At 37.6% G+C, this 117,230-nt stretch overlaps 2 protein-coding genes and 1 long non-coding RNA gene across 3 annotated transcripts; 1 reads left to right on the forward strand and 2 right to left on the reverse strand.

The window, feature by feature from the left end:
- Positions 1–1,468: 1,468 nt before the first annotated feature.
- Positions 1,469–35,720, reverse strand: Cpa3 (carboxypeptidase A3). Its single transcript, XM_059264679.1, has 11 exons — positions 35,637–35,720; positions 35,384–35,459; positions 32,310–32,434; positions 21,394–21,496; positions 21,187–21,288; positions 19,592–19,693; positions 17,590–17,700; positions 16,004–16,094; positions 11,926–12,128; positions 9,672–9,756; positions 1,469–2,005 (listed from the first exon to the last, which is right to left on the reverse strand). The coding sequence occupies exons 1-11, from the start codon at positions 35,702–35,704 to the stop codon at positions 1,818–1,820; spliced, it is 1,254 nt and encodes a 417-aa protein (XP_059120662.1). The 5' UTR covers positions 35,705–35,720; the 3' UTR covers positions 1,469–1,817.
- Positions 35,721–42,885: 7,165 nt separating this feature from the next.
- On the reverse strand, positions 42,886–68,415 carry Cpb1 (carboxypeptidase B1). Its single transcript, XM_059264680.1, has 11 exons — positions 68,351–68,415; positions 68,185–68,260; positions 61,204–61,328; positions 55,355–55,454; positions 55,161–55,262; positions 54,231–54,332; positions 53,257–53,367; positions 53,084–53,174; positions 52,081–52,283; positions 45,282–45,366; positions 42,886–43,095 (listed from the first exon to the last, which is right to left on the reverse strand). The coding sequence occupies exons 1-11, from the start codon at positions 68,413–68,415 to the stop codon at positions 42,908–42,910; spliced, it is 1,248 nt and encodes a 415-aa protein (XP_059120663.1). The 3' UTR covers positions 42,886–42,907.
- Positions 68,416–95,815: 27,400 nt separating this feature from the next.
- Positions 95,816–101,593, forward strand: LOC131912376 (uncharacterized). Its single transcript, XR_009379613.1, has 3 exons — positions 95,816–95,925; positions 98,016–98,158; positions 101,459–101,593. It is a non-coding gene; the product is annotated as an uncharacterized LOC131912376 (long non-coding RNA).
- The last annotated feature ends 15,637 nt before the right edge of the window (positions 101,594–117,230 follow it).

The raw sequence follows: 117,230 nt of genomic DNA on the forward strand, positions 1-117,230 counted from the left end.
TTCATGAAAACAATATGTATTAAATCCAAAACAGAATGGCATATCCTTAAAGTTTAACCTATCATGGCAATGAGTCTTAAACTCATGAGTTAGTTCATCATACTGAATATGGTTGTATTAGATAGTATTAGCCTTAATTTGTTTTCCATATTCTCAAATTGATTATTTTAACAGTAATATGGAAAGTAAAATAATGTGCCATAATTGGCCCTTGCATATGGTAGATGAGAAATTCTAACATATGGTGGGTGAGAAATCCTACCCCAGCTCAGAGAGATGCAATTAAGTTTACTTGTCACAGCAGGCATGTTCAAAGGGTCCTCACTCTGGTGGAAGCACACAGGCAAGGTGTGATGGCTATTCTTAGTCGTAACTTGACTACCTCTGGAATTAACTAACACCAAAAAATGGAGGGCATACTTGTGGGGATTTTTTCTTAATTTGAAGTAGGAAGATCCACTTCTAATGCAAATCTATGATTGTGGGGTGCTGGTGTGTTGCAGGTCTTGAGCCCAATTATCCTGTGCTGTCTTTAATCATCAAATGGCTGCTTATTGCCCACCTCTGTGTTTGACCTCATTTCTAAGTGATCATTAGATAAAACCCTTTTTGGATTTGAGCCTTCATCAATCTAGAGGCTAAGAACATCCTAAGGTATTATATCAAGCCTACAACAGAGATTTTCATGCTCTGCTCTGGCCTGCCGGCTTGAGTCCTACACACACTTTTAAAAATCACCAGAATTCGTGACTTTCTTTCTTCTGTTTCTAGAAAAATCTTATTAAATTTTTACCATATTAGAACATTGTATTTGGAGAAAAAGCCAGAATTTGTGTTCTTTGTCCCTGGTCACTAACATTTGACTCCTGAATAAACTTTGTCTTATTCTTTTTGAATTCACCATTGTGGTTTTATATCAACACAACCTAAGGATGCCTTCTGTCTCTGTCTCTATCTCTCTGTGTATGTGTCTGTTTGTCTGTCTCTCTCCCTCTAGCCCTTCTCTTGGGCAACACGACTTTTGGTCACCAACTTTTACTGTATTGACTGGCTTCGTTGTATGCATTGAGAGGGCAAACTATATCAGTTGTATTGTATAATTGCCAAGTGGTATTGTGGAAGAATGTTTCCTATGAATGCTGTGGATTAGATTAAGCTATTTTAAATTTAATCAACATTGTACTGATGGGAACTGGATTGCTTGTTTAAATCTCTGAGAGCCATCTCTCCATGAATTATTTAATTCCTTCCATTGTCCTTTGCTATTTTGAAGATATGAACAATGTTCACTTCTATCAGAAAAATACATGTTTGAAAGGCAAATTACATATTTGAAAATTGAAGATACAGTTTCCTATCATCAGATTGAAGAACCATTGATATCTGTATTTGTTAGACTATTAAGGCTAACGAATAACAATACTATTGTCAGATTATTAAGGCTAATTGAGAAATGCTGAGAACATGGTTTATTAAAAACAGAGGATATTTTATAAAGCATCAGAATACAATCCGTTTATTTTTTATTTTGGGGATTACAACACAACATTTTCATTTCTTTCAGAAATATCACTTCATAGTATTCAAATTCTGCTTTCTATCAGGCTAAAATTTTACTTACAAAGAACTGTAGTTAAATGGATTTACTCAAAGTTATATTGTTATGGTGCTATTGGGAGTAAATAAAAACAAAAAGAAAGCAACGCAGGACTTCATGAGCAAGAGAAGAATGGATTCAGGTGACGCAGAAGGTTGTCTTTCCAGGGAAAGGCTCCCCCAAAGGATTAATTGGTATATTCCAAAGCAAGGGCAATTCATTAGGAAGTATGCTTGAGGATATACTTAGCAATAAATTTGACAGAAAGCATGGTTTCTTTACAAGTTGGTTTTATCCGTGATTCTGGAAGAAGGAAACCAAATTTGCCTTTATCACGGAGCTCAAAGGCAAATGTGTGTTTGATGCCCAGGTCATAAGCCCAGTCTAAAGAAGAACCTGATGTCGGGTCTGTAAAACAGAATCAGTAAATATTTCATTAGAGGCAACTACTGAGACTTTTTTCTTTTTAAGACATGGGAATTGCTGGTGCAGAGAAGATGGCTCAGTGGGTAAAGCATTTGAAATGCAAAGATGAAGTCCTGAGCTTGGATTCTTAGTACTCATCAAAAAGCCAGACATGGTGGCTCTTGCCTATAATGCCAGTTTTGATAGGATCCCCATGGTTTGTTGGCCATCCAGTTTAGACACTGGTGAATTTCAGTTTTCATGGGTGACCTTGTCTCAAAAAAATAGAGTATAAAACAATAGAGAAAGAACCCAATGTTGGCCTCTGGCCCCTAAACTCAACACACACACACACACACACACACACACACACACACACACACACACTCAAAATTGCATGTGTAAAATTAACAATAACAGTAATTATATGTATAGTTGATTGCTGTAATGACAAAGTAGTATAAATGGTACAGAATGCATTTGTAATCTACCATATATTTTAAATATGTACTGCATTAAAAAATTTTAATTTTTTCTTTTTATTATTTTTTAAAATTAACATACAAAGTAATTTCATTATGACATTTTAATACGTATCTCTTGTTATACTTTTTTCACACTTTTGATTTCCTATCATTTATGCTGTCAGAGAAAATTGTTTATAGTTATAGGACCAAGAAAGTTCAAATTAACTATTTTAAGGATATATTTAATACTCAAATCCAAACTTTATATCAATTTCTGTGAAACTTTACTAAAGATGACATTATTTAATAAAAAAATGTTTAAAGATATAAACATCTATAGAGAGGTTTCTCTCTTTGTGTATGTGTTGTATGTATTTACACTGTGTGTGAAAATACATGCTAAATATATGATTGCATACACCTACTATACAATATACTTATACAACATATAATAAATGCATGTATATGTTTTTCTTTATGTAATGGAATAGTACTTTTGTGTTTAAAATCATTGATATTTTAGGATATACTTAACTGATACCAATATCTTAAGTTTAAAAAATAAAAATTTAAAGCTTTTATGAAGAAAGAAGGGATATTTGGTGGGAAGAGACAAACCAATTATTCAACAGCTACTTATGAAATCTCTAACATATCCAATAGACTTTATATGGGCTGAGCACAGTAATGGACCCATTTAGTCCCAATAGTATAGAGGCTTAGACAGGGACATGGTATGAGGCCAATATGGGCTACGTTATGAGACCTTATCTCAAACAAAAATAAACAAAACCAAAATTAAACATAAAACAACAACACAATATCTACCCAAAACAAGCCCCAGAACAATGTATTTATTTGGTCCCAGAAAGGGCAGGCAATGCAAGTTTACAAAGATGACTTGTGCTTTTAGGATCTTGCAGTTTAGAGGAGAGACAAAGGTGAACAAAACTTTAGTTCCATGCACAGCTGTAAATACCACAGGGAAGAAGTCCCACTTGATAAAGATTTAAAAGAGAAGCAATATTGTGCTTGCTGAGCAGGGCTCATACTCAAACTTGTCAAATTCACTTTCATGATGCAGAGCACATTAGAGGGCTAAGAAGGAGAAATATACATTTTTTCCCCCCCAGGTGGAGATAGAGAAAGGCATTCTGGCAAGTGAATTCTAACTGTGAAAAAACAGGGACATTCTAGGGACCTGTGAGGTCTGTTAAATAAGCAGTGATTTGGAAACCTTGTAAATCAGATGTGTTCAGACTTTTTTGAGAAGCAATAGGCAGTTTCATACTCTTTATAGAGTATGGAAGGCAGGGGTGGGAGGAAGCTTAGGTTATAAAGTCTAGGTTAGAAAGTCTAGACACCAAATGTTCAGCACTGTGAAGTGAAAGGCAGAACTAAGATAGAGACAACATATCAAGTATGATAATGGGGTGGTAGATGACATAATTTGATTAAAAAATGACTAAAATTTCAGTCTGAATAGTGGGAAAAATCTGCATTGTTAACAAATTTGGGTGAAGTAGGGAAATGAGAGGATCAAAGAGGAGAAAGGGAGTGATATTTGGCCTTATTAAGAAGACATTCAGGAAGGAAGCTGGGGAAATCAAGCTGTTACTGACAAGGCATTATGAGTGGAGGTGATGCACATATGCTTGGGATTATTTCCTTGTTGGTGGATGGATCTACTTCTCATTACTAATGTTTCTTAGGTTTTGCTCTGAAATTTATTTTATATGATATTTAACATAACTTCTTCCTTCTTTTTTCTTAGTTTGTACCATTTTTTATTTCAACCTAGCTGTGTAGTTAGATTAGAAATAAGTTTCTTATAGATGGTACATTGATGAATAACAATGAGTTATCTTGAGTCTATACACATTGAATGTCAGATGAAATAGTATTTTTTATTCAATCATGGGGACAGGTTATTATTATTATATTATGTATGAAGGTATGCATATATCTCTATCATTTACAAACCCATCTTTTTCTCTCTATTCCTAGTCCACTATTCTTCCTTTCTGCACTTCTCAGCCTTTTTCTGTTTTTCTTTCTTTTGTATTTGGAAAGATTCCTTTAGCAATTATTTAAAGGAAGATCTGAAGGTAATAGGTTCTCTTTGTCTTGTGTCTATTTCCCCCTTTGCTTATGGTTAGAACTTAAGTTGCTAGGTCTTTCTTTTCAGCATCTGAAACTAGAGTGTTCTTTTTGATCTCCACAGTTTCAAATGGATTGCAATCAAATGTTTTTAGATAAGTCAGGACACACTTTTCATTTAAGAAGTTTATAGGAATCAATTCTACTCTTGTCGCATGTTCTGCATTGTGGTAAGTATTAGGGATTCTGAGAGGCTGACTAACTTATATTAACATAACTATAACTCTTTTTAATTTTTTCCTTTTATTGAAAACAGATATTTTTCACATAATATATCTTGATTACATTTCTTCTTCTCTCTGTTCTTCCCTGTTCTTCCCCAACTCCCCTCCCATTTGGATCCACTCCCTTTCTGTCTCTCATTAGAAAACAAACAGGCCTTGGGGGAAATTGATTCCCAATTTTCTAAGAAAGCGACATATTGATTTCCAAAGTGGCTGTACAAGCTTGCATTCCCACCAAAAGTGGAGGAGAGTTCCCCTTGCTCCACATCCTCTCCAGTATAAGCTGTTTTCAGTGTTTTTGATCTTAGCCATTCTGACACGTGTAAGGTGGTATCTCAGAGTCGTTTTGATTTACATTTCCCTGATGATTAGGGATGTTGAACAATTCCTTAAACGTCTTTCAGCCATTTGAGCTTCCTCTGTTGAGAATTCTCTGTTTAGTTCTATAGCCCATTTCTTAATTGGACTGTTGGGCATTTTGATGTCTAATTTCTTGAGTTCTTTATATATTCTGGATATCAGCCCTCTGTCAGATGTGGGGTTGGTGAAGATCTTTTCCCAGTCTGTAGGCTGTTGCTTTGTCTTGTTGACTGTGTCCTTTGCTCTACAAAAGCTTCTCAGTTTCAAGAGGTCCCAATTATTGATTGTTTCTCTCAGTGTCTGTGCTACTGGTATTATATTTAGGAAGTGATCTCCGGTGCCAATGCATTCAAGACTACTTCCTAGTTTCTCTTCTACCAGATTCAGAGTAACTGGATTTATGTTGAGGTCTTTGATCCACTTGGACTTAAGTTTTGTGCATGGTGACAGATATGGATCTATTTGCAGCCTTCTACATGTTGACATCCAGTTATGCCAGCACCATTTGTTGAAGATGCTTTCTTTTTTCCATTGTACAGTTTTGGCTTCTTTGTCAAAAATTATATGTTCATAGGTGTGCAGATTAATGACAGGGTCTTCAATTTGATTCCATTGGTCCACATGTCAGTTTTTATGCCAGTACCAAGCTGTTTTTATTACTGTAGCTCTACAGTAGAGCTTGAGGTCAGGGATTGTGATGCCTCCAGAGGCTGTTTTATTGTACAGGATTCTTTTGGCTATCCTGTTTTTTTTTTTTTTTTCCATATGAATTTGAGTATTGTTCTTTCCAGGTCTGTGAAGAATTGTGTTGGTATTTTGATGGGGATTGCATTGAATCTGTAGATTGCTTTTGGTAAGATTGCCATTTTTACTATGTTAATCCTGCCTATCCATGAGCACGGGAGATCTTTCCATTTTCTGACATCTTTTTCAATTTGTTTTTTTAGGGACTTAAAGTTCTTGTCATATAGGTCCTTCACTTGCTTAGTTATAGTTACCCCAAGGTATTTTATATCATTTGTGGCTATACCACTCTTGGGCATATTCCCAAGGAATGCTCAATCATACCACAAGGGCACATGCTCAGCTATGTTCATAGCAGCATTAATTGTAATAGCCAGAACCTGGAAAGAACCTAGATGCCCTTCAACTGAAGAATGGATAAATAAAATGTGGTACATATACACAATGGAGTACTATTCAGCAGAGAAAAACAATGACATCATGAGGTTTGCAGGCAAATGGATGGATCTAGAAAAAAATCATCCTGAGTGAGATAACCCAGACTCAGAAAGACAAACATGGTATGTACTCACTCATAGGTAGATACTAGATGTAAAACAAAGGATGACTAGACTGCTAATCACAACTCCAGGGAGGTTACGTAGAAAAGAGGACCCTAAGAAAGACACAGGGATCGCCCAATGACAGAGAAATGGATGGGATCTACATAAGCAAACTGGACGTGGGGGGTTGGTGGTAATGAAGGGCAAGGGTCGAGGGAAAGAGCTTAGGGGAGCGGGAGATCCCAGCAGAGAGGGAGAACAAGGAAAAAGAGACCATGATAAGTGAAGGCCCCATGGGAATAGGAAGAAGCAAAGTGCTAGAGAGGTCCACAGAAATCCACAAAGATACCGCCACAATAGACTACTGGCAATGGTCGAGAGAAAGCCTGAACTGACCTACTCTGGTGATCGGATGTCCAAACACCCTAACTGTCATGATAGAACTGTCATCCAATGACTGATGGAAGCAGATGCAGAGATCCACAGCCAGGCCCCAGGTGGAGCTCTGGGAGTCCAATTGACAAGAGAGAGAGAGAGGGATTGTGTGAGTCAGAGATGTTGAGACCATGATTGGAAAAAGCACAGGGACAAATAGCCAAACTAGTGGAAACACATGAACTATGAACCAATAGCTGAGGAGCTCCCGACTGGATCAGGCCCTCTGGATAAGTAAGACAGTTGATTAGCTTGAACTATTTAGGAGGACCCCAGGCAGGAGGACCTGGACCTGTCCTTAGTGCATGAGCTGGCTTTTCGGAACCTAGGGCCTATGCAGGGACACTTTGCTCAGCCTGGGTGAAGGGAGGAGGGGACTGGAATCTACCAGGCTGAGCAGAATCCCCAGGGGAGTCCTTGTCCTGGAGGAGATGGGAATGGGGGATGGGCTGGGGAGGGGGAGGAGGGAGGATAGGGGAATCCGTGGCTGATGTGTAAAATTAAATTAAATTATAAATAAAAAAAGTTAAAAAAAGCCACAAATTATGTCTCATTAAATATGTATAAATAATGCCAGACTGTTCTGTTCCATACTTGTTAACTAATTCTGTAATAATAAAATCAATTTCTGTTGTAAAAAAAAAAAACAGAAAAACAAACAAACAAACAAAAAAAACCAAACAGGCTTCTAAGGGATAATAATAAATGAAACAAGATAAAGCAAAATTTAACATATTGGAGTTGGACAAGACAAACAGAGTGGGAAAAGCCCAAGAGAAGGCACGAGACTCAGAGTTTACACACTCAGTAATTCCATAAAATCATTAAGCTGGAAGCCATAACATATGCATAAAAGACCTGGTGAAGACCCATGCAGGTCCTGCTCATGCTGTCTCAGTCTCCATGAGTTCATATAAACTATTTTTATGTTGTTTTAGAGGGCCTTGCTGTCTTTATGTCCTCCACCCCTTCTGGCACTTAAATTCTTTCTGCCCCCTCTTCCAGAGGGTTCCCTGAGTCCTGAGGGGAGAAGTTTGATGAAGACATCCTGATAACTATAACTCTTGCCAGAAGAGAAGTTATCTTAATCCACAGAGTCTGGTCTTTGGGAAAAATCAAAGCATGTTTTTGTTATTGTTGATTTTATTTCTTGAAAATAAAAAACACTGGTTAGTCACAAAACCCAAATAACAAAAGTCATATGCATAGAAGTGAGGACTTTGGTTTTGTTATAATTTTACTTTGTAATTCCTTTGCCAGTCCTTGTAACTGAGAAGCAGTATTTGATCATGGTTTGGGGTCTTTTTGTGAGGATTAATTTAGATCATGTGAATCAAGTGCTGAACCCAGTGACCAGCTTATGAGTCAACTAACAACTACAGATGATACTTAGAACAGAGTCTGAAACTTGGCAAATTATTTCTTCCTGTTTTTGAGAATGGGGGTTTCTATGAACATAGCCATGCTCATTTTTAACGTATTGTCTGTGGCTGCTTTTAAATTATAATGCCCCAATTGAGTAGTCACAACAGAGGCTATCCTGGCATTAAAATCAAAACAAATAGCTGACCCCGTAGAAAGTTTGCTGATTGCATGTAAAAAGAATAAGAGATAAGAAAGTTCCTTAAGACTAAGCAAACTAAGTAAAAACCCAACAACAATTAAAGTCTATAATATTGAAGGATTAGAAATTGGGGTGAGAAAATAAACAAAAGAAGAGAACTCAAATCTTATCATTTCCTATCCACACTACCACACATACTCCTTTGCCTGTAGCAGGAAGAACAGATCAGAGGGACAAGAGAATACGAGTCAACACACCCACCCACCATAGATTAATGGGAAGATACTACTAGAATGGAGAAAAGACCAAAGAAGAGACGATTCAATTCAAGTAGATGAAACAAGATGTGGCCTCTGCCCCAACTAATTCTTGTTCTGCTGAAGATGAAACATTGGTTTTGGGGAACAGAAAGGTAGATAAAGTAGGCTATAAATTTCTATTGATTTAATAATTTATCTTAATTTTATAGCCTTGTAAAAGTTCATATTAATTTGTCTCAAAATTTGCCCTGTCTCAGGAGACAAGCACATCCTGTCTTTTAGGTTCACATGTAATGTAGAATCTCTTGTAACAGCTGGAGTTTATAATCTACAAATTTAGTATATATATGTAGCAGGAATCTTAAAAGTTCTTATTAATAAAATCAAACCTGAGCCAGGTATTGGGGTGAACTGGAAGATTAGAGAACCAGAACAAGCCACAACTACCTCACCTCACCGGATCCTCAGCTGGTCTTGTTTCTTCAGACTGGAGGCCTCTGAGTCCTCATCCAGAATGGGTCTCAGCTGAACTGCTGCTCAAAAGCCTGAATGCTTAACCAGGCCAAATGCTTAACCAGCCAAATGCTTCTAGTTTCTGGTCCTCACGCCTTTCTGCTTTCTACCACCACTCCCTGGGATTAAAGGCTCGCTTTCTGGGATAAAGGCGTGAGTCACCATGCTTGGCTGTATCCTTGAACACATGAATTTCTTCCTCTAGAATGCTAGGATTAAAGGCGTGTGCTACCACTGCCTATCCTCATGTTTAATATTGTAGCTGTTCTGTCTCTGACCCCAGATAAGTTTATTAGGGTGCACAATATTTTGGGGAATACAATACCACTATATATATATGTATATTACTATTTACATAGACATAAAGAAATAGTCATAGTAAATGACAGGAAAAACTTACAAATTGTTGATGCTATTGGACCGTAGATATAACGGGTTTCATATCTAGTTGAAAGAACATCAGTGGCAATCCTTGCAACCTTGAACTAGAGAGGAAAGTAAGAGAGGGTTACAGAATGCTATATGAATACATTTTTTAGGAGTTAAAAACTAATTTTACAGGTTACTTAGCATTTGAAGATCAAAATAAGATAAATGGCTAGGTAAAAACATTGTCAAAGCACAATCAATCAATTATATGGAATTTTGTGTTTTCTATCTCTCTCTCTGTATCCTTTTTTAAAAGGTTTGAAGATTTATTTATGTAAGTATATGAATGTTTGAATGTTCTTTCCCATGTGTATGCATGGGCATCACATGGGTGCCCATGGAGGTCAGAAGAGGGTAATTGATTCCCTGTAACTGAAATTATAGATGGTTGTGAGCCACCACATGGGTGCTGGGACTCAAACCCTGGTCCTCTGCAATAACAAGTGCTCTACATAGAGAAGCTACCTTTCTAGCCTGGTGTGTCCTGTCTTTCAAACTCTTTTTGGCTTCAGATATTGACCCTTACAAAATCATTTTCTCCCATCCCTTTCTCCGTAATAAGTCCATTATTGATACAGAACTTTTTTGACTTGTGCTAACAGAAGAGAGGTAGTTGATTCATTTTTGTTTTAATCTTCATTGACTGGACTCGTGTGTGTGTGTGTGTGTGTGTGTGTGTGTGTGTGTGTGTGTGTATGCATGTGTGCATGTAAACACTATTTGAGATCTAACACAGGACACTGCATGCTAGCCAAACACTTGACCACTGAACTACATCTCCTGTATAGCTTACTCATCTTTAAAGTGGTCCTGTTATATTAGGGTTTCTTTTCTGGCATGGCATTTCATCATATTTACTCAATTGTTTGTGGGAGGGGAGTAATTGTTAGGATGGACATTAATGGATATAGTTTCTGGTATATTTGAACTCCAACTGAATGTTTTTTCATCACTATGTATAAATGTATATAATTAAGAAATATATTTTATTTAATATATAAATAAATTAGCTGTTCTATAAAACCTTTTAGTTTACTTAGAAAAGCTTGCTGTGTATGTCTGTGTGCATTTTCATCCTCTCAAAGTATGCAACTGCCTTGTTGTATCTGCACAAATTAATCAACTCATGAGTTCAGATTCTTAGCTAGATTGGATCATAAGCTACAGTGTGATCACAAAATACTTTTGTATTTTCTTAATGTATAGATGGAATTAATGGCTGCTTGAAATCTCAGATTTAGTTAACATTAAATGTCACTGTGATGAATACAATTGAGCGAGTTCAAGATTAAAAATCATGTCCCAGTTTTTTCTTAAGTTGATTTGAACTGTCGGAGCCACAACATTGATTGAATGCACTGTGTCTGCTAGCTACTGTGTGATTTGGGATACCAGACCCTGTATACTGCCCATGTTATCTTCTATGGTAATTCAAGATAGTTACCTATGTGCAGGTTGACTATGTGTGCATGGTGTTCTTTCTAAAACTTATGTGATTAAATCAATTTTCACAGAAAGAAAAATCATGTTCAGTGGATCACAGATTTGAAATGATATCATATTCTTACTGACAGAGCACTATGATATTCGTAGTGTTCTTTAGATAGTGGAAGAATTAATATTTTAAGATTACTAATAGAGAAAAAAAATATCATGGATCTCCTTTAGTCTAGTGTCCAGAGGTTAGAACTAGCTACTATCTCTGCTGCTCAATTAGGCATTTGCCCTGCATGGTTCTATAGTATGACCCAAAGAAAGTATTAAACAGTATTTATAAAATGACTGCATATATTAGAATTCTGTATCTAGGCCATCTAATATTAGAATTCTCTTCTTGATAGTCTAGACATTTCTTCCTTATAAAATTTTCTTAGAATCACATTTAAATATTTTATTGTGTTTTTACAATTATCAAATAAAAAATCTAAAGATAATTATTTTAACTACAGAGTAAACTTCATTACTCCTTTTTCTGGTATTTGAAATGTGAGGCCTTGGTGTGGTAGCAAAATTGTATTTCTAGGATTTGGGAAGTTGAGGCAGGGTGGATGGTGAGTGTAAGGTGAGGCTGAGTCACATAGTGCATTCAACGCCAACCTGAATTACATAGTAAGACCATGTCTCAAAACAATCAACCAAACAAAGTGAAACCATTTCAGCATATGTCAAAGTTGATGATGATATAAATGTACACACCACATATATATATGGTGTATTTTACATACCAGGTCATTGTGGTTGGGTGGCAGTTTGGATGTGTAGCCATAAGGAAATAATAGCATTTGGGAGTAGGAATGGAAGGTGATATAAGCCTTGATTGAGTTCAGATGGCTTCGAATGAAGTTGGTGACAGCTTTTGTCTCTTTCTCAGACTCTGGTGCAGGGCCCCTGTAGACATCCTGGCATGGGTTTTTGGTGTTTGGAGAAGCTACAGAAGAAATGTGGATGAGATCACAATGTGCTGGTTACTAGCACCTCCCTTGCCTTATGATATGGGTTTACCCAATGCTGAAAACTTTGGACATCTCTTGTTACATGGTCACTAGAGGTTTTGTATACACATGTCCAACAAAATGTGGAAGTATTGTTAGCCTTATTTGCCCTCCATTTATAGGTCATAGTAAAAAACACAAGCATCCCAAGGCTTAGTGCTGTGGGATGGTCTGTATGTCAAGTGTGTTGCTGATTGGTCAGTAAATAAATCACTGATTGGCCATTGGCTAGGCAGGAAGTATAGGCGGGACAAGGAAAAGAATTCTGGGAAGTGGAAGGCGGAGAGAGAGTCACTGCCAGCCGCCATCAGGACAAGGAAGATGTAAAGTACCGGTAAGCCACAAGCCATGTGGCAAAGTAAAGATTAATAGAAATGGGCTAAATATAAGAGTAAGAGCTAGACAATAACAGGCCTGAGCTAATGGCCAAGCAGTTTATATAATGTAAGAGTTCGTGTGTTTATTTTATAAGTGGGCTCTGGGACTGGCGGGACTTGGTGGCGGGAGCTGGAGAAAAGTTCTCCAGCTACAAATGGCGTCCAACGTGGTGGCAAGAGTTTCCACCTAAAAACTTAGAAAAAAGATTCTAAAACGGACCTAAAAACAGCTTCCTAATTGTCTCTCTCAAATAAGCGGCAGCTGCCGGTTTGAGCTACTGGCGGGTTCCTAGCGTGCGCTCTCGACCTGCAGTATGGTGGGAATGAGGCCTCTGCAAGTAGCACATTAAACTGTGTGGTGAATTTAGCCTTTGCTAGTACAAAACAAAAAAAGAGGTTTCTGGGCTACACGCTACTTTGGTAAAAGTGTAGACCCACTATTTCTGAGAGTTATGGCTCCCAGAGCTGGCGGAAAGCGGCCCGCCGCCATGTTGGGAAGCTGAAATGGGCGGAGCCAGCAGCCACTGCGCCATTTCAGGCTTAGAAGGCTGCAGTTTAAAAGCAATAGGCTCAAGCTAATATAAAAAAATAAGCCACGTAAAGATGACTACCACACAGAGAATCTGGATTATGTTCTCTTTGATATTCGTAACTGCAGAAAAACATTTGATTGTAAAAGCTGTTGAGTTATGCCAAAATGTATATTTTAAAGGTACCTTGACTTCAAAATTTGGATATAAGGATATGTTGCTTTGGAAAAGAGTCTCTGCTCTTGTTTCCACAGAAAGCCAGAGACTATGGATTTGTTCCAGATTAAGATACATCAGGTTTGACCAGCCAAGACCCCCTGAAAGGTCTCCAATGACACCATGGCCCAGATGATTCAACATCCAGAATGGTTTCAAGTCAACTGGCGCAGATATACAGCCTCACGGACTACTCCATGATCCTAAAATTTTCTTTCTGTCTCCAGAAGATACAGCGCCCCCCTCCAGCAGGAAGTAGTAAGACAAGCTACGCCCAAATTCCCAAATATACCAAGCTGGCTTTAGAGATGGAATTGGCTCACTCCCCCTCTAAACCCAGACATATTGCTCAAAGAAAAAAAAATGGTTAAGAGATTCTTGTGTCCCAAATCAGAAGAGCCCTCTGGTGTGGGACAGAGAAAAAACAATATTTTTATTTAAATCAGGTTGATTATAAATACAATCTCTTTCTAAAGAAAAAAAGGGGATAGTTTAGATATGATAGGATGAAAGGGTAGATTAATGAACCTACTTTTAAAGAGTAACAACTTGTTTAAAATGTTTTACATTGCTACAGATTTTAGTTTATTGATACAAATTTAAACTTAATTTTGTTTTACTGTATATATATTTCTATTCTTGTTTGAGGTATTATGTTTATGTAACTCATTTAAAATTATAATGGATAATTAAAAAATAGATTAATAATTAGTCATCTATGATAATCATATTTGTAGCCATGTTAGTTAAGTCTTCTAGGTATACATAGTTATATTTCAGATAGATAGGTAGTCTTCAAACACTTCAAAGACCTACAGAATATGGCATTTAAAATGTTTTAAAAATTTAGACTTTTTGGACAGTGAGACATGTCTGCTCCTGACAGCACCGATTTACTTCAGAGAGGAGGATGGGCATCGAAGACACTCCATACGGAGTTTATCTTCACCTTGACAAAAATAGCCATTTGGGCAAGAAACTGTTCTTGCCTGGACTGCCTGATCAACTGGACATACAGGACCCATACAAAGGTGACCACTGAACTTTGCTTGACAAAATGGTCCTTCAGGTTCCTGCTTTGCAGAGAAAACTGCCAGACATTCTACAGGACACAGAGAAAAGTGAATAAGAGACTCTAGGCCTGTGGGCTGAAGACAGATGCCCCAACCTTACAAGAGAACTTTGAATGGCTGTCCAGGCTGTCAGCTGTCTCTGTCTACCCTACAAGACTCCTAAAAGTTGCTTATATCCTTCTCCATTTCTCAGGTAGTAGTATATCCTTCTGAGGTCTTTGATGTGGTTAAAGACTAGATACTTACAATTTTCCTTAGTTATAATAAAAGATAAGTTAGATATAAAACCTTAAACTTACAAATATAAGATAGATAGGATCTCTTCTTTAATATTGTAACTGTAATTCTTGCTTGATAATTGTTTTGTTATATGTAATTTTACTATGTTAAAGTTAAAACCTTCCTTTTTAAGAAAAGAAAAGGGGAAGTGCTGTGGGATGGTCTGTATGTCAAGTGTGTTGCTGATTGGTCAGTAAATAAATCACTGATTGGCCATTGGCTAGGCAGGAAGTATAGGCGGGACAAGGAAAAGAATTCTGGGAAGTGGAAGGCGGAGAGAGAGTCACTGCCAGCCGCCATCAGGACAAGGAAGATGTAAAGTACCGGTAAGCCACAAGCCATGTGGCAAAGTAAAGATTAATAGAAATGGGCTAAATATAAGAGTAAGAGCTAGACAATAACAGGCCTGAGCTAATGGCCAAGCAGTTTATATAATGTAAGAGTTCGTGTGTTTATTTTATAAGTGGGCTCTGGGACTGGCGGGACTTGGTGGCGGGAGCTGGAGAAAAGTTCTCCAGCTACAGCTTAGAGCCCATATCCATACCAGTTTCCATTCAGCCTCAGCTCTGACTCTTGGAGAACTGGTATAAACCACCTGTCTTGAATCCAAATTTTTTTCAGTTTCTTTCAGGAGAATTCTCTAGATTAGGGATAGCTGCTGCTATTCAATATGCATTATGGTAGAATAGAGTTAAAAGTTGTGGTGACTTTTAAAAAACCAAACTAGGCAAAGAGGAAATGCCCAAATTGGGACAGAGGTATGGTCTCCCTAAAGTCTGTAATGATAAAGATGTGGTTGTATAGAAGTGAATGCATCATCTGAAGTAGTGGGTTTAACTGGTCACTGTATTCCTATTATACTTTTTAACTGCCCCCATCTCAGATGGTTCTTTGTTAAGCACCTGAAGAATCATTACTTGTATGTTGGTTTTAACCACTGGTATTTCTCAATTTCTATCAGGTTAGGAAGTGGTAGGGCTCAAGATCACCCAAGATTACCTGACTTTTGTACATCTGGGGTGTGTGTGTGTGTGTGTGTGTGTGTGTGTGTGTGTGTGTGTGTGTGTGTTTGTGTGTGTGTGTGTGTATCTGTGTGTGTGTGTGTGTGTTATGTTCAATAAGAAGTGGCTCAATAGATACATAACATCTTTTCCCACTTTCTCCCATAGAAAACCTTCAAAATATCCCATAGTATTGATGATTTTCTTCCATTTAACAGATAGGGAAGTTAGCACTCACTCAGGGATCTCTATTATTGCTGAAATAAGTAGGTGGTTTATTTGAACTCAAGGTCTACATGCAAAAACATTTTCTTGACAACAAATCTGCAACTCACAATCCCATGAGACATCGAAGTTCCTGTTGAGGTCAGTGCCAATGCAAGTGGAATTCTGGTTCTTGGAACGGTTTTTTCTCCACATTCGGTTCTGCCAGAAGGGACATCAAAGCATGTAAACATGGTCAGCTGAACTTTTCAATGTGACCATCTCAGATTCTCTCTGTAGGTGTCTTGTAGGTGACATCAAGAGATTTATTTGAAATCTCTATAGTTAACTTGAGCTCCTTTATTATAAAGAAATGTTGTTTTCTTACAATTTCTAATATTTTCAGATACATAATTTTTTAAAAAGATTTATTTATTTATTATGTATACAGCATATATGACTGCAGGCCAGAAGAGGGCACCAGATCTCATTACAGATGATTGTGAGCCACCCTGTGGTTGCTGGGAATTGAACTCAGGACCTCTGGAAGAGCAGTCAGTGCTCTTAACCTCTGAGCCATCTCTCCAGCCCTCAGATACATAATTTTTAAACTTAATGTTTTAAGCGTTGATGAAAAATTGCCATAAGTTTAAAAATTGTTGATTAGTTTTCTATTAGAAAATGATCATTACCTGTCTGAGAAATCAGCAAAATGTTTGTATTATTTTAATAATACCTGAGCAAGCAGACCATCACAATTGATCAATGGACAGAACATAAGAAACTTGGACATGCTCAGCCCTAAATGTCACTCCCTAAATGGGATATCTGTATCACACCTTTCCCTTCAAGACTGAGAGACCTCTGGGGAAGAGGGGTTGGAAAGATTGTGAAGAGCCAGAACTGGTAGATGACATCAAGGAAACTGTTTTGTAGACACAACAGGACAGATACACACGTGAACTCATAGTGACATGACAGCATGCATAGGATCTACACTAGCTCAAACCAGACAAAATTTCAGCATGGAGTGGGGGAGGTGGGCAGAAAGTCCTACCCAGCTGAGGAGCTATGGATATTTGATTGCTGCTAGGAGAGAGAGTCAGTTTTCTTTAATGATACTGGGTATATCAAGCACTTCAGGGCAAGCCCCATGCTCCAGAGTATTCGGCTAACACAAACTGGACTTCGTGTGTGTGTGTGTGTGTGTGTGTGTGTGTGTGTGTGTGTGTCTGTGTCTGTGTGTGTGTGTTAAAGAGAGACAGAAAACATGAAGTTGGGTGAGTAGGGAGGTGGGAGTGCATGTGAGAAGAGGTGGGAGATGGTAATAAGTAAGATAAAAGTACATTTATGAAATTCTCAAAGACTAAATAAAAACATTACTTTAAAAAATTTAAAAATAAATCCAGGCAGCGGTGGCGCATACCTTTAATCCCAGCACTTGGGAGGCAGAACCAGGAGGATCTCTGTGAGTTTGAGGCCAACGTGGTCTACAGAGCGAGATCCAGGACAGGCATCAAAACTACACAGAGAAACCCTGTCTTGAAAAACAAAAAAACAAAAACAAAACAAAGCAAAAAAAATTAAAAATATACCTCTCTGAACTGGAATCAAATAGTTACCCAAACCTTAAAATAGAAGCAACAATAAATATACATTAAAACCAGTGACTAATACATTACATAAATGCAACAAACAAGCATATATACAGCAGTACCTGTGTCCATGACCAAATATATCCATCTACATTGAATATAGGCAGAATATAAAAGGTCATCCGGTCCAAGAGTTTGGTCATGAGTCTATTTTTTCCATAACTCTTAGTTGCCTAGAGGGGGTAGAAAGTTAGGTTGCTATTGAGAAAGCTAGATTCTATTAGCCATAGCTACTTACCACTCTTTGAGTTGTTTTCCAAGGCTAGATGGTTTTAAACATTTTAAAAAGTAGATGAAGACAAATGAACCACATAGATTATAGGAAAAAACACTTTTTAAATGCAAAGACATCAACTGAAATGAACATTCTTTAAAGGTTGACTTAATTATTCATACTGGAAGCTGCCAGATATAGCCTGTATAACCACAGAAGAAATACAGCTAAGTGAAAGTTAATAGCACCAGGTACTTGATAAGGTCATTCTCTTATGTCCCTTAAATAAATATAGATCAAGTTTGTGAACACAGGGAGATAGGAACATTGGAGAAGTTTCATAAATACTTGTAAATATGACTGAAGAAAAAGCCTTTTTAGTGCTGTGGATTCAACCCATGTTCTTGTGCACATCAAGCATGTGCTCTATCCACCAAAGAAATTCACATGTATATGTGTGTGGTGTACCTATGCACCTGTGAGTGAAGGCCCAAGCTTGCAACAGGTTCAGATGACTGCCTTAATTTCTCTCTATTCTCACTGAATTCAGAGCTTGACAATTTAGCTAAAGTGGCTGACAGAAGGTCCCAAAGATCCTTTGTCTCTGCCCCCCATCCAAGTCCCCTCCCCCAGTGCTAGGACTGAAGGCACGAGCTTTGCCCATCCTTGTTACATGAATTATGGACCTCATGCTTGTGCGACTAGCACTTTACTGACTCGACCATTTCCCTGGCCTCAGAAAATTAATAAAATTAATATAAATATCTGGCAATGATATATGCTTCCTAGAAATCACAAAATACTAGGTTCAATTTCTAGCAATAATGATAAAATAAAAATTTAAATGTCACGAATTTAGAGATTGACCTGTCAGGGTTTCTATTTTCTGGCACAAATTCTTCCAGTTATCTGAGCTTTCATGGCTATCAAAATTCTCAAAACCAAAACCAAACAAAAACCCTCCCCATTCTTGGAAAATTCCTCTCAAGACGTGTGTGTGTGTGTGTGTGTGTGTGTGTGTGTGTGTGTGTGTGCGTGTGTGTGTGTATGTGAGAGAGAGAGAGATTGAGAGAGATCTCACTGCGTAAACTAGAATGGCCTCAATCTAGTCCTCCTGCCCCAGCTGTGCCAGTGCTGAGATTCCCAGCATACAGGAGATCCCTTGCAGTCATAATGCTTTGTGCTCTTTTGTAGGTTAAGAGGAGCTGTTGTCCTTTAGTTGGGAGGGTCAAAATAACCAAAGTTATAGGTCAATCTATGCAACAGCTTTCCTAGTAAATATATCTGTGGCCCAATCAACCATTGCTGTGGGTGTTTCAAAGTGCTATGTGAAACAGTTGGTGGAGAAAGTTAAAGATAGGATGTGTCAGAATATATTTTCAGTAGATAAACAGAAACATAAAACTAGATCTATTTTTATAAAACAAGCTATATCTCAATTGAAAGGAAATTAAGTAGGAAAACTCCAAGTTCTTGTATGACCAATGAAATATGTAAAGCAAAACTAAAAGTTTATGTTCTGAGTTTATCAAAGAAAATTAAATTTTTAGTTTGTAACATAAAATTGGTATCAGATTTTTACATAACTGCAGGATAAAATCAGTATTATAGCTAAAAGAAGTTGCTTTCACTATCATAAACTTTCAGGTAAAGTTTAAGGAGTTTGAAGGAGGACATGATTCTATAAAAACTGCAATGATGAAAAAAACTCAGGCCTTATATGTGCAGGCAGAGGCAAATGTAGATTTCTCTAATTAGGTGGAGCACCAGACTTTTGGAAAAGAATGTTGTCATTCAGTAAAGCATTGGAGACCAGTCAGAGAGATGTTGATTGTGATCGGTTCACTTGCCTGATAGACAAACCACTGACAGAAAGCTGGGGAGACCCATTCTCGTGCATGAATGCCACAGTCCATGAAGATAGCCTTTCTTGCTCCATCTTTTTTCCCAATCTGTTGAAATGAGGGATTATTTTGCATTAGCTCTCATATTAGTCCCTTGTCATTTCCGTGGTTCATTTTCTCAAACATTATTTTCCTTGCCTATTGTTGAACATGAACCGTGATTATGCATACTGTCCCCAGGGAAGATAATGGCTGCTATTCTGACTATAAATAATTCATCATCTGTTACAGGATAATTTTTTCAATAAAAGTTTTTCCAAGGTTCAGAACTGCTTTTAGGGTTCTTAAAAAGCAAACAAAATAAGAAACAACTCAGTCAGGTGCTAGAGAGATAGCTCAGCAGTTAAAGTACTTGCTGCTCTTACAGGGGGCCTGAGTTCTGTTCCCAGCATTCATATCTAGTGGCTCACAACTGCTCCAGCTCCAGGGCAACTGACTTCCTCCTTTTGCCCTCTTGGATACCCATACTCACATGTCCATATTCATATTCAGATATCCAAACAAATACATCCTTAACAAATAAAACGCATCTTCAGAAAATGAAATTTAGTGTCAGTGAGAAGGCTCAGTGGATAAAGGCACTTGTTGCTAAGCCTGATGACCTGAGTTCAGTCTTTAGGACCCATATAATGAAAGGAAAGAACTGACTCCAAAGGTTGTTCTCTGTCATCCACATGTGTCATGACATACATGCAACTACACACACACACACACACACACACACACACACACACACTAAAAAGTTAAAAACCCACAATCTCTTCTTGGACAGGATGCCACATGCATACCTGCAATCCTACCACTCCTGATTTTCAGGTCAGCCTGGGGTATGCAGCAAACTAAATCTTGTGTCAAAAAATATCCTTGTTCCCTCAAAAATAAAGTGTCAACCACACCATATATTGTTTTTCTTACTCCATTGTTAATGTTCTGTGCTAAGATAAGGACTATAAAGCTAGTTTGTAAACTGGATTGAGGTCTGGTACTGTATATGTAGAGAGGGGTACAGGACCAGTACCTGATATTTGAAGGACTTCTGTTTTAAATGGAGTTCAGACTTGGTTTGGGTGGTTGGAGGCATTGAATGAATGGAGATATAGGTTGTGAATGCCTTCTCAGTTATTAATGAGCTGCTCAGGCAGCAGAATCTTTGTCCCTTAGCTCTGTTGCTTTAACTACTATTCTGGTGTTACACATGTAGGATATTTAACTTTTTCATCATGGCATTCATTCACCATTTTCATTCCATTTTAATGGACTGGGAAGGAGTTGTAGACAATGACACTGTAAGGCATTGTAACAGAGCTTTCCTGTGAAATATTTCTTGCTTTGCTCATTATGTGATCCCTAGCAAGTGCACACTCCTTTTTTTTTTTTTGATTGCATAGAAGATTGTAATATATGTTCTTGAGTTGACAGGTTGAATATTCAAAAAAATGACATGTTTTCCAATTTCAAATTTAGCTCAGCTGCCACAAAGTGACTTTTGTGCCCATGTTTTAAAATAACAAACTAATTAATGGGTCTTGAATTATTTTTACCTTGAGAACATATAATGGGTTATCTTCAACAGTTGATCCGATTTTAATTCTTGAGACCATTTCAGGATGTTTCTCTACCATTTTTTCAGTCCAAGAAACAATCTTAAGAACAAAATCAAGTTTGAAGAATTAAAATAAAGGAGAATTTCATAACAACAAAAGAAGACAGTTATTTAAAAAGACCGTAATAGGCATTGTGCACTATACCTTGTCCCAGTCGTTGTACTTTGCATAACTATGCCTGCCTGAGACTTCATCTTTCACATCAAACTGTTTCTCTATCTCTTCTTGTAGATCATGTATCAGAATTCTGTTAGTCAGAGAACGATAAAACACATTTATCACATGAACACTTTTATCATAGGAAAGGGAACATTTTATCTTTCGTTTGCAGGAAAATGCCTCTTCCTCTCCTCTATCTAGAATAAAGCCCACTTCCTCATTGCTCTGCTGTAGCCATCTCCTTTGAATAAGCCATTGCATGGCTTCTGATCCCCCATCTATCTGAGTATGCTGACATTTATAACAGTTCTGGACTCATGTTGCTATCCAGAACTTAAAACAGCCTTGCCCAGAAGTAGAGATTATAGTAACTATATATTATGCCTGACATTTTGAAGAATTTTTATGTAAAACATTTCACTAATAAGTTTGATATTGCTTATGTGCTTAAATAGTATTTGGCATATATTTAGTTAAATAAAATTAATTATACCTATTGCTTTTTTCCCTTACAATGAAATACTGGCATGTTGAAATCATATACCTGACTCATACTGTGACATCATAATGCTCCTAGCTTCCAAAGTGTGCAGAGGCACATCTATACCACACAGGCAATAGTGGGTATTCTCATGCACAAATCTCCAGAACAGATTTTATTGCTTTAGCTTTTGAAATTTGGGAAGAAACTTGAATAACAATGATGGTAATAAAACTGGGGACTTAGCACTTAGCACAAGCTAAGTATTTCTCTAAACTTTTATGTTCATTAAGTCACTTCATCTTCACAAGGGATTTTAAAATTCATTTTACTGATAAAAAATCTAAGGCACAATATGTTCAAATACATTATCTAATGTTAGAGCTACAATGTGGGTGGCTAGTTTGCTTTTCAGGGGCAAAAAAAGTCAGGAAAAGTCATTGAGAGGGGTGACACTGTTGGAGTCAAAAGGTTTATGCCTCCACTTTCAATTTACATCTTTTTTTGCATCAACACATCTCACTATTCCAAGATCTTATAGACTGGAGAAATACTGGCCACTCAAGGTCTGCTTGCATTTAATTTTCAGCTCTGACTTCCCTCCTGAACTTCTCCTAAACGCATCAAACTACTTACCCTTAATTTTTCTCTTGTACTCTATCCTAAATGTGTTTAACATGGACCAGATTCCACTTTACATACATTATTTGATCCTGTCAATATTATCACTATTTAAATAATCAGGAAGTTATTGCTCAGAAATATTATGCTTATAATTTGTAACTTTATACACATTAATTTGTTTATTTATTGAATGTGTGTGTATGCACACGTGTGTGTGTGTGTGTGTGTGTGTGTGTGTGTGTGTGTGTGTGTTTCAAAGGCAACTCAGAGGAGTTAGTTCTCTCTCCCCATGTGGGTATCTGAAACCAAACCCAGACACACCGACTCATCAGCACACTCCTTTACTCACCTAAGCACATTGCCAGCCCTGTAGTTAAAATGTCTATGTATTTGGAGTTGGGAATTAGAATCCAAAATACTTCAGCTTTGTTTCAAAAGTTCTGTTTTCATTATGCACACAAATATTTTAATGTATTTTTGTTTGTGGATTTACTATCAAGGTTTATAAACTTGTTTTTGAACTCATGTAGTAGGAAATTATATGCATAATAAAATCTAATGCCGAGTAAAGTACTTCTTTATTCTTATCTTCAAAAAAATCTTTTGCTGGAAAAATTTTTTTATTTTAAAAATTTGTTTTTTGGTTTTTTTGAAACAGGGTTTCTCTGTGTAACAGCGCTGGCTGTCCTAGAACTCACTCTATAGATCAGGCTGGTCTCAAACTCACAAAGATATGCTGCCTCTGTCTCCTGAGTGCTGGGATTAAAGGTGTGCACCACCACTGCCCTGCTTTGTTAGAATAATTTTAGAAAATAAAATCACCAGAAAAGTGGTTTCTTGATAAAAATCTTGATATTAATTTATGGATAAGTTTGAGAAGAATTTGGCTAAAATTGTACTTTTGGATATTTCAGCAAAATGTTGTATATTTTGATTACCTTTTTGTATATTTTAAAACTAGTTTTGTAAGTGGCATTTTCTCCAGTAAATTTTTAAATTGGTTATTATTAAGATTAAAATACATTTGTTTTGGTTACACTTATGTATTGCTTATTTTATTGGTTTTATCTTATTGGCCTTCTACTTTTAAATTATAGTTATGTATTAAGGGTTTCCTATGCAATTACTTTCTCTGTGACGAACTGTGTTTTTTTCTTAACTTTTCCCATTACTATTTCCTTGCTTTATTGTATTGGTTAAAACATAGAAAAATAGTACAACTGGAAGAGGGCATTTTTTTTTTTAAATTTTGCTTTTGATTGGAAAAAAGTCTATCTATCATTCCCCATTAAGTATGATGTTGAATGCCAATTGTGTTTAATATTTTTGGGTATACTTAGATGATCTTTGTATTATATCACATTAAGGCAAAGTTGCATTGATGTCTATTACAGCTTCCTGAGTGTGTTAAATACTGTGTTATAGCTGCAGACGATTTACAAACATCCTTTTTGCTTCTATTACATACAGTTTTAAAATTTGTGTTTAACCTAGAAGGAACAGATAAAGTGCGTCTCTGGGAAAACGACTTGCTTAAAAACAAGCCATATCAGAGGACACAGAAAAGTAAAGTACCTGACAATATGACACAATGAGCATAGAGGATTCTGGATATTCGTCTAAATGGTCCAACGCCTCTGGGTAGCTCCTATACCCTCTAAGGATGTTACTCTTATAGTATGAAAATCATGATTGTAATGACAGTCTTTTACCTAACACTAAACTATAGTCAATATATTCTACTATGAGGCACAGAAAGCTGTGGATTAAAATAGAAATATTTTTAAAATATTTAAAAGAAATAATTGAAAATTTGTGACAAAGCTCTCTGTGTCTGAATTATGTAATTGTGTCTGAATTATGTAACTTCTTATTGACTCTATACAAAGGTAGTGTCCTGCTATTGCTCATGAGATGACATTTTCTGTTTGTTAGCAGCAAATCCTGAGCTTAAGAAGGTGCTATCTATCCTTTAATGTGCTCTGTAGTCATTTAGACATACACTCAATTCATCCAATAAGTTCTTCAGCTTAGGTTCAAATGCTTTTGATTTTGAAACTCAGTTCTACTCTTGATGCTAGATGTGACCTTGAGCAGATTAAATATTTCTCTGACCTTCATTTTTTTCCCTTTTCTAATGAGACCAAATATATCACCCAGGGTTATGAAGAAGAGGAATGAATAGGTGATGAGTTGTGCTCAGCATTCCTTAGGCATCCAGTGAACCTAAGAACAGTGAGGTTGTTTCACAGTTGGCAACCACTGTACAGAGTTAACACCCTTTAACTATATTTGACTATTTGTAGTCATGTGACTCATTGACATCCTCCCCCCCCCCCCAATTTCTTATGTTGAGTTAAAACACTACAAATGTCCTCTACTTGGTTTCTTTTTGTGAGTTGACTTATAGATCTGGCTCTGATGCCGAACACAAGAGTGGTGCACTCCTAATTAGAATTTATTTAGCACATAGTAGCAAACACCACCTACAAATGTGAATTCTTTTTAGGAGCACTGACAGAATTATTATGCACACATATTTAACTCACTGTCTGCTTCACATTTTCCTTATAAATTTTGGATTTCTGAGGATTTAAAGGTGTAAGAGCAATTTTGGATTTGGGCATGTTGCACTAAAATTCCCAGGACGCCTGAAGAGGCTTGAAAATGTGTTTTGCAGAGTTGCTACAGATACAGTTAATTGCTTCAACCTCTAAAGAAAACACATAGCTTTTGTTCCACCTGCATTAATAGAAGTAGGCTAATTAACAAAAGTAACATTTTGGGATCCCAGAAGCTGATTCACAATTCAAGACCATATTAATCAGTCACAGTAACCTTATATCAAATAATATTTTTAGACTTAACACTGGTCATTTCAGCTCTCATGATAAGTACAGCAAAAAGGGAGATCCATGTAAGTGGAAATATAATCTTTCCACAAATACAGCTGCATGAGGACACCAGACTATTGCTGATATAGACTACAAGTTATACTTAAGGCTGGGAATTATGACCTAGGGCCAGATGTCATTTTTATAAACCCTTCCGCTAACCAGAAGCCAGATTTAACAGAGAGAATCAAATTACTTTTTTCAAATATTATTTCCTAGATTTATTTACTTTGTTTGAAAAAAGTTCCAATTCTAAATGCAGGAGAAGTGATAAAGAATTATCACTGGGGATGTAATAATACAAACAGGTGATGTTTATCAAGTCTTCATTTTGTGTCAGGTACTATGCTCAGATTTTTACCTATATTTTATCATATCAACATTGCCAGCAATGGTGGTTGTGTATTATCACTCCATTTTACAGAGGACCTTAAATTTTATTTTCACAATTGTCATAACATAAAGCAGTTGAGCAGGAATTTTGAAGCTACAATGTCCAACTCTGTTGACATTGTCAGAACTATTACACAGCAGTGCTTTCTTTTCTAGGGTGAGAACTCTGGGCATGGCTCCCAAGTCATAGTCTTCTTGGTCTTCAGAAATTCTTGTAAGGTTTTCCAGTCCCCCTGTTCTCACGGGAGACTTGACTCAGTCCCAGTCTTTCAAAGTGAATGAGCCCCCACTTGGTTCAGAGAAGTGGCCAGATGAATCCTACTTCCTTAATTTCAAGGCTAATTTTAGAGAGTATCAAAGAAAGATGAGATAACTATGGGTCAATCTCTAACTGCCGTGTGTATGTGTGTGTGTGTGTGTGTGTGTGTGTGTGTGTGTGTGTGAGAGAGAGAGAGAGAGAGAGAGAGAGAGAGAGAGAGAGAGAGAGAGAGAGAGAGAGAGAGATTTTTAGGTTGTTTTCTACAGCTGGTCTGGGCTCCCTTTGATGTCCATGTTATAGCAGAGCTATTTAAAAAAATACATATTTAGGTTCTATAAAATTGAATTTGGTGACTTCCTAATTGGGTTACCATATGCATTAAGCTCAGAATTTGCTGACATGATTTTTTAATATCTGAGGCATATCATGTGTTGAAAAATAAACTCTGTGGTATTGACTTGTTCTCTAGAGAAAGGGAGAACATCTGATAGGAGCCTTCAGTTCTCTGTTGCATTGAATGTGTCTGTGTGTGTGAGCTCACGTACACATGCATATAAATGGCCTTTCCTCCTCCTGAGCTAATAGAAGGAACCAGCCATATAGAATCAGTTCCTCCTTATGAATCTGTGAAGTAGCTGCTTTTAATGCCCCCATTTTAAATAGTGTCAAATATCTGAATTGGATGAGCCTGGCTACAGGCAGTTTTGCTTCAGAATATTTTCCCCCTCAACTACCACTCTCCTGCTTTTTTTTTTTTTTTTTTTTTTTTTTTTTTGCCATGATCTTAAGCTTTTGCAGCCAAGCTCACAAGCCTGCTATATGCTCGAGCAAATAATATGTAGAAGATCAGAGCAGGAAGAAAAATGAATGGAATAGCATACTAAGTAAGTCATTAGCTTTATCTAATTGAGACAATTATTTAACAGGGTGGATTTATGTTTGAAGCATGAATTTGTAACTGGATGAATATTATTCGGTAATTAATCATTGATGTAGAGTGTTGAACATCACTGTGTGAGTCTGTATACTTCTACCTTGCATTTCTGTATAATCTTGTATAGTTCTTATCACAATTTTATTCTGTTGTCATTTGAGTTTTATTGTATTAACAGCTGGTTTCTGAATTAACTTATATGAACAACTTTATTTTCAAATTTTAACATTTGATCAAAGAAAAGACAATGCTAGAGATTATCTCAATGCGTAAAATCCATGAAAACATTTAGAGTTCTAACTGCAGATTGAAATATGGTATCTGCCCTCTGACACCTAGTCCAGTATATGCATTTATCATTAAATATGCATTCGCCAGTCTGCTTGGGCTTCTTAGTATACACTGGTTAGTTGCACTTTGTATTTGGCCTTTTATGACTTTGTAAAAATATAAATAAAAAGGAACTAAGTATTCTATTTTAAAATCAAATCTGTTTTAGCAGCTGAATTTTCTGAAAATTAAAAAAATATCATGCATAAGTGCTTTAAACTGAAAAATCATTTGTGTGCACTGCTTAATAAAGAGTGTCTAAGTGAATCATATGTCCAACCAGTTTCTGTGGTTTTAGTCAGCCTGGCATTTTGTTCTTAGAACTCTCCTCTGTTATTGACTGACACATAGTAATGCACATAATTCATATGCAAATAAAATTATGGATTTGAATACAGAATTTGAAATGTTTTTTGTTTTTAAAGATCACTTTCCACATTTACATTTATGAGGGAGATATTTAATTACATGTCTTTCCCATGTGTGAAGCTAAATTGAGACACTTTCTAGAAACCCTGTTGTAGATAGATAAGTCTAATTTTAGCAAATAGTTTAACATTTTGCTTCTTGATGCAGGAAGCAAGAAACTATCTGGGTCAGAGATTAAGTGACACTTATTGTGAGGATCTTATTTACACTTTACAGGATCAGGGCCACTACAGGATCCAAGAGGGAAAGGATGAGTATTTGATTAGATGCATGGTGTCAACCTCTGCCTCAGTCTTCCAGTGACTCACCTAACCATCTATAGTCATGTCAAAAATTGCACATTTTGTCTGCATTAGAAGAGTAGTAAGGAAAACAGAACTCTTCATTTTTTGATCCTGCTGTTCAAGCCAGAAAATAGAGAATTTGGCTGAGCACTACTGTATTCTAGTTTGAGCTGGAACTTTGCGAAATTGATATCAGATCTCTATTAATTATTTAAAATGAAGGGTGTAGCCCACTGGAGTACAAATCGCAAATGAGAAGTCAGGTTTTGGAGTGAATCTATGTAGAGGATGTGAGGTCCTTGTGCTCACAGAGCACTAGAGAAAGCTTGCAGGCTTTTCTCTTTAACAGAAGGAATTTATACCTGTTTTCTGCCCAGAAAGCTGGGACTGGATGTAGTTAACAATCTGGGGATTTTTTTTTTTTTTTTTATCTGTAGGGTTAGGCCTCATTCGATACCCAGAGATTGCTGACTATTGTTTCTCAGTCAGTAAAATCCATTCTTAAGAAAGAGTACCATGCACTTTGCAAAGGAGCCTACTATTCTGCTCGTTCCACACCCTTCCTTCCTAGACTCTTATTCTGGCCGTTGTTTCTTAGTCAATAGAACCTATTCTTATGGAGGAAGTTTCAGATACTTTGCAAAAGAGTTTTGATGCAACCATGCCTTAAGTTTAATTGTGATAATTGTTATGAGGAAACTTTTTTCCAAAGTTGTACTATACTTAAATATGTCAAAAATAATCTTCTCAGGGTCAGACTCTAGAAGTTTGAACTCAGATAACTACATCATGTCGAACCGGATTTCCTTCTGGCCTCACACAGCTCATTTCTCTGCTGGCTATAGTGTTTACAGGTACCCCCACAAATCTAGAGACACAATGACCAGTATTATTTAGGGTGGAGGAGTTGTTTCTTTCAGATGAAAAGATCAAGATGCTACCAAATTTAGTGTAATATGACAGAATGTCCCAGGGGTTTCTGCAATCTTAGGACTGAATCTGAAAACTCTGCAAGGTACCTGTTTCTAATTTTAATGGTTCTATTTATGAAAATTTAGAAGAATATATACAAACATATTAATCAAAAAGTTTGAATGCTCAAGTTTCTGTGTTTGCATTACAGTCTTCTTGAAGCAATAGCAAAAACAAAATCAGTGATCAATAATTAATTCAATAATTTCTGCTATTAAAAACTACAATCAAGAGTGTTTTTATATTTGCTTTTATTTTAAGCAATAACATGTTTATAATACTGTAAAATATCATAAATACGGTTAAGCTGTGGTGGGTCACAGCACACCTTACTATGCAATACAATATTATAGACATCAATATCTTTACTTTATTAGAAGCAAAAAGGCATTTTGAATAAAGCATTAACTTCCACAGTGAAATATGCTATAGCAAGTTCAAAAGGAAAGAGGTAGCATTTATTGATGTTTGACATGATGATAGTTCATGGTGAGGTTAAAAACACATCCCTCAATATCATCTGAGTGTTTGAAGGTATAAAAATACAGTTTATTTTCTAAATTGTGAATTGGTTTATGTTATTAATCACAAGGATATTTTCTTGTTTGTATCAATGGTCCCAGGACTCAGACTGGTATATGACCCATGGTTTTTGTTCAATTATAATTTCCTTTTACTGTTCCAGGGAGCAGAATGATTTACTCCTTAACTGGTTATTTAAAATTCTCTCTTCTGCAGTTTAAGTCTTATTCTATTACTTTGCTTTTGTTGAGGTCAATTTTCTCTCCTAAAGAATATAATTATTTATTGATTATTCTCTCTGTCTCTCTCTCTCTGTCTCTCTCTCTGTCTCTCTCTCTCTCTGTCTCTCTCCCACCCCCCCCTCTCTCTCTCTCTCTCTGTGTGTGTGTGTGTGTGTGTGTGTGTGTGTGTGTGTGTGTGTGTGAATGATAAATTTCCTTTTATATGTCAGGACAATTAAAAAAGAAGACAGTGTTAGTCATTACCCATAGCTCATGAACCCTGGGCTGACTACTAATCAGTTATGATGATGTGCCCTTGCTTAGGCTGTCCTGCTTGTTCATATCTGAGCTCTCTCCTTATGGAGCTAGAAGATGTAGGCTACTGTCATTTATTTAGATCAGAGCAAATGTAAGATGGAGAGTAAACTGCCAATAACCCTATCACCTCTACAAATATACTCCAATAGTCTGAAAGAAAGTGTAAATTTTATCTTCTATACACATCACTTTAATGTTTGGCAGGCCCAATTTTAAAATAGTTCCATTGTATGGATGTAACTGTAAAATATTTTACTGAATGAGGTAACCCAGACCCAGGAAGACAAATGCCAAATGCCATATATTCTTTCCTATTTGTGGAATCTAGCTCCAACTCTTTAGATGTAAGTAGATAACCTGGAATAAATGCAGAAACCAGGAAAGTAGAAAGGAAGAAAAGGATAAACAGGGAGAAGAGCTTAACCTGAGGAGGGTACAAGGAGAAAGCAGAGAAAAATAACACTAATAATATTTGAAAAAGCTGTAGAAAAGCATATTGTTTTATAAACTTACTTAAACACACCCACAGAGTTAATGTGGAGTTAATAGAGTTCTGCCACATGAGGTGATAAAGGTCCTCCTATGGAGCCACAGACTAACAAACCCCCCAATTCCAGTCAAGGCTAGCCTCCCTTCATGCTGTTGGTCAGGGGTCCAAGGCACACCCCCCCAGAAACAACATAGGCTATTGCTCTTGCCCTTGGTTGTCTCCCAGACCTTGAAGGTAAGCCCTATATTTGAAGACACTACACATTTCAGACACAGGACTTGCTGGAACGGATCTGGAAACCTTCTCCCTGAGGATTAGCTTTTACCATATCAGAAGGTGTATGCAAGCTGCCAAGGGAGAGAAGCAATTAACAGTCCTACCTGCTTGAAAAACCTATGAACCATAGCAATGACCATCTGACAAGGCAAGATATCCCCTAGTGACACTTTTATTCTTCCTTCCTTTCTTTTTTCTTTTTGTGCTTTTTTTTTTTTGATCTTTTGAGACAGGGTCTCTCTATGTAGACCAGACTGTCCTTGAACTCATAGAAATCCTCCTGCTTCTTCTTCCATAGTGCTGGGATTAAATGCATGTGCCACCATGCCAGGTTACTGGCACTTTTATATTAAGAGTAAACAATAACTGTCTAGTTGGACTTAAGGCCCATTCAGTAGGAAGGAATTCATAGTTGGAGAGGTCATAGAGCCTAGAGCAGTGGTTCTCAACCTTCTTAATGCTGTGACCCTTTAATACAGTTCTTCACATTGTAGTGACCCCAAACATAAAAATATTTTTGTTGCTACTTCATAACTGTAATTTTGCTACTGTTATGCATCATAATGTAAATAATTTTTGCCCAAAGGGTCATGACACACAGGTTGGGAACCACTGCCCTAGAGAAAAACCTATTACTGCCATTTCCCTAAGTCAATATAGCTTCTACCTACATTCTAAGCACTTATCCATATACCAATAGACTTATCTCTAACCATTCACCAAAGAAGCTTCATTTTGCAAGAGATGGGATCTTGCAGAGATCCATAGCTGTTCAACACCACAAAGAATAAGTAACTGTGGGGTGCCAAGCCCTAGTTTGTACATCTAGGATACAATCTTTCCACTTAAGTTGAGGAAAACCTTGCAAGAGAGGGCAGAAAGATGGTAAGAACCAGAAGATCAGGATTTCTGAAAGATGGTGACTTCTAGACATAACAGATTTGCTTTGCCCATGAAATCCCAACAATATAGTTGCCTACACAAGGTCTGCATAATGATCACAGCAGTCAACATGCCAACATGGATAAGACAAATTTCACAAGACCCATTACTAGGTGAAGAGCTACAAGAAGTCTATAACTGCTGAAAGAGGGATAATCAGTTTTCTTCAGGGATGAGACTCATGATAGGTTATATAGTCCCATGTGGTCAGCTCTAAACACATGTACTTATGAGCAACACTAAGTGGTCTCAGTAAGTATGTGTGTGTGTGTGTGTGTGTGTGTGTGTGTGTGTGTGTGTGTGTGTGTGTATCAATAATATAGAAGATGAGGTCATGAATTCCAGAGGGTGCAGATGGAAGGACACAGGAAGAGATGGAGGATGGAGAGAGAGGATTGGAAATGATGGAAATACAGTGTACTCATGTATAAAATCCACCCCCCCCAACCCTCAAAGATTTATAAAACATCCTAAAGATTTCAGAGTTACTCAAACTCTATGAAACATAAATAGATATTTGTCCAGGACTTACTCATAGTTCATTTTGTGTTGTTCCAAGGTAGACTGGATAGTTTGAGATTCCTTCTCACTAACTCGGAAATCCACTGTCATATTAGCAGCAACATCATGGATAGCATCTGGATACCAGAAATCAAGCTGCAGAGACAAGCTCATTGTTAGCTGTAGCTTGTTTGTTTACCAAACATGTATACAGTTAAAAAGCTGAGCGTGGCCATGCATATCTGTAACTTCAGAACTGTGGGGATAAAAACATGACGATTTCTGGGGCTTGCTGGTTACTGGGTCAGGGAGAAATCCTTTCTCAAAGGAAAAAGGCAAAGTGATAAAGATATTTGAACATTTCTTCAGGCCTCAATTTTCAAATGAGTATCATATCATATCATCTTGTTATCCCGAAACAAGAGAGCATGCATTATAGCACACACAGATACCACACACACACTGACCATGTATTATGCACCATAAAATGGTGTAGAGCTCTGTGTAATTAATAAGCTAATGAAAAATGTTTTGACAAATGTATTTAAGAACTGTTGAATATCAAGGAGTAGGAAATAAATTAATTTATACTAACTAGCGTTTTAGGACAATGCACTTGTCAAAGCCAATAGAAGAGACAACTTCTTTGGTTAATCTCCCTTTGCTTCTATCATTTTGGATGTGAATAGGATTATTTCATAATTGATTTAACCACAGTTGTCTGTAATCTGGCTTTTAGAACTTTTTGGCTCCTCCCATGGATTTCTCTGTGAATTCTGGAATTCCTGGGAGGTTTGTATTTATCAAGAAGGTGTACTTTATTAATTTTATTATTTTAATAATACATCCTTGATCAAGTCATTGGAACTGATTACTTTTCAGTGTTCCTTAATGGAAAAAAAAAAAAAACCAAAAATATGGCCAATAGGATTCCCTGGTGAGTACTCTGGATATATATCCTTAGACATTCTGAGATTTCATAAGTGATGATTTACTCTTTTGCTATGTTCCCATAGCTAATTTCAGCAATTTGATTAATAAACCCACAAGGACAAAATTCTGGTTAAAATAGAGAGGATTCCAGTTCTTGGGTTTCTTTAAAATTACAGTCACTTTTGGAGCCAAGTGAAGTACAAATTCTCAGTCTAGGGGATGGGAGAGAGAAGCCCCGTGTCTGCCTAAGAGATGCAAAGGAGATGCTCAGTCTCCACCATCACACCCCACCTGGGAGATGGAAAGGAGAAGCCCAATCTCCAGCATCATATCCCACCTGGAAGATGTGAAGGAGATGCCCAATCTCCACCATCACACCCCACTTGGGAGATGTGAAAGAGATGCCCAGTCTCTACCATCACAACAAGATTGAGGCATGTCCAAGTTACCTTTGATGTCTCTTAGTTACATCACACGTTAACTCTTGGGCAGTCTATTATAGGACAACATGAGGTTTTTATGAACCAACCAACATGTCTATTTACTTTGAAACATCATAGCATAAGTTGGACACATCAGGAGTTAGTTTATGGGCTAGATATCAGCATTACACAATAGTAATATCTGTGTTAAAGAAAGAAAACTTGGAGAAAAAAATTGCAAGCTCAAAGAACTGTTGTGAACATGTACTAAGTAGCAAGCACAGAGGTGGATGCCACAGAAGTGTCTTACAGGGAAATTGTAAGAAGAGGTTTTGTGTAGCAGACAATGCTGAGTACACATATTTCTATTATGTTAGCCAACAGCAGAGGAAGGGGCAGGATGTCCTCACATAGAAAGAGCAAGGCAACTTCCTGTAGGATATATTGACCCATCTGAGTCTTGTAGAAACAGAAAGACTTAGATAAAAAAATTGGAAAATAACATTCCTCATGAGAAAATGGATACAAGATTGGTGAAATTGTGATATCAGTGGATCTCTAGGGGCAGGAAACAGAGAGGAGGGGTTTAGGACTAAAGAGTGTAGCCATGTGGCAAATCACGGGGGACACTGGCCACACCAAACCCCACAAAAAATGCTTTAATAGTTTTTTTTTAAACAAAACAAAACAAAACAAAAAACAAAATCAGAAGCCTGTGGTATCCATTTGCTGCTGCTGTTGCTGCTGGAAAATGGGAGATAATCAGCTGCATGTTACAGAAGAAGAGGTGGATGCCCTGTGAGCATCTGTAACTTGCCTAAGTCCACAAAGCCAATCTGGCTCTAAAGAGCATGCCATCTTTATAGACATTTTCAAATTAGGAAGCACAGCTGTCAAGTTTTAAGATTGCGGTGAACACTTGGCTTTGTGGGAGGCAGGACTAATTTAATACCCTGGATGTGCTAGAAAACAGACATTGGAAATGCTCCAAGAAAGGCAGGATGGACTTGCCATTGGCATCAGAGGAGGTGGTGGTGTGGATGTGAGGAATACTTAAGAATTAGAATTGACAGAACTTTTTTTTGACTGTTTTGACTGAAGAGATGAGTGTGACTAGAATGAAAGCCAGGCTTGGTTCTGGGTTGAAATGTGATGTGTAATCTTGGCCCTTTCACTTACTATCTTTCTACTTCAGGTCCTGTGTCTTAAAGGTGTTATATGCTGGTAAATATGAAACAGAAGGAAGGTGACTGGGACAAAGAGCCTTGTATAAAAGGAGTGGCTAAACCATAGAGAATGTCCCTTTTTCTGTTGAGTTTAAGGAACTCTTTACAGTTAAGAATATCCTTTGAAAGTGTACCCACTCTTAGCAAAGCTAACTTCAGCCAGTACGTTACTCTTATTAGTTTGTACTTGAATAGAAGTCACCAGGAGAAATTGGAGTGGATGTTGGGGGTAGGTTAATGCAGAATACATACAGGAGAGAAATGGGGCAATGAGAAAGGTGCCAAGAATGTCCCTTGTTTTACAAATTTATTTAGAAGCTGTTGGTTGTGAAGCTAAAAGGAAAAGCAGTCAACTATGGAAACAAAACTGAGGTGTTGGCTACTGATGAGTTATCCTAATGGTTCCTGTCATCTCCAGTTGTTTGTCAGCCTTTGGTAGCCCTGTGGGCATTGAAGATAAAATGAAAAAGAATATCTCTTAGAGAATAAAGAGGAAAGATATAACACCTCTTTGAATGCTTTACCTCAATGGTTTCGGTCAAGTCCTTTAAGACATTTGCTTGCTTTTCATCCTGGGGCTTCACACGGAATACCTTCTCCCTTCAAGTATTCAAAAGACAAAAATCAAAGAAGTAAAAAACCCAATCCAAAACAAAACAAAACAAAACAAAACAAAACAAAACAAAACAAAACAAAACAAAAACTCAGTGAATTGTAAAGACATGTTCCTTCATTTTCTTCTTACCCAGAGACTGGACCAAAGGAAGGGAAATTTACCTGTTAAAGTGGACAGAAGCAGTAGCAAGCGTGGTGGAGGCAACAACCATAAGCAAAAAGAACTTCATGGTTCTTCTTTGCTTGACTGGCTCCCCTCTACTGGTTTTATACCTCAGCTTTTATCTCAATGAGCAGCTGATTTCCTTTGGGGTTTCAAGGGATGAACTATCCTCCCTCCTCATATTTTTACAGTTGAGGGGTGGGCAGGCATGTGAATATCCAGGCTTCTTACTACTTTCTTAATAATAGGAAATACACACTTCTCAGAAAAAGAATGGGAAGAAAATTACTTTAGCAGGTAAATTGCCCAAAGTGATAGGATGGAGCTAGTTACAGAGCTGGGACAGGGACTTAGTTCTGTTTGTTCTAAAATACTAGCCTCTCAGTAAGCTTGAATTGAACAGCAGATGAAATCTATTTATATGTCTTAAACACAAAAGTTATTAATATAGTTAATTTTTGTGTGTATGCTTATATGTGTGGAGTGGAGTTCGTGCACGGCATGATATGTATGTGGACTAGAGGACAACTTACATAGAGAACAGATTCTATCCTTCCATCATGTGGTTCTCTGGGGATTGGACTTGGTGGAAAGTACCTCTATTCATTGAGCCATTGAACTAGCCTCTATTTTCATCTTAAAATTTACAATTATAACCTTGAATGGATTTGAGTAACTGCCAGAGAACTTTGATGCATAGTCTTAAGTAATGAAACTGTATAGAGTTATGGTTGTTTTTCTTTTCTTTTCTTCCTTTCCTCCCTCCCTTCTTTCTTTCTTTCTTTCTTTCTTTCTTTCTTTCTTTCTTTCTTTCTTTCTTTCTTTCTTTCTTCTTTCCTTTCTTTCTTTCTTTCCTTCTTAGGGGTGTAGGGACAAGGTATTGCTATGTAGCCCATATTGGCCTTAAAACTCAGAAACTTCTTGCCTCAGTCTTATCAGCTCTGGGATTACAAGTATGTGCTACCATGTCAAGCTTGGTTACATATTATAATTATCAAAATAGTATTGGAAAATGTCCTTATTACTGAGGAGGAATTGATACTCCATTCAAGAGAGCTTCATGTGTTCTCCCAAGAATCTTGTCTAAACGCTGAGGATAAGAAAGAGAAATTTTTTTTTTTACAAATGCCTTATTTCTTCATTGGTCAAGGTTGCCAAGGATAGAAACTCTCAGAGGAAAGGCTTGCTCTGTTGCTTTTTCCCAAAGATGTGTTGGATAGGGGCAAACAGAAAAGGAAACCTTGGTTTTAGATTTAGACAAACTTAAAATGGTTCCTAAACCTCTCCTGTACCAAAGTGTACAGTGTCTTGCCTTGGTTCCTTGTCTGTAAAGTAAGGATGCTAAGAAGATGCTGATGAATAATGGTGGGGTTTACCTGCAATAGTGTATGTAAGTGAGTTGGCATCTGGTAAAGGGCTATGAAGTATAAGCTCACCTTCAGGTGCTATGAAGAGACATTTGGCCACTGTCAGGGCAGAGCTGATTGGTATCAGTATGTATCATGTGGTAGATTTAAGTAGAGACAGTAGTAAGATTTAGGGATGAAACCTCTGCATTTATGTTGATGTCTCCTACTTCAAGAAACAGAACTGTTTGTTTCTAGGTACTTTATCTTCAGATTTAAAAACCTGTAATTGACCACTGAAAATTATTTTGCAAATTGTAAGAAAGTGAAGAAACAAAACAAAACAAACAAACAAACAAACAAAAACTCCCTTAATTCTGGCAGTCTAAGGCATTTTTTTTTGAAGTTTTTTTTTTTTTGTTGTTTGTTTGTTTTTAATTAGTCACTGAGCCTGATGACCTGAGCTGGATCTCTGGGAACTACATGGCAGAAGGAGAGAACCAACTCACCTGGGCTGTCCTGAATGTCTGTATTTTCCTTGTATAAAGTTGGGAAGAGGCTTGATTTTTCCTAGGGATCTAGATGATTTGAGGACAGTGATTACCTCATGATAGTCCTGTGCTGATAAACTAAGTGCATCTTTAGACTTGTAATATCTATTGTCTGTTGATAACTCTGTGTTTCTGGTAATATCTTGACTTACCATACATTCAGTGTCACTGTGCCACACAACCTATTTACCCTTTGAGCAATGGGCAATAGATTTCAGGAACATTCAGGAAACTTTTGCTCAGAATGTGTTATTCCTTGGCAGAGTTTAATGCAGCCTTCTATCACCATATCAAAGTTTATAAAAAGGCTTGTCCTATATGGAAAGCAGAATGAATAGCTATGAGACGTCATGTCATCTCAGGATGGACAATGTCAGCCTGTGGTATTTCACAGGATAAACGAGTCTCTTCAAATTAGAAGTTTAATACTTCACACAGCAATAAGCTTCTATCTTTTGGAACCTCAGGCTCTCAGAACTTTTATGGCCATGCTAATCTAAGCACATGTTAAGATATTGCTTCATTTTTTAACTCTACTTTTCCACTCTCTAACATTATTACCATCAAAGGAATGTCACAGAAAATGGAAGTGAAAGTTTCTTGCAAGTTAGTAGGATCTTTTTAATGATTTTTCTTCTTAAAATTCAATCTAATGAACTGCTAGAATATCTTTAGATATCTCACTAAAGAGTGCCCTGAGAGGAAATGCTGCAGGCTGCAGAAATATAAAGTAGAAATTCAACTGACTATGGCAAAGCTATTACCTGGAAGAATCAAGAAATTTTTCCAGAGGAAGCCAAGGCTCAAGGAGTATTTGGTGTTGTTTTGTAGCCAAAAGTTTTCCTGTGTCCTGCCTGGTCCACAACTGCTCAGACCCAAGTAAACACACAGAGGCTTGTATTAATTAAAACTGCTTGGCCATTAGCTTAGGCTAACTACTGACTAGCTCTTACACACAAACTCAGTCCATTTCTGTTAATCTATATGTCACCACATATTCCATGGCTTTACTTGTGTGCCATTACATGCTGCTCCCTGGATGGCAGGCTAGCATCTCCTGACTCAGCCTTCCTCTTCCCAAAATTCTCCTTGTCTGCTTATCCTGCCTATACTTCCTGCATGGCTACTGGCCAATCAGTGTTTTATTAAACTAGTGTACAAAAGCATTATCCCACAGCATTATTTGGCTTCTAATATATCAGTTATTTTGCTATGAATTTCATGTGCACTATCATAGCTTCCCCAATTGATTCTTTTCCTAAGAACTTCTAAACAGTGTGGAGTGATCATCCCTTGAGCATATACAACTAAGGTATTTGAATACAGTCACATAGGCAAGGCTTTCTGCTTCCAGGCTTTCTCCTTCTTTTTTAGCATTAGAATTCAGATGTTTGCCTTTCACAGTTATCTCCTTTAGAAATCACACACAACCAGGGCCAACTCTGGAAAAAACATCCAAGGACAAATGGCAGACAGAATAAGCTCTCCAGACCATCTGCTAGGTAAATATCCATATGGAGACATCACCTAGGCCAGGTTTAAGTTAGGTACATAGCTTTGCTTCTTGTGCAAATTAAGCTCAGATCCCCTTTCTCTTACAGCCCAAGTGGCACCTTGGAGCAACTTACTTAGAGCAAAAGGGCTTTTTCATACCAGGTGCTTCAAGCTGTGACACAAGTTACCTACCTATTGAGTACTTTTCCCCTACCCTGCCAGAAAACAGTGGCAGGAAAAAAGGGCAGTTTTATTTCAGTGACTCATAAACTCTTTTACCTAACCATTTCTAAGATTGTAGTTTGAGCACATTTATGATAAACTCATAGTGTTTCACCTAACCACTTCTAAGAATATATTTTGAGCACATACATTCCTTTTCTGATTTATTAACAGCTTCCAGCCCTTATTTGACCCCATCTCCTTTACTCACTCCCCTTTTGGGTTGCAAGTGAAGCTGATTATCAATGCTCTTATGGGGACCTTGAAAGCCTCTCATTGTATTGTAAAAGAGTTACTGCTTGTAAGATATGGAGACCAGTTCCCTGGGAGGACTGGCAAATTTTGTCTCAGAAGAATAAAATGAATGGTCTAAAGAGCTAGGTGTACTTAGATTCATTCCCTCAGATTATTTCTTGCCATTTGTAGCATCTCTTCAGGAAGCCCCAGGGAAAAACTATTAGAGGTTGGACCCTAATATCCTTTGTTAAGGGAAAAAAAAGTGCTGGATTTAGTGGTAGATACTGAATTTATCATTTTTTTTCCTATGGTGCTGGGAGTTAAACCAAGGTATTGGATTCTGTAATTTAAAAAATAATATTGATTGGTTGATTGTGTGTATACATAAATGCCGTATGTGGAGGTCACAGCATAACTTTGTGGAGTTGGTTCTCTCCTTCCACTATGTGGGTTCCAGGGCTTTGTAGCAAGTGTTCTTACCTGCTAAGACATCTCAATGGTCCATAATGGGTTGGGTTCTTAAAATCAAAGCAAAGTACCTTAAAGATGCTATAGAGAAATTTGTCTTCATTAGTTTCAGACAAAGGTAGCATTTTTCTAAACAAATATGTAAGTGTGATGCAGGAGTGACTATCTGCTCCAATGAAACAGCTTATCAAAATTCCATGTGGCCCCAAAACTAACTTGATAATTTTTCATGGTTTTTAACCTGGAAAATGTGTCTTTCATCAATTCATATGGATCATTTGCAAAAACAGACTATATAGCACTGGGTGTTAGATATGCAGAGATTACGTAAGTGTAACCAGAAAATGTCCTGCTAATTTTTAACTAAACCAAGACAGACACACTTCAGCGCAGTCAATAATGGTTGTTATGGGAGCTTGGAGCTTCAGGAAGGGCTCTGGGGTGGAACTGGGCTCACCAAGTGGAAGAAGAAGCTTTCTCATGAGCTAAGAGTGGGTGCTCTCAGCCGGGCGGTGGTGGCACACGCCTTTAATCCCAGCACTCGGGAGGCAGAGGCAGGCGGATGTCTGTGAGTTTGAGGCCAGCCTGGGCTACCAAGTGAGTCCCAGGAAAGGTGCAAAGCTACACAGAGAAACCCTGTCTCGAAAAACCAAAAAAAAAAAAAAAAAAAAAAAAGAGTGGGTGCTCTCACATGGGCAAGGATGAGAACGGGTAGGTCAGCTGGGCAGGTGCTCACTGGAACAATATATTGGGAAGGAGTGAATCAGACTTCTGCTTTTTTGTTTTTCTTGATATATCTTAAATGCACAGAACTCTTAGCCAACTACCTGTTAGTTTTCATTAGATAGAAAATTATAGCAAAAATGGCCTGAGTGTTGAAAAGCTCAAATACTCAAACTCCTGATAATATTTGCATGTTTGCTTTCCTATTCCTTACTATCCTTAAATTATCTCTCCAAATTTTAGAAAAGTCCACATGTATTCCTTGACATTTCAAAAAGCGTTCAGTTTACGACTTTGGAGTGTTCTTATTTATCTTCATGATTTGCATAGTTTGTTTGCTGCATTCCTTAGTTAGGCATCGGTATTACTGGCCAGAGGAAAGGTAAGAGAGTGGCCTGTGGAACAGTAATTACATACCATTTCATCAGAATTTCACTTTTAACAACAGTTGAATTAGCTCTGGAATTTATAGATTTATAATTTAATTTATAATTTATATATAGCTCTGGCATACTCTAGGTATTTCATTATGTCACTTGAATGAGCTGAGATAAAACTTAAGCCAAGATGTCACCTTTCCAACTGTACTAAGTTTTACAATCTCCCACTTTCCTCTGTATTTCTTCTTAATCATAAGCTTCCCATTATAACCCAGGTTTTCTGCCAGTGTAGGCAGCTCCTCAAGGACTAGCTTCTCCATAGCTGATCACTCCAGCACCAACACACAGATGGCTTGCTCATTGTTCAGTCACCCTCCATCTCAAACAGGCAATCCTCTGTTTTCCAGTAAAAAATTCTCTGTTTTTCCACTGAAAAAGATGGGCGAGAGCTACATATACACATCCATGGGAACATATATAACATATATATTATATACATACATGCATACATACATACATACGCACACACACACATGTGGGAAATCAGGGCATTAGTCAGTCTTTGGCTTGATAGCTTCTCCCTGACCCCAGATGGCTGTGACTTTTAAATGATTTTTTTATTAGAACATTGCTAATTTTTAATGTATTATGCTCATATTATATTGAATATGGAAGCATATTTTCTTGACACTACATGTTTTTTCTATAAGACACTCCCAAATTACAAATTAGGTACATATTATTCTACTTTAAAAATTGAACTTGGCATGATATATTAGCTCTCTTTCTCCTAATTCCAGAAAAATATCAATTCATGTGTGATATGTAAATCACAGAGGGGCTTTTGACTCTTTTATTGGCCCAGCTGGTCTGGCCACCATGTCTTGTCTTCTTTTCAATCTGCTGGCAATGTCATTCAAAACCTCTTCCATGGTTTCCCATGGTTCTAAGACCAATGCCTCAAGTTTACACAGGGGTCTTGACTTTGTGTGATGTGGTTCTTCTCTTCCTTCCCAAGCCTACCTGTGCCTTCTCCATCAACTCTCCCAATTCCTTACTCACTAACTTTCTTCCATTACCTTTAGAATGATCACAGGAAGTTGTTTGTCACTTTGTACAGCTTATTGTGACTCATTTACCCATATTATAACATGTCTTCAAAGCCTTTTACCCACAGCAGGATATACACATCTTATGTTCTTTTTGAGCAGTCTAGACTTATATATTTGGTATATCAAATAACTAATTATCTTTATTAGTTTTTATTTTATCAATTAAAATAACTAATTATTTTAGTTGATTACTTGTTCAATGTCTGTCTTGTCTAATGGCCCATATATATAGAATAGGAAGATGTGTAATCATTCTCTTTCATTGTTTCATCTTCAATTGCTTAGTAAAACTCATGGCATACTCTAGGTATTTCATTATGTCACTTGAATGAGCTGAGATAAAACTTAAGCCAAGATGTCACCTTTCCAACTGTACTAAGTTTTACAATCTCCCACTTCCCTCTGTATTTCTTCTTAATTATAAGCTTCCCATTATAACCCAGGTTCTCTGCCAGTGTAGGCAGCTCCTCAAGGACTAGCTTCTCCATAGCTGATCACTCCAGCACCAACACACAGATGGCTTGCTCATTGTTCAGTCACCCTCCATCTCAAATAGGCAATCCTCTGTTTTCCAGTAAAATGATTTTATTAGGATGAGTTCTGGAGGTCCAAGTATGTCAATACATGCAGAAAATGAAAGAAAGATTAGAATCTGCAAAGCCTCCAAACAAACAAAAGTCAAGACAGACAAGAAATGAACAGTGAGCATTTTGAAATAAGGTGCGTTGTGATCTTCACTAATAGAGATGTTCTAGGACATAATTGGCTATGTACTTGACTGCAAGCATTGTCTCCTCACAGGTTTGGCGGATCTGAGACTCAGGAAGGAGAAAGCCATAGATGCCTGTATCCCGGAGTTCAAAAGTGAAGGAATATTTGATTCCTTGGTCATAAGCCCAGTCATCTGAGCCCCCAGCAGCAGGATCTGAAATGAGAAAACAGTAGGGGAAAATAAATCAGCTTCTCTCTTTAACTACAAATTCTTCACTGTGAAAAATATTATGGATAGGCTAACCATCTACTCAACAGAAAAACAAAGTATTTCAAAAAAATCAATATAATTTTGTCCCAGAATTATTTTGTGAGAATGATGTCAGAAAGTATTTTTAGTGATATGAAATTCTCAGTGCAATTACATGTGGTTGGAGAGTGCGCTATGAATAACTCATTAAAGAACGGATGTCTCCCAGGAAAGCAAGGAAAGCTGAGTAGTAGGAGAACAGTACCCAAGTTTGTAGAAACCTCAGAATTATTAAACTTGACAACATGAGGGCAAGGGTTCCCCTCTTCTCTTTCACTGCTAGAGATTGAACCTGGGGCCTTTTTCATGTTAGGCAAGGCCTTTAACACTGAGCCATGCTACTCCTACCCCTAGGTTTTTGCTTTTTATCTTTGGTGTCTGACAACTGGCCTGGCACAGTTATTCATTTAGTTAATTCACTAAATTATAATTTTGTTGTTACTAATATATTTGTTTATTATTGTTCATTGATTTAAATCAAGAACTGAATATCTCTCACTGAGCTGCAAGGCCATGTGCTCATCTTTAGAGATGCTGGGACAGAGGAGAGACATTGTCTCTACCTCTTATTGGCTTGCACATGGTGGCAAGATAAAGCTAATTTAACTCATCTGAATAAACCCATGGTTAAAAACAGGTGCACAAGTGAGTCATTTCTGTCAGAACTACCTTAAAAAGACGCCTTACAAAGTGAGGCCACAGAAACCTCTATTCCATCCTCAGCCTCACCAAACCAGCTTAGGCTGGAGCCTCCTCAGCTGCAGTGGAGGCCTTTTGATGACAAGGCTGAGTCTTTTTTCCTTGTGTCTATTTCGAATCCTTTCAGAACTTGGGCAAAAAGAAATCATTGGAAGGTAGAGGAAAGTAGAAATAGAAACTGAAAACTGGTTCTGCAGAATGTGCCTTTTAAGATAATTTTAAACTCTGCAGTGACCACAATGCTGCGTTCCAGCTCAACCCACCCACCTCTTTCTGTTTTGTTTTTCTTCTGTTTTGCTGTGTGTGTGTGTGTGTGTGTGTGTGTGTGTGTGTGTGTGTGTGTGTGTAGAAGATGGTATTGAATCTCTTGGAACTAGAATTACAGGGGGTTATGACTCAACCATGTGAGTACTGGGAAGTGAACCTGGGTTCTTTGTAAGAGCAGTTTCATTCTCATATCATATGTGTTCTAGTCCCTCCTTTCTTTTCTCCTTTAAGACCTCTTCCCTACCTCACCCTCTTGTCCCCTTCTCTAGTTCTCTGGCATTTATATACACTGGCTCTGGAACAAATATACACATATGTAAAGCCAAGATCTGCATATGAGTGAGAACATGTGGCCTTTGTCTTTCTAGTCTGGGTGAGCCTACTCCGTATAACATTTTCTAGTTTCACCCATTTTTTTCTTCAAAATTGATTTAGTTTTTCTTTATGGTTAAATAAAATTCCACTGTATTCATCTCTCTCTTCATCTCTCTCTCTCTCTCTTTCTCTCTCTCTCTCTCTCTCTCTCTCTCTCTCTCTCTCTCTCTCTCTCTCTCTGTTACTTATTTGCACACATGAAGGAATTGGGTTCCTCTCAAGAGTGGCTTATTCCTCAAGAAACCCTCCTTCTTACCCACAATTACTCCATACTGTGTTTTTATCCTGTAAAGATTCTTCAGCTAAACATCTTAGTTACCACTTTAGGAATAAGATCCTCAGCATTCAGGGCACTTGGGTTGGGTGTGTTCTTACTTTGTAATCCTAATGTAGCACCTCTTAGCACCTGTGTCTTTCCATGCTTGCTGTGGTGACTTCCACAAAGATTTCTTTGGTCTACCTATTCCCTCTTATCTTTCCTGCTTCCCTCCTCTGCATCCTTCCTTTATTTTTATTTTAGCACCTACTGAAAGCTTGGCACACAGTAGATGCCCAAGAGATGCATGCAGAAAGCAGATGTTACTGTTGTTTGCAAAGAATATTTGTTTCTTTATATATCTGTTTAGTAGAAAAACATATATTTCATTTAAAAATCACTATGTGGTAAAGTTATACATCTTAAATGGTGAGAAAAAAAAGGTAGTGGGAAGCATGTGTTTTTTTTGCATAGTTCTGAAGCCAAGACTCACAGATTGTTGTCGCTCCTGGGCCGTACGTGTACTTGGTGCCATGCAGAGTGGCAAGCTCCTTGGCCGCACCTTTCACCAGCGCATTCTGTAGAAGAATCATCAGGAAATGAATAAATGAAAGTAACCATGCCAAATAAACACAACCCCTGTACCCTTGTTTTTTTTTTTTTTTTTTTTAAAGACATTTATGCCACATTTGGGTTAGTATTTTATACTTTTTCAATGACCGTTTCAATTTTTCCAGCTTAGTAATACTGGAATTCGTAAGTAAGTCTTGTGAAAGGATATCTTCCCCAATGTGAAGCAAAGGCCAGAAAATCTTTATGCTATGACAAAGGTTGTTGATGTCATTGCATAGGAACAAAACATACCCAAAAAGGCAAACAAAACAACCATGACTCGACATGTGGTAGGTAGAAAGCCAACATTGAGTCATTACAGGATGGTATGAATTAGGGCTGGAGTATTAGCAGCTGAGCACACAGTGATTGCTTAGAAAATATGACTTTGGAGTCAATTCCTCTGTCTGAGACTGACATTAGCTTCAAAGGGCTGTTCTTTTATTGCTGTCACTATTAAAGGAACATTTAGCTTGTGCCTCAGCCTCTGCTGTCCCTGTCCTCAGCTGCTTTCTCATATGGACGTTTATCTCCTGGTAACCACTTTTAGGGTTACCACATCATGTGTCTCCAGTGGCTTCAACTTCTTCTTTTGGCAGAAAGGCTCATTGTGACCCCATCCAGTCTCAAATCTCATCTCATGTTTTTCTGAGGTAGGATTTCCTAAATGGCCCCTGCACCCTTCCACTTCCTCATTTTACGCTGACTTTAGGTATTCTTCTTCCTTCACTGGAATGCTCTTCCCCCTCTTTGCTTAGACAGAGAATTTCTATCATCTCTCAGGTTTACTTTTATGTTATCTTCTCTGTGAATTTGCCCTCCATTCTTTTTAATTGCAGTGGTCTCTCTTTTGCAGCAGCCCCCATCTATCAGAGCTCCTCCGGGCTATTGAAATCAGTTGTTCTGGCATCATTATTAGTTCTCTGCAGGATTTGTGGCTAGTCTTTTTTATTTTTCTTTTTAACTTTTGTTTTTTGTTCTTTTTCTATATAGCTCAGATTGACCTTGAACTTAAACTGTCATACCTTGATTAGGGTATTCATCTCTATCCTCAGCAGGCCACTCAGTAAAGTTTGGGTGAGTGAATCCTGTTCTGGGGTTCAGAGTCATTACAAATGGGCCAGATCCAGATAGGGAACATAGTGCTGAGCTTTTCAAGTTGGCTTGTGACCTCCTGAGCAGAGATTAAGGATGGCATGGGAGTGGGCAGTAACACTGTGTATTTATGGTGGATGGACTGTCATATTTAGATACTGACATTTACCACAAAGGAAGAAGTCTATGAACTCTTTCTCTGATCCTATTTAAAGCCAAGAGACAGAAAAAAGTCAGAATAGACATTAATCAGCTAAAATATTGTATTTTAAATCCCAATTAACTTGTCAAAATTCTCTGCACTCAGTACAGGTATTTTCTTTTGGAAAGTCCAAATAATTTCACCAATATTACTCTTTATCTTTCCAATATCATCTGTTCACATTATACCACCACAGAATTTTTCAGCAGAACGGAATGCCATGTATAGCAGTACACTCAGTGGGAATGTTCCAAATGAGCTGAACAACCAGCGCCTGTTGAGAACTTTGGCCGGAAGTGTGATTCTAGCATTTGCCACAGTGTCAGGTAACTCCTTGCCATATGTGTATGTGTGTGTGTGTGTGTGTGTGTGTGTGTGTGTGTGTGTATGTGTGTGTGTGTGTGTGTGTGTGTGTGTGTGTGTGTATGTATGCCCCTGCACATGACTCTCACTCCAATCCCCTGCACACTGCCAGAGTTAGGCTAATTGTCCAGAGTCCCTTATTACAGTGTAGAATAACAAGAGCTCCCAACCAAGCCTGAGATATGAAATAATTCTAAGAAATTTAACTTGACCAGAGTTTAACTGTCCTTGTCGGTAAACACGTGATAACAAGAACCTCAAATTATCTCTGACTTTGGTTTCCTTCCTTCTGTCCTGTGATAATCTTAACTTATACCAAGGGACCAATAGGAAATGATACTTTTATAATTTTGGTGCCCAATGAGATCTTAAGCTTCCAGCAGGCACCAAGGAGAAAGCATTTGGAACTAGGAAATTCCTGATTCTGAGTAACAGGAGGATCCTGATAGCAGTGAAGACAGGAGTCAAGGAAACAACTGGTGTAGGAAAGCTGGCCTGCTGCCTCCCCAGATCTCAGGAGCAATTTGGAATAGAGGAATGAATGCTGCCATGGACATGAAGCAATGTTGTCCTTCATTTGACCTGCTTCCTATTCCTCATTCTTTGATGTTCAAGGAAAACACAAAGTGTGAGTCAGTTGAATTTGCAGTCCAGAGAGTTCTTGTTTTGAGAGACATAGTGTTTCTCCCAAATACATTTTAAAAATAAATACTGTGTAACACAGGAAAGGGGTAACTTTTGCCAAATGAGATTTGCAGAACACCATACATTATTTTTGAGGAAGATAAAAAATCGATGAGAGCCAAGAGCCTTTGGACAGAAATGTGGCTCTGCTCTTACCTTTGTTTAGAGCATTTTCTCAACCTCTGCTCTTCTGGTACTCTGCTGGATCACTCTCTCTCTCTCTCTCTCTCTCTCTCTCTCTCTCTCTCTCTCTCTCTCTCTCTCTCTTTGTGTGTGTGTGTGTGTGTGTGTGTGTGTGTGTGTGTGTGTGTGTGTGTATGGGGGGGCAGGTAGGTTTCCTGGTATACTGAAATATGTTTATCAGCATTGTCTGTCCTCTACCATGAGATGTCAGCAAACTCCCATAGTATGTCAATCAAAATGTCTCACAAACATTACCAAACGTATTCTCTGGGTAGGAATGGGTCGCAAAATAAGTTGGAAATGATGTAAAAGATACAGTTATAGCTGATGAGAGTTTAGGAGAAAAGTTAAAAAGGAAGCCATAGATTTTGTTTTGAAGGTGTCTCTGCTGATGACATTACAGATATGCCTTCAGCATCTTGGCTCCCAAAAATATCATCTTGCCAGCAGGACTAATAGATTTAGCAAAAATATAGAATCCCAGTTAAATGTAAATTTCAAAAAAATTAGGGACATTGCTCCAGTATGAGTCTACCTCATGTAGAATTTGAGACACGATTATAGTAAAAATTAGTGGTTTTATGGAAATCCAAAATAAATGGGGAGTCATGTAACAGATCTGGCTAGTATTTACCACATCTCTAGCTCCAGGGCTCACTGTGATGCGGGCTTCTATTTTGATATCCAGTGTCTTTCACAAGATGCCCAACTTCACCATCCAGCTTTTTCTCTCAAGAAGACTCCTTAATCCTGTTTTTTAATCTGACTGTTGTTGGTTTTATTCTATGCTTTCAATGCTCCATTCTTCCCCTGCCCATCTGAATCATGGCCATCCTTTAACTCTCAGAATAAATATCACATCTCCCTCTTTCTTCCTCCTCTTCTTCCTCCTTCTCCCCATCCTTCTTCCTTTTTGGAGAGGGATTTTCTACTCAGCCCTGGCTGTCTTAGTACTCACTATGTAGATCAGGCTGGCTTTGAATTCACAGAAATCAGCCTGTCTTTATTGCCTTAGTGCTAGGATTAAAGGCATTTGCCACTGCTACACCTCCTTTCTTATCAAACCTATTACACTTGTTGCTATTTCTCTCTCATGAATCCCTACAACTGCGCACAATTAAACTCCTGGTTATGTACTTTATGGTTTCATACCTCTGAATTTCAGTAAGACCCTAAGTTCTCAAATGGCAGGGGCCTTAATTCATGGAAACTTGGTGTACATTCAATGCAATTTCTGTTAAGTCATGTACTATTGGCCCAGGAGGAGAATTTTATCAAGCCAAGAAGTTCCTGGAACTTTGTAATGGTAGATCAGTAACAAGCTTCTTTGTTAAAAGACATTTTATGGTTTCATTTAAAACTTTTTGGGTAGTTTTTTGTTTATTTGTTTTTGAAATAGACTCTGAGAAAATACCTTAAATAGATACTTTCTGCCCTCCTCCATTCACCTTAGTTGTCAGTGGCCTCTTGACTGTGGGATTATGGCTTTGTAGTCATTAAGCCGGGACACGGTGTCAGCAGTGATGGGCATGAGCATAGCACTGCAGTTGTCTACCTTCTAATTAATATTTATTCCCTTTGAACCTTTACATTTATCTATAAATGTGACCTTACATTGTCCTCACATGCTTAAGCAAGGTGACAGTATCTTTTTATTAATTAATTAATTTACTTACTTACTTATTTTGAGACAAAGTCTCATGTAGACCTGGTTGTCCTGAAACTTGCTATGTAGACCAGGGTGGCCTTGAACTCATATATCTGTTGGCTTCTGCCTCCTGAGTGCTGGGATTAAAGGTGTGTGCTACCACATTCAGCTTTACAGGATTCTACTTTTGTAGCTTATTAATTAAAAATTTAATGAATAAGCAGTGAGTGACATGCCATGGAATGGAAGATGTTTTTTAATTTGTGGTCACATTTAATAGTTTTTCATAGGATTGCTATTTTTTCTAGTTATTGTCATATTTCTCCTCTTGGGTAATGAATATATGCTCATCAAAAGAATGGTTCAGGATCCAAGATTGTACCCTGAGAAGTAAGTGCTATCAGGCAATCTAAGTAAATACTTTGTAATAGCCGTGGTCAGAGGCAATTGCAGGTGGGATGCAAAACTTTCCTCATGGATTTCCTCAAAAAAGTTGATGGGATATCATAGTAGAATGCATAGAAATGTGTGAGTCTTAAATTGGTCAGTGGAATTGAATTGAAAACCCAGATATAAATCCATACACCTATGAACATCCAGTTGTTGTTGTTCCTTTAATAAAGAATCCAGAAATACACATGGGAAAAGGATAACATCTTCAGTAAATGGTGCTTGTCAAACAGGATGGGTGCATGTAGACAAATACAAACAAATCCATACTTATCACTCTGCACAAAACTTAACTCCAAATGCATCAAAGACCTCAACATAAAACCAGACACAAAGAACCCGATAGAAGAAAAAGTGGAGAATAGCCTCGAACACATTGGCACAGGAAAAGACTCCCTGAACAGAATACAGCTAGCACAACTGGCAAATGCAGCCATATGGCTAGGACTGGAGGGATTTTCCACTATGCGTCACAGTTCTTAATTTCCTCTGACCATAGATATCTCCTAGTTTCATACTTCCTTGTCCTTCAGAATTTTGAAAATTCAAGTATCATTTTATGAGCTTTAAAACTCCATTTGATGATAAATAGCATTATTAGGAAGTCTACACTGAAGGACTGGATGTTTTATGAAGCCAGTGGAAATTTATGACCACATTATGTTCTTCCTTTAAATTATATTGAATGACTAAACACAAATTACACTCCACGTATTCTTATTATTCCTGCATTTTTACTGTTTTGCTGAAGATGTATTTTTGGTAGGATTTTATAATCTATAGAGATACTTTTGTTTTAATTTGTGTGTGTGCATGTGTGTGTCCCCAATTCAAATGCTCTAAATCGTATCTCTTTTGGGACATTGGTCTCAATTTCTGATAGCTAGAATCTTAAAAATTTTAAAAATATGTATTGTTTGAAGGATTCAAACATGTCTTTAAAATATATGTACATTGATGTGTGATACTTATTAATGTGACTTCTATGAACTCATAATAGTTAATTGCTCATGTGATTATATTTTGATCACTGAGCAATACTGCTAATATTAGAGTCAAAGATACTTAAACTTTTAAAAATTGTTCCTTATATTTAGAAAGCCTAAATCACACTATTTGATTACTGAATGATTTATTACTGTTTTATCTGATCAAACAATGAAACAAATAATTTAGGACCTCATAGATCAAGCTGTTATCTACTAAATGTTACAACTTTGTAATACCATCTGCCATGTTCTGTTTGTGTCAAATCTAGATCAAGCAACTTGGCAAAATAGACACTGACAAAAATGAGGTGTGCCATCAAGGACTTTGTTGATTATCTCCAATACAACTAAAATAATCCTTTCATCAGTGCTATGGTTTGAAAATGAAATGTTCTCCATATGCTCATGTGTTTGAACACTCAGTCTCCAGCTGGTGGCACTGTCTGATCTTTAGGAGTTAGAGTCTTACTGGGTGAAACATCTCACTGGGGACAGGGTGTGTGGTTGTGTAGCTTGGCCTTACTTCTGTTCCTTTTCTCTGTTTTCCACGTGTGGATGAAACGTGACCTCTCTGCTTCCTGATTGCCAGACGGGCCTTATGCTCTGTCCAACCTTCCCTGCCACGATGGACTTTATATCCTCTGAAACCATAGGGCAAAATAAATCTCTTTTCCCTTAGCTTGCTTTTTGTCTGGGTAGATTATCACAACAACAGAAAAGGAACTAACACAATCACTATTGTGGTAAAGCTAAAGGAAACTACTATTGTTTTGAATATTAGTAAATAAATCACATTCAAAGGAGATTGTTCCCTGTATCAAAATTCCATTTCTTTCATTCAGTTTATTCAGACAACTCAATTCCTTAATATATAATAGACACATACATACTACATACACAAACACACACACACACACACACACACACACACACACACACACACACACACAATTTTTACTCCTGAAACTAGTAAGAGAATTTCCAGAAATTGTTCTGATAACTTTTTCAGAATCAGAATAAAAAGTTTCAACACTGAAATGGTCTCCCTCCCATTGCACCCACTCACCAATTCCTCGTAGTTCTCAGGCAGCTTATAGTCATAGGAGTAAGGGTAGAGCATCATCTGGGAGTAGGAGTGAATTGTGAAATAGGCCTTGATAGAGGAGAGGTTCTTGCGGATGAAATCTGCCAGGGCCTTTGTCTCCTTTTCAGACTCTGCAGCTGGTCCACAGTATGTGTCAGAGCAGGGACTTCGAGAAGCTCCCACTTCTGTAGAAATGTATGTTCCTATTAGTGGTCAATGATCACCTACTGAAGTTCTCATAGGAGATGTTAGGTGTTTCCGGTTTTCAAATTAGGAAGCTAAATAATATAAGGCATTTTCTCAGGAGTCCTTACAATAATTCTTCATGGTTTCTTATCTGTCTGCCATCTATCTGTCTATCATCTATCTATCTGTCTGTCTATGCATATATTAGGATGACATGTTTTTAAGATGATATAATAAGAAATTACATATGAAATCACTAATATCTTTCTGCTATAATCCTTTCTTAAACATAAATATTTATGAAGACAAATAGTATCCCTGTGTTCTGACTATACTTTGGTCTATATTGTATATTTGTATACACAGTGAAATCAAGACAGCATTAATTAATATTTAATAAATTAATTAAATAAAATTAATAAAGTGGGATACTTTTTAATAATATTCATGAAAAAATCCTGTTACTATGATCACTTAATTGTATCACAATTTTCTTTAAATGATTATTTTTAATACTGGTGTCTAAATGGTCCTCAGATTAGATTCTGTGAATATATTTCACACATTGTCAGATTATGACAATTGTGCACTTCCAGAATTTAACATAGCTGGGAATACAACACAGAACTTTGCTTCAAACATTTTAATCAAATGAATCAATAAACTATATTCTGTGCATTGAGAAAGTTAAAATTTGATAACATAAAACTTTGTAGTTTTTCTTGTTTTGAAGATTGACCTATTGTTTTCTTATGCTACTTCACCTCTTACGCTTTTTAATGCTTTCTACAATACTCACCACACCAACCAGCATTAAAATTTCTGTTAGGGTCCACGCCCACACAGGAACTTCCAGCCCTAGTAGAGCGGGTCTTTCTCCACATTCGGCTCTGAAATTAGATTCTATAGTTACATCAAATACCATAGGAAGTAGCTGGTGTGAATTTCATACATCCTTCAGAGTTCATGTACCTTAGTCCAGGTGTAGACATAGCCATCAATGTTGACCACAGGCAGAATATAAAAGTCCAACTCATCAAGAAGCTGTGTCATGCGGATCTCTTGTCCATACGTACGGACAGCCTGTATGTGAATAACAATATAGGATCTCATGGGATGGAAGAGATAATGCTGTCAAAATTTACATGACCTAGGTGCATGTTAACTTTGGTAATAGAAGCAGGGTTCTCTGCCTAGTTGCCAGCCTACATTTAAATTCAACATTTCCCTGGGCTTTCTTGGATAAGTCATTGCAAATTAATTTAGAATTCCTTTGAACAAAAGAAATTAGGTTTTACATTATAAATTCTTATATTTTAAAATCATATCAATGTAAGATTTTAGATTTAGAGAAGAGCTGTAAAAATAGTACAGGGAGTCCCCACACATTATCTAGATTTCCCTAATGTAACTCCTTACAGTTTTATGCACTAATTTTTGTACCCTTCAGAGGGTTTACTAAAATCATTATTATTATGATATTCTAAAGGTGATTTTGTTCATTATTTGTACATATATTGGTTGGAATTCTCTTGTAATAAATGGTTATTTCTTCTTTGTTTATGAAGTATCTATTTGTACCAATATGAATGAATGGACATTTGAAAACTTCAGCATTTTAGCTTATGGTCAGGTTGGTGATTTATCCATACTGATCAATTTTTTAAGGACAAATCACTGTTTTAGCTGTAAGCCAGTCCACCAAAGGCAGTTGAAAAAGTATAATTTAGTGAAACTGAAATAAACCCCTTTTTCTAACTTAAAAATGTGTACCTTATAAAGGTCTGTTGACACGTTAAAACTAATTTTCCTCAATAGGAACTGGGAATTTTGGCACTTGTGTGTGTTTATATATATTTTACTTTCTTATGTTATTAGGCTATAAAGGAATTAATTGAAATTATTACTTTCTATTTCTTCTGTCAAAAATCATTCTGTGGACCTACCTCTCTTACAAACCACTGACAGAATGCAGGAGAAATCCACTCTCTTGCATGGAAACCACAATCAATGAAGATGGCAGGCTTATTTGGTTTAGCTTTGCCAACCTATTGTGAATGAAAAGAAATGGAAAAATGTGATTCACCACATGACAATTAGGGGTTAACATCCACTCCCTTTGGACTCAATAGGTGAATCCTAACACTGAAAGTGTTTTTGTCTCTGAACAATAACCATGTTTAAGCTGAGAGCTTGCATTATTATTAGGCTTATCAAGCCTACATTGCCACAAGAAGCTTGATTACTCTGCTCAACTATGTTCCTGTAACACTTATTCTCAGATACTGTTATTAGATGATGTGACTATGACAACCAGATGACTAATTATAAGTAATTATAATTGTTGCTAATTTTATGAAAAAAATTTCTTCTCTCTACTTATTTCTCATCTTTTCGTTTTGCCACTAGAATTCCAGAACAAAAGTAACACTGAAGATGACGGAAACAAGTTGTTGATATTCATCGTAATGTGGTCTGATAAATGAGAATAGCCTGACAGATGATTTCCAGCAACAGTTTGCGACTCTCCAACAAACTTGGAAACCACTTCTGGGAGAGGAGAATCTCATCAGTTAGATTTCATACAGGGATGTGGTAAAATTTATAAGACTTCTCTTATTTTACTAGATTTTCCTTCTGAATCAATCAAAAGTAATTATGTAAAAATGTACATAGAATAAAAGAATCCAGTGAATCTGAACTATAGAAAACTTTATAGAGTTTTCTTTCTTTCCTTCCTTCTTTCTTTTGTTCTTTTTTCTTCCTTCCTTCCTTTCTTTCTTTTTTCTTTCAGATAAGCATGTCTATGAAACAGATGCCAATGAAATCAGAATTCATTGATTTAAGCTACTCAAGTTATGTTTAAAAATTGTTACCTTGAGGAGATACATGTTACGTCCTTCAAATGTGGTTCCAATGGTGCTCTGAGAGATGAGGTCTGGGTTTTCACTGGCAACTTGTTTAATCCAGGACTCTATCTACCAAAAGGAATAATTCTTGGATTAATGTGACATTGTTGGTTCAATCCCCAAGCCCCCGAAAAATTATCAGAATCAGGGATGCCCCATACCGTTTCCCATTTGTTGTACTTGGTGTAACTGTGTCCACTTGTACGGGTGTGGCTATCAAACTGGGCTTCCAGAACATTTTTCACGTTGCTTATCAATACCCTGTATGAGTCAAAGTGGGTGTTTCTCAATATAAGCATATTCTTTCTAGGGATCACACATGAAGATGAGAGCCACAGCTTTAGTACAAGCTGCAGTGCCTCCCACTAGCTCACACAATTGCCTTCTGACTTTTATTGAGGCTCTTCAAGCTGAGCTACCTAAGGGAGATCCTATTATCAATCACAAGAAGTGAGACATCGAGGACCCTGAAGAGCAGGAGTATAATGGAATCTTACACGGCCCATACTTCACATACTTTAGGGACCCTAAACACAGACATGGTTTTTCTTTGATATCCAAACATTTACCTCAGGGTCATGGGCATCCACACAACAGTACATTTCTGAGTTATATTTTATTTTTTAAACCTCAAGTATTTTTCTGATTTTAGCACTGAAAGCTTCATGTCTTAGAAACCTACTCACTACCACCAATGTAATGTGAGAGTTGGCCGCTGAGGGCCAGTCTGCAGGATTTTAGGAAAACAATTTACTGGTTGAAAATTCAAAAATATTAACAGCACTAAATATTTATTAGGTAAAAAGAAACTGGCTTTAAAGAACTAGAATTGGTTGAATTGGGGGAGGGACAGAGAGGGAGAGCAAGGAAAGGGATATCTTGATAGAGATAGCAATTATGGGGATAGGGAGAAACCTGATGCTAGGGAAATTCCCAGGAATCCACAAGGATGACCCCAACTAAGATTCCTAGCAAGAGTGGAGAGGGTGCCTGAACTGGCCTATCCTTGTAATCATTAATGACTACCCTAATTGTCATCATAGAACCTTCACCCAGTAACCAATGGAAGCGCAGATAGAGAGATTCACAGCTAAGCACTGGGTTGAGCTTCTGGAGGCCAGTCAAAGAGAGGGAAGAGAGATTATATGAGTAAGGGGGTTCAAGATCATGATGGGGAAACCCATAGAGACAGCTGACCTGAGCTAGTGGGAGCTCACAGACTTTGAATGGACAGCTGGGGAATCTACATGGGACTGAACTAGGCCCTCTGAATGTGGATGAAAGTTGTGTGGCTTGGGCAGTTTGTAGTGACCCTGGCAGTGGGACCAGGATTTATCATAGTGTGTGAACTGGCTTTTTAGAGTGCATTCCCTATGGAGGGATAACTTGCTCAGCCTTGATGCAGGGAGAGGGCCTTAGCCTTGCCTTAACTTGTTATGCTAGGCTTTGTTGACTCCCCATGGGGAGTCAACAACTCCCTGAGAGTGGCTGGGAGGTGGAATGAGGGGAGGTGGGAGGGAGCTGGAGAAAGGGGAACTGTAGTGGGTATGTAAAATGAAAAATTTTTTTTAAAAAAGAACTAATGTTTTCTTTGCTGTTTGGCTGACCTGATAATCTAATAACAGTTCTATAGCAAGGCAATACTAAAACTGGAGAGGTAGAACCCAAGAGGCCTGTCTATTCCTATAAATTCAGTTGAAAATTCCTATATTAGGGTCACATGTATGTGGTATAAGTGTGTGCATGTGTATTTATCATTATTACTTTGAGTGGAAAGTATGCTTGGAAGGGAAAAATATCTGAGCATCGATGTCCTTGATCTCTGAATATTTCAGAACAAGGTCAGTTTGCAAAACTTCTGTCACTCACAGTTAAACTTTCCAGTGGTTTTATCTGACATTGGAGAATTGCAGACACACATAAAAAGTCTTCTTTTAGTCCCCTGGACCTATCAGTGACACCCTCTGAACCTCCCATGTGGTGAATTCGGGTATGAGTATGTTTCTGTTTGTAGAAAATGCAATAAATTAATGCTAAATGACTTGAGTTCTTGGTAAATTCTTTCTTACAACCTAACTCTCTTAATATTTAAAAGAGGAAAAGCAGAAAATCTTAGAGTTTATCTCAGCAAAGAATTTTTCCTTGGAATAGTCATTAAAACTTCCTTAGTGAGTTAGTATTCTGTGGTTCATCCCAAACTTTAGTAGCTTAAAGCAGCATAGGTCTTTCAATGTATAATTATGGAGTTCAAGAGTCCCACACAGATCTCACTGGGCTGAGAGAAAGATATCAATGTGGGTATGTTCTTGTCTGGAGCTCCTAGGAAAGAACTGATCCCTCTGAGCCTTTTGCAGCTCCTGGAGGCTGCCTAAATTCCTTGGCCATGGTTGCCTCCTCCATCTCCAAAGCTAGCTATGGCAAATTGACTCCTTGTTTTCCATCACTTGGGGATGAGGATGAAGACATTTGAGGGATTACAATTATAAGTGCTTTCTTTGTATTCAACATCTTAACTAGAAGGGCAAAAATTTGAGGGGAAAGTAGAAGAAATCATGAGTTGGGAATAAAAAGGTCAAAGCAATGGTTTGGCTCAATTTATGTATTAGCTGCAGAAAAACCACATACTCCCTGGGCCTTAATTTTATGATTTGAGAATGGGGCTTTTGATTAGAGGATTCTCAATATCCTTTTCAATTCTGAGATGAAATGAAACCCATTTTTCTTGCCTTAAAAAGTAAAAACTTTATTTACAACCTTTATAAACTAAGAAAACAGAAATACTAAACCTTTGGCTATAAAAGGATTGGAAAAATGATCTTCAGGGATAATTGAGAGTGAAAAAGTAGTCAAACACAAACAAAAGAAAAGAAAAACAAAAATCTGAAAACCAAAAACAATTGACTGACAGAAAACTTTTAGAAAACAATTCTATTGCAGTATCATCCAGTAGAAAGAACAAATCCTGCCAAATACAGATGAAATTCTTGGAATGGAAAAAGTATCCAGCAGAGATGGCAGGTGATATATACTTTAACTTTTTATTTCCTTAGTGCTTGGGCCTAACTAAGCACAGGGCCTTGCATATACAGGGTGAGCATACAGTTGAGCTGTATCCCTAGTTCTTTATATTCTAAGATGTGCTACAAAATATGTAAGTTACATGGCTTCTTACTGGGTATCCAGGGAAAATATATCCTAAGTTAATTGTTCCTCTGCACTTCATAGCCTTAAGAATTTCAATAGACATCTCTTATTTAGAGCCATAATCATTGCCATTGCTGACAGTCAGCAATTAGTGTTGGGTGGAAGAAATAGCAGCAAAGTTGACAAAACATGTAGCTATCCTTTTAACACAGCCCACCTCAAGTTCAAATGACTGAGAGAATACTTAGCAACTATGAGAGGCTGCTGCTTTTGTTTTGTTGCAGAAAGAGACATTCTTTTAGCATTCTCACCATGTTAGTCAACATTTTTATGAATAATCCAGACAATAAAGTATAAAAAATGTTTAAATTAAAGATGATACTCAATAACAATAATATCCCTTTGCACATTGGGAAAGAACTTCGGAAGACATTTATCATTTAGCAATTTTAGTCCAATCTTGAATTATCATGGAGCAAATTTTAAAAGTCTGTGCAGAAAGAAAGGTAAATTATAGCTTTATATCCAAAGCTTTGTTCTTAAATTGAGAACTGAATATTGTTGATCAGATTGAAATATAATGCTGACTGCTTGAAGCCTGGGGCTCACTTCAAATGACCCTTTGCAGCCTTGTAGTTTCCTTTCTTTCTTTCTTTCTTTCTTTCTTTCTTTCTTTCTTTCTTTCTTTCTTTCTTTCTTTCTTTTGGCTTTATAAGATTTAAAACAAAGAACTACTTTAGCTGTATCACAAAATGTTGCTAGAAATAATTAGCTACTGTTGCCAAAGCTTAAAACAATGCCTCTTAATATAGAAAGGGCATCATTGTGGTTCTAAAATACATAGACATATACACTATCTACTTTCATATACTTTTTATGATAGTGCTATTCAATTTCCATTTAATTTTTTAAAACATGCAAGTAAATTAGATCACTGTAACTCTCAATAAAGTACAGAACATTATAGCTGGAAAGGAAAGGGAGACATGGTGTAGTCTTACTCCTCCCACCTCTGGCAGATTCTGGAAAGTAATATGTGGCCGTTGTTATTCAAAGATACTTGCCTGCACAGTTCTTTTTTTTTTTTTTTAATTTTGTGTGTATGAGTGTCCTGCCTGCACGTATATCTTTGCACCATGTGCATGTAATGCCCATGAAGGACAGAAAAGGGCACTGTATTCCTTGGAACTGGAGTTACAGATGGTTGTGAGTCACCATCTGGGAGCTCGAAATCAAATGCTCAGTTTTCTGCAAGAACAGCCAGTGTTTTTAACTCCTGAGTCATCTCTCCAGCCCTATAAAAAATTTCAATATATAGAAAAAAATGATAGTACAGGCAGTTAGCAACATTCAATCTCTCTCACACACACATAATTTTAAAATAAATAAGTCAATAAAAAGGCAAGTGCATTTTCCTTCTTTGTAAACAGTAAACCAGAGCAGAACTTGCAATAGTAGTAAGATTATAAGTGCAAATTAATAGCATGTTGTTCACTTATCACTGTCATCTTTCCTCATTACATCCTCATCCTGTGGGTTAGGAAACTAAGGCTTGGGAAACTTAAGTAGATCTTAAGGTCTCATGCCAGGAAGTTGCAGAGGCAATGATAGGCTCTGATTTGTTTTCCCCTAAGGCATTCCCTTGTTTTTTATTCCACTTCTGATGATAGCACAAATTGTATATTTGGCTTCTCACATGTTCCTTGACATGGATACTATTTCCTACATTTTTAAGATGGAAAAAACCCAACGAAGTAATTTTTTATGCTAAAATAGTGTACATCATATTTTCTCAAACCGTAATGCAGATCTGCATGTGTCATCAGGGATTTCTGGATAGGTATTTGAACATCCTAGACTGGGACTCAAGGAGTTCTTTTTGTTCCTCCTTGAGCTACCCCTGGAGTAAGTGCTCTGTGTTGTCCCAGGATCATTTCTTCTCTTCTCTCCTGCAGATGCCCCTGAGTTAGCATGTTCTTTCTTAACTTAAAGCATGTCATCTGTTCTCTACCTAGATTATGGCTTTTCCATGTGGTTGTCTGGCTAACCCCTACATACTCTTCAGTTCTCAACCAAAGTCTCATTTCATTGGTCATCCCTTCCTTGAGCCACAAATTTCATTCATTCTGCTCAATCCCCAGTGATCTGTTCTAATAACTATTTTGCACTGCTGTAATCCTTCTCTTGAAGTTTATCTTCTCCCAATGGATGTAAAGTCCTAGTCACCCTTTTCTGTATCTAATAACCCAGACACTTAATATCTGTTTTGGACTGTCAAACAATGAATACCATTCTTTTCTTTGATGGGCATTCTGGAATGATGTAGACATACCAATGTAATATTTGGGGAGAGTATCTAACAGTTTATCCAACTCTATTCTTTTTATTTAGAGTTTATGTTCCTTTCTTTTTGACCCTTCTTCACTTCTCCTGATACAAGTGGTAGGGTCTTTAAAAAGGATATATTATCTCTAGACTTAATCTATAGGAATGTGAAGAGCCCCCACAACATGAAGAGCCTTCACTGCCCACAAGAGGTGTGGTTGGCCATCCAGAGAGAGGAATTGAGAATAAAACTATGCCCAGATGATAACAGTGTCCTTGGCTTGGCCTTTACTTTCTGTATTATTTTAAAATCAGTAGTATGTCATATATTTGGCTAGTTTGAAACTGAAAAACATTTTCATTAGAGCAATAACTGAACGCAAAAGCCATTAAATCTTAATCTATGGGTTCTTGTGCCAGCTCTGCCATTACCTCTTTATGTAGGAAAAACATAACTTTCTCCTCATTTTAGCTTCCCTGGGTTATTCACAGGCTTAATAAAAGGGGAGAGTATTCTGATAGCTATAAAGCATAAACTTACTCATAGTGAAATTCATTCTGCTCCAGAAAGTTCTCCACAATGTCAACATCTTCTGCTCTAACATGGAAGTCAACTGTAGTGAGAGGTTTCACTTGTGTAGCAGAATCTGGTTTCCAAAAATCAATCTGAATAAATAGGGATATGAAAAAAACATCTATAGTTCAATGACAAGTTAGGATCTAAGATCACATGAATGCTTTACTCCATACAATTATTTTAAAACTTAAATCATTCAGGGAATCTCTTATAAATATCTCCTTTGAATTAATAAGAACCAACCAGTTATACGTCAATAAAAATGTCGACAAGGCTGGGGAGATGGTTTCATGTGTAAGAGTGCTTGCTGCGTAAACATGAATTCAAATGTCCAGAACACATGCTACAAAAACAAGCTGAGTGTGGTTGCATGTGCCAACAACCCAGTGTTTAGTGAGGGGCAGAGAGGAGCAAAGACAGGAAGATCACTTGCTGGCTACCAGCTTCTCTCCAGGTTCAGTGAAAAATTCTGTCTCAAGGGAATAAGTTAAAGAATGATAGATGAGATATCTGACATCCTCCTCTGGCTTCTGTGTGCACAGATGAAAAAAAATATATATAATAGCAAGCATAGGTGCACATATATCTTAACAAACACTGCATTATCATAAACATATACATACTCACGCGCAAATATATACAGATATATAAAAAATTAAAACATTGATTAGCAAGAAGCATAAAGAACATAATTATTTCTCATAATACTAGTTTATTACAGTATTCTCTGGCTGTCCTTTTCTGTTTTTCAATTTTATGGAGCACTTGCTTATTATATTATGATAGCCATCTCTGTGGTAATGGATAAAGCTCATGAGTGATAATGAATCCACTATAGAACAAAAGGTAGTAGAAAGAAATTGTGCCTCCCTTTTCTTAAGTAGACTTATTTTCATAGTCTTGGAACTGATTTCTGTGAAAGTCACAGTAATATGAGCCCAAGAACATCTTCCTGATGTGTTCTCCAGTGTGGCCAGAAACAAAATACACTTGGGTGTCCAGTAGTATATTGAGATTCTCATCTTATTCATTAACTGTTATTGGGGCTTATTACATAATGGGCTTCAGGTTGCTGACATAATAGTGGGTGAATCAAAGATGGCCTTTGTCTTCTTGAGGGAAACTTTAGAGAAAGTTAAGTAGGAAATAATCGTGTAACTAACACATTTGATTATTCTAATGCTTTTATTTATACACACATCACCACAAATATCCATTTTCATGGAAAAATGTCAAATAGGTTCTACTGCTTCTTGTACATATTTTTTTATTTCTTCTTTACATTGAAGTCTAGAAGTCTGAGATAAATCAGACATTCGGTCTTGCTTTGTTATCTAGACATTTGTGAGCTAGGCTCAGGGTACAAATGTGTGCTGGTGATAATTGTGACCATTTCTGGGGGAAACTGTAAGAAAAACTGGGCAGATTTTGAGACTGTGCACCAGAAACTGAGGAGGCAAGGTTTTAAGGTAACCAAGTTTCTGGCGCACTTGCACAAAATCTAGTAAGTATAGCTGGCCCTGCTGAACTTGAAACCACTGTACCAGTCCAGTGGATGCTAAGCCACTGTGGGGGCTATAATGGATGCCAGGTCAGCAGAAGGACATGTGATTCCAACAAGAGGGATCTCAGAAGAAGGTGTGATTATGGATATAATAGACAGTTGACACGATACTGTATCAGTAGGTAGGAGAGGATTGGTTAAACAGCGTAACAGAGAGTTGAAGTAAGGAGGATACAGACTGGAGCTAAAATGATAATGGTGACAGTATAAAGGTAGACCCCAACAAACACAGAGAAAGCTGAGTGTAGTAACAAAGCCAGCTCTATAAAGAGAAAAGCAATGAGGATAGAAGGGAAAGTCCATTTTTGAACATTAGGTTTAAATTAGTGTTCCTGACCTTCCAATATTATCTCAGTTGCAGACACAGGGATTTAACATTGGAGTCCTCAAAGTGTCTGTAGCCAACATTGACAGTACCCATCTCCCTCATAATTACTGGGACCGTTCAGTGGCTCAGGACCCCTCTTTCAAGAGCTATGCCTCTTCTCTTGAGGCTCTTTTTTCCAGAACCAGCAAAAGCCAAGTATATGCTCCAGGTGGACATGGGAAGCTGCAGAAATAACTCAAGGAACTTACTGAACATATGACCCTAGGAAACAACTGTCTAGGTTTCCAACTCATTAATCTCATGGGTGGGATAATTTTGAAGTATGTGGTTTGTACCATTTCCTGGAGATTCCCTGTGGGTTACGCTCCAGTTATCCTTTGTGACAGTGGTTTAATAACACTGCATTGACTGTGTTCCAGTCTCCATATCACCCCTCCCTTGTGTTTTCATGGTGCTTACTGCACTTTCAAATGAGCTATTTTTTTTTTTTCAGTCTTGAATCAGGGTCTCTTCTAGAAGAGTATTTATCAAGATGCTAACTTTCCACCCAGAGCAACAAATGCCTGCATAATATGTTTGAGAATGTTTCTAACATACCTCTCTTTCTGTTATGAACCTATGAATTACCTTTCCCGACCTCCTCACTTCTTACTCATTTTCCTAGCTTTGCCAAATATTGAAAGACTAGATGTGTCTGTGTAACTTTCCTTGAACTTCTGTTGTAAGAATGATGGATTCTTTAAGAGGTGTGGTGATATATTGTGTACCCTAATAAAATTTGCCTGAAGATCAGAGAACAGAACAAGCCACTAGACTAAACATAGATCCCAGGCAGTGGTGGCTTTTTAATCCCAATACTTGGGAGTCACATGCCTTTAATGCCAGCACTTGGGATCTCATGCCTCTACTACCAGTATTTGGGAAGCACATATGACTTATATTCCTTTCTCCGCCCAGCCATATTACGTCCTTCCTAGTGCTGGGATTAAAAAGAGGGGTTATTATAATGTTTGACAAAACTTGAAGACCTAATTTGAGGCTGTTCAACATTTTCAATTTGACGGGCTAAACATACAGCACAGTGTTAGAGTGCTTGTCTGCTATAAGGAAAGCTCCGGACTTGATCTTATACCTACTCCTGCAAAACAAAACAAAACACCAGAACAAAACATTCCCTTTCACATAGAGAAGATTGGTGTGGTTAACATCCACCTATGTGGAGCTCTGTAAGTGTGATGCAGAGCTGCAATCCTGGAGACCGACCCATTGCTTCCTAGGAACCAGGAAAACAGGAGGAACACTGCATTCCCACAGCAGTTACAAATCACCAAGTGGTTACAAATGAGAACCTCAAAGAATAACATAAGGAGAGAGGATGAATTTCAGGAATTAGAATGACTTGTAAATGAGAAATAGGGAAGTGAGGTGAAATGTATGATACAAAATGTGAGAAATTGAGCTATAAGGGCCAGTTTTATAAAACTAAAATTATAACTTTATATTATAGAGCACTGAGTGACAGAAATCCACATAGAACATTTGTTGGATTATAAGGAACTATCTTTAAGAGGTAATCTTGTGAAAATTGTCAGCCAGATGGTGTATAACTTGAGTCCTTATTAAAATATGGTACTGTACCAACACAAAGACAAGATAAACTAATGTATCAATCGGAAATTCAAGCTGCGTATGTTGCTCAGTTGGTACAGTGTTTGCCTAGTCACAAAGATCAGGATCTGGTCTCTAGCACTGCATGAAGCCATACATGACTGAAAATGCCTGTAATTTTAGTACTTGGAAGGTGAAAGTAGGAAAATAAGAAGTCCAAAGCCATCCTCTGCTACATAGCATATTCAAGGTGAGCCTGGGCTACATGAGTTCCTATCTTTCCTGTCAGATTCTTTGGAAAGTAAATTTGGCAGATAAAAGTAAAAGTTTTCACAAATGTGCACAGATTTGTTTCACACTGTGAGTTGTTGGGAGTCAAACACCTAGTAGGTCTCTCATTTATCTTGAGGACTTATTTTTTTCTTGTTTGAAAGTAAAGCAACTTCTACTCTAGGCCTAATTTAGAGAGCAGGAAGGAACTTTCTTATATGTCAACAATAAAAGAGATAATAATAATTTTACATTAGACATAAGAAAATATACCTAAAACTCCAGAAAGATAATCCAAGAAAACTCAGAGGACTGAGAGTTAGTGTCACTATAAACGTATTGATTGAGGAGGCCAATTATGGTGTGAGTGAAGGGGTAAAATAAACCCCCCACTCTGCAATTACAGATGACAAGAATGTGCTGAAGCACAGTGTGGCTCTGATCCTTCAATATATCCAGCTCTTGAAAGGACACGTTCAAAAGCTGGGAGGAAGGACACACTGGCCAAGGATAAGTAAAAAGACTAGATGCCCCTTTGATGATCTTATCAGGAAGGCTACAACCCAGAATACACTGCACCCTCATGATCACTAAAGAGGATTTAAACCTTTTGAAAATTTATGTTAGAAATAAAGAAAAACATAAGGAAGAAGCATGCATCTTCCTGTGTTTAGCTACAGTGTGCTGCCACAGCTGCAGGAGAGCTGACCTATTTACCTCTCCTTTGTCTTCCACCTTTTCCAAGATTTTTCAACTTCCAAAGAGAACACTGAGGTTCAAGGTAGATGAGAGAAGTGATTATACTGTCATGGAAATTGTATTCAAAAGCTCAATCCGATGATAACAGCCACCAAGTAGTTACATGGTTCCTCCTATTTTTTTTTCAAGTGGTATGCTTATATTCCTATTTGAACTCTTACAACAGCCCTCTAGGGAGATACTATTACTACCATCACAAATGAGGATGGTGAGGTGCAGAGAGAGCACAAGACCAGCTTCAAGTGGTATGTCCAGAAACTAAGCCTGGTGAATCTTAGACCACAATAAAATGGGAGAATTGAGATGATTAAAACAATATGGCAGATAGCATTGCTGTATTGAGGAAGAAAGGGGTTCACTGGGGAGTGGAGGAGTTCCTTGGGAAATAGATGAAGCAGAAGAGGTAGCTCCTGGAACCTGGCATTGATTCCAATAAGCTACAGAGCCAACTCGAAGCAAATGGACCATGAATGATCAGAAAAAGAAGAGTGATTCCTGGGAAGCAGCATGGTTTGAAGGCCCAGTTAATCTGATAATTGGAAGATGCAACTACTAGCCTGGTAGAATCTTGATCTTGGAAGCATGATCTTGATGAAGTGTCTGTCCTGATACGCCTTTTCATAAGTCAGAAAGCTACACAGTGCTGTCTCTAGATAACACCCCCATTACATAAGCTCGTTGAACATACTTATCCTATGGACAGCAAGCTGCTGAGTCACTTTCATTTTTAAATGTTCTACGTGGTACATTGGAGACTAATAATAAATATGTATTTACTGAATGAACTGTAATGAAGGCCTCTTGATGTGGACACCTCACTTACTCAACATTTTCTTTATCCGTGAAAAACACAAATCAAGAAGACATGCTTGGGGTGCTGGAGAGGTGACTCAGAGGTGAAGAGAACTGGATGCTCTTCCAGAGGACCTGGGTCTCATTCCTAGCACCCACATGGTGGTTCACAACCATCTGTAACTTCAGTCTTAGAGGATCTAATCTTTTTCAAAGATTTGTGTGAAGAAAAAAAACACAATGATTTATATTGTACCCAAGTTTAGTAGAAGTGGAGTGTGTTCTAATATCCCTAAGGTGTGAAAAAAATGGGTCTGTTATGCAGCAAAGGCAAGCAATAGCCCTGTAGCATATACATCCATCAGGGTGCTCCTGGAGACCCACTGTCAGTTCTGAAAGATACATTTTCAAGAAGAAATGGGAAGACTGAATTGTCTTCAGATGTGAGCAGAATGCTCCAAACTCTATAAGCTAATAAAAGGAGAGACAATAGAGAACGGCACAGAAGACAAACCTTAGAGCTAAGTGGTATTTGACTCAGTTGCTTCTAATGAGTCAAGGTTAGAAGAAAGGCACCTTCCATCTTGGTGTGTTACAGAAAACCAACAGGGTGGTTTGTAAAGTGTTCCCATTGTCCCTAGAAGCAATTGCCAATCAAAGGTAGCAAGCAGGGATGCTACTTCCTAGAAGGAAATTTCAGATTTGAAAGAAAGGCTAGAGTAGATGATTTTCTGTTTTCTTTCAATGAAAACTTCACATTTTATGATTATGACACTTTTTGCCTTTTACATCATTTCTCCAGGCCTACCTTAAGAGCTAAAACAGAAATACACGTAGATGATAGATAGATAAAGAAATAGATGAATGGATGGCTGGATAGATACATGGATGGATGGGTGGGTGGGTAGAGGATGGATGGATAGACGGATGGACGGATGGGCAGACTGACACCTAAGAGATAGGAGACTATTGTAGCTCATATACTCAAGGATAAACAGCATTGACCCAGGCGGTGCTATTTGTACTCAGAAGTAGATTGTTACCACATTATGCACATAATAAAAAAATGTAGACTCTAACCCCATGGATATTTTTTGAGTAGTATCATTTTTTTAAGCAAAAGAAGAATATGGAAATCACTGGTGCACTTTGCCTTCCTTTTCTTCCTGAAGTCATATCATTAAGGCAACTAGAATCAAGGTCAGGAAAACTCAAATTCTGTGATTAGGAATGAAAAGAAAATCAAAGGGAAAGATGACACATGGATTACGGAAATGAATTTGAAGTTGGACAAAAGCCTGGTTTTCAGTCATTTCCAAATTGGTTGTTTTTCTCCTTGTCTTGGAAGGGAAGTGACTTGCATGTTAAATGTTCTATGACCTTCAAGACAGATTCAACTCATCTAACTGTCACTGTCAGCTCTTCTAAAAGGTTGTGTGGATTTATAATACTACAGGGCTTGCGACAATCTAATTTAAGCAGCAAAAGAAAGCATTGTGGCATTAAATGATTTCCAAGTTTTATTCCTAAATCCTGCAGGGAATATTTCATGTCATTGTTTTTTGGTAGAATCAGACTAGATCAGGCTTTAGAGTTAGTATAAAGCAGAGAACTGTCACTTTACCGGCTTGGTGTTGGCCAGCTCCTGAATTAAGTTGATGTGATCTTCATCAGGTACACTGACACGGAACACCCGATTACTAAGTGGTGAAAATAATGAATAGAAACTTAAATTTCAGAAATTTGTCCAAAAGCTAGCAAACTTGCTTTGTAAGGAATTATGGACTTACCCATTAAAGTCCTCCTCAAAAGGATGAGCCAAAGCTACACTCACCAGAGCGAGTAGCAGCAACATTGTGCCTGATTAGGACTACTGGACAACCGGGTCCTACCTGCTTTTATAATCCAGAGTGTTCTTTCTGTTTTTCTCCAGATTAAAAAAAAGACACTATCAGATCTTGATTAATAATTTTCCTGGCACAGTTACCTCAGTAGGCATATAAAGTCTAAGCAGTTATCTTTCTCAACACCTGTAGAAAGAGCAAATGATCTCACGTTCATTTACACATTAAATCTAGAATCATAGGGAGGTGGTTTAAATAAAATCTATGTTGTAATCTTTTAATTTTAATTTTGAATTGAGATCTATGTACAGTAAGTCAGATAGATGTAAGTATGCTTGATGGGCTTTGACAAATGTATACCTCCTGTTAATTAACCTCCCCTCCAAAGGCAGAAGACATTTCCTAGCTTAAGAAGTTTCCTTAGTACTTTCTCTTGTATATTATAAAACTTCTTCAAGCAATTATTATTGAAGATTTTAGCCTTATATTAATTTTGCCTATTCAAGCTTCATGTAAATGAGACTGTATTTACCATATACATTCCTTTGTATAACAACTTCTTTTGTTTTTGAGATTAATCATCTTTTGTTTATAATATTGGTGTCTTCCTATTCACAAGCACGATTTCACTGTATGAGCATACTCCAATTTTTCTAGCTGCTTTCTTGTTAGTGAATGTTTGTATCATTTGCAACTTTGTGCTACTACAAATAAAACTTGGACAAACATTTTGCACAAGTCTTTTTGTTGACATTTACTTCTGTTTGGTGGAATTGGTGAATAATAATTTGGATGCAGTGTTAACATGATCCTACCAAGCATTTCCCACACTGTTTACATGACTTTAAGCTTTGAGTAGTTGCTCTGAATTTTCTACATTTGTCACCTTTCATTTTGCTAATTCTAGTAACTATGAAATGACTTTAAAATGATTGGAGTTTGCATCTTCCCAATGATTGAAAATGCTCAACACCCTTTCATGTGTTTAATGATAATTTATAAATCTAGTTTTGTGAAGTATCTACTGAATTCTTTTGAAAAGAAATTCATTGCTTGTTTTTTTCCTCTTCATTTTTTTGCAGGACTTCTTTACATATCTTAAATACATGTACATTTAAGAATTTTCTTATTTGTGTGTGTGCACTCACAGATGTGTGTGTGTGTGTGTGTGTGTGTGTGTGTGTGTTTAGGACTTCTTTATATATCTTGAATGCATGTTCTTTTAAATTTTTATTTGTGTATGTGTATGTGTGTGCATATATCTGTTCATGCCATAATGTACATGAGGTCAGAGAATACCTTTCAAGAGTCTGTCCTTTCCTTCCACTGTGTGTTATAAGGATAAAGGTCGGGTCAATTAGGCTTTAACAGTAGGTGATTTTTATCTTCTGAGCCATCTTATGATTCCTAAACACAAATTTGTTGTTAGAAATCTATGTTGTAAATATTTCTTCCCAGTACATAGTTCATGTTTTCATTAATGTTTTCTTTAGAGGAATAGAAATTTTATGTTTTCTAAAAGTTTCTTTTTTCCAATTTTTATAACTTGAGTTTGTATATTTTTTCCTGAAAGAGATTGTTGTCTATCCCAGGATCTCAAACACATTCCCCTATTTTCTCATAGAAGCTTTGCAATTTTAGATTTTTTTGGTACGATGTTACATAATTTTTAAATATTTGGATATCAAGTAGATCCAGTTTTCTTTCCTTGATGAACTAATTACTTGGGATTCTTTGTCAAAATGTATTCACCATGTGTGCATGAAGCCATGTCTGGACTTCCTGCTATGTTCCATGTACCTTTTGGTATAATGCGAGATACTACTGCAGTGTCTTGGTTACTAATTTTTAAAGTGTGCCTTAAGATCAGACAATAGAGCTTGCATTTTTTTGTTTTTGAGACAGATGTCTCTGTGTAATAGCACTGGCTGTTCTGGAACTTTTTTTGAGACCAGGTTGGCCTCAGATTCACAGAGATCCACTTGCCTCCGCCTCCTGAGTGCTGGGATTAAAGGTGTACACCACCACACCCAGCCAAATTTGCTCTTTTATAATATTGTTTTAGTTATGGTAAATACTTTACATTTACATATGTATTTTAATTTTCATGTAAAACCTTACTTTCACTGGGATTTGCATCAAATTACAGACAAGTTTGAGAATGAATTATATCTGTTATACTGAGTCTTTCATTTCATAAGAGTAATACTTTCTGGCATTAGTTCAGTCTTTGTTGAAACATTTGATTTTTTTTCTGTCCACAAGATAGTCAGTTGCCCTCGCTAGTCCCAAGCATGTTGGCAGAGGACATTAAACTCAAGTCAGAAGCAAAGGAGTTCGTTGCTCACAACATAGCATGAAGCACAAGAGTCGAATTTTTATCAGTTCTGTTTTTTTCTTGGTGGGATAGGAATCATGTGTGGATCAGTTTAAGTAGATTCTCTGTACATAGGTTTGTACCACATGGGAAGCACACCGAGTTTAAAAAAAAAAATCTCATGGGTGGGCGGTAGGAAATGCTTGCAAATTCGAGTAGGCTTTATTTCAAATGAGACAGCAGTTTTATTATCCTGATATCAAATAGGCCTTTCCTTTGTGTTGCAGTAAGGGCAAAGAAAGGACATAATATCTCCATCTTCTGCTGTTCAACGTACAGGGACAACACTAAATAAAGCTGTCCTAAAGATGGGGAAAGAGCATGACTCATAGTGGCTCTCAACAATTTTTACCTTCTTTAATGAACCTTCCCATTAATATGCCACTTGCTTAAACACTCCAGTTATTCTGACTGATGAGAACTGGAACTAAATCCATTCACTCTGTCTAACATGACACTAATTAGGCCTGATTTCAATAGGACTCCATGTGATGTAATGAAGCTTGTATGTAGTATCGACGTCAGGGCTTCCTGTCCAAGGTGTTGGGCCCAATGGGTGGAACAATTTGCCATCAAAACTTGACAGCTTTCTCAAGTTTCAGTATTGACTGCTTACTTCTCATTCATTCTGAGTACAAAAAGATCTATTAAGGTACAACAAACTCCATTACAACCCATAAGAGGGAATTCTAGGTCATTTCTGTGGTTTACAACAGCCTTGGCCAGTGAGTAAGAACTGACCTTATTGTTTTCCAGGGCTGAGATGTTCAATACACTGTATGCATAAATGATTTAGAACCCAATAAAGGGTAGCATTTGATTGTTGTTTCTCTCCTCAGACTTCTTTAATGCAGACTAAAATGTCACCATTTATCTTTAATATCATTGACATTTTTAAAGAGTGCAAGTCAGTTGTCCTTTGTTTGACTTGTCTCCTTATTTCTCATGATTTCATTAAGAATTCAAAAACAATTAGTCTCAATTACATGGCATCCTGAATATGAAGCTATTAGGGATTCATACACCTTTACTTTACAGATAAAACTAAGTAGTAAGTTGAAAATTTAGGCTGCTTTAATTTTGACAAGCTGGCCTTTTTTGAGATATCATTCCCTTCTCTATGCTATCATTTAATATTTTGCTTTTATCTCTGCATGTTAGTTATTTCATTTTGGATCTTGGTAGAATATTTCTGAATCTTTTTCTCTCATTAGGATTGCAGGCTCTCTGACAGATTAAACTGGGTCTCATTAAATTGGATCATATTCAGTTTTTTTATGACTTTATTTCTTACTACATTTAAATATTGTGTGTGTGTGTGTGTGTGTGTGTGTGTGTGTGTGTGTGCGTGTGCACAAGTACATGCCACAGTGTCCTTGTTAGGGTTACTATTGTTATGACAAAACACCATGACCAAAGCAACTTGGGGAGGGAAGAGTTTATCTGACTTACACTTTCACATTATAGTCCATCTTTGAATAAAGACAGGACATGAACTCAAACAAGGCAGGAACCTGGAGGCAGGAGATATTTCTGAGCCTATGGAGGGACACTGCTTACTGGCTCTCCATGACTTACTTAGTCTGCTTTTTTATACAACCCAGGACCACCTGGCCAGCCATGGCACCACCCACCGTGGGCTGGGCCTTCCCCCATCAATCACTAATTAAGGAAATTCAGGAAATGCTAAGGCTTTCCTCAAACCTAATCTTATCACTTTCTCAACTGAGGCTTCCTCATTTCACATGAATTTAGCTTGTGTCAAGTTGAGATACAATCAGCTAGGACACATGACTTGTGTGTAGATGTCAAAAGACAAATTGAGGGAATTGGTTCTCTTCTTCCAACATATGGGTCTCACAGGCTCCAGATTTTATTCATTTTAATTTATATTGTAGTAAGTACAGAGTTCTTTGTTAAGTAGAAATGAAAAGAAATAATAACAATCTGACATATCCACAAAATCCCAATTACTTTGATACTGTTCAATAACCCATTATAGGGAGATTACTATTAAGACAGGTAGGCCTTTTATAGGAAGTTCAAATGTTCTTCCTTTTGGTTGATAGGAATGATCCCTTCCAGAATTCCCTGTAGTTTTTAAAACTATGTGAAAAGTCACATGAAAAAAAAAAATTAGAAACATCTCAAATCATAATCCTGCTTCCACTGTGTCTACACTCTTAGGGTTGTCAGTTTCCATTGAAAGATCCTTCTTAGAACCCCTCCACCTCTCTGTGTCTCTATCTCTCTCTTTATATATTTCTGTTTCTCTCATTCCTTCTTTCTATCTTTTTCTATCTCTCCTTCTATTTCTTCTTCTTTTTTAGACATGGTCCACTATTTACCCAGTCTAGCCTCAAGTTCCCTCACAGCAGTCCTCCTGTCTCAGCCTCTAGAGGGCTCTGTTCACAGGTATAGGCCACCATCATACAAAACTTATAAGATGTCTTTTGATTATCACACCCATATCACACATTGTACTCTGGCTCCTACATAAATGGTAAATGGCACATTTTATTCATTATTCATGAATTTATTTTGAATTATCCTAACCCAATATGCCGTGCACATGCATTTTATCCTACTGCAGAATTTTCCAGATTCTGATTTCACCCAGTTCCATTCAGACCTTGAGAAGTCCTCTCTGGGTGTCACTATTTCCCAAGTGAAAGTTAAACTCATAGGTTGATGCCTTTACTACAGGGAAGGCTAGGAGAGTTAAAATCTACTTTCAACTTTGCTAGTGAGAGGATTTCATGCTTCTTATGGGCAACTTATCTGGAGAATTCTCTAAATTAAGATAATGAGTTCAGATCCAGATGGCTGAGAATCATAAACATCTACTCAGGAAGGACATGATCTGTCTGACTTGTATTTTGTACTGTGAAAATACTTAATAGTTTATCTCAAATTAGTGATTTGTAAATCTAAGTAGAGGGAAATTAGGTTCCATAGTTTTTCATAGATATTGACATTTCTGCTTCCAGTCTCATGTTTATACTTTAAATTACCTTGTTGTATGACCAAAACTATACAGTTTTGGTGATTAATAAAGCAGGAGGCACCTTGTGTCTGTCTGTGTTTTATGTAATTGTATGAGATTTTAGAATGTCTATAAATGGCTCCATGGTGTTATAATTCATCCTATATATAATCCTTAAATATTTGAAAAAAAATTTTCCATAAACACATTTCATAATATTGAGTACAAAAGGGTTCTGAGGTCAAATATGTTTGCTTTAAGCTAAAATAAACAAGCTTCCTTTTGAGTGATTTCTCAGGGCCTGTAATATGTGCTGTAAATTACCGAGAGTGGAACTTGGCATGTAATATTTCCGGAACATATCTCCCAGCTGTGGCTGGGGTTGACTGAGTAGAGCTAAAACAAGGACTTAAACCCAATCTTTTTTTGTTTTTTCTTTATTAAGAACTTTTCTACTCACTCCACATGCTATCCACAGACCTCCCCTACTCCCTCCTCCCACCCCAACCCTCTTTCCCAAGCCACCCTGCATCCTCACATCCCCCAAATCAAGGTCTCCCATGGAGATTCATCAGAGCCCAGCACACTGAGCAATAGGCAGGTCCAAGCCTCTTCCCACTGCACCAAGGCTGTGCAAGGTGTCCAACCACAGGCACCGGATTCCAGAAGCCTGCCCATAGACCAGGGACAGATGTCGATCCTCCTGCCTGGGTGCCCCCAAACAGTTCGAGCCAAACAACCGTCTTCCGTGTCCAGAGGGCCTAGTCTAGCCCCATGGGGGCTCCACAGCCACCAGTCCACAGTTCATGGGCTTTCACTAGTGTGGCCGGTCATCTCTGCACGTCCTCCCATCATGATCTTGACGTCCCTCACCTGCAGTATCTCCCCTCTCTCTCATCAGTTGGATTCCCAGAGCTCAGCCTGGTGCCTGGCCGTGGATCTCTGTATCTGCCTCCATCTATCACTGGACAAAGGCTCTATGATGACAGCTAAGTTATTTGCTAGGCTTTAAACCCAATCTTCCATTCCCATGCATCTGGCTATGGATCGGTTTCTTCAAAAGCAGTGCTTTGGACATAGTTTGGAAATATCTGGACTGACTTCATGAGTAGAATTAGAATTACCTTAGCTTAAGGTTTGGCACTGTGAATTTCTGACCTATTTTTATTTGGCAACTTCATAAACACATGTATAATGTATTCTGATTACTCTTTACTGTTATGGTATGGTCTTTCGATATGCTGTGAATATGTGCTGCTCCCACTGGTTAATAAATAAAGATGCTTTGGCCTATGGTAAGGCATGATAAGAGCCAGGTGGGAAATCCAAGCAAAGATACAGGGATAAGAAAGGCAGAGTAAGAGGTAACATTGTGAGCTGCTGGGGTGCAAGATATAATAGAATACAGGTAAAGCCATGAGACACAAGGTGATACATAGATTAATAGAAATGGGTTGATTTAAGATGTTAGAGCTAGCTATCAATAAGCCTGAGCCATAGACCAAACAGTTTGGTAATTAATATTAAGCCTCTGAATGATTATTTTAGAAGCTGCTGTGAGGTCAGGTGGGATACAGAAAATTTTCCAGTTGCACTTTACCCCTATTCTTTCTTGTCTACCACCTATCCTCCCAGTTCTTTGCCCAGACTCTTCATTTTGGGTTTTGTTTTCTGAGAGATTTACTTTAACCAGAAGCATCTGTGTGACCCTTAAATTGGAAATAACTCGTGGAGCCTGGTGAGATCACCAGTGGGTACATAACTCAAGGAAATGAGTTGCCCTTGAATCTATTAGTAAAACTATCTCCCTGAATTGATCAGCAAGTATGGTTCCTGATCACACCTCCAGCCATTTCTGACCATCAATGGTGCTTCCTTGTGCAGAGCCAGTGTAGGCAATCACAGCTGCTTTAAGTTCGCAGTTGTGTCTTTTGTTTCCCATCCTTTCTTCCTATTGCCTGGCTATGGCATTCTTTCTACCTCCTCCTCTAAACCTTGAAGGGGATGTTATAAATGTCTTATTTAGCTTTGAGCACTCACCTGTCGCTTGTTATTGTCACTTGCAGCCATGTATCTGCATTCACTACTATTCACTGAACACCACATCAGAACACCTGCTGCAACCTCACCAGCCCTTCATCTCTAGTACATCCCTTCTAACCTCCTTCCACCACTCATGGCTTTACCCAAGCCCCCAACTCCAGAAGACACTCCTTGGGAACCTATTTGCCATTCTGGCCAGGGATACAGATAGGCTAATTGCAGATCTTGACCTCTCTATCCATTCCTCCAGTTCATATTCCCCAGTCCTGTCTCCAGTTCTGCAGCAGAACATCTGCTGTAGACTCCTACCCCCTCTGCCCTCATCTCCAATAAATTACACAGATCTTCCCTTCCAAATATTCTTCCCCTCACTCATAGTATTATCCAAGACCACAACTCCAGCAGAAACTCTCTGAAAACCCACAGGCTAGTCTGACCAGGGAAGCAACTGGGCTAACTGAAGATCTTCACCTCTCTTTCCACTCCCAGCTCTGTAGCAGATCTGCTGCAGCCTTTCCTCACTCTTTGCACCCATTCTCTGGGACTGCCTAAGCAGATTGGGGGGACACCCTGCTTTCCTCTCTCCAGGGAACCTTCTTCATACCCCAACCCATCCCCATTCCTAAGTGTCTGCTTCCAGAAACAGATTTTACCTGGAATTCCCAGTAGCCACACCTATCAGAATCCCCCCAAAATTTCCTACAATATTACACATAGCCACCACATTCTTCTAAGAACAAGAAAGGAAGCAGAAACCAAGGAACAGAGCACCCACCAACAAACACAAGACCAGATATCAGCACTTACAATGACAATTTTCTCAGTCCCAGATGCCCAGATGCTGGCATAAAACTGCAATAATTAACAGCCAGGACAACATGTCTCCCCCAGAGCCCAGCAGCCCTACCACAGCAGGCTCTGAATATTCCAACATAGCTGAGGTACAAGAAAAAGGCCTTTTAACAGCCTTTATGAATATGATAGAAGTTCTTAAAGAGCACACGAACAAATAAATACCTTAAAGAAATCGATAAAAACACAAACAGTGAAAGGAAATGAAGAAGACCATTTAAAACCTAAAAGTGGAAATAGAATCAAAAAAGAAAACCCAAACTGAGGGAAATCTGGAAATGAAAAAGTTCAGAACTCAAAAAGGAACCTCAGAGACAAGCTTCACCAACAGAATAAAGAGAATTGCGGACATTTAAGACACCACAGAAGAAATGAATACACTGGTCAAATAAAATATTAAATCTAAAAACCCCTGGTATAAAAAATCCAGAAAATTGGGGACATTATGAAAAAAAAACCCTAAGAATAGTAGGAATAGAGGAAGGAGAAAATAACACAGGTCAAGGCACAGAAAATATTTTCAAGAAAATCATAGAAGAAAAGAAGAAGGAGGTGCCTATCAAAGTATAAGAAAGCACACAGAACACCAAATAGACTGGACCAAAAAAGAAAGTTCTCTTACCACATAATAATCAAAACACTAAATATATAGAATAAAGAAGGAATATTAAAGTCTGCAACGGAAGAAGACCAAGTAATATATAAAGACAGAGCTACTAGGATTACACCTGACTTCTTAAGGGAGACTCTAAAAGTCAGAAAGGCCTGGGCAGATGTGCTGCAAACTCTAAGATATCAGCCCAGACTATTAAATTCAACAAAATTAACAATCAACACAGATGAAGAAAAAAAGACATTCCATGAGAAAACCAAGTTTAAGCAATATCTCTGCAAATCCATCCCTACAGAAGGTGCTAAAAAGAAAACTCCAACCTAGATGTTAACTACAAACAAGAAAATTTAGGGAATAAATAAAATCCTGATGAGACCAAGTCAAAAGAAGGCACACACACACCACACACCACCACCACCACCACAAATAACAACAAAAAAATAACATGAATCAACAATCATTGGTCACTGACATGGTCACATCAATGATCTCAATTTCCAAATTAAAGATGGACATGAAAACAGGATCCATTTTTTTTTTCTTCTGCATCCAAGAATCACACCTTAACATCAAGGATAGATATCACCATAGGATAAAGGACTGGAAAAAGTTATTCCAAGCAAATGGATCTAGGAAACAAGTGGAAGTAATCATTTTAATACCCAACAAAATAGGTGTCAAACCAAAACTAACAGAAGAGATAGGGAAGGGCACTACATAATCATCAAAGGAAAATACACCAAGAAGACACTGCAATTCTTACCATCTATGACCCAAACATAAGGATACCCAGATTTGTAAAAGAAACACTGATACAGCTCACCCCTCAAAGAGTCATGCCACTATTGCAAGCAATATGCACATTTTGACATTTAGGGTCCAGCACTATTAATGTCGTTTCTTCTATAGCAGTTTGCAGAGTACCCCATGGAACTATGAAAACTAGTCAGCAGGTTGGAAGTTTCCTGTTCAGTCAAAGTCGATTTCTCTGAGTCCTGCAGCCAAACTGTGTTGTCTTCAAAAATAGGATCTTCCTGTCTAGTTAAGGCAGGCAACCAAAATCAATGACAATAGCCTGAGTAGTTATGGATGGGAGCACTGGAGCTTCCATGACTACTAACTCATGGGGAAGAATGATGTTTGGCAGAGATATTTTTATTTGATTACCCATATGTTCTGGGAACAGCATTGTCCGTTCATGCACATTACTTTCACTCAAAGTTCTATTTTTCAAGTTACATATTTTTTAAATTAGCTACAAATCAGCAGGCTTCTATAAGGTCACTTCATAATCCTGGTTTTAGTTATTTATCTCCTACCCATTCCTCTCCCTCATCCCCACCTTCTTATCCTCATCCCCCACTTAAACATATAATATTTTGTAATAATAATAAATAATAATTTGTATATGTACATATATACATACATATATACATATGGTATTTGGATGGCTATTCTTGGTTGTCAGCTTGACTATATCTGGAATGAACTACAGTCCAGAAATAAAGAGCATACCTGTGAGGCAGGAAGACACAGACTTTTGATCTGGATCTTGAGCTGGGATGACACGCGCCTTTAAGGCAGATTTTGAGGCCTGAAGACACACCTTTAAGCTAGGCCACACCTTCTACTGGAAAGCCTACATAAGGAAGGAAAACTGAAGAAAGAAATTTCCTTCTTCTTTGCCTGTTTGCCCTCACCTTGCCAGCACATCTATCCCTTCATTGGCATTGGAGCCTACCTTTTCAGGATTCCAGCATATACAGAAGACCAGCTGAGACACCCAGCCTCGTGATACTGAGCAACTACTAGATTCATGGACTTTCCACTCCACAGCTAGCTGTTGTTGGATTAGTTGGACTGTAGCCCATAAGTCATTCTAATAAATTCCATATATATGTATGGAGAGAGGGAGAAAGAGAAAGAGAGAGAAAGATTCATTCAATAAGTTCTGTAAGTTCCACAATTCTAGAGAATCCTGACTAATACAAAATGCAATGCGGTGTTTTTGATGTACATTATGGATGGGATGGTTAAGTTCTATAACATTTGAATTATTTCATGGAGCATTTTCCTTTTCTTTATTTTTTTTTTGTATTTTTGAGACTATCATATAATTACATCATTTCCCTCTTACTTTTCTCTCTTCAAACCTTCCATATACCCCTCCTTGTTCTCTTTAAAATTCATGGCCTCTTTTTTCATAAATATAACCCTCTCAGTTCAATGTTACTTTGTATGTATGTTTTCAGGGCTGACCATTTGGTATTGGATAACCCTTCCCTGGGGGGTCCTTCCCTGGAGAAGATGATTTCTCCCACTCTCAGATTTGCTTAGTCACCTGTTGTTCTTTGTGTAGGGTTGAGGCCTTATGGACTTGGGCCTATCCATTTTGACTTGTCTACTGGTGTTGTCCTTATTCAGCTCACATTTATACAGTCATATTAGTGAGACCATGGATGCATCTTCTGACATTCTAAGAGACCCAATCTCACAGCAGACTCCATGATCTTCTGTCTCTTACAATCTTTCCACCCACTCTTCTGCAAAGTTCTGTGAGCCTTAGGTGTGGGAGTGTTTTGTAGATGTATCCATTGGGAATGGGTGCCACATTGCTGAATAAATTATCTTTATTTTCATTTCTAGCCATGTGTCCCTGATGTGATTGATTGTCTTGGGACACAAGAATTTGGGTACTTCAGGATGTGGACTCCAACCCCAACTCCGTGTCCAAAACAAGAACTCTTAAAATACATTCCTTTAACAATATTCAGGTGTGTAATACAGTGATATGAACTTATTTGTTTATTGCCACCATTATTTATAGCAAAGCAAATGAACTATTTTTTTTCCTGTATAACTAAAGTATTGTGTCCTTTGGTAAACTTTTTTCCATAACAAATAAGGATAAACAGAATAAAAAATTTTCTCAGTCTGCTTTCACAATCTGCATTTTATACTGTCTTTATTCTTTGAGGGGCAATAGATATATTTCCACTGAACAAATTAATGTAAACTGAGTGCACAAACATGGAGATATATATTGGTGTTTTCATGTGTGAGTAATTTATTTTTCTTTGTTGATTCCAGGCATCTTTTGTAACATTTTTGAGACACAGTGGTTTGTGTTTCTGTAGACTTTTAGCTAATGCCCTAGAATAAATGGAACAGGTGACTCTGTCTATAGAAGAGGCTCTCACTAAATTAATAGGAGATCATTTTTGTACACAATTCATTTCAGAGTACAACATATTGGGAAGAATAGCTACTTGAAATTCAGTGACATAAAAGTTGCAGTTTTTGAAAGTTTTGTTTGATAGAAAATGTAACTGACAAAGTAGTAAACTTCTCAAAGTCAATACAGGACTAAGTCACAAATATTGGACAGTGGCAGGGCTTCAGAGGCACACTGAAAGACATAGTCCAAGCATTTACCTGGATCATTTTTGACAGAGATATTAGTAAAAATGTTTCTCTGTCTTTGTACAATCTTCTGTTTTTTCCATGCCTTCATTCCAATATTATACCCATTAAAATATAACTTGTTTTCTCATGTCTCCTCTTAGCACTTTGTCTAACAAATGGTCACAAAGAAAAACATTCTCCAAAATGACTGCTGCAGTGTGGGAACATAAAAATGGTACCAGGAAGACCTAAAATATACTGTCTATTCCAGCTACATAAGCTAAGTGTATGACAAAGATCTACTGAGGTGTGGGAGGAACTACATATATTGTCTTTGCTTGTGGTAAAGGGGCAGTCTATGTCACACTTAAAAGATTTTAACGAGTATGAAAATGGCTCAGACACAACTTCACTAGTAGAAAATATGAAGAGAATCTGTCAGGACTTCGCTGTTTCTTGTACTTGTGGAATGAATTGTAGCATGAATCTTAAATGGTCTTATTAATAAAATCAAATCTGAAGCCAGATATTGGGGCGAATGCTGGAAGATCAGAGAAGCAGAACAAGCCACAATCACCTCACCTCGTCAGTTCCTCAGCTGATCCTGTTTCCTCAGACTGGAAGCCTCTGAGTCCTCATCCAGAATGGATCTCAGCTGAACTGTTTGTTGCTCAAGAGCCTAAAAGCTTACCCAGGCTCTAGTTCCTGGTTTTCAAGCCTTATATACCTTTCTGCTTTCTGCCATTACTTCCTGGGATTAAAGGCATGAGTCACCATGCCTGACTGTTTCCAGTATGTCTTTGAACTCACAGAGAACTGGATGGATCTCTGCCTCCAGAAGGCTGGGATTAAAGGTGTGAGTGCCACCATTTTCTGGCCTCTATGTCTGTCTAGTGGTTGTTCTGTTCTCTGACCCCAGATAAGTTTATTAGGGTGCACGATATATTGGGGAACACAATATCACCACAATGAATTGTTAATATTTTGTGTATTTAATAGCTTACATGCATCAGAGGGATATAAAATGAATCAACAATGTCTTGGAATGTATCTCTAGTTTGAATGTCTATGTGGAAGCTCATATTCAAGTTTTCTTACTGATAGAAATTTGATGTCAAGAACTACAACCCTATACACTAAGAATATATGACAAGTGAGAAATGAGACTGTAACAATGAAATTATTAACGTTTTGTTAGACTGTTTCTGGGTTTCTCCACATTAGCACTGATGACAACTTGGGTTAGACAATTCTTTGTGTGTCTCTGCCCTGTCACTGATAATGGTAAACAGTCCCTTTGTCCTTACCTTGCACCTCCCACCTCAAATTTGATATTCAATGACATCTTCAGACATTGCAAGATATTTCTCTGGGACTAAATACGCCCTAATGAGAACCACTGGTCCGCTGATATTGTTGACTTGATTCTAAATCAGGATGTGGCTTACATGAGCATGGGCATACACATTAAGGAAAAGACATATATGTATGTATGGTGACCATAGACATTGTCCATGGATTTTTGAGTGGTTGCATCACCATTCCTAGGAACCAGTTAAAGCATTAAATGGCAACACAGCCTTAGAGACAACAGCCTTTTGAATGCCAGCAGAAAGTTGATGCCTACTGCAGTAGAATCTTGAGGCACAGAGAGTTTTGTGGCCTTGGAAGATGTGATGGCCAGTGACATGAAGTGGAACAAAACTTCACCCAGGACCACTGAAGTTCTGAACAGAGCCCAAGGAGGCAAACTGACATGCAGCTGGAAAGCAACAGCAATGTTTTGTTTGCTTTTCTGTGGCCCTCAAAGAGGGCAGACATCACTGATTTTCCCCAATGGAGGGAACTTTATTTTTTCAAAGTTCCTTGGGACTTAACTTCCTGTGAACATCTGCAAGTGCTGACAGTGTCCCAGGATAAGGGAGTTCCCTGAACAGGACAGCTGGGCTTGGAAGCCAGGAGTTTTGTTACTATTCCTCAGCTCCCCAGGGGTCGATTTCTCCCTTCTTCCAGGGATGACAAGTGGGGCAAGGAAAAGAACTACTGTGTACTTCTCTTTGTTTCCTTCCTGTTTTAGTTATGATTCTGTATCCCCAGAGTGTAATAAAGATGAGGGGTTCATTAAATAGTTCTTCTCTCTCTGGGATCCAGTTAAATGTTTTTTGTTTGTTTTGCTAGCTTTTATGTGTTTGCCCACGGACCTTAGCACATTTTGTGCTGTTGTCTGCCTAATACTATCAGTAAAAAAAAAAAAAAGAAAGAAAAGAAAACATCTGTACAAGCAGTAAACACTCTTCTTTTGTTATTTTACCTTTAATACTAATATTCTTAAAGAAAATAGAATTCTTGAATCAATGTAATTTTGCTAATTTCTGAGTTACAGAATTCTATTTGTTTTCTTGCCCTCTTTCCCTCTCTTTCTTCCATCCTCCCCTCCCCTCCCCTCCCCTCCCTTCCCCTCCCCTCCCTTCCCCTCCCCTCCCCTTTATGTGACTTTAAAATATAGTGTTGAACTGAGGGCAATTTGAGCAAGCAGATACAGAAGAGTGTCTCCAACTTCTCTCTGCCTGAAAACAGAAATAGATTTATATTAAAAAGCTATATTTAATTTTTTTTATTTTATATTTTATATTTTCCCATTCTACCAAAAAGAATGAAGATTCATGACTGAGCATCCATCTTCAGCCTACAGGCCTAGCATATCTGACAGATTTTTCTGTGAAGCAAGATAATCTGAAGGGCTGTCCTATCTTGTCTTGGTAAAGTACAGCAGTCACTCTCTTTTGTGTCCTGCTTGTCCAATTTGTACAGCATATTATCAGTAGTTGAGGCAAGGGCACTTTCTTGCCCAGTAACTAAGTTTTGCCACAATGAAAGTAAACTCCATATGGAGTTTCTTCAATGCTCATCATCTTTTCTGAAGTAGACTGGTGCTGCCAGGAGCAGATATGTCTCATCATCATAAAAAAAAAAAGAACTCATGTTATTAAAACATCTTAAATTCCATATTCTGTAGATCTCAGAAGTGTTTGAAGATCATTTGTCTACCTAAAAATATATCTGTTTGACCTTAAAAACATACCTAACATGACTAGAAGTTTAATTTTAATAGGTGATTACTAACCTGCATTTCTTTATTATTATAAATAGTTTGTAATAATAACTTTCAAGGACTAGAAATTTGCATTACATTGTTAAATGAGTTATATAGATACAATACTTTGGACAAGACTAGAAATATATGTACAGTATGTTCTAACAAAATTTACCTCAAATTTGTATCAATATACAAAAAATCCACATCAATGTAAAATATTTAAAACTAGTAGTTGCTTTGGGGTTTAAAAGTAGATTCAATAATCTACCTTTTTATCATCTCATTTCTCTAACATATATACAGTATGACAAAAATAACCTCAATTTTGTATTAACATACAAAAATCCAAGTAATGTAAAATATTTAAAACTAGTAGTTGCTTTTTTGGTTTAAAAGTAGATTCAACAATTTACCCTTTTATCCTATCATATCTATATTACTCCTTTTTCTTTTCAGAGTAGATTCAATAATCTACCCTTTTATCCTATCATTTCTATACCCCGTTTTTTCTTTTTAAAACAAGAATCCTGAGTCTAATTTCCTTTGTTCAGCTTTTTTCCTGACCATTATCAATAACAACTTGTAATCAATCACGCTAAACAATGACAAATATCCATAACCCACAGAACAACCAAAACCCACCCACCCCACATCTTGGGAATATGGGTGTCATGCTATTATAATTACTTCCTGCTGTTTGGCAGTGACAGCATCTTTAGGGGACCCTGAAAAAATTTGGGGGTAATTATCAAGTCCTGGGAGAGCTAGCTGTACAATTCATTGTTTAGTCTCTGTGTAATGGGAAAATGCAGGGCTTATCTCAAGTCCTGGCTACAGTAGTCTGTGTGGCTGGACCATCTCAGCTAGCCACTTTGAAATTGTCCTGAGTAGTTTGTAGTCCAAAGCTGCTGTGGGATGGTCTGTATGTCAAATTGCTCTGATTGGTCAATAAATAAAACACTGATTGGCCAGTGGCTAGGCAGGAAGTATAGGCGGGACTAACAGAGAGGAGAAAAGAAAGACAGGAAGGCAGAAGGAGTCACTGCCAGCCCCCACCATGACAAGCAGCATGTGAAGATGCCGGTAAACCATGAGCCATGTGGCAAGGTATAGGTTTATGGAAATGGATTAATTTAAGATATAAGAACAGTTAGCAAGAAGCCTGCCACAGCCATACAGTTTGTAAATAATATAAGTGTCTGTGTTTACTTGGTTGGGTCTGAGCTGCTGTGGGACTGGCAAGTGACAGAGATTTGTCCTGACTGTAGGCAAGGCAGGAAAACTCTAGCTACAAATGGTGCCCAACGTGTTGGCAAGAGTTTCCACCTAAAACCTGAGAAAAAAGATTCTAAAATGGAGCTAAAAACAGTTCCTAGTTGTTTCTCTCAAGCTAGGGGCAGCCTGCATGTTTGAGCTACTATGGCAGGTTCCTTGTGTGTGAGCTCGACCTACAGTATGGCGGGAATGAGGCCTCTGCATGTGGCACATTAAGCTGCGTGGTGGATTTAGCCTTTGCTAGTACAAAACAAAAAAAAAAGAGAGATTTCGGGCTACACGCTGCTTTGATAGAAGCATAGACTCACGATGGCTCCCAGAGCTGGAGGTAAACGTACCACAGGCATGTTGGGAAGCTGAGGTGGGCGGAGCCAGCAGCCACAGAGCCATTTCAGTCTTAGAATGCTGCAGTTTAAAGCAATAGGCTCAAGGTAATATAAAAAATAAGCCACATAAAGGTGGCTATCACACAGAGAATCTGGATTATGTTCTCTTTGATATTTGTAACTGAAGAAAAACATTTGATTGCAAAAGCTGTTGAGTTATGCCAAAATGTATATTTTAAAGGTACCTTTACTTCAAAATTTAGATGTAAGGATATGTTGCTTTGGAAAGAAGGCTGTGCTTTTGTTTCTGCAGAAAGCCAGAGGCTATGGATTTGTTCCAGATTAAGATACATCAGGTTTGACCAGCCAAGACCCCCTGAAAGGTCTCTGATGACACCAAGGCCCAGATGATCCAGCATCCAGAACCATTTCAAGGCAACTGGCTCAGACAATACACCCTCACAGACTACTCCATAATCCTAAAATTTTCTTTGTGTCCCCATAAGATACAGCACCCCCCTCCATCAGAAAGTAGTAAGAGAAGCTATGCCCAAATTCCCAAATATACCAAGCTGGCTTTGGAGATGTGTAAAAGTTAAAAACCTTCCTCTTTAAAAAGAAAAAAAAAGAAAAGGGGAAGTGCTGTGGGATGGTCTGTATGTCAAATTGCTCTGATTGGTCAATAAATAAAACACTGATTGGTCAGTGGCTAGGCAGGAAGTGTAGGCGGGACTAACAGAGAGGAGAAAAGAAAGAACAGGAAGGCAGGAGTCACTGCCAGCCCCCGCCATGACAAGCAGCATGTGAAGATGCAGGTAAGCCACGAGCCACGTGGCAAGGTATACATTTATGGAAATGGATTAATTTAATCTATAAGAACAGTTAGCAAGAAGCCTGCCACGGCCATACAGTTTGTAAGCAACATAAGTGTCTGTGTTTACTTGGTTGGGTCTGAGCTGCTGTGGGACTGGCGGGTGACAAAGATTTGTCCTGACTGTGGGCAAGGCAGGAAAACTCTAGCTACACAAAGTCAATCTTTGGGTGGTGTTTTTCAGCTTAGTGGTGTTACCACAATCCAGGTGGAATTGTCTTTGGGGGTCCTATCATCCTTTTGGAGAGTTCAAAGATCATTATTAGGCATGGTCTTGGTTCATTGAAGAAAACTTAAATATTTTAAATGTCATATGCAGCAGATCTCAAAGAGGTTAAAGAATCAATATTTGTTATGTACATCCAGAGTACAAAAACTTAATTCTTAATTACCCAATAGAGACTCAAACCTGAAGTCATGTACAGGAAGCTAGATGAATCCCTTTTCTAGAATTAGTTAGTACTCTATACGATCATTAATATCATGACAAAAAGTTTAAAATATATTAGATATCTGGGTAAAAGCTGAAAGATCAGAGAGTAAAGGAGCAGCCACAGTCACCTCTTACCTCTCCAACTCCTCAGACCAAATGTAGCTGAGATCCTATCTTGGCCTTGCCTTATCACTTCCTCTCTCTGCCCAGCCATGTCACTTCTTGTCTCCTGTCTGTACAGAGTTTTAGACCTCTATAGTTAACTAGTGGATAGCTCCAGCCTCTGATCTTCAGGCAAGCTTTATTTGTCAGAACACAAGCAAAATATCACAACATATCTCCAGTGACATACCTCCTCCAACAAGGCTACACCTCCTAAATCTCTCCAAACACACTACTAATTGCTGACAATATATTCAAACTGCTACAATGACATATTTTAACATTTGGTTTGTTTTAGTCTCTATTTTTAGTTTAGAACAATCTTATGTCAAAACAAACATTCTTTACCATTTAAAATAATTTCTTCTTTCTATAACTTTACTAAAATACATCTTATATCCATTATTTTATCTTTTTTTATGTTTTACTGTTAGGACATGATCCAAGAATGAAGTAGTGTAAGGAAATTTCTGAGTACTTGTGAGAAAATTCCAAGAAAAGAAACAAAAGAGTCTTGTGGCCTCAGTTTCTTCAAAACATGGAATTGTTCTTAGGATGTGTTTGCATGCTCTTCCCAGTGAGTTTTCAGTATAACTGGCTATTGATATTTGTTTATATGCCTCTATGGGAAAGCATCTTTTTTTTTTTTTTTTTGGTTTTTCGAGACAGGGTTTCTCTGTGTAGCTTTGCGCCTTTCCTGGAACTCACTTGGTAGCCCAGGCTGGCCTCGAACTCACAGAGATCCGCCTGGCTCTGCCTCCCAACTGCTGGGATTAAAGGCATGTGCCACCACCGCCCAGCAGGAAAGCATCTTTTAGATTCATGCAGCTTGTCTGCCTTGCACAGTTTGCTCTTATGACTATATACTTTACTCATGTGACTCCTCTTAACCCTCAGAGTATAAATTGGACTGCTGTGAATAAAGTTGGCTATTGCAGGAGACTTCAGTCCAGCTCATCATTGGCTCCATTCTCCAAGGTCTCACCAATACTCTAGAATAATAAACTTTTTACTTATTTATTCTTTCATAATGTTATTATACAAACATATATAATCATTTTGATCACATTCTTCTCTATTATCCTCTCTTGTTCCCTTCTTCCCTCTTATTTTCATGTCTTTTTGTTTGTTTGTGGCCCACTACATTTAATTTGGATTGCCTAAGTTACTATGGTTGGTTAGGCAAGATATGCCCACTGATGCAATAGTAGCATTACTATTATGGGGATAAGCACTTCCTGATTCAATTTTAGGTTCCTTCCACAGGAGAAATTAACTCTTAGTACTGTATACATGCTCAATATCCCTAGGGGGTAGGAGAAACCTACCGTTGTTGTTTTGATAGATGGAAAGAATCTCAAACTTCTTTCTTAATATTATGCTTATATCCACACATAAGTGTTGATATCAGCTTTGGTGAGAGAAGTTTCTGCATGGAAGTTGTTTACAAAATTCACATACTTTTGCTCAGCAATGTTCATTGATACTTTATTCACAATAGCCAGGAAATAGAACCAAACTAAATGTTCTTTAACACATAAATGATTAATGAAAATATGAATGAATATATATATGTACATATATATGTACAATGGAATACTGTTTAGCTATAAAAAAAATGGAATTGTAAAAATTTTAGGTAAATTGATGGGCCTAGAAAAGTTTTTGTTGAATGAGATAACCTGGACCAAGGAAGACAAATGCCATATGTTCTCTCATTTGTGGTTCCTAGCTCCAAATCCACATATGTGAGCATATGATATGGAGTAAGCAGAAACCAGGAAAGTATAAAGAGATCATAGGTTGGGAGGGCATCTTGGAAAGGGAAAGCAGGATACAGGTGACATGAAGTGGGAAAGGTAACAATAGGGTGGAGGCTGCAACTGGAAAAGTAGGGTAGAGGTCAGTACAGAAAGAGAAGACAGGACACCTATGGTGGTTTGATAAGGTATCATGGAATCACATTACTTTATATTTACCTAAACTTATAAGCAATACATATAAGTGTGTATATATCTTAAAACTAAGCCACTTGGGCTGACAATGCTCCCCACAAGAACTATAGACTAACAAAAACTCCTGTAGCAGGCATAGGAGTGTCCTTCTAATGGTTGGTCAGGGTAGTTCACATGACTCCCAAAACATTATAGATTATCAATGTGGTCCTTGGTTGCCTCTCAGGTGCTGAGAGTAGGCTTCTATTGCTGAAGACACCACACAATTTTGACTTGGATGATCTGAGCTAGGTATGACCCAAAAGCCTGTTTCCTGCCATTGAGCTTCAATGCTTCTAGAAAATACTCTGTGTGCTGCCAAGGGAAGGAAACAACTAAACAGCTCTAACCAGCTGCAATGTCAATGAGTCACAATAATCACAAGCATAGCAAGACATGTACAAAGGTGCAATAAGTGGCTCTCACATGTGGGTGGCAACCAACAGCTGTCTAATTGGACTTAAGGCTCACTCAATAGGAGGAAAATCATGCTGATATTAGAAACCTTGCCAGCTTCCTGGGGCTAGTGTAGTTATGGACCTTAGAAAAGAATCTATTTCTGCCACTTTGCTAGACCACCATAAATCCTTATAACATTCTAAAAGTTATCCTTATATTCACAGATACGTGTAGCTTCCACCTGTTATCAAAGAAGCTTATTTTTAAAGCAAATGGAGACCACCACAGAAAAACCACAACCGGATATAATGCAGAGATCAATAGATCATGGAAATCCCAGTCCCAGTGGACACATCTGCTGTGGGATGGTCTGTATATCAAATGTGTTGCTGATTGGTCAATAAATAAATCACTGATTGGCCAGTGGCCAGGCAGGAAGTATAGGCGGGACTAACAGAGAGGAGAATTGAGAGAACAGGAAGCTGGGTGAGAGAGACACTGCCAGCCGCCACCATGACAAGCAGCATGTGAAGATCCCGGTAAGCCATGAGCCATGTGGCAAGGTATAGATTAATGGAAATGGATTAATTTAAGCTGTAAGAACAGTTAGCAAGAAGCCTGCCACGGCCATACAGTTTATAAGCAATATAAGTCTCTGTGTTTACTTGGCTGGGTCTGAGTGGCTGTGGGACTGGCGGGTGAGAGAGATTTGCCCTGACCGTGAGCCAGTCAGGAAAACTCTAGCTACAAATGGCGTCCAACGTGGTGGCAAGAGTTTCCATCTAAAACCTGAGAAAAAAGATTCTAAAATGGAGCTAAAAACAGTTCCTAGTTGTTTCTCTCAAGTTAGTGGCAGCCTGCGTGTTTGAGCTACTATGGCGGGTTCCTGGTGTGCATGCTCAATCTGCAGTATGATGGGAATGAGGCCTCTGCAAGTGGCACATTAAGCTGTGTGGTGGATTTAGCCTTTGCTAGTACAAAATAAAAAAAAAGAGAGAGGTTTCTGGGCTACACGTTGCTTTGATAGAAGCATAGACCCACTATTTCTGAGAGTTGATGGCTCCCAGAGCTGGCGGAAAACGTACCACTGCCATGTTGGGAAGCCGAAGTGGGCGGAGCCAGCAGCCATAGTGCCAGCGCCATTTCAGGCTTAGAAGGCTGCAGTTTAAAGCAATAGGCTCAAGCTAATATAAAAAAATAAGCCACGTAAAGATGGCTACCACACAGAGAATCTGGATTATGTTCTCTTTGATATTTGTAACTGAAGAATAACATTTGATTATAAAAGCTGTTGAGTTATGCCAAAATGTATATTTTAAAGGTACCTTGACTTCAAAATTTGGATGTAAGGATATGTTGCTTTGGAAAGGAGGCTCTGCTTTTGTTTCCATAGAAAGCCAGAGGCTATGGATTTGTTCCAGATTAAGATACATCAGGTTTGACCAGCCAAGACCACCTGAAAGGTCTCCGATGACACCATGGCCCAGATGATCCAACATCCAGAACCATTTCAAGGCAACTGGCTCAGATGATACACCCTCATGGACTACTCCATAATCCTAAAATATTCTTTGTGTCCCCATCAGATACAGCGCCCCCCTCCAGCAGGAAGTAGTAAGAGAAGCTGTGCCCAAATTCCCAAATATACCAAGCTGAATTTGGAGATGTGTAAAGGTTAAAACCTTCCTTTTTAAGAAAAGAAAAGGGGAAGTGCTGTGGGATGGTCTGTATATCAAATGTGTTGCTGATTGGTCAATAAATAAATCACTGATTGGCCAGTGGCCAGGCAGGAAGTATAGGCGGGACTAACAGAGAGAAGAAAAGAAAGAACAGGAAGGCAGAAGGAGTCACTGCCAGCCCCCGCCATGACAAGCAGCATGTGAAGATCCGGTAAGCCATGAGCCATGTGGCAAGGTATAGATTAATGGAAATGGATTAATTTAAGCTGTAAGAACAGTTAGCAAGAAGCCTGCCACGGCCATACAGTTTGTAAGCAATATAAGTCTCTGTGTTTACTTGGTTGGGTCTGAGTGGCTGTGGGACTGGTGGGTGAGAGAGATTTGCCCTGACCGTGAGCCAGTCAGGAAAACTCTAGCTACACACATCTATATTAAAGCTCCTGCACCTCTGGCTCAGCAAACATGGAGACAAGGGGATAGAAAGATATAAGAGCCAGCATGCCAAGACATTTGCTATGAAAGTGTCTCCTAGAAATGGCTACATGAATAAGACCAGAACAGTGGCAATATCAATAGAGATGTTAAATTGGATAGAGGACATTTTCATGAGGTCTCAACCCTAGACAAAAAATTACAGGCAACTAATGACTCCTGGGAAAAGAATTACCCTCTCTCAGGGATGAAACCAGTTATTAGTTGTTCCAATGCAGAGTGGTCAGCCTTAAAACCATATATACATCAATAAAAATTTTATATATATAAATATATATTATATATATAGTGTGTGTAATGCACATATATGCATGTAACAATAACATTAAAAGAAAAAGAAGCTATCAACTTGAGAATAGAGAGGATATGGAGGGGGCTCAAGGGAGATTACAAGGGAGGGGCTGGAAGAAAGGGAGGGGAGAAATTGATACAATTATATTTCAATTAACAACATACTAAAGACTGAAATGGGTGCAGCAGGTTAAAAAATGAAAATAAAACAATGAAAGACTTTGAGCATGCTTGCATTACAAGGGAAAACAATACAATGCAATACAATTCAATGCAATACAATACAAATAGAATAACTAATTCAAGAAACTTTGAATGTCATTATAGAAAATTGAATATTAACCCTGGTGGAAATAAAAAGGACTGAATGGCAGAGGGGGAAGAGGTTTTGTCAGTCCTAAGAAGTATGAAGACTTGGTTGATCTTGTTCCGGGTTATGATCATCTTGACAGGAATGGGGATTTTTAGACACATTTGTGCTCCTCCCTTTGACTATTGTTAGAGACATTAGCCAACAGAACATCAACATATTATTTATTCAGAACTTATTCTGTGTCAGGCTAGTATACTAGGATGTGCTAACTAACTCTTGGTTTTCACAATTTATGAATTAAAAAAACTAAGGCTTACAAAACAAACAAACAAATAAACAAACAAAAACAACAACAAAATCTCAAACTGCTAACGGTCACACAACGGTCAAGGAAGCCAAGACTTGGCTTAGATAACATGTTTTTATGCACATGTAAACAAACAGACAGGGAACCCTGAACAAGCTGGAAATGAGTCACAAAATAGACAAAAGAAAACAGGGAAAGAGTGAGGATTCAGGCCTGGCTTATATACAGCTATTTCCATCTGTTTCCCCAATTTACTTTTTCTCATAATGAATTGTGAATATCAAAATAACACAAAATCTATCTTAGAAAACTAAAGTGAAGAAAATAGTTCTTGTTTCTTTATTGGCTAGATAGTAAATGAATTTTCCCAGTCTAGATTCTTGAAATGATTTTTTTTTTTTTTTGGTTCTTTGATACAGGGTTTCTCTGTGTAGTTTTGGTGCCTGTCCTGGATCTCACTTTGTAGACCAGGCTGGCCTCGAACTCACAGAGATCTGCCTGGCTCTGCCTCTTGAGTTCTGGGATTAAAGGCGTATGCCACCACTGCCAGACTTAAATGTTGAAAAATTTTAATAATCCTCTTAACTGTTCATAAATATTTCCAGTGTTTTGCTAACACTAATATGGAATTAACTAATGGAACCTCAATTTATAGAAAGAACTTGAAATTTAAGTAATAGAAACAATGGTTGAAAACCCACTTTGTAGAATGGCAACTTTGCCAACTCCATATGGACAAAGGTTAATAAATGATTGTTATCTACTTTCATTCTGATCTGAGGAAGCTGCTTCATTTCTTTTGTTTATGATGAAGAGGCTTGATTTGGAGCAGATAGAATCCACCCAGTCCCTTGACTGTGTTCCCTGGTATATTTCCCTGTGCCTACATGTACATGGCTTGATCCACATGAATGATTCAAGGTCTGTTCTGTGAGCCTTCTCACATGCCCATTTTATACTGAGACTCTGGAAAGGTTGAGCAAAGAAACTGGAGTGAAAGAAGAGAAAAGGGAGAGAACCTAAGAATGAAGGGAAGATAGATACAGAGAGATGAGGGAGAGAAAACTGCAGGATAAGAAGATAAAGAAAGGAGAGCTGTGTGATTCGGCATGATCTGTGGACATGAAAACAAAAGCAGTACAGAAGAGTTTTCTGGTAGGTTTTTTTCCACAAAAGCAGAATTCTTAACTTAGAAGCCATGCATAAAATTCATGGGACCCAAGAGTTTATATTTGAAAAAATTTCATCCTTATTTTGTCTCATGTTTACCTGAAACTTAACTTGGTACACATTTAGCAATGAGCCTATCTGCAAATCTCCATATGATTGGTGAGACTCAGGACTTTGTGAATAAAACAAGCCACAGATATGTTCATTTTACAATGCAATTGTGGTAGATATCCTGAAATATTACTTATAAAATGTCTGAGATTTTCATTGATCTTAACTTTAGTGATGATATACATAAATTATTACCAGATATCCAAAAGAGTGTGGACTGTGTTTCAATGTGATCTATTTCCTTTCCAACTTTATGTCTTTCAGTTTTGCATTTAAAAAAATCATTTGATCTCTTGTCCATCATTAATGTCCCCTATTCTACTGCTCCTGGTTTGCTTTTATATTCCTTCAGATTCTGTGTTCCACATGACTGAGGAAAAACTCAAGAGCGGAGTCAAAACTAGGAACATAGATCATACAAATTTGAAGGTAGTAGGCCAAGATGGAGTGAATGAACATGTCACTAATGGAGGAACATATTTTCCTAGAACCAGTATTTTTCTCTGATTGGCCTTGAATTCACAGCAATTATCTTGTTTCCACCTCCTGAATGTTGAGGTTACATGTTTGAGTCATGACACTCAGACAAATTATAGTTTTGTGATTGACAATATATTACCAGGTCAACCAATAGAAGCCTTACTGTGAGTAACTGGGTTTGTCAATGAAGTAGATCAGATTCTGATTTGATGGACAGTCAATCAATGAAACAAGCACAGCTGCACAGTTGGAAAGAACATTGAAGATGTAATTGATGGCTGAGAGAAGCAGAAAGGAGCTATTGACTAAAGAGAAACTGCCTTTTTTACTCTAGAATTTTGTTTCAGACCAAGAATAAATTTTCTGTTAGGAAGTCATAGTTTAATTCAACCACATGCTGAGTGCTATAATTCTATCTGACCTTTCATTTTTTCCTTATTTCTTTATTGTATATAATATAATTGGTGCATGGGTGTATATATATGTACATTGCTTTTGGAAAAAAGATTGAATGGCAGATGGTATGCCTTAATTTAAATCAAATGACAACAAAATAGAAAAAATTGCCAATTCCATAACAATAGATCCTTTCTCTATTAGTAGTATGTTCATTCAGCTCTTATCTTTATATTTTAGGGAGTTATATTACTCTCAAAGATTTAGCAAAAAAGAATAATCAACAACACAAAAATTCTTGCATACTTTGATTAGTGAATTTCAAAGTTTTTTGTTTACTATTGTAAAACCAAACGTGATTTTATTTTATTGTGCATGTAGCTGTTTTGTGTAGGGTAATATATCATGAAGTTGGAGTAATTACTATAAATTATGAATCCTAGATAATTTTCCCTTTAAGATAGCATCACATTAAAATAAACTTCTTGTTAAAAATATTCCAAATATTTTTATTTGGAAAGAGGTCTGTGACACAAAAATTATCAGCAATTATGCTCTTGATCACCAAGGACAAGGGCCTCAGGCTGTGAACATAAATAGCCTTATCTTTATCTATACAAACATGAGCTTTTCATGTTCTATGAGATTAAGAAGGTTCAGAATACTGGTCCAAACTTTAAAATCTGTTGCTAATGACTTTGACTTTTAGCATTGGTATTCTAGTGAAACCACACTTCTTCATACATGGTCTTAATTTCTTTATTTTTTTTTTCTCTGAGACAAGGTTTCTCTGTGTAGCTTTGGAGGCTTTCCTGGAACTCACCCTGTAGCCCAGGCTGGCTTCAAACTCACAGAGATCCGCCTGCCTCTGCCTCCTTCATGATGGGATTAAAGGCTTGTGCCACCACCGCCTGGGAATATGTTTGTTTTGGGGAAAGAGATGCTTTATTACAGAAAGAAACACGAATTTAGAGAAAACTCTAAGATGTTTTTGAGTCCTGAGGAGGGAACGAGTGCTCACTGCTAAGGAAATGGAATTTCTTATGAGGGAATATTTTTGGCTTCTGTTCGGGACAGGGCAAGATGCTCCATAGATTCCTCCTAAGAAAGATACTATACAGAGAATCTCTTCTATTTGGCAATAAACTTCAAATGACTTTGACCGTTTCAGCAATAATCTGACCTACTGACCTGTTAATCCCCGATGTCATCTCACAGAGCAAAACATTGTCTTTAAACTTACCGGGGTTCAGGGCTTATTTCCTGCCAGTGTCCAAAGCTTCTGTGAAAGGCCAACATTTACTTTCTGTGTTGTTATCCCCCTTCTTTTGTACAGATTGCAAGAGCAAATTTTAACAACTACTATTAGAAAACATGGCATTGCTTATTGGATTGACAGATCTTTTCATAGAGTTGTCAAGTCTGTGACTGTAGCACTTGGTGGCTGAGGTAAAACTGAAATTAACTATTACATTTCACATAAACATTCCTGCATATTTGACATGGTTAATTCTTGTTAATTTGTTGGAGTTGTTAATTGTTAGTAGCACAGAAGGATTCTTATAATTATTTATTATAATTATATATTATAATTAATTATACATGTGAAAGGGAAAAATCAGTAGCCATCTTGAGATATAATCAAAGGTATTTGCTGACCAGCAGTTTTAGAACTGACCAGAAGTTGAACTCATGGGAAGACAAGGCTGGAACAATGAGTCTATATATCCTGGACTTGGTGAAACAGGATATGGGGAGTAATGGACTCAACTGACCAGAAATTGAACTTAAGGGAGAATAGGACTGAAACAATAAATCTGAATGTATCTATCCTGGGTTCAGCAAAAGCAGGACATAGGGAGTAAAAAATTTATGTCTTTGTAGATACCCTGAATTCTGTTTGCCATCAGTAACTTCATGCTTATAGTTCAGACAGTAACTTCGAAGAACTACCTCACCCCTAGCCCCCTTGTCCAATCCCAAGCTGCATGTAAACCTTTCCTATATAAACCCCTTCAAGGGGCTGGAGAGATGGCTCAGAGGTTAAGAGCACTGCCTGTTCTTCCAGAGGTCCTGAGTTCAATTCCCAGCAACTACATGGTGGCTCACAACCATCTATAATGTGATCTGGTGCCCTCTTCTGGCATGCAGGCATGCATGCAGATAGAACACTGTATACATAAATAAATAAATCTTTAAAAAATAAAAATAAAAATAAAAAATAAACCCCTTCAAGTGAGTGCTCGGGGCCGTCCTCCTCCACCCGCTGTGCTGTATCAGATGTTGAATGTGGACCAAGCCCGAGCTTGCTTGCTATCAATAAATACCTTTGTGTTTTGTGTTGGATATTGGCTCTCTGGTGGTCTTGCTTGGGGGTCTTGTGACGCGGGGCACAACACATGTAGTAATTTAAATGAAAAATGTCACACATAGGCTCATATATTTGAACAAGTGTGTTTGTGGCACTGTTGTAAGTGTGGAGCCTTGATAGACAAAGTATGCCACTGGGGGTAGGCTTTGAAAATTTATAGCCTTAGCTCACTTCCAGTATGCTTTCTCCTTCCTGCACATATATGAAGATATCTGATTAGTTAGCTTCCTGCTCTGACTGCTTGCTACTGTGCTCCTGCCAAGATCAACTCTTATCCACTTGGAACTGCAAGCCAAAATTAACACTTTCATCCATAACTTGTTTTTGGTCAGAGAACTTTATCATAGCATAACATATCATTTCATTATTAATAGTTTGAAGTGGGAGGTAAACAAACCAAGTTGAAATAAAATATGAACACATGCTACTGTATTTAAATATTATCCTTTCTTGACAATTAAAAACTTTAAAGTATTTGTAGTGTGTATTATATGTGCTTACATATTTATAGTATATGTAGTAAATAAAACATGGCCAAATATTTGACTTAATAATCTTTTGGTCAGAAATATAGAAAATGGAATCTGTAAGAGATCTTAGACCTTCTAGGTTCTCAGTCCAGTAAAGCAAGGCAAAAATAATCCTTTTTTTTTTTCATCATTCTGCCTCTCTACCCAAGGGTTGGAACCAGCCTTACTGTTGTCATGTTGTATTGACCAAACCCCAATCTTTAGCTCAGATAAACAGTAAATCCTGTCAAACAGCCTAAGTCACATGCTCCCTGGCCTCCTATTTGGTCACATAGTAGAAGTCATATATTAACTAAGTATGTTTCCTGATGGTGTAAACTTTCTTTTCCCCAAGAAACCTAAGAAGTACACCTTTGCTCTGGTATGGGCCTGAAACTATTTCAGGCACCTTCTGTGTAGCAAACATTAATAAAATCTTTAGCCTAAAAGGTGATCCATCTTTATACCTTTCTCTGCCTTCTCCAAACCTAACAGAACTCTTGTCTCTTTGAACTGTACAGAGCAGCAGTAGCCAATGACTACACAGTGTCCCATTCAGATCAGCAGCAGTGAAGTGTAAAGTAAAAAATGTATCATTGACAACATCTGCTTTTTCTTGCTATCCAAGAAATTGAAAATCATCTCAGTTTCCTTTTTAGCTTTTTTAAGCTACAGCTGTTTGGTGCCTGATTCTTCAATCATTTTTATCTGATGAAGTTTATTGGTGGTGACATGCATGTAGTGGAGGGGCTGAAATAACATGGTCAAGATATCTGAAATAAGTTTCTTCAGTTCGATCTAGGTGAGTATTCTCAGAAGCATTGTTTCATGGCCATATACTTGCCCCTTTCATATTTAGAGAGTATATTTTGTAGAGGGAATAAAAGATCTTTTTCTTTCAGTAAACTTTATGAACAAAGTTGTTTAAAGTAAGAAAAAACCAATTAACATTAAGTATCAAAGTTCTTGAATGTACCCACAGTTCCTCTATTCTCCCAAGGAATTAATTAATCTGGACAGATGATACCATAGGTGTAATTATGACACATTTCTTTTTTTTTTTTTTTTTTTTTTTTTTTGCTTACAAACTGTATGGCCATGCCAGGCTTCTTGCTAACTGTTCTTATGTCTTAAATTAACCCATTTCTATTAATCTATACCTTGCCACATGGCTTATGGCTTACCCACATCTTCACATGCTGTTTGTCCTGGTGGCGGCTGGCAGTGTCTCTGACTCAGCCTTCCACTTCCCAGCTTTATTCTTCTCCTTGTCTCACCTATACTTCCTGCCTAGCCACTGGCCAATCAGTGTTTTATTTATTGACCAATCAGAGCAACACATGTGCCTTACAGAACATCCCACAGCACTTCCCCTCCCTTTTTTTTTTTCCAAAAAGGAAGGTTTTAACCTTAACAAAGTAAAATTACATATAATTTGGGAATTTGGGCGTAGCTTCTCTTACTACTTCCTGATGGAAGGGGGCGCTGTATCTTATGGGGACACAAAGAAAATTTTAGGATTAGACACATTTCATTTTAAATAATTTTCTCAAAATAAACCACCAAAATTTCTCATAATAAGCTCTGTCGTTCATTCATCCACTTGAATAATGCAGCAATATTTGGGACACATTTACCTCATAATTATTTTGTTGGAGGAAAACATAGTAGCTGCAGTTTTGCGTAGATAACTGTCAGAAGCAGTTGTTATATCAAAATATATTGATCTTGGCATTTAGAGGTTTAGAGAAACACAATTAGAATTCAGTAGTACTGTGTAGGCATCCTGAAGAAAGAAATGTTGGCTCATTTTCTAGAAACATTATGAGGGTTTGTGGCTGACTTGGTATTTACATTTTTCTTTTGATAGTGTGTAAAGTATCTTCCTGTACCAAACACGATAGGAAGTAGGGATGAAGGCTCTATGTGGGTACCAGCTTGACTTCTCCATGTTCAATAAGTTGTGTTGGTGTTGTTCTCAGCAATAGAGCCTTGCAATCAGTTTGTGGAGAGCAACCTATAGTCTTGACAACAGCCTGGGTTGTTGGGGGATTCCCATGGGACTCCTTTAGCCAAAAACATAATTAGATGTAATCCAATTCAGGTACTGGAAGCTTCATATGGTGAAAAGAGATGGTCAGTTGGAACTCTGTCTCCTGCATTATTTGGCTATTTCATTTAGATTGCCTTAATATATGTATATATTTTAGAAAGCTTCTATCGTACTAGGTTTCCATACTACCCCTCAAATGACCCTTAATTTAGCTATCTCTCCCTGTATTCTCTCCCTTAGCCTCCTCTACACTCCCCCTCCCTGATACAACTTAAAAACAGTAAGGTATTTCTGTAACAAATATAAACAATCTCTTGGCTTCTAGCTTTCATTCATGATCTTTTTGCTTGATGTCTGCTGGAATAACTTTGTGTCATTTGTGAGTTATGTGTTTACTACTTTGTGCTGCACATCAGGGGAACTGTTTTTCTCCCTGTGCATTGGGTCATTTAAAGGTTGTTTTGATTGGTACTGACTGATTAGAACTGTAAATTGTTACATGACTCTTCCATTCTTGTTGGGAGCTATAGTATTGGTATTGGCTAATTAATGGGCTTAATGCTGCCCTTTTGCTAAGTAAGGTTTTTGTTTGTTTGTTTGTTTTTCTTTCTTTCTTTCCTAAAATAAAAACAATGTTGGAACTATCAGAAAACAAGCACAGCCCTTGAGAGTAAATTATGATTACTGTTAATCATGTAGTTGTGATTATGACATGAAATCTGCTTCTATAAGGAGCAAGCATACTGAAGGAAGAGTCTGCAATGCTGCTACGAAATGGCTTTGTAAATATCAGTTTATATGTGTCCTCTGATAAAATTGTTCCTTAATTTATAGATTTCTATAAATCCTAGCTTTGAAAAAAAAAGATAAACTCTTCAGGTTAAATTCTGCTGACAAATATGAAAAAAAACTGGGAAGATGGATCAGTGGGTAAAGTGCTTGCTTTCTAAGTACGAGGACTGGGGTTCTGATAACAGTACCTAGGTAATAAAAGCTGAGTATGGCAGCATTTACCTGTAACTTATACTTGGGTAGGGGTAAGGCAGGGATAGAGACAGATGGAACCCATGGATTGGCTGGACAGCCAGGGTAGCTGAAACTGTGGACCCTAAATTCAGTGAGTGACTGTTTTAGTTAGGGTTTCTATTTCTGTGAAGAGACACCATGACCACAGCAACACTTATAAAGGAAAACATTTAATTAAGAATGGCTTAGAGTTTCAGAGGTTTAGTCAACTATCATCTGAAAATATGGCAGTATGCATGCAGACATGGGGCAGGAGAAGTAACAGAGTTCTACATCTTGATCCACAGGTAGTAGAAGGAGACTGCCACGCTGGGTGTGGATTGAGCATATATGAGACCTGGAAGCCCACATCCACAGTGACACACTTCCTCCAACATGGCCATACCTACTCCAAAAGGCCACATCTCCTAATAGTGCTACTCTTTATGGGCAAAGCATTCAAACGCAAGAATTTGAATAGATAAAGGGAGCCATACCTATTCAAAACACCACAGAGACCTTGCCTTAAAATAAGATGAAGAGCAATAACAGAAGACACCTGAAAAATATTGTGAAAAACAACACAAATTCAAAACACTTAAAGGATTCAAACCTGTACCGTTTCCAAACTACAATCCAGGACTGCTCCGCATATTCTAACAATGGTTCTAGGGTTTTGCAATTCATTTCGAGTCATCAGACATCCTAAAACACCCATGACTCTGTCTTTGCCTCTTCTGTTGGTTTCTTTTCTTTTCTTCAGTAAACTATTGGCCTACATGCACATGCACACACACACACACACACACACACACACACACACACACACACACCCCAGATGGATTTATTGATAATATAATTTTCTGCTTTGCCATTAAGTTGGCCAAATTCAGATCATTTAAGCAATTCTATGATGGGGCTTTAGTGAAGCACACCACGGATATTCAATGGACAGGGGAGTGTGTTTAAGCTGCTTATTTGCTGTCTATCTTTTAGAAAAGACAAAGCCATGAAACGTACTTAATGCATCTCTTTCTCTTCCAGTTTTGAATGCAGTCAACTTGTGATTCCTGACAGTTACTGAGTCCCAGAACTCCACAAAGTCTTAGCATTTTCACTTAACAGGAGAGAAATAAAAACATGCTCCTCAAAAAAGAAAAAAGAAAAAAAAAAAGAAAAGAAACCAACAGAAGAGGCAAAGACAGAGTCATAGGTGTTTTAGGATGTCTGATGACTCAAAATGAATTGCAAAACCCTAGAACCACTGTTAGAATATGCTGAGTGGTCCTGGATTGTAGTTTGGAAATGGTACAGGTTTGAATCCTTTAAGTGTTTTGAATTTGTGTTATTTTTCACAAGCAGCTTAAGTTATAAGTAATATTTTAAAAATAGTTACTGTACCAAAAATAAGGGCCATATTTTGGGTGAAAGCATCCCACTATTTTAGTGTAACTCTCCATGTAGGAAATGCCTCTTAAGTGAGCACGTGTGTGAATGGAAGGTATTCATTGGTCTATCCTAGAAGTAGGCTATGTGTGTTCCAACTCTGGCTGTGGAAAATTGACCTGTGGTGTGGCCCACAGGTCAGAGGGTATCAAGAAGATCTCTGGGAGTCTGTAAGAACACAGGTGCTTAGGCTACATCCCAGACCTAAAACTTTAGGACCTGTATAGCCTACTAAGACCCACAGGTGATGACACTTGAGGCTTTTAAATTTGGGGTAGTTCTGCTTGAGTATTTGGTCTCTAAACAGAGTTGGGTTCCTCTTGACACAGTCTTGCTGTGCAGGCTGTCTCTCCATTTTGGAGCTGTGATTTCTGACGGTATATAGACACTGTGAAGAATCAAAGACACTTAGTTGCTTCTGAGCAGGGACCATTAATTATAGCAGTTTTAAAATGAAAGGCCATGCTTCTTCCTAACCCTCTGCAAATCAACCTTCCCCTTCACCATTTCCAAGATCCCTAGGGGCTAAGTTTTCATGTCGGCTAATTGCCTTTTCCTGTTCACAGGGTCAAGTTAGAGTGAATTTTTAGTTCTCTGAGACAGCTGCTCTGAAGTCGTCCCTCTAGAATTGCTCTTCCATGTTCCATTCTTCGTGAACATACCTTGTCTCAGGTCAAAGCAAAACCTTCAGAAGATTTATGTCTTCATCTGTGAATAGGGATATGGGATGAGAGCAATAGTTTTTTTCTCTTCTAAATTTTATACCACATGAAACCTTACTAGAGCCTTTTCTGACTTGATGAGGGTTAGGGACAGAAAGATTTATGAAAGTGTTACATAGTAAATAAAAAAAATACTTATTTATTATGGGCTGCCATTTTGGTTGATGAGTTCAGAATGTGAGGACAAGAGCTGTAGGAAAAGAAGCCTGCTCAGTGTGCGTGGGCAGGCTGTGGACACACCACGAACAGCATAGTGTCTTCCATGAACTTCAGTGAGCTCTATTCATGGCCTTTTCCTTCTGTTTCTTAGTAGTAAATGCTCTTAGTTGGTGTGAGGAGCAGCTGGCAGGGGAGAGGAAGGATGCTAAGTTGTTGTTTTCTAATTATCCAGCAATTGAACATGGAACTGATATTACAACCAAATGAGCAGGTTTGTTGGGGTGGATTCTTTCTGGGGCTATCTTTCACACACCCAGACTCTAGATTCAACAGTGAAGGTCAAGAGAAGGATTGCTGTATGAAAGAAGTCTAAAGCTGGCATGTGGGGTATAGAGGCCACAGTGTAAGTTCACCATTGGCGGAAGGAGGGTCCTCACCAAACTGTTCAGTGTGGGAGAGGGAAGGGTTTAGTATATTCTTTTATACTAACTGCAGTGTGAATCCTAATTGGTCTTAATAATAAAAACCTGGGTAAATGCTGAAAGATCAGAGGGACAAAGGAGCAAGCCACAGCCACCTCATACCTGACAAACTCCTTAGCCTGAAAGGGGGCTGGAACTCTGGTATCCACCCACTTTATATTCCTCTCTTCACCCAGCCATGTTACTCCCTGCTTCTTCCTCTCTAATGCTGAGGTGTGTACCTCCCAAGTACGGGATCAAAGGCATGAGATCCCAAGTGCTGGGATTAAAGGTGTGTACCACTATTGCCTGGCCTTTATGGTTAACCACTGGCTAGCTTTACACTCTGATCTCCAGGCAAGCTTTATTTATCAGAGCACAAACAAAATATTATCATATTTCCTCTTTTTTTTATCTAAAATATAAAAAGGTTATAACTAATATTAAAAACTATATACAATAAGTATAATAACTATATACAATATATACAGGCAATTAATACATCATCAATGTCTAGTCCATTAACAATAGATAGATTCAGAGAAAATGCTCCATGTCTATCCTATCTTGATGAATCCAAAAGTTTGTACCTAATTCAATTTCTGTTTTAACTTGGCATTACCAAAATTATCTTTTAATATCTCTCAACCTTATACATTTTACACCTCTATAGTGAATTTATTTTCTGAATCTGGTAACAAGGAAAACTATAACTATGAAGTCTTCAACTCCATCAGAGATCTGAAAAGGAAATAATATTACTTGAGTAAGCAGGAAGTGCAAGTAAGCAACTTCCAAAAAAATGTGGGAAATGACAGAAAGAGCTGGCTGCTTGGACAGTCACCCAAGGTTCCTTTGCAATGTTGGGGCATCTGGGAAGCAGGATTTTCTGAAGAGCTGTCTTACCTTGTCTTCGCAAAGTTTGTAAGTTCTTTCTTTTGCGTCTTGCTTCATCCCATTTGGCAGCTTACTGTCAGCAGTTGAGGCAAGGGCATTTTCTTGCCCAGTGGCTAAATTTTGCCACAAAGAAAGTAAACTCCATATGGTGTTTCTCCCATGCCCATCATCTTCTCTGAAGTAGACTGGTGCTGACAGGAGCAGACATGTCTCATTCCATAAAAAAAGAACCTCTGTTATTAAACATCTTAAATGTCACATTCTATAGATCTCTGAAGTGTTTGAAGACCACCTGTCTACCTAAAATATATGTGTTTGAAATTGAAAACATACCTAACATGACAAGTTTAATTGTAATGGGTGACTAACTACCTACCTTCATTTCTTTATTATCCTAAATAGTCTAAAATAATAACTTTCAAGGACTAGCAATTTGTATTACATTGTTAAATGAGATGTATAGGTACAATACCTTGGACAGGATTAGAAATGTATATACAGTATGTTCTAACAAAAATAATCTCAACTTTGTATCAATATACAAAGATCCATATCAATGTAACATATTTAGAACAAGTAGTTTCTTTTTAAAAGTAGATTCAATAATCTACCCTTTTATCCTGGCATATCTATATCCCATTTTTTCTTATTTTTTTAAAAACAAGAAACCTAAATCTAATCTCCTTTGTTCTGTTTTTTTTTACCATTATCAATAACAACTTGTAATCAACTACCCTAAACAATGACAAATATCCATAACCCATTGAAAGATCAAAAATCACCTACCCCAACTCATGGGAACATGGGTGTCCTGTTCTTAAAATTACTTCCTGCTGCCTGGGGGTGACAACATCTTTAGGGAATCCTGAAAAGAAAAATTTGGGTTAATTGTCAAGTCCTAGGAGAGGTAGCTGTATCATTTGTTGTCTAGTCTCTGTATAATCAGTCTCTGTGTAAGGTAAAAGAGTAAGGCTTGTCTTAAGTCCTGGCTAGAGTAATCTGTGAGGCTGGATCATCTCAGCTAGCTACCTTGAAATTGTACTGAGCAGTTTATAGCCCAAAGCCTATCTTTTGGTGGTATTTGTCAGTTTAGTGGTATTATCATAGCCTATGTGAAATCATCATTGTGGGGTGCCATCATCCTTTAGGAGACTTCAAAGGTCATTGTTAGGCATGATTGTGGTTCATTGAAGAAAACATAAGTATTTTAAATGTCATATGCAGCAGATCTTAAAGAGGTTAAAGGATCAATATTTATTATATACATCCAGAGTACAAAAATGAAATTTCTAGTTACCTGATAGAGACTCAAACCTGAAATCATATATTAGAAGCTAGATGAATCCTTTTTATAGAATTAGTTAGTACTCTATATAACCATTAATATCATGACAAAAAGTTTAAAATACATACACACACATATTGATCTTATAAATTTTGAGATAACATTTGTACTTTAAGAAAAGTGTTAAAGAGTCAAAATAAAACGAAAAGATTATAAAATTAGTGGCAATAAATTATTCTCTTAACTTTGGCTTTTCTTCCATCCCATAGCAGGTTTTTACTTTAATAAGCATGCTTGGGTTTAGAGGAGAGAGCCAAACTCCAATTCCAAAGCCAGCTTTAATTTTCAATTGAACTTGGAATACAAAAAAAAAAACCTATTTGCATTATATTTCTGTAGAGAACAGCAGAAACAAACATTTAGAAAGATTTATAAAATTTTATCCTGTTGGAGATGTGATATACTAATAGGTCAATTTACTCTTTTTCTTAGGACAGTTTTTTTTGGATGATTTGTCCTTTTTCTTCACATGTCTTATTTGTCCAGTGGTCTTCAGAATCCTTAGCTGTAAGTCTTCTTATAGCTGAAAAGAAAAAAATAAAACCCTTCCCCAACCCTAATTTTGAGGAGGTTCCCTTTTGGCAAGTTATATCTAATCAAATGAAAAGCCCTTGTAAGTCTTATAAGTTAGTTTAGACTGAATGGTAATGTTGTTTGATGAACTAGCACTTCTCCTAATCAAGAGGTCTCTCTTATTCAAATCTAATCTTTATTAATTTTGATTTATGGTTTCTCCTAAAATTTTTGTTTTAGTTTCTAAAGCTGTTCTATTATCCAAAGCAGTATAGTTTTTTACAATATGCATTAAGTTCTTTAATTGCTCTGGGAAGGAGTTTCCTCCATAATGACAAGAAACAAGTGAACTGAATTTTACATGGGAGCTTTCAAAAGGCCCCCCAAAGCATTTCCCAATGGCAAAGGGTACCTTGTCTGTCCCTTGTTGATCTACATTCATTAGTCCAATGCCTGCCTTTGCCACACCTTCTGCATAATACAGAAGGGAGGGGTGTTCTGTTGGGATTATTATTAGAAAAAACATTGTTTCTAGGAATGCCCTGTTTACAATCCCCTTTTAGGTGATCTTGTTTATAGCAATTGAAACATTTGACACTTTGATTTTTCTTCAAATCTCTGGAAATTGCCTCTCCTATCCAAGCATCATCATGGTTATGAGATTCAATATTGATTCCAATATGAGATCCATTTTTCCAAGGGTGCTGATCTTGCGTTTAATGGCCTAATTACCCTTTTCCATTGTGCATTAACATTTTCAAAAGCCAGAGATTCAATTATTATTTGTCTAGCTTCTGAATTTAGTATCATTCTATTTACTGCTCTAGTCAGTCTTTGTAAGAAATCAGTGAAGTTTTGTTTTGGGCCCTGTATAACTTTTGTAAATAACTCAATTTTCTTTGCTATTTCTTCAATTCTGTCCCAAGCATTCAAGGCTGCTGTGTGACATAAAGCTAGGGTGTGGTCATCATATAGAGATTACCTTTCTACATTAGCATAACCTCCCTCTCTAACAACTTGGTCTTGGAAGACTTCCATACCTCTAGCCCTACTTCATTGTTCAATGGTCTGAGCCTCATCTTTCCACCAGGTCCTCCATTGTAATTGAGGATCTGACTCCAAGACTGCTGTAACCAAGTCTCTCCAGTCTTGAGGGATTACAAGTTGACCATGAGTTTAACATCTGCTTCACAAAAGGTGAATGCATGCCATATTGCTTCCTTGAATCTCCTCAAACCTAACATTTGCAAAGGAGTCCATTCAGCTCTTACACAGCCTTGGGGATATCTATCATTTGACAGTTCCTGTAAGGTTACTGGATAAATTAAGATTGGCTGTTTGAAAACCTTAGGCTGTTCCTCTCTAACCTTATAATGCAATGCTGAGATTGGTTCTCCTTTAAATTCTTCTGTCTGGATCTGAATAGCTCTATATCTACTCTATATTTGTTTTAATAAGTTTTTCTAAAAATTTTATCTTTGCACTCATATTAACCAACTTTTGTAATGATAAAACAAAAATGATCAAACAGATAATATTTATAATTGACATGTAAATCTCATCTAAATTAATTATCATCTCAATTAATTGCTCCATTTTCAAACTGTCTGGTGTATTATTGGTTAGGACTGATTGTCATGTGCTGTTGTGGGTCATGACACAGTTACAGCTTATAGCAATGGAGAATACAGATGCCAACCCAACAGATGAATGGTTCTCTGATGGAGTTACTCTGTCAGGCAGGGTCTACAGGCCACAGGCTCCAAAAAACTGGTTGCTTTCATCTGTTATTTCATTTGTACAATAAGAGCTATGATATCTCCCCATTATCATGCATTTTCACATAATGTGTACATGTAATCCCATGATTACATCTCAGTCTTATGGGCACATATATTTGTAGGTGGTCAGGAAGATTACTTCTCATTCAGCTGTATAATTTTGATGTATGGACTATATGCTAGGATGTACTTCATAACTAGATCTATTGTCCCACATGGAGTGTAGACACTGAAGCCTGCTTTGTTCCGTTCCTCAGACTAACTGCACACAAATAGCTCATTTTCACCTCAGAGGAAGTTCAAACTAGATTAAAGGCCATTGTGAATGGATCATAAGTTTAAAACTACAATTATGCACAAGGTCAGAGTTGCAGGTGTCCAACCAAGAATATCCACATAAAGCACTCTAAGAAAAGCATGCTAGTTCTTCACTTGCCAAGTCCGCTGATAAAGAGCTATGTCTCAAAGTTTGTCACACTGGGCACTGTGCCCCCTCCCTCTGGTCCTGAAACCTTGAAAACTTGTGTTGCCATGGTAAATGGCTTGGCTCCTTATGACTTACCCTAGAAATGTGCTTTTGACCAATAAGAGGTAACTCTTGTAATTTTTTTATATTCCTTAAAGCCTCCTGTAAAAAGAGAATTTTTAGACTATATGAGAAGAAACAGGAGAATGGAAACAGAGAATTGGAATTAAGAAATTATAGACAATTCAGACAAGGAAATTAGAAGAAAAGAAGAGCAATAAAGAGACATGATTTGAAGAGCACATGTGTAAGCTAATTCATTCATCCTCAGACGCCCCAAGTTCCTTTTGCTTCCTGTAGCATTCGATCTGAACCCAGAAGGGGACTTTGAGACTGGACCTCAAAGGTCCTCATTAATTATCATACAGAGACCTAACTCCCTCCATTGTAATAGTGTTTCTCATTTTTAAATGTGGGGGGAAAAACTCTTTTTAACTAATTCTTCACTTTAAGAATTCCCAATTGTCTCACGAAATCTGCCAATAATGACGATTCAGATGATGGTAAAGTGTGGAGCTGACTGCTCTGCATAGAACAGTAGAAGCCCAAGCAATTTTCAAAGCAGCCTAGTGTGGTAGCAGCCTGAGGAGGAGGATCCAGGGAAAGCCCACAACCCACTAGGAGAGAAGAAGCTGAAGAGCCAGCCGTCTTCATGGGGGAATGTGCAAAAGTGGCTAACTCTTGTGGGTTTTGGAGCCCCAAAGCATATGGAGTTTGCTGTAGATAGACACAACAGAAAAATCTCAACTTGCTCAGAGGCTTGAGGAAAAGAAAAACAAAACAAAACAAAACATTACCCCGTGGGGTAGTGACTCTGGCTGCATGCATCTCCAGCCTGCGCTGGTAGCTGCAAAGCCACAGACAAGTGGTTTTTTTCATGAATTCGTGGCCCCAAAGTTGGACACCAGATGTGGCATGAATCCTAACTGTCTTAATAATAAAAACCTGGAGCCAGATATCGGGGTAAATGCTGAAAGATCGAAGAGACAAAGGAACAAGCCACAGCCACCTCTTACCTTGACAACTCCTCAGCCTGAAAGGGGGCTGAGCTCCTCTCTGAGCCGGCCTTATATTTCTCTCTCCACCCAGCCATATCACGTTCTGTTTCTTTCTCCCAAGTACTGGGTGGGATGAAAAGCGTGAAATCCCAAGTGCTGGGATTAAAGGTGTGTGCCACCACTGCCTGGCCTCTATGGTTTACTAGTGGTTAGCTCTGCACTCTGGTCTCTAGGCAAGCTTTATTTGTTAGAGCACAAACAAAATATCACCACATCAAGGCTGATTTTAGGTCAATTTATTTTGAGATGACCTTTACACTCCCAGATACCCAACAGGCAGTAAGAAAATATGTTGAGATTTGAAAATATTGTTTAAATTTAACAAGGGGCTTGAAATATTAGAACCCATGAAAACGGAGCCCAGAAATGTGTTCGTGCTCTCTTAGAATGTTTTTGTGTCCTAAGTTGTTTGACATATTGATAATTGTTCTTTTGAATTGTAGTCTGAAATTTCTTAAAGGTCATTTTCATTGAGGGCTTTTAGTTAGGGATTGGACTGTCAGGGATAAGGTGAACATTTTACTTCTTTAAAAATTATTTTATTATGTTTGTTTGTATGCACATAAATGCAGCTGACCCCAGAGATCAAAGAGGTTGGAGTTACAGGAGGCTCTCTTTCTCTCTCTCTCTCTCTCTCTCTCTCTCTCTCTCTCTCTCTCTCTCTCTCCTCTCTCTCTCTCTCTCTCTCTCTCTCTCTCTCTCTCTCTCTCTCTCTCACACACACACACACACACACACACACACACTAAATGAATAAATAAGTGTTTAAAAAATTTAAAGGAAAAAGCTAATGAAAGAACTGATATATAAGATGGAACCTAGCTCTGGTATGGTGTGCAATACTGGGGAGAAGTGTCCAGAAGGAAATAAAGCAGGTTTTGTATTAGGGTGTTATATGAACCTTACTGTGGAGTAGTGAACAAATGTGTACTCACCCAGACAAGGCACCAATAACAAACAAAGCAACAATTTAATCCACATCTCGCTTAATGAACCACTGAGTTTATTTTGCTTAAGTGTAAGGACTGAAAAGTCTCCCCTAGATTGCATGAGAACTTTCCTATAGATGAATGGATGGAGTGCCCTCCCATTAAGCACCCATACTCCATCACCCGCAAAGACCACATGGAGCTGAAGCAGAATTACATTCAGCTGGTGGCATGGAGATGCTGGAGACGCAGGCTTCTCTTTCTATGAGGGAACTAATCTTGATGATAGTAATAAGTACCATTATGGTCAGAGGACAGAATTTGATGAGAGTATTTCTCAAGTACAGTTTATGCTAATGTATGTGTCTCCTGTGTTTTTATGTTTCTCTTTGTTTCTCAATCTCCTCCTCTCCCCCACCATCTCCTGATTAGAGCCTATATCATAGAATGAAACAGCTTAGAGCCTGTTTGGAACATTACATAGATTGCTGAACTGCACTATGGGAGGTAGATGGTTAAGAACTAGAAGAAACCATGGAAACAAATATTTTTTTTAGCATTCAGCAGACATTGCTGGAGAGGTTGGACTTCCTCAGGGAGTCTGAAGCCACTTTTGTCTGAATCTCAAATAAACTCAGAGATTTAAATAACATCCCCATGTCATTATTACTCCTGTCAAAGGTTAGTTTTACTGACTCAGAAATCATCATGCTGGATAATTTTCCATCACCAACTTTCATTGAATTGGTGTCATGTTCTTGGCTTATATAGAAGAACATTGTAAATAAAACCCACATCTGAATGAGGTCCAAGTGAACTGCTTTGAAAAGCATTGCGTGGTGTGACCCTGTCAGTACCATCATCCTCTGTGAATAATAGCCTTAGGAATTTAATGTCAGGGAAATCGCTACATTTGGGGACCTTATCTACTCTTGATTTGATTAAAGAAAAACGAACTAGAGATTTGTTGATTTTGTTTTCCCATTCCACTGGAAGCTCAGAATATATTTTTCTTGCTCTTAACTGTTTTTTCTATGATCAGTAGTTTTACTTCTGCCTTTGTGTGCTTCTTTTATGTAATTTTTGAATTTATTTATTTATTTATTTATTTATTTATTTATTTATTTATTTGTGTGTGTGTGTGTGTGTGTGTGTGTGTGTGTGTGTATAAATATGCCAGCATGTGTGCCTCTTCATGCATGTGGAGATCAGAGCACAATATGTGGGAGTTGGTTCTTTCTTTTTACATGTGGGTTTCAATAATTGAACTCAGGTTGTCAGACACTGAACCAGCTCATCAGCCCCAATTTTTAAAAATTACCCTGTTATAAATATCTTTTTCAATGTAAATGATTCAAATCTCTATGGAAATATTTAGATATGTCTTTTACTTTGTTCATCAAAATCATGCTGAATGCTATGATGATATAGAATGTCCTAGAGAAGCTATTGTCAGAACCACATGTTTATATTTCATTTCTGTGCATGGTGTCCTCTCTGAGGATTAATGCTCAGTGGAAACCACACATTCTTTTTGTCTTTCAGGGAAGTATGGGTTTAATCATTTAGCCTTGAGTCATGCTACTAGCTGTCTTTGTTCCCAACATCTACCAGTGACTTCACAATGTATCATCTTTTGTAGGAATTCAATATATTTACTTACTTAACTCAAGAAGTAACAGTGCTTTTTTAACATAGTTTTTTCCATAGAGCATGTCATTTGGATGAAATTTACATGCAATGTAAGGAGACTGTAAGTGAGAACACTGGAAAAAGAGAGAAAAGACACAGTGTGGGTCATAAAAATATACTGGCATATTATCTCCCACAGTGCATTGCATCTAATGCCCATAGCTTAGTGGCTACCCCTTTCACATCTTCCCTAGTACTGTTAACATTGGCACTGTTGATATTTGTGTTAGATGTTTCTCTTTGGTATAAGATAGATCTGTGCACTGTATATTTAGCAATATCCCTGGCTTCTGTATCCTACATGCAACATTCACCTCCAAGTTGTGACAAACTGGCTTCTAGGTACAGCCAGACACTACCCGAGACAGCTACTTTGTTTACTTTTTTGAGCATTATGGGCTCATCAGAACACCGGGCTTTTCTGTCACAGACTGTGTCATTCTTTTCTGACGCATGGGGGCTTCTGGGATTTCATTATGCAATGGCCACTCTCTCAGCCTGAGGTTGGATTGCTCTGCTTTTGTTTCCTATACAGTTGTCACCCTCTGCCTGTGCAAAAGAGAAAGCATACAACAAGTGTTGCTTTTTATATTGTCTGTTCCCTCCTTACCTCTCAGGTTTTGAACAACATCCTTTTTGAGGTGGCTTTTGATGATGCAGTCAGTACTATCTCCAGGGTTTAAGCCTATGATTGTCCCACTGTTACCTCAGGTTGTCAGTGTTCAGTTGAAATAAATCAAGACTTTGCTTTTACTATTACAGGTCATTTCTTCACTAAATCTGGTGATATTTTATTTGTGCTTAAATGTGGTGATGTTTTATTTGTATGTTAGTAAATAAAGTTTGCCTGGAGATCAGAGGACATAGATAGCCATCTATAAACAAAAGTCAGGAGGTGGTAGCACACACCCTTAATCCGGTCACATGGCAGGCAGAGTCTCTGTGTGTTCAAGTACACAGCCAAGTGTGGTGACACACACCTTTAATCCCAGTACCAACCATAGAGACCTGGAGGTCTGTATAGACAGGCAGTGACGAGGAAGTTAGGTGGCTGGGCTAGGAGCCAATGAGAAGGCAGAACAGCAAGGCAATAAAGACACAGGTTAGACAGGAAGATGTTGGTTCTCTTGGGAAGCTATGGTGATGTGGTGAGCTAAGGTTAGTTGTTGGTTATCACTATTTCTCTGATCTCTATGGCTTTCACCCCTGCATTTGGCTCTGTGTTTCTTATTTAATAAGACTGTTTAGAAATTCATCTACACTAAATCTATTTGCAAATCTAAACTGTAATACCTTTAAAAAATCTTTCTCAGAAAATAATGTAGTCTCTTACAAAAATTTTCCCCAGAGTATATAATTTTATTAAGCTACGTGAAAGTAAAACCATCATGAAAATTAATTGAGTAATTTCTTCCCCATCCCATTTATCAAATACTATATAAATTCTTGGCTACAAAAGGGACCAGAGCATTTTACTAATTTCTCACAGCTAATAGTTGCAATTTGTTTGTTTGCTAGACTCTCTATAACCTCATCCAAATTTCCAGCACTATGCTGTGCAAGATCAATGCAGTTTCCCTTTTAATGAGTTCAACTTTCAAGGAAAAAAAATCATTGAAATTATAACTTGAAATCCTGTAAATGTGGAACAAAGAGAAATATGTTAACTCTGAATGATGAGATATAGACAACATTTTTGAGAATAGCCCTTAGGTTCAGAATTTATGATGCCACTTTTCAGGGGGGGAGGCAAGTTTGTGAAAAGGAGCACAAGGTCACAAGGTCCAGATCCAGATTCTAAATCCATCTTCTACAGTTGAGTTGCATTGGACTAATTAATATGCAAATCTCCAAGCTGCTTTTCTATTGGATAAGAATGGAACTGAGTGATTGGTTGTTGTGAAGACTAGTTCCTGAAAGCAGAGAATTCTTGCTGGTGCTCTAGAAGAATCTAATGCATGAAAGTTATGGCTGTTTCATAAAACATGGCAAATAATTTGAAAGGAAATCCATCTTCAACTGGCTTTTGGGAAAGCTTGGCTCAAATAAGTCTAGATAAGCACTGGTTCCTGGAGTACAAAGATTTTGTCCATTCTTCTCCAATATATTATCACATTCTCATTCTTGCTGGAAAAGTTCTTAGAAATTTCCAGATCTCCATTTGAAGTGGCCAAATAACTGTATATTTAGTCAGAGTGAGAAAGAGTAAATATTCTGCTTGGTAGCTCCAGGCAAAGTCAGAAAATTCTCTATGATTGGGTTTATGTCACACACCCACACCATTGCAAACATAATATGATGGGACAATTTGCATAAGTGTTCTCACATCCTCCATAAAAATTTTGGCAGATGGTGTACTGAGTGAGCAACCAAATTCAAATAGGGATGTTTCTGAAAAAATATGGAGCTGATGATCTAAAGCTCAAGCAATAGCAATAAAAATGATGCCTTCAGTGGGAAAGTTTTTTTCCCTTGTTTTTCCTATGAGAATGAATGAGAGCAGCAGTTACTGTTTAGAGAACATCAAACATGATTAATATACTTTATTTTGTCTCCAATTAATACTGTTTGGACACCTCTCTGCATCAGCAATAGCCAGGAGGCCACTAGTGAGAACTGGTCTCCATGTGGGGCTTCTTGTGTCACAAATTACTAGCTGAGGAACCACAGGTGTGCTCAATTGTTTGTGCATAGGGCATGCTCTCTCTGTGGTGAATTGCAGCAGGGCTTTTTGTGGTTGTTCAGTCCAATCTGTTTCTCTCTCTCTCTCTCTCTCTCTCTCTCTCTCTCTCTCTCTCTCTCTCTCTCTCTCCCTCTCTCCCCTCCCCCCACCTCCCTTCCTCCCTTCTCTCTCTGCCATTGGAAACATGAAGCTCATGTTTTCTGAAAAATTATCACTTTGAACTGTTATGATTCCCCAAAAAACTATCATGTTTGACAAAAAGTTCTGTAAGATAGACAGGTTCAGCACAGATATTTTCTTGAGTTTGTGTTTGAAAAGATACTTTATGTGACATAAGTAGCATTAGAAACTAGACTAAAGAATATGTGGGCCTTGTCATCATTCAGAAGTCACTTGGATTCAGGTAGCAATGTAATTGTTGAAGCAAAAAGACTTTTACTACTTTCAAAGTTCATGTTTTCCCATCAGATGCCTCATGTAATAATTTGGGAAATGTTTCTTCTGTTTTTATTTTGTGGACTGATTTACAAAGCATTAACTTTAACTCTTTTTTGAAGTATGGTAGAATTCTGTGCTAAAACTGCCAAGCCTGGGGCCTTTTTTTGTTAGAAGACATTTAATAGAGGCTTCTATATGAGGAGTTATATGTCTATTTAAAATATTTATCTGATCTTGATTTAATTTTATTCAACAGTATGTATTGAGAAAAATATCTATTTCATTTAGACTTTCCAATTTAATGGAGTACAGGTTTTTAAAGTATGTCCTTATGATTCTGTTGGTTTTCTCAATATCTGTTGCTATGTCTCCCTTTTAATTTCTAATTTTGCTAATTGGATATTTTCCCTCTGCCTTTTAGATAATTTGCATAAGTATTTGTCAATCTGGTTGTGTTTTTTTAATCAACTCTTTTTTTCATTGATTCTTTGTATTGTTTGTTGTTGTTTCTATTTTATTTATATCAGCCCTGACTTTTATTATTTCTTACTATCTACTCCTTTTGGGTATAATTTTTTCTCTTTGTTCTAGAGCTTTCAGATGTGCTGCTAAGTTGATAGTCTGGGATCTCTCCATTTTTTTTTATATGTAGGGCCATAGTGCCATGAACTTTCCATGAACTAGCCTTCGTTGTATCCCATAAGTTTGAGTATGTTGTGTATTTATTTTCATTCTATTCCATAAAGACTTTTATTTCTTTCTTGACATAGTTTTCATTCAGTAGTTAGTTGTTCAGTTTCCACGAGTTTGTAAGCTCTCCTTTTGTTCTGTTGTTGTTGATATTTAGCTTTAATCTATGTTCGTCAGATAGGATACAGGGTGTTATTTCAATTTTCTTGTATCTTGAGACTTGCTTTGTGTCTGAGTATGTGGTCAGTTTTGGAGCAAGTTTCATGAGCTACTGAGGAGAAAGTATTCTTTTGTTTTTGGGTGAAATGTTCTGTAAATATATGTTAGGTCCATTTGGTTTATAATGTCAGCATTTCTCTATTTAGTTTTCATCTAGATGACTTACCTATTGGTGAGAGTGGTATACTGAATTCTCCCACTATCAATGTGTGAGGGGCAATATGTGATTAAAACTGTAGTAGCATTTTTTGTTTTATTTTTGTTTTTTTAAACTTTGGTGCCCTAGTGTTTGGCACATAGATGTTATAATTCTTATGTTCTCTCAATGGATTTTTCTTTTGATAGGTATGTAGTGTCCTTTCCTATCTCCTCTGATTATTTATTGTTGGAAATCTATTTTGTCAGGTATTGGAAAGGCTATACCAAGTTGCTTCTTAGATCCATTTTCTTGGAATATGTGTTTTCATCCTTTTACCCTGAGGTGATGTCTTATCCTTGATGATAAGGTGTGTTTTACATCCATTCTGTTAATTTACATCTTTTTATTAGGGGATTGAGACCACTGATGTTGACAGATATCAATGAGCAGTGTTTGTTGATTCCTGATATTTCTGCTGTTATTATTGGTGGTGGTGATGTGTTAGTGTGCTTCCCCTCTTTTGATTTGCTGGTCTGGAATCATTTATTCCCTGTGATTTTTGGTTGTAATTTACGTCTAGGTTGAATTTTTCCTTCTAGAACTTTCTGTAGGGGCTGGATTTGTAGATAAATATTATTTAAATTTTGTTTTATCATGGCATATTTTTCTCCATCTATGTTGAATGTAAGTTTTGCTGGATATAGTAGTCTGGGTTGGCATACTTGTTTTCTTACCGTCTGTGGCACATCCATTCAGGCCCTTTGGGCTTTTAGAGTCCCTATTGAGAAGTCAAGTATAATCTTAATAGGTTTACCTTTGTATGTTACTTGATCTTCTTCCCTTGTAGATTTTAATATTCTTCCTTCTGTACATTTAGTGTTTTGATTATTATATGCTGAGGGGAATTTCTTTTCTAGTCCAGTCTATTTGGTGTTTTGTTTGCTTCTCATACCCTGATAGGCATCTTCTTCTTTAGACTGGGGAATTTTTTTCCTAAGATTCTGTTGAAAATATGTTCTGTGTTTTTGTCCTGTGTTTCTTCTCCTTCCTCTATTGCTATTATTCTTAGATTTTATTCTACTATTGGTATTTTCATAGTATCTCCAATTTCCTGGATC

Source organism: Peromyscus eremicus, chromosome 6, assembly GCF_949786415.1.
Source record: "Peromyscus eremicus chromosome 6, PerEre_H2_v1, whole genome shotgun sequence".
Lineage (NCBI taxonomy): Eukaryota > Metazoa > Chordata > Mammalia > Rodentia > Cricetidae > Peromyscus > Peromyscus eremicus.

Coding starts and splice junctions, on each gene's coding strand:
- Cpa3 (XM_059264679.1), bottom strand. CDS start 35,704: ATGAAGTTCTTTTTGCTTATGGTTGTTGCCTCCACCACGCTTGCTACT. Junction 21,289..21,393: donor AGTACAACGACTGGGACAAG/GTATAGTGCACA, acceptor TTTGTTCTTAAG/ATTGTTTCTTGGACTGAAAA. Junction 17,701..19,591: donor GTCAGTGGTTTGTCTATCAG/GCAAGTGAACCG, acceptor TACCCCCTCTAG/GCAACTAAGAGTTATGGAAA.
- Cpb1 (XM_059264680.1), bottom strand. CDS start 68,415: ATGTTGCTGCTACTCGCTCTGGTGAGTGTAGCTTTGGCTCATCCTTTT. Junction 61,329..68,184: donor AGCTGGCCAACACCAAGCCG/GTAAAGTGACAG, acceptor CTATTTATTCAG/ATTGATTTTTGGAAACCAGA. Junction 54,333..55,160: donor GTAACATGTATCTCCTCAAG/GTAACAATTTTT, acceptor CATTCACAATAG/GTTGGCAAAGCTAAACCAAA.